At 53.9% G+C, this 106,958-nt stretch overlaps 1 protein-coding gene across 2 annotated transcripts; it reads left to right on the plus strand.

The window, feature by feature from the left end:
* Positions 1 to 6,247: 6,247 nt before the first annotated feature.
* Positions 6,248 to 84,595, plus strand: lmf1 (lipase maturation factor 1). Of its 2 annotated transcripts, XM_039776547.1 has the most exons (11): positions 6,249 to 6,512; positions 12,372 to 12,681; positions 28,249 to 28,259; positions 38,555 to 38,703; positions 47,493 to 47,558; positions 63,587 to 63,754; positions 71,498 to 71,669; positions 73,470 to 73,623; positions 76,797 to 76,980; positions 79,850 to 79,962; positions 84,252 to 84,595. In XM_039776547.1, the coding sequence occupies exons 1-11, from the start codon at positions 6,284 to 6,286 to the stop codon at positions 84,424 to 84,426; spliced, it is 1,731 nt and encodes a 576-aa protein (XP_039632481.1). In that variant the 5' UTR covers positions 6,249 to 6,283; the 3' UTR covers positions 84,427 to 84,595. The 2 variants fall into 2 exon arrangements, with proteins under 2 accessions (XP_039632482.1, XP_039632481.1); XM_039776548.1 differs by lacking the exons at positions 38,555 to 38,703; positions 71,498 to 71,669 and having other exon boundaries at positions 6,248 to 6,512.
* Positions 84,596 to 106,958: the final 22,363 nt, after the last annotated feature.

Here is a 106,958-nt window from a genome sequence, read left to right on the forward strand (position 1 = left end):
GGGTGGGGTTACAGCGTTTTGTTAACAAATACTCGGAGTCAATACAATCCCCCCAAACACCCCCAACGACCCGAGCTCTTGAATATAACATCTGTGTGACATCCCGCAACAAAACTCCAAGGGGCACCCCACTCTTCCATGCAATGTACGGTGGTGGGGAAAAAAAGCCAGAGCCCACCCTAAGTAGACCCACCTTACAGAGCTCCGCACTGATATAGCGCCCTCTGAGGACGCGTCTGTTATAAAGATCTAAAAAAAAATCAAAAACGGGTTGTTTTCTTGAAGCCAGTAACTTCCTGTACTCACGTACTTACCGGCGGATTGAGCAACAGGGGGTGCTGTTTGGCAGCGGCTCGCCGGTAAGGGCCCGTCCACTTTCACTGAGAGTCGTGCAGGCGCGCGCGCACCGACCCACACACGCACGCGCTTCACTCCTTACAGCTCTGCGCAGACTTGAACGGCGGCGTTCGTGTCCTTGGACGTTCAGGTGCAAAAAGTCCACGAAATGGCAAAACACAAATACGGAGCAGTCACAGTTACATGCGGTTGGACGTATTGGTGTTTTTGCTTTGTCTGTTATTATATAAGCCCCATTAATATGAGAAGTGATACCTAGAAAGGCAACAGCCCATTTTCTTAGAGCTTGTTTTTCCTCACCAATGCAATTCACCTGAAGTGTTTACAAGGCGATCCTCTCTGAGAAGTTCCAATATGGTCATTGGGTTACCTCATCAACAGGCTTATTCCACGTCAAGCCAAATCAAATAGCGACGAAGGTTTAAGAAAAGAAAAGAATAAATATGTCAGGTATAGAGGAATAAAGATTTAAGGGTGCCTAAAGAGCGCCAGGTAAGCCTGCCTATCTATCAATTATATAGCGCCTTTCTACGGTGGCCGAGAAGGGCATTTCATCTATCTGTCATATAGTGCCTTTCACTTTATCTATCTATCTATGATATAGCGCCTTTCACATCTCTCCCTCTCTGGCATGCTGTATTTACTTGTTATTCGACCGCAGCAGGATACTAAAATGTCTTGAAACACGAAAGGTTATAATTGTGTGTTTCTAATCATCACGCAGCCTCCTGTCATCTCCACATTTCTCCATCAGGGTCTCCCTCTCTGATATTTTAGGTCCTCTGTCCGTAAATCTGCTCGGCTGCTCAGTGGAGCTGCACCGCCACAACCGTGAACCGACCACTCGAGACGAGTGCACCCCGAGATCTGCAGCTTCTCACCGATTATTTCTCAGGTCCGTTTGCCGAACCCACCCGATCGAGTTTTTGGAGTTGCGGGCAGCAGGAGCGGATTCGGGCTAAAGCGATTGGCCAGACAGTTCGTTGTGTCATTGGATGTTGGCTTTTAATACTTTAGATGCTCACTTTGTTACATTTTTCTGAAAAGTTCATTTGCTTACGCCTCTTTGGCTTGTTTGTCCTCGTGCAGACCCCCAGGAGGTTTACGCTCGCACTCTGCACGCACTGCGTATCGATGCGCTCGAACCCCGGCACTGGCAGAGTGCTCTGCGAACTTGATATGATAATGACATCGGAGCGTGCATATCGCTTTATAGCGCCTTTGATAAACAGGAAAAAAACACGCGTGTACACGAATGAACGAAAGAAAGAAAGAAAGAAAGAAAGAAAGAAAGAAAGAAAGAAAGAAAGAAAGAAAAAGAAAGAAAGAAGCAGATGCTAGTTACAAAGCGCGCTTCACGGCTCCGAAGGATCTGAGCAAAGAAGCGAAGACACGGAGGCGGGAAAGAAGTTGGCGGTTTTTGGCTCCGACTCGGGTCTTCTGGCACCCCTCGCCACGGCGCGTGGCCCTCGTGTGCATTGGCAGGCAAAGCCCGGTCCGTTCTGGCCCGATTCGCTTATCCGGAACGCGGCGCGCACACCCAGCGTCAGTCCAAGGTAATTGCAGTGCTGCGAGTGTTATTAGTACAGAGTAAATAAATAATAATAATAATAATAATAATAATAATAATAACAACAATACTCCTTCGATGTGGATTTTAACAGCACGTCCCTTTGCGCTGAGCCCCCTCATACCTGCGGCTCTCCAGCGGGTCTGTCGCGAGGCCGCGCCGCTGCAGCAGCTCCTCCGGTCCCCCACACGCACTTGGAAGTCCTCGTTTGCTGGGCTCGCTTCTCACGCCCTCCCTAAGTAGTCGTCGCTCGCGCTCCCAGCAGACCCTAATTTCTTGCACTTCGCCGGAGGAGACAACGAGCCAAGCGAGCCCACTTAGGAGCGCTTTTGTGACCAACTTAAAGCCACGAAGGAAACATTTGTAGTCCCCCCGGCGATCAAGGAATGTCTCTACCTACGGGATACAATGGCCTTTTGTCCTGTCACTGCAATGCCAGCGCTGTGGCAGGCCTGGGGCTGAAAGAGCTGAAGACAAAGGGGCATCTGAGCAGGGCCGGAATGAATGGCGTCTGCCCGACATTTCCTAACCTGCCTGTGTGAACATCTCGTGTCGTTTTCCGGACAGCAGTGCCAGGCGTCTTCATGTTTAAAAGCCTGAACTTATTAAATAGGAAAGGCGCTATATGAAATATGGCAGTAGATACAGAAGCACGTAGAAAATCAGCCAATGTCTATACACTGACCGCACTAGAGATGTATAGAGGTGTGAAAGCTGCTGTGCAGTAGAAGCAGGAAAGGCGCTATATGACATAGGGACACACAGGTGGGCGCTGATCAGAGATACATGGCAGCTGATATACAGTGGGTGGATATGAAAGGCACTATATAGTAGGTCGGTATGTATGGCACTATACAAACACAGCAAATCAGTCCGTGCGAAACGAGTCCATGTAAAGGCAGCCCCTAAAAGTGCCATTGTGTCCTCATAAACCCCTCAGCTGATTTGTGATACTGGGGTCCTTATTGGTTACATTGGGTAAATGCAGGCACACAGCAGCCAGCATGTCAAGGTGGTGATGGCACCTGCTCAGTGCTGTTGGCTCACTGCCCAGTTGGGTTCAGGGCCTTTGCCTGGTCAATGCCAGGTGGGGTCCGCATGTTTTCCTTGTGCCCGTGTGCTCTGGTTTGACTTCCACATCTCCAAGGACAAGCTGGTTATGATGCCTGGTACTCACAAACTGGCTCAAGTGTGTGCGGTCCTGAAATAAACTGGGCGTCCCATCCAGACTTGGCCCCCTGCTTTCCAGGGTCGGCTGCATGTGTGGACAGTACGTTAAACAACATGGAGGACAAAGGGACACCAAATATGACACAACATTCAGTGCGAGGACTGCGCTAGTGGGCAGCAGCGACTCTAACAGGTGGTCCACATTGGGCTCCCAGCTTTAGGTAAGACTGACGTACCACTTGGTAGTCTCAGTTCTGCTTAAAGATGCCAGCCTGGGCGTGCTGTCTATAGAGGTGAGCTGAGTTTGCGGTTGAAGCCCTCCATGTTGGCACGGGGGTTACTAGATGACGCCAGCCCGTCCCGGGTGGGTGGACACTGGGTGAAGTGCTTTGCCATGCCCACCTTCATGTCAGGCCCATGTCAAGTTCTTTTGCTTTTGTTGGGTGTCGGTGACCCCGCTTTGTCAGATGTAATGCCCTTTCGCTGCTTGTCCCGTGTGGTGCCACACTGCCCACCGTTATTCTTTGCCATTCATTAACTGGGGTCCTTTACTCAAGTCATCTTCCATTTTGCAAACATTCCAGGTTACGATAAGCAGCTGCAGTAAGCCGTTCTGCGTAAAGCCCCTTTGTCACATGCCGATCTGTGGTGTCACCCGTGAGTCACACGCTTACGTCAGGGGTCAAGGCTGTGACCTGAAGGGGACCTGCAGTTTACAATCATGACTCACTGGCCCCTCCTCAAGGCCGTGCCCTCAATGCACCGCTGCAGTTCTCTTGCTGTGTTTGCCCTCACTGCCTTGACTTACCCAGGGCTCAGGTATCTGCATCTGGCCTCCCCGGTGGCTGGCACTGCCAGTCTTACGTCTCCAATGATTGTGGTTCACATCCCAGCCCACTCGCTCTTGACTTTCTGTCTTCTTCCAGGGTCCGAGGAGGTTTACTCCCCTAATAAACTCACCACAAATGGGTGACTTTAAAGTGAACTGCATTGTCTGTGGTGCCCTGTGACTGCCTGCTGCCACCTCCATGAAGCCCCATGGTTGACTACACTGTAGCATGGCATGAATCCTCCTGGCTGGCATGCTGCTGCTGCTGCTCTCAGTCATGTCTGTCTTGGATATTCTTTTCGGTCAGCAGGAAGGTCTTTGAATAAACGCTGCTTAGTCCCTTCAGAGGTGCCATGCCACGGCCGGCCTGTTTTATCAGACAAACCTTAAATGACGGGGCTTGGCGTACTTTAGCAAATCATGGCAGGCTGCGGCTGATCTGACAGAAGGTGGGCCCTGAGTGACAGCCTGCGTGTCATCTCCTTCGTGTCCCTGCTGACTCTTCCTTTGAAGTCAGTAGATGGATTAGCAGGGCATTGGGGGTCATGACGTCACTTTAAAGGGGGTGTGGCACAAAAGGACAAAGGTCTTTAGAGTCCTGGATGCTGCCCAGTGACCTGAGACAAGGACTGGACTCCTTCACGTGTGTCACTTCAGAGGGTCCTTGGGTACCACTGGTGTGACTTGGTGTTGCTCACGGAGTCCCAAATAAGTCACATGACCTGCACCGTGAGGGGGCATCACTTATGGCGCAATTACCTGAGGGCGATCCGGCTCATTGTTGAGGACCCGAGTGGCTGGACCAGGCCAAGGGGACGCCCACGTAACAGCTGGCTGTGGCAGAAAGATGGGTGGGACTGGACCGCCTGTCGGCCTGGGGGATTGCCAACCAGGAGCCCAAGCTATTTTGTCATGTGGTGGGTACAGCAACACGCTGTAGCAGTGTGTGCCCTCCAACCTGACCTGACATCTCCCTGTTTGGGGAATACACTGGCATTGTGCCACGTGCCAAAGCTGGGCTGGTTTTGTCCTTTAAGTGCGTCTGAGTGACCGTGTCCTGTGATGACCTGGCACATCACCCCGGATTACTTCTAAATCTGCACCCAGTGCCACTAGGGAAAGGCCTGGCATTCCTCAGTCCACACAGTGGGATAAGCTGTATTTGTAAATGGAGAGATAAAAGATACAGCAAATACAACAACAACATTTATTTCTGTCGCACATTTTCATAGAAATAATGGAGCGCAAAGAAAGAAAAAATATGAAAATAAAGTGAGGCAATAATAATTAACAAAGAATAAAGTAAGGAGCGATGCCCAGGGACGACAGAAAAAAACAAAACTTCAAAGGGCTGGAGTGAAAAAAAAAAAACTTAAAAAATCTGCAGGGCGTCTGAGGCCACGAGACCACCCGGCCCCAGAAACAGCAGAGGTGTGAAGGGAGAAGAAGCTGACAGCCAGCGGTGGACGAGCAGAGCTCTGCGCCTACATTTTAAAAGTTGTTATCTGCTTTTTGTAGAAAAGACAAATAAATATCTGAATAGCTCAGCCATGACGACCCCCTAAATGGGGTACCCTGCAGACACTTCGGCCAAGGGACACCCGTGTGGAATACGTGAATGTCCTTCAGTCCTTTGTATACTGTCGTTCGAAATGGGGACGAACTCCATGATTTGAACAAGAAAATGCTGTGACATTTTAACGAGTCCTCAGTCACCAGGCAATCTCATCTGCGACCGACCCTTGTGGCAGATTTGGCTGTCACCAGCTTGGTGAGGTTTGCCCAGTACTACGATGTTCCTCAGTACTCGGGTTACTGTACCTCGTTCTGTTTTACTGTTCGTCTGAAGTGCCATTCCAAGAAGACGACGCCTTCGATGAAGCGCTAAGAAATATAGAGCCACTCGTAAGCTTAAGCTGATGCCTCGGAGACGCCTGCTTGCCTGCCTGCCTGCCCGGTGTCCACTCACTCCAAAGCAGAGCAGATCCACCTGCGGCGCGCTGACCCGGTGAACTCCGAGAAGCTGCACTCGCGGCGCACGCCACTGATTTGTTTGGAGGAGGCGCCGCCGGCAGTGAAGTTGAGCTAAACAGACAAGTGGGGGAGTTGGGCTTCCTCTAACCCTCGTTTCAAGGTATTTCAGAGACAAAAGTGCATATTTAGCAATTAGAGAGTTTTAATTTAAATTAAAAATCTTTCTATTCGTTAATTTTTTAAAAAGAAAAAGAATACTATCACGTGCTGAAAGGTTTAATGAATTCGGAAAACCCCTTTTCCGTCACCACCAGTGGATCATTCCAAATAGCGTAGCCAATCAGACGCCGACTTGTGGCTGTCGCTCGAAGCGCGCAATCAACATGGCAGCCTCCATTCCAAATGTGCGGGACAAGAGCAGTGAAGATTCTGCGGTTAGAAAAAGGCGACCTGGACAGTCGAAAAGCGCGCAGGAAAGCGACTTGAAAAGCAACAAACCCGAGGAAGAAGATAAACGCAAGCATGGAACTAAAGGACCGGCGCCCCCTTTGCAAAGTGGCACTTTCTGGCTGACGAGGATTGTTCTTCTTCGGTTTCTTGCTTTTATTTACTGTGAGTCCGTTTCAAACTTTAGTTTCGATGCATTAAAAGTGGCCGAGCTGTTGTGTTGCTGATGGGAGTCGCGACTTAGTTACTTGCTAAGCGGGTCGCTGTGACGCCTGCTCTTTTTTTAGTTATATAGCGCCTTTCAAGGAGAACGCGGTGAATGTTTAAGGGTTCGAGTAGGGACGTAGGCGTGGGTAGCCGAAGGCGGCCGCACGGAGGAGCTTGACGGCCCGGTTTGGGCTGCCCACGGCTCGGCTCGGCTCGGCTCGCTGACTGAGGGTTCACCGACTCTGGCGATGCTGTCTGCAGGACACGGTGAGCCTCTCCCGGTCCGAGTGTCCCCTGGCGTGCGCGTTAGCAGGAGGACGGCCGTGAACTTCAGGGTGATGTCCAGACTGGAAGGTCCCGAGCTGGCCGTCCATTACCGGCCTATATTAGGGCCCTCCAAGGTAACGACACTCGGTGACAATTGTTGACATGACATGAAATGTAAACGCAGCGCAAATCGTAGAGAAAACTACAAAGACGACAAATCAAAACGCAGTCAAGGCGATGAAGTGAGGACAAGTGTAGCAAAGTGGTGAATTTAATGAGTGCCACGCAACAGACAGTAAAACTTTGGGTGACGGTCAACTCTACCAAGGTGGCACCTTAAGATGGCCATCGATGGCCGGCTGTCCCACAAGGACTGTGTGGCTGTGGTCCCTCGGCCTTGCAGAGTCACTCGATGTGTGGCACGACTCCTGGTCCAGGCTTTGTCACTTGTGGACTACTGTACCACTCTGAGTGAGTGCCAGCCTGTGTCACCAAGTCACTGGCATTGAACCAGCCGAGGTGGGCACATGGCACTCCTCTCGTCAGATCGCTGGCTCCTTGTAGCGACGCATGTTAGCTTCAAACTCTTGCTGCTTTGGCACCTGAGGGGTCCTCTGCTGATTGGCGCCTGCTGATGCCATCTCTGCGCGGTGTCCAGACTCACCCCGGACCCTCCTTACCTGTAGCTCCTAGCATGAGCTGCCCACTTCCATTGGGAATTCTGACGACCTTGGGAAGCGTTTGAAGACCCACCGGGTCTGTGAACTTCTGTTGGGTGGCTCGCTGCTGTTTTGTTCTTCACTTGTGGTGACTGGTTTTGTCACCTCGTCCTGTGCCACTTGTTCCCAAACAGCCCCGCAGGCTGATGTTGACTTGGTAACCTCCTTTGTAAGTTGCTTTGGTGTAAAGCCAACGAAAGGGGACAAGAGGCGTTGGGTGGGTCCGGCTGACGGTCAGCCTGAGCGCCGCGCGCCTTTGATTTATTCCACAGCAACGCGGCTGACGTGCAGCTGACTATCAGCTGAGCCCCTCTTGATGTCCGAGTGACTTGGAGTGACTTGGAGTGACTTGGAGTGACTTGGAGTGACTTGGAGTGACCGGAGAGCCACCGCCACCAAGAGTGAAGCACGGCAGCTCCTGTGACACCATCAGCTGCGTTTCTACTTGAAATGACAGGTGGGGACACGCAGAGAAACGACCACGTCCCCCTCGCTGCAGCAGACCCCGAGACCGAATGCATTTTGAAGAGAACAGCGTGGCACGCCAGAGTTGTCCATGCCAAGCCCTGCATTTTGGGTGTTGTGCCTCTTAGTCCCGCTGTTTCCTGACACTGGTGGTCTTTTTAATGAGTGACCGCGCTGGTCGAGTCACGTGGCTGTCGTTCCGAGAGGTGCCAGTTCAGTGCCCGCTTGGCGCTTTCGTTAAAGGATTGTACAGCAGTAGTGCCTTTGCTTGAAGTCGTTGGTTCTTTGGCCCGTTTGGGTGAGCTGCCATGCTTTCCTTGCCTTCATTAAGTGGTCAGCGGGTGCCATTTTGTAAATCACTGCGGGTGGCACGGGGGGTACCCTGGTTTTCTGCTTTTCCCAGTTTCTTTATTTGCAGGTCTTGAGACAGTTGGCACACCGCCTGAAGGTCGAGTTGTTGGAGTAACGGGGTCATCAGTCCGCGCACAGAAGCCCCCCTCACACTTCTGCAGCGTTGTTTTGGGGTCCGTGTCGATTGGCCTGTGAGCTCTTGGTGATTGGTCGTTTTGAGGCCTTCATCAGATCCTGTCCTCCTCTGCCTCACCGCCTTAATTATTGTTATGCCTAATGAATGACGTTTTTTTGAGTGTGAGGGTCCATCACTGAATGTCCCTGTTTCTGTCCACTCTGTCCCCATTGCTAGGATGTGACGTGGAGGTCGGGACAGAGATGATGGAGACGAGAGATGAAGCCAGCTGTCCAGACCCCCCCCCAGCCCACCAAAGCCTGTGTTGAGTCTGTCTGGACGTCTGGTGCCAAGTGCAGGTGACCCTTCAGTGTACCAGAAAAGGTTGGACCCCAGAGCTCATCACCACCCTGTCCACCCGGCTGCGTTGGTCGAGACCCCCGCGTGTGGTCGGTGGTGTCTGTCGTGTGCCCTCTTTGGCTCTCATTCTCCTTCTTGTCCGGTGATGGTGGTCAGGGCTCCCCTCTGTGCCCGCTCTCTCCTGTGCCCGTTGCTGTGTCTCTGCAGCCTGCGCCTTCCTCTCCTTGGGGTCTAAGCTCACCTGGAAGGTGGGCTGTGTGCCCCCTTTTGGTTGCTAAACCGGATGAGCGTGAACTCTCGTCTGCTGCCCTCCTGCCATCTCGGCAGCTGATAATCAGACGTGGGAGCAAAAGACTGATTGGAGTTCACAAACTACTGGAGTCGCCCGCTGTGCCAGGACTTCACTATGGGCGGGCCGGCGTTTGGTTTTCCATCTCGGTTGACAGCCTGCACGTCTTTGGGATGAAGAGACATTGGGGCCGCGTGGTGGGCAGTGCCCGGTCAGTCAGGTGTGCCTTTTCCTATCTAGTGCCCATGCTTGTTGGCGTCTTTTCCTTTCACTCTTGGGAGGGTCCTGGTGGTCCTCTGGCCATTCAAGCCGAGCCCCCTGTGGTTGGTTCCTCTTTTGGTTGTCATTGTTTGATTCTCTCCGCACCTGCGCTTTGAATGGCTGATTCTTTACGCCCGCTCGTTGTTTTGTTTGGCACTGGCACAGGCACCTTGGTGAGCCCATCTATCGGCCCCTTTGTTAGCCGCTAGCCACAGGTTTACCAGTAAGGAAGGAACTGCTGCCATGACAAAAGCTGTTTGTTCAAAGAATGACTTAAATAAAAGAGCCCCTTTAGTGGCGGGCGTGCGGGCAGTGGTGACGAGATAAGACCAAGGCAGATTCAAATCGCCACCTCTCTTTAGTGCCTTTGTGTTTCTTTATTGTGGCCTGATGCTAATCAAAGGCATTTCTATAAAAGAATGCGCGCCTTTGGGGACAGAGGCATTTCGAGCAGGAGTGGCAGATGTGACCGAGATGTCCGCGGTGCCTGGCCGGTAAGACTGTGCCCACCTTTGTCGTGCTTGGTGCTGCTGTTTTGAGGGGGCATTCTGGGGTTCCTCTGTCACTTTGAGAGGCTATTCGGTTGGCATAAGGAGGGTGAAGAGCGAGCCTGGCATTGCGAGATATGATCTGTGTTGTTAATGACTGGGCAGAAGCACCAGCACAGTGCCATGCCAGCCTTGGGTGCTTTCACGTCATGGCTTGTCATTTGGGGGCTACGCTCCGTTAGGCTCCACGGGTGGCAGTGAGTTTTAGCTGGTACCCCACTAGGTGATTTGTTCGAAATCTGTAGTTACAGATGGCAGTCGGTGGGCACTGCCCAGAGTAGGCTGGTGCGGCAGCAGCATCATCCCAAATCTGGACTTCTGTTTTCATCAGTTTTAGATTGGCGCTGGGTGAGCGCCCACCTGGTCTCCCACCCTGCTTTGGTTCCTACGTTGTGTTGGGGTCCATGAGAGGAGAAGCAGTCGGTGGGAGAACTTGGTGGCACAAGCTGACTACCGTGCTGCCAGCAGCCGGTGGCACTTCTCTGCCTGTCGTGCCCATCTTTGCCATAGTCGCCTAGAGTGGCACAGGGCTCTGGTGGTGTCGTTGTGCTGCTGTCTGTAGAATTCTGGTCCCTGCGCTCATTCGCTTTGTGCGTTAAACTCTTCTACGCTGTGTTGGCATCAGTCAGGTTCTGCCACTCCGATGGGCTCTTCATCTGTCATCGCCGTCTTCTGTATTACAACGTATTCACTCGCACGCAGCTGCCACCTATCGGAGAACCCACACTCTGACTGGCATTGTTTTTTAGGGTGGCAAAGCGATGAGCTGTTGCCTGTCAGTGCCCGCGTCGAAGGGGCAGAAGTAACGGAATGTGTGGGCACGTCGACATGCTGGCCTGTGACAAACGTCTGCGGAGGTTTCCTGGTCCGGGAGTGGCGACGCGTGCCAGGTTTATTGGCACAGCCAAGTAAGACTTTCACAGGACCATAATGGCATAAGACCTGCTTACGAACGAGATGTGGGGGGCTGATAGCGTGCCAGGGCTTATGCCAGGGCACGGCATCGAAGACGGTGGGTGACCTTCAACAAATCAGTGACATGTGGTGCGGCACAGGACGTCTTATTCTAAGGTTGGCTCAAAGTCAGGTGTGTAGAGCTGCGCCTTAACGAATGCGCACGATGACGGTGACTTTGTGATGCCACTCGGCTCACAGTGACACCTTGTTTGGTTTGTTTGTCACTTGGCCGCGCTTTATGCTTTAGCTGTACGTCTCTCCAGTTTCGGCCCTTTATAGCAGCAGCAGCAGCCGCCGCCATGTTGTCTACTGGTTGCTAAGCCGGTTGCTGTCACGGGCTCCAAGTGACGATGCAGGTTTGTTGCATGCGGCCATCTTCTGTCCGGGAGGCCTTGAACCCGTCGCCGATGAGCTAAGCAGCGAGGCGGCAGCGACATAGCAAGGGGAGCCTCCAGGTGGCAGGAGACCCCGGCTTTGCTCTTTTCACCTCCACGTTCAGCGCTGGCTTTTCTGGATTATGCGTCTTTGAAGCCTCGCCGCTAAGCTCATCGGTGACATTACCGACGGTGACGGGTTCAAGGGCTCCTGGACAGACGACGGGAGCAGGTATCGAACCCGCATCGTCACAGTCCACTTTGCTCTACGAGACGTCTGCTCTGGGCTTGTTTAAAGGGTCCCTGCTGTCACGGATACGGGCCGCGGTGTGGGTGGGACATCGGGGGGCACAGCAGCCTGGTCTGATGGACGCAGCGCCATCATTAGGGGGCATCGCCGGTCCCGGCAGATTAGCTTTACCTCACTCCACCTCGTGCCCTGCGTGCTCCTCCGGAGCCTCTCCTTGGTGCCCGTGTGCCCACCCAGAAAGCCCCCTTCTCTGACCTTGAGGTGCCGATGTCCGGACTCTCTCAGCCTGCCCTCCTTTGCCATGTCTCCTCCCCGTGTGTCCCACTGGCACTTCCTCACCCACCCACGCCAGATTGATGATGTGTATAGCGCCTTTCCGAAATGGCTGTCCTTTGAGTTCTGTAGTCCGCACATCTCTGGCGTTAATATAGCGCCTCTCATAGGTTGATGTCTGACTAACGGTTTGCGTCACTTATCTAGTGCCTTGTCTGTCAGTTATATGGCGAGCGTGGCGTAGGTCACCTTGGTTAAGGGCATCGGTCAGATCAGAGGTAGCAGTGATGCCAACAGTAGTAGCGGTGCCCGCTGTGACGCATCTCTAGTGCCTTTAATGTCCGTCCGTCTGTCTGGAGTGGATGGCATTGTGGACTGTCAGAGCTGGCATGTTGACCTGGAGCTGTGAATGTAGGTGGTGGCGATGAGGGTGCCCTCATCTTCGTTCAGACCGGTTGGCACCTCCTCCCCTTTTTTTCGGCGTCTCCGTCATTGAGGTGTCCCACCCAAGTGGTCTTAAATGCGAGTTGCCGGCGCTGTGCCCTTGCCCCTGTGGTGCCACTAACGAGCTCCTTCTTCCTCCCACAGTCGTGGCCTTCCTGGTCGCCTACCATCAGAACAGAGAGCTGATCGGAGAGAAGGGCCTGTCGCCATGCAGACTTTACCTGAGCAGCGTCAAGCGCTATGTGGGCGGGAAGATCAACCTGGCAGCCTTGAGCTACACCCCTACCCTCCTGTGGTTCATGGACTGGACAGACATGGACGCCAACCTGGATCACATTGCCCTCGGCGGCCTGGCGCTGTCTGCCTTTGTTCTGGTCGCCGGTTGTGCCAACATGGTGCTGATGTTTCTCCTGTGGCTCCTCTACCACTCGCTCGTCAGCGTTGGGCAGATCTGGTAGGTGCCAACTCCTTTACTGTCTGTAGCACAGCAGGTGGGGGGTGGTGATGTGATTGTCGTGCAGACCAAGTGCCTGGATGGCGTGACAGAGGACCGGAAGACCACCACAAAGGAGGTCCGAAACGTTAGCAGGGCGGTCAACAGGGTGGCAGGTCAAAGGCCATTTGGTAGCCTCACGGCAGTAGATGGCTGAAGTGTTTTTAATTGTGGCCCCATGATGGGGACGTACGTAAAGTCACATGGGTCAAGCCATGGCAGCGCCCACAAAATCCAAATAATCGGTTATCCCTGCAAGAAATTGTAAAATGCCATCCCCTAAACCGGGGGCCTTGTGATAGATTATAGCGGGTGAACTGCCCGAGAATGGAGTGGCAAGCGGGCGGACTGGCTGGCTGGCTGGGTGGGTGTGCGTCGGTCCATTTATGGCACTTCGTGGCACGTTTTGTCATCCTGTTGTCACCGAGACACTGCTGGAGTCTGAGTGATACTCGGCCACCTCCTGGCTGGCAGGGACAGCACCCCCGTGCGGGTGACATAGATGACCTTCTGTGGTGACTCGTTAATGGCCCTCTCTTGTACAGGCTGTGGCCACTCGTCCTATGGTGTGACAAGTCTTGCCCAAATTCGGGCTCTGTGTCGTGTCTGTACGAGTGTGGTGTCGAATGTGCTTTACCACCGGGAATTTGTCACCCAAATGGCTGGCAGAGTCATAGGGTCCACATCGAGAGTCGCCAAAAGAAAAGTTTGACAGCAATAAGCAAGAGTCCCCAGCAGAGGCGTTTATCGGCCATCTCTTATAGTCACAGCGAGGTGACACACATGCAGCTAATGGCAGCTGACGGCCACCAGCAACAACAACCACCCGGAAGAAAAGCACGTGGCGTGAAAGTAAAAACCCAAACTGAACGAAAAGCCCACGTCACCGAGGTGGGCTGGCAAGCAACGAGCACTCGGCCAGGGGGACGAAAGGCAAACAGCGTGGCCACGGGGGCGGGCAGAGAGGACCACCTGAGGTCGTACCTCAGCCGAGTGGATGGAAGGGGATGACGGGCCACACAGTGTGGCTCCACTCGCCATAGCTGGAAAACGCTCACCCAGCTGCCAGTGCTGTCGGGCACCGCGCGAAATGCTGTGATCTGAGGGCATCCCCCAAAAAACTGGCTGGCCAGACACACCTGAAGGCAAAGGGACAGTCCCCGCACACACGTCCCTCGTCACTGTCCTCTGCTGCACTCTCTGCCATGGCCTCAGTCCTGCCAGCCTCGGTGTGTTTGTGGTGCAGGGTGGGCCGGCCTGTCACTCCTTCCCAAGCCAGCAGTAAGCGGGTCACAGAAGGGCATTGTTCCCACTTTGACACCCCCATAGCCTGTCCCCTGACCCCGTGCGCTCCAAATTATTATCATTTATCGATTTATTTTTATTTATTTATTTTTTTTGACCATTGTTCATTCCCCTGCAGGCCGCCCACAGCCCCCCCAAAGCCACCAATGATGCCCCCGGAGGTCTTTACCCGCAAGTGTTCATTTGTGGCCTAATTGTGGGAAAAGCGAGATTAGAGTAAAAGGAGCGTTTTAATGATCCGCTGGGAAATGTGGACAGAGCGGGCAAGTCGGGCTGGGCACTCCAAATAAACAGGAATCTCGCTGCCAGTCATTTATTGGATTCAAGTGCAGGGTTGAAGAAACAGCCGAGCGCCTTAATGAGAGGCTTGAGAGCGGGCGCCTGATCCCAGGCCAGCTTTGAATGTCGTGCCAGTGACGCCTTCGCACGACTCCACTGCTTGGTTGCCTTTGCTCTTGGGTTTCTTTTCTGGGTGCGCTGCTGTAAACTGTGCCGAGTGGCATCTCTGGGTGGATGTGCTTGTGTTGCCAGCGCTGTGTGGCATGCTCGGGTTCACTCTGGTGTGTCTCCTCACGGTGCTGATGTTGCTAGGGTACCAGAAGAAGACCCTCGCAAACTCCATCCATCCCAGTACCTCCAGGTATCCACAATGTGCAGTGACACCCTGCACGGCCCGAAGTACGTGATGCCCCCCAAAATGACTGAGTTTGGGTGTTTCAGCCTCGCCTGTTGTTGACGGCAGCAGAAAGTTGAACAGCAAGCGACGCGCCATTTCCATTGACACACTGGCACTTGAGTGGGTGACTTGAAGTGTGGCCCTTTGTGCCAAATTGGCATGTCAAATTTATGCTCTACCAGTGCCCCTGTGTACCCTGATGAAACAAACTCTGCCAACTTACAGAGCAGGGCGACGTGTAAAAATCGCCTGACATTGGCACAAGGACTGTGCGGTGGGAGCTCCGTGAAGTGGGTGTCATCGGCCGAGCCTTAGACCACACGTGCGCAGTGCCAGGCATTGGCCGGAATGGCGTAAAGCACGCTGCCCGCCATTGGACTGTGGAACACACGTCACACTTCACTGTCTGGTGGTCCGATGGACGATTCTGGGATCGGAGTATACCAGGAGCGCGCCGCCTTCTGGACTGCACTGGGCACTGCCCGGGTTTGGGCAGAGTGGTCGTTTACAGAGTTTGGGGTGCCTGTGCCCCTGTGTGTAAAGCCCAGAGCCCCAACCTCCGCCCTGCTGAACACCTCGGTGGATGCCCATGGTGAGTCTCGTCCGACATCGGTACCCAACTTCACAAACCCTCTTTTCGGCTGGATGGGTGCACACACTCCACATTAATGCCCATTGTTTGGGACGGGAGTGTCCAATGCGCTCATATAGGCGTGGTGGTCCTCGGACCTTTAGCCACTTAGTGCCCCTCGGTGAACAGAATGCGACTCCAGTTCAAAGGGTAGGCAGGATGCAGTGTTGCCAGCGTGCGGCCTCCCTACACGGAGTGGTCGTCGACTGCCAGCGATGTGTGGGGGTCCTCGGGCGCTTCACACATACTCGACTCATCCAGTTTTTAATGAGAACATATTAGAAATTAAAGGGAATATCCTAAGTAAGAAGTTGTGCCACGGGGCAGAATCCTTGGGCTTAAAGGCAGGGTGGGCACAGGGCCACTAGCGAGTCTCCTCGAGGGTCCCAGCTTGGATCAGTTGAGAATGTGGGGAGCTGCGTGATTGGAGTTGTGGAAGATCAGGGTGGCAGTGGCAGTGGTAGTGGTGGCACCAAAGGGTTTGGCTGATGAAATGGCCTGCCACTCATATGAATCTGAGTGCCATCTGTGCTAAACCTTCCTTTGGCATCAAAGTTTCTTGTGCCAGGCTGAAGTCCTTGAACTCATCTGCTGAATGAAGTGACACACTTCGATCTGAGTGTGTGGGCGGACGGACGGACGGACAGATGTCGCTTTATCCAAGAGGAATCTCAAGAAATACTCCAAGAAACCACAACAGCCGCCACTTCAGACGGACACGACAATTCCAGAATGAGAAGCAAACGCGTGGTGGGCACGCCCAGTGAGGGGGTCCGCTGCGAGAAGTGTGAATTTTATTTTCACAAATAATAATTGTGGAGTAATTCCAAGCTTGTTGCTCCTCCATTTATTTTCTTCAGGCTAATGGAGGGTCTCTGTCTTCTCCTTCCCCATATTCATTCAGCACAAACCTGTGAGGCACTCCCCACGCTTCTGTGGCTGGCGCCTGTACACACACACACACACACACACACACACACACGGCCAGTCTTTATTGTTATGGCTGGCTCTTCAGTAGCCTGGCACCCTGTGGGCACCACATGTCTCTGATTCGACTGGCACGAGTGAGGCAGGAGAACGTCGGCTGTGCGGGATGGCTGCGGTCATCAGTTATCCTGTTTTTTGTTAATCCCTGAGGGGACATTTTCGCATGACCTTTGGGGTGTTGGGGTGCGGGTGTTGGCATTTCTATGTCGGCTTGTGCTGCACATGTCCCGAGTAGAAGGCAGCGGGGTGCCAGTTGTAATCTGTGCCACCTTCACCACGTGTGACCCAATTCAAAGTCCCACGAGTGACGACCAAGCTAGTGCAGGATGCCCTGGCTGCCTTTGGACACTTGATAGGTGTTGGCTGCCTAGTCCACCGGGGGTGTCCCTTGTGGACCCCCGACACACCCTCTGCTGATTTGTAAATGCATTGTCCCGGACTCGGTGAAAGGCGCTATACAAGTGACTTGTGATAAAGCCCGGACCACCTCCCTCGGTCGGCCTCGTCCTGCGCCACTTTAGCACTTCACATTTTTGCGATTTGTAGAGTGTGGGTGGTCCGATTCAGATGGGTGATGTGAGTGCGCACACATGTGCCTTGATGAGGTTGACCGAGCGTTGGATGGATGACGGGGGCAACTGTGTCCAGCTTGCCCACTCCCCTGTAAGCAGACGCCGCGCCATCTCAAACATGGTATGACCTGCTATGAGCAGAATGTGGTGTTTAGGGTTGGCATTGTGGACTTTTAACGACTCGGGGGGGTGGCAAAGGTTACCTCACCACATTCACAGTGACCACGGTGGCCGTTTTATTGTCTGCAGGCTCGTTTCCGACACGTCCAACAGCCTCGTGGTTTTCTGATGACAAGGCGTGAATTGCTCTGCCTTTTATGTGCGGCGCCTGGCACAAACAAACCAATATTTGGGAAAACCCACATCTGCCCCCAGGGAGGGATTAGAAGCCACACTTGAGCGGCACGGGGTTCGTCGCCAGTGACTGTCACACCAGTTGGCACCGCGCTCCTCCTCTTTGTAGTTCTGTAGCTGCATGCCATCTTGGCCCAAAGGGTTGAGCTGAGTTTAGGGGTCAAGCCTCGTGTGTGCCAGCCTTGAGTGTAATGGAGCGCACACAGCCTCTGTTGTCCTTGCCACCTTTTACTTTCATACACGTCACGCCGACTGCCATGTCCCATCAAAATGGTTGCCTTTGGCATCACCAGATTGACTTGGTGCTTCCTGTGGGTAGGCCACAGAGTCCCCTTGATCTCCCACCCGCTAATCAAAGGTGGCACACTGCATCGGAGTTGTGTGTGGCGTTCTCAGTTGGCTACTTGCAGCGCCTTTATAATGCCGAGCAAACAACTGTGTGCCCAGCCAACGTGGCATTCAGTTCTTAGTGTGTCTGTGGGCACGCTTTCTGAAATTTGGAGGGGCTATTGTGCCAGTCCTAGCCCCCTCACTACTCCAAAGTAACCTACTGACCACCACACTAGGGGGTCACTGCAGGATGGACTTGGCCAGTCGGGTTATTGTGGCAATTCAGAGGTGACCAAAAAATAAAGAGTGGCCCACCAGGCTCTGTGAAAGCCCCTCGGAGGAGAGGCTGCCATGTAGTTTGACACTCCATGCCACTAGGAAAGCATGAAGTGACTGTGGGTAAGAAATGGAGGGACAGACACATCGGAAAACATAAAACAAAGAACTTCCGTTTCCTTTATTTATTGATGGACCCCAAGCCCACCTAGCAGGCCGCTGCCTGTCTTGTGCTCCTTTTAACCTGACGGACCACTCGCACTCCCACCCGTTCCACCTGTGGCTTCCCTTCATCCACGATGGCACTGATCTTTGCCCTTAAGCCATAAAATAAAGATAAGCTTACAAAACAACCTGCAGTTAACACAAATGAAGACCCCCATAAACAGCAAGGACCGCCAGTGTAGCTTGAGCTGGGTGTGCGGCGCACACAAAGGTCAGTGTCTGACCTCATAGAGTGGCACTGAGCACGGGCACCGCTGGCTCCTTCGCTATCATGTACCTTTCTGGGCAATGGACATTTGCCCATGAGAAGTCTCCGCCTGTGCCCCCAAGTTCTTGTTGAAGAATTTGTTTTGAAGTCGCAGCTGGGGGTCCTGATTCTTCACACAGCCCCCCACCTGTCCCCTGTTCTTCACCTCCATGTGGTTCACGGAGACTCAGATGGCAGATCTCTACAAACCGTGTGACGAGGACGGGCCAGTCAGGCCAATCATGGACACCATGCTGCTCCACAGTTGCCCACCGTTGAGCTATGAGGGTCCGAAAAGTCCTGCTGTCTGCCAAGTTCCATGTCTCTGCTTTTTGTTAAACTCACCGCTGGGGTCCGCTGGTCTCCTTTGAACAACTCAGTCAGGTGACCCCTTCATGTCACGTTGCCGGACCCCTGTCTCCCTTTCACCAAGGTGATATTTAGAGCTTGCAGAACTCCGGGTGTAGTGGTAGGCACCTTAGAATGTGGACTCCCCATTGTGTGTACCCCCATATGATTTACATTAAATGTCACCGTCCCCAAATCTGTCCAGGCACCTCTGCTCATTCAGCTGCCCATCCCTCCTTGTTTAGGACCCTCGTCACACTCGACCAGTTTGTTCTTCTCCTGATCGACTCAAGTCGAGGACACTGGTGTGTCACTTGGCAGCACAGCTGTGATGGCAGTGCCAAAGTGCTGGCCTCTGTCACTCTGCGTCTCTCGTTCACTTTGGGGGATCAACGTGGCTGTCCTGCTTTCCATTTGTACCAAGGACCACCGCAGACAGTGGTGCAGTTTTCATGGACTGAAGAGTACAGGGAGCCCAAATCCTCCTTGGATAAGCGGAATCCTGGGGGGGGGGGAAGACCCCCGTCCCGTGTCTGGCCATTCTTGAACACTCTGCTGTGGAGAAACTCTGGGGAGCAGAGAGAACGAACGCAAAATTACTCGTAGAAGTCAACAAGAGAATCTGACTGACGGAGGGCACAAGGGTCCACTGGGACCACCGACACTCCATGTTACCGCATTGTGGCCCCCCATCTGTGTGGGCAGAGCCGTACGGCCACCCCAACCCAAACGATCACAGAACTGCTGATCCTGATCGACTTTATCTTCTAGATTAGGACTGTGGTGGTCCTGACTGGCAGCACCCTGTTTTTACTGGGATTGGCAGGTTAGGCAAATGGAAGGAGCAGCAGCCCCAGCACTGCCCCCTGGTGGACACCGGTGTGTCATCTCCTTCTGAGAGGTGTGTTTAAGCCCATTTGCCCCCCCACATTCTTCTGCCAATCCAGATGAGTAATCTCCTGGGTGGGCACATCCATGGCTGCCCGTGTTCGCTCCCTCCTTCCAAATTCCTTCCCACTCTCTAGTTTTTCCATCTTTTCCTTCCGTTCGTTCCCAGGGATGTGCATTAAGCTCGCAGGCCCATCACCCCTTGGCACGACCCAGTCATATTTGTGACAGTGGGATGCCCTTTGCCAGGTCCACGTTGTTAGGAGTTTCCCCCGTGTTTTTCAGAAGTTCACCTTTTCTCTCGTTTGCCCTCACTGGCACAGGTGCCCCTCTGTGCTTTGATTGCAGTTCCATTCAAATGTCCATCACTACTTGTTGTCACCAGTTCCTCCTCCAGTGCTGGTCACAAGTTGAAACATGGGACCCTTCTGTCCCCTTATTGCTGCTGGTGACGTTTGTGCAGCCACCACGTTCAGGTCCCCCTGCTGGCCATCTGCACTCCATTGTCCAGACGCTGCTTGATGCAGGGGGGCACAGGAAGATCAGGGGGTGCACGTCACTGAGGGAGGGACACTGTCATGAGGACGTGTGTGGCCCCGTCCCCTCCGGCTGCACGCCAGTCTGCATTTATGGCTGCCTGCCTGCCTGCTGGGGTGGCCCCTGCTGTGAAAGGCGCTATATGAAATGACTGGCATTGCAGCTTGCAGCAGTCGCCCAGACTTCTGTGGAATGCTGAATGTTGACACGGGGGGTACGGTTGTTGTAAACATTCGCGGCCCACCGAAGGACAAACAGCTCTGGTTTGTTGTAAACAGGAATGTTCAGTGGGCACCAAGTCCCTTTACGAGCGGCCCTCCGTCTGCTGCTCATTTCTCGGCGACCTCAAATTGCTCGTTTTATAGCCGGTGGGTGCCCTTGTAGTCGCGTCCTGCCCAGATGTGTGCCATGCAGATGTTTGGAGCTTTGCTGGCCGTGTGCAGTCCGCTGCGCCCGCCTGTTGGGTTGGCAGACATCACCAGCCTTTGTGAGCCACATGCATGCGGGGTGCTGGAAGCGAGCGATTTCTAAAGTGAGGGCAGCAGTGACACAAATTCTGGCTTTCACCTGTAGGGGGCGTCCCTGTCCCTGTGCCCGAGCCAGATCCCTGCAAAGCCAGATGGCTCGATGCCCCAGCTTAGGCGGGCCTTGGTGCCTTTAAAAGCACACGTTTCGGGGTGCCTTTGCGCCATCTTCCTGGAGTGACACATGATGGGTGGCAGTAGGTGGTTTATAGTTTGGACTCGCCGTTCTGTCTAGTTGGTGTTGGAGCAGATGGCACAATGAGATCGGCCTTAGTCGATGAACAGCCTGGTGCCAATTTAATACAATTGGAAACAAAGATCAGCAACGCCTCTGGATGTGTGGCCATCTCGGGAGAGTGGCAAGCACTGTGACTTAGAAAAGTGGAAGAGAGAGTCTCAATGGGCACGAGTGAAAGAGGGCAGCCCTCAGTGGGCAAGTCCGCTCACACACCTGAGACTCCTTAAGATCTGTGTGGGAGAAGCCTGGCAGATGTGGGTGGGCTGGCAAACACCAACAGAAACATAGACCCGGGCAGAACCCTCCACACTGGTGAAAGGAATGGCAAACGTACATGCATGGTGGGCAGTGCCCACTCTGATTAATAAATGATAGACTGGTGTCCTCTACAGGTTGTGCCAGTGGGCTCCAGCTCCCCCATCCCTGAATTGGATCCAGCTGCTTTGTCTCCCCTGTAATCGTCCCTCCCTTGGATGTTCTGCCCCTGTCTTCCATCGTAAGTCTCCTCCATTTCTGGGGTCTTCATTTTCGTACTGCGTCTCGATCTGTGGTGGGTTGTCATTTTTTTTAGTAAAGTTTCAGGGCAGGCCATGTGGCGCGGCAGTTAAGGCTTTGAATTTCAAACCCCCTTGGTGCCAACGCACTGCTGACACACACACACACACACACACACAGATGTGCACCCTCTGCTGGCCCCCCTCACGCAGTGTGCTGCTGTTCAGACCTACGGTGGGGCTGTCAAATTCAGGAGTGCACGCTAACAAGAATAATCCAAGTTAAGGAAAGGATATGCGTCTGTGGGTCTGGCTGCTTTGTCTCCATCATTCCAACAGTTGGCGCATCACAAATATTTTTAGTAATGTGTTTCAGTTGTCATTCCAACAGATGGCGCATCACACATTTTTATAAATGCATGGATTTTGTCATTCCAGCAGCTCATGCAGCTCCCTACTAAATGCCATCTGCCACAGACCCATGCACTGGGTGGTGCTCTGCGGACCGAGGTCCTCGTTGATTTCTTTAATCTTGACTCGTCTTAGACGGGTAAATGTTCCAACATAGCCTAACTATTCTGGGGGCCATGTGTACTTGACGTGCTTGGTCTCATTTTCCTTTTTGCTCCCAGTACATCTTCTCAAGACTCGTCGACAGCCGTGTAAAAGAAGCGGGTGGTCTGCGGCCCTCCCCCACAGAGTGAATCCCCGGGCACATCCGCAGGTATGAGAAGATTAGGCCGGATGGGGTGCTGTGGAGATCTAGGGGCGCAGGTCCACTCCATCGGTGAGGTGCAGCGCCCTCTGCTGTGTGCCCTCCTGCGCTCTTAGTCTGCCTTGTTGACCTGGCTGCTCTTTCTTTGAACACTGACTATAACGTGTATTAGAACGGCGCCAGGGTAGGTCGCTTTACAGAAGGCCGTTTGGCGTTCACCCCGTGTCCTGTCGGATTGATGGAAGCAGAGTGCCAGGGCGGCGGTGTGAATTCACAAATAGTCCTTACATTAAATAAAGGAATTAATCAAATTAATTATAATAAGGGTTTGTTTCTCGACACCGCAGAACTGTGTGCCAAAGACGTGGCATCAACAGAAATGTTCTCCTCCATGGCCAGTCTCTCCGGAGTCATCCATCACCTATCGTTGGGAGCCGCCCCTTTCCTTGACTCGTGGACGTGTGCCCGTCGGTGTCGGTGGTCCTCATTGTGGCCCTGCTGCCATCCGTCCGTCCTTGGCTTTTTATTGACTTTTCAGTGTGTGATGGTCTTGGCACTTTCTGAATGCCATCCACTGCTTTGTCAAAGTGGGAGCAAACACCTGCAGCCTCGGGGGTCCACAGGCCTGACCAAGTAAGCCCCTGCTGGTTTAGCTGCTAATCTTCACGCTGCCTCTCCCCATCCAAAAAAACAAAAAGTGAATGTGACAAGTGTTGAGACCTGGCCGAGGACAGGAGGTGACAGCTGTGCCTGGCCTCGTGCCTCATGTTTATGGCAGTGGACACCATGGGCGGGCCTTGTCTGTGGCTCCTCCCCCACTTTGAGTGACACCGCCAATTGTGCGAGTCCTGCCAAGTGATTTAGCAGGACAGCCGTGGGACTTTCCCTGAGCCCCTCCAGGTGTTTTGAGGACGCAGCACAGCCGTGAACAGGCGTCTGACCCTCGCGTCGTGTCTCGTGCCCGCCGAACGAGGGATGACTATCTGTGGGGACGAGTGGCAGCTATTGTGGGTTTCTGCCCGTCTCTCCATATTCTGTTCTTATTCACTCACTCATTTTCCAGAGTCGCACAGAAGCCGGAGCCCCCCGTACGGGGAACACCACGTGCACATTAGCGGTCAGTTTAGCATCGCCGGTCCCTTTGAACTGTGGGAGGAAACCCACGCAGACTCCATGCAGGGGGGGCTGAGGACGTGACCCCCGCAGATCTACTGGTGGAGCAGCAAGCAGACTCTCCCTTCATCTTGAGGTTCTATGGATGGAGACCACCAACACGTAGCGGTGAGCGAAGTCCCATGGGGCATCCAAGCTTCGGTGGGTTTGAGGCCCGGGTGGCGGGACCCCTCGGTGCTGTAAGAGCAGTTCTGTGTATGGTCGGCCCTGGCGATTCACGGGTTTGCGTCATTGTGAGCGGTCAACGGGACGGTGCTGCCCGTTTCAATTAGAGAGCGGACCCTCGGCCAGATCATCGGGTCAGGCGCATGGCATTGTGGGAGCGCCGTCTTTCCTGTTTAATAATACTTTACAGATGTCGCCCCCATTCTGTCCGTCTTGACCATCCGAGTGAGGATTATGCTTCGTGAGTTACTTAGGACCCCCAAGAGGCGTTTTCCCCCGTCGTTTGCCGTTGTCCGGTCGTCGCCAGTCATCGTGACTTTGATTATTTACAGTGGACTTTAGAGTCATCTGAGCCCACTGACTTAGGGTGGAGTTGACAGAAGGGGGCAGCGGGCACCAAACACCTGCCACACTGGGCGTGACAGTGCCACTCTGTTTGCCACTGTCCTGTATTATCTGGCATTTGTTAAACACTCGACTGGGTGTCACTGGCAAGACTGGAGGTCAGCACTGCAGTGTTAAGAGGTGACTTGGGGGGGGCCAAAATGTCCTGTGCCCCCAAACACCACAAACCCCAGGGGATAACGGTGTATAGATGCGCAATAAGACCCTTTAGACTTTGTCACACTGTGTCCTCTTGCCACCTTTGACATCATCAAGTGACACTCAACACCCCCCAAAGCCAAAGTGACAACAGCAGTTTAGGTGACGTCTCTCAAATCCTTAAAAATCAGCAGCTGACCTAAGTCCAGAGCCGTTAGCCAGCCTGCCCCGTGGCAGCCATTCCAGCCTGGCATCTCCTTGGCTGTGATGCCACAAGCGTCACCCAGCTGGGCTTCTTTTCATAAATTTACAAATGTCCCCTAAATGTCCGTTGTCACTTTGTCTCTCTGGGGTGTTGAGGTGGAGAAATGAATTTGAAGGACAAGATTAAAACAGGACCAAGCGTGACAAAGTGACAGGTCAGAAGCTGTGTGTGTGTAAATCCTCGCATGTGCCAATAGTGGCACTGTCAAGTGGTCACTTCAGGTGGGTGTGGTGGCACAGTGGTTAAAGACCGGACACCCTGACAAGGCCAGCTGAAAGCCTGGAGTGAAAAGAAACAAAAGAACGGGCAAAAGTCGTCAACAGGAGGTTACGATGACAGTGCAGACGTCCAAACCCGAGGCCAGAAAGGAGTCCCCAACTTGTGTCTGTCACTTGGTCCCTTTTGCCAGGCCCCCCCTCCACTGGCAGTTCACCTGTTGAACTGAATATCGAAGAGACCATTGCGTTCACGCTCTTCCTTCCTACTATCCGTCCGTCCGTCCGTCTGTCTGTCCATTTTGTACCCATTTAACCAGTTCAGGGGTGAGGGGGTCCATTTCTAATCCCAGTCAGGAAGCTCGTCCACCTTGGCTCCCACACCCCCTGCCCCCTACATGCATACAGTGCCACTCTGTAGCTGCCAGGTAGCCTTACCTTAGAAAAGCCCTCATGGATGTCACAAGAACATCGAGAAGGCCCAGGAAGTGCAAACCCCCCTTTCACGTCTTAATGGGGCAACACGTCAGGCTGTCAGCCCAACCATGGAGACCCCCAGTGGTGGGCTCTCGTAAATTTAAACCTGATCACCGTCAAGTCCACCAGCTTCCTAAAAGGGCGGAAGTTGGGATTGAGCCTTATGGAATTGTGGGAATGAGGACCCCATCAGCCAGTCCATCGCGATGCCAGGTTAGCCAGCATGTTGAGCGCAGAGCCATGGAGTCTGCCAGTTCATGCTCTTGGTTGGCAGTGCCACGCGCCATCCATCCCAACACCCTATGACTCACAGAGACAGGTGGTGCCCAGTAAGCACAATTTAGCCGGGTAACCCCTAGCGGCCTGGCAGCTGCCGCCTCATATGGCGCGCGGGTCACTTCTGGAAATGTCATCAGCGAAACGTCCCGGGCCGTCATCTGTGTGCCATACTCCTGCTGTGACAGGTCCCTTTCACTAATTGGCGGGATGAAGGTCGGGGGGTCAGTGGGGGTGGACTGAACAGCTGTGGATTCAGGGTGGGAAAGTCCACCCTGCAGGTCAGGCTGAAGTGAGCCATGCCAGCTTGTTGATTGATGGGGTGCCACTCTCTCTGTGCCCATTTCAAGTGCTCATCTTGAAGCTGACCGACACTGGTTTAGTGTTAAGTGCTCGCTCTGTCACCTCTGGTGCTGCTCCTTGTTGACCTTTGCCTCTTCCATAGCCCTCCCATCTGCTGTGCCCACGTGCTGCGCTCTGTCATCGTGCTAATTGGCTGTGCCATCTCAAATCTCCTGGTGTGGTGAATTCAGCGAAGTGGTGAAGGAGCGTGACTCTAAATTTGGGGGGTTGGACATTGGGGAGATGAGTGGGCTCAAACCGGGATCCATATTTGAAGCTTGCTGTTAGGTGGGGCGTGTATGCCCTGTGGGAGGGGGCGGCTGTGCCCCTGGTGTAGATAAAGCTGATGCCAGGGAGCAGTCTGTCAGTAGCTGTCACCTCCATTCACTTCATGTTACTGTGCAGGCTGGAGGGCCATTGTGGACTTTGACTGCTCGTTTTGCCCATCTGTCTGGCATGTGGGTGTCTTGTGACCCGTCTTTTTGTCCTGGGATATTAAAGGAGAACACCGTGAAGATGCCCATCAACCCAGGGGGCATCGGACCGTAAAGGTGATGGCTTCACAGGGGGCCGCTGACATTCATTGTGCACCTTTGGTTGACTGTCTTATGAAAGACCCCCTAATAGACCTAAGACACCTGTAACGCAGCAGCTGCCCGCCTGTCTGTCTGTTATATAGTGCCTTTTATAGCCCCCCATCCGGAAGTTTCAAGTTCTGTGACGATGGCCCCCCAAGCCTGTCATCGATGGCATCCAGGTTGTTCCATCCCCCTTCTGTCCTCCATTGCCTGTAGATGAGATGTTCTTACGAGGCGGTGGTGTTGCCTGGCGTCCCTGTTGGCGCGGTACGTGATGCCCGCCGGCTTCACTGTGTTTTTTTTTTTTCCTTCTCAGATCTCACTTGGCAATTTGTGAAGCCGTTGGCTTTTGGTTTCTAATTAATTTCAGGCACTACGATTGCTGGAGAGAAAGATGGGAAGAGAGAGCGAAGGAAAGCAAGCAAGAAAAAGTGACTTTATGTGACAGCTGTTTCTCGTTGGTGCCAAGCCTCAGAATGCGACCGAGCTTGTCGGGGGGAGGAAATCGGATTCAGCCGCAGTAAACGAGAACCACCCGCGTCTCTTGTGGGGCGCCTTTGTTGTGGCCGCCCGTCTGTAAAACGGGGGTCCTCTGCCCTGTCATTACCGGGCCTGCCCCCTTTTTGTATCATGGCATGTTCAGGGGGACAGCCCGGTGTGTTGTGGCTGTCAGGCCGTGCTGGTGTGCCAGGAGGGCGGGGGTGACTCGAGGTGTGGCCCCATTGCCCCTCTCCATAGTGTTTCGTGTTGTTTTGTTTGTCCCACAGGCCCCCGGAAGGACTCGGACTTGGGGAACATTCTGTACTCGTCAAAGTAGACGTGCCAACGTGTTGTGCCAGCATTTATGGCCTTGGTGTTTATGGGCGCGGGGCTCTCGTTTACACAAACCACCACTTAGTGAGAGGCCAGTGTGTGGCACACCTACAGTCGGGCTGCGTGTGTGTGTGTGTGCGCGCGCCAGTCAGTCCGCATCCCAGCCGCTTCGTTACTCTCAAATAAAAAAAAAACATTGGAAATAAACCGAAGGTGCGGAAGTGACTGTCCCCATCGGTGGTCTGCAGTGTCACTCGGCCCAGAGGCAAGCCCTGATGCCACATTCATTTGAATATAAACCTCCTCCGAGTGGCACACAAGGCTGATGCCACCATATGCTTGGTAATGTGGGCACGGCTGCCTCTCTGCCCTTCAGTCGCTGGAGGAAGCGGGCTGTCCACTTGGAATTGGCAGCACTAAAGGATGGCATTCTGTCTGAACGTTCCCTGACAGTTGAGTTAAAATCGGTAAAACTTGTGCCAAGGAATTTACAAGTGCCACTGTCCATGGCATTGAGCCTTCATCAGAGGTCTTCACAAGCCTGGATTAGCCACTGATCTGAGAAATCACAGTACCCTGCACACATGCCCACTTCGTCTGTTTCAGGTTTATAGGTGGCACTGGGCACAAGGCAGGTGGCAGCCCCAGACAGGGCACCAGGCCACTCCTAGGGCTGCTCCTTGGCCAGTCTCCAGGGAAGTTGAAGGAGACGCCCACCCACACGGACGATGATCGAGATTGGAATTTGAACCCGGGACACCAGAGCCGTTAGATGGCAGCGCCCGCCCCTGTGCCACCCATTCTTCATCATGTCATTTCTAATGAAGTGGGGGGCTCGATTCCATGCCCAGGTCCAGTCTACATTCCTCCCTCTATCCAATGGCTTGGTGTGAATGTGCCCTGTGGTGCACTGGCGTCTGTGCCAGGGTTGGTGCCTACCTTGTGCTCTTCAGGTGATGAGCTGGCACTGTGCATGGCCTCCAGTATTGTGTAGCTAAAGGTGGCTTGTTTTCCTGGGGTCACTCACTCTTGTTAATTAACAAGACAGCAAAGGCCACCATGTGTCACACCTCGTGACCTCGGATGCACAAGAGTAAGGCTGATTGGCGCTGTTTCAGGGTCCACCCTATCGTGTGCCACCTTTCAGCTCCAGAGTCCTGCTGTGCCCCCGAGGTCCCCTCCAGAGTGGCACTCTTACCATGGGTGTGTCCAGAGAATGGCAGTGTGACTCACAGGCCCAAATCAGGTTTTGTGGTGGGGTGGGCACTGAGTGGACTCTTGGATATCGGGGGTGAAGTCCAGCTGGCTAACTCGCCCTTTTTTGTCTCTTTCAGGTACTCCTTTGGTAAGTGACCACTGGCCCGAGTGACCCCAATGGACACGTATGTTTGACTTGCTCCTTCTTATAATTGGGTTCTTATCATCTGTTGAGACCCCCAAGTCACCGGCCGTTCTCAATCCCAGATGCCTGCAGCTGTCGGAGGCATCCCAATGTACTTGGCATGGTGGGACTGGCCCACCTCAGGGTGGGTAGGTGGGCAGCAGGAGGGTTTGGAATTGTGGAAGGGGAAACCCGAGAATGGCCCTGCACTTGCTTGAATGTCTGTCAATGCCAGTGACTCAGTGGGCATCAAGTGTGTTTGGACACCCAGGAGGTGGCGGGGGCTACGCGTGTCACCCAGCTACTTAGTGACATTGGGCCAGGACGATGGAAGCATAACTCGAGACAACGAAACATTGTCAGGTCCACTTAAACCCACTTAGTGCCAGTCCATCACAGGGCCCACTGGTGCACACTTTAATGCTAGGCTGATTGAGACTGGGGTACCCAGAGACGAGACCACCCAAGTGTGTGGGGAGAACATGCAGACCTTAGACGGAGAGACAGCAAGAAACTGGCATGGGATTTGACTCCAGGACACAAGGAGGTAACAGTGGTGCTATTTGATGTAAGTGGGGACTGGTGGTGCCAGGCTGTGTCAATGCCAGCCTGAATGTTCTGCCTTTCTTCAGTATGATTTAATGGTAGACGTTTCTTTGTATTTGATACAAATTTGCTGCAAGAAAACGTTCAGCATGGGCAGGCGACAAAGGGCACAAAGTGTCGTCTTTACCAGCTTTGTTTCCTAGGCAGGGGCTGCCCTCTAACATACAGATAATAGGGAAGCTGCCTGTATCTGAGTGTGGTGCCCTGGATCTTTATACCTTTTCTGTGTGGGTGGTGACTGTGCCAGTTGTGGGGGGCAGTCAGTCATAACCTTTGATGCCAAATGAAGTTGGGGGGTCTGCTGTGGCATAGGATGTTCGCTGGAAGTTCTGCCTTTGGATGTGCCACAGCAGGTGGGCACATGCCTGGTAGGATGGGCAGCAGAGGCTCGTGTAGACTTCTTGTCGGCTGTGTGGCTCACGTGTCATGCGCTTTGCCACTTTTTGTTTATGAACTGAAACGACGACGGTTTGTGCCTGGCATTGATTACCTTGCCTCGTCAATTCGGCCTTATGCTGGCAAGAGTGGAAAGGTGGGCTTTGTGCTGAATTGGCGGACGTAAGGCACTTGGTGACAGTGGAATCCATCAGTTCAGGCCAGGATGTGTTGTGAGGGACAGAATTAGGGTTTGGGGTGCAGGAGGAGGCCTGGCATTCGCGGCTTACAGTACCACTCATCCACGTGCCTCCTATCCTGCCAAGGACGCTGCCCAGTGGCAGTGCGTCATGGATGTTGCTCTCATTGTTTCTCAGTTTCCCTTTTGTGTTGCATTTCTGTTCAATTCACTTTCTTATTGTTTCTGGATGTTTTAGTGGGTTTTTGGGATGCCATCTCCAACTGCCAGGCTGGACGTTCCAGTAGCGCCATTTACACCAGTGGCATGCTTGTCATGCCATCCGAAAGTGTAGGTTTTTTGCCAGACGACAACTCCTGTGCGATATTTCAGAAGGACCACCTTGGCAGAGTTTGTGTTGACCTGGAGATTGGTGCCCGCTTTTTTGGTTTGTTTCAGAGCTCGCCAGTCCTGTTTGTTTTTTGACTCATTTGGTGCCCCCTGGCACTTCTACTGTGTTGCAGAACACACACACACACACACGTATGTCTTTTTCTTTCTCTTTCCTGCATCGTGCGCCTTCATGCCCCCGACATGGCTAAGAACTGAAGGTGGGTGGTCTTTTTGTGCCAGGCTCAGCCCTGGCACCGACCCCAGCTCCTGTCTAATATGATGCCCACCCCTTACAAGCTTCACAAATTGAGTATTTCTAATTTTGTGACCCGGTGGGCCCTGGCAGGGAGGGGGTGCCAGGCCTCTCCTGTGCCCATTATTTCCCACCCATGTAATCTCTTCCAGTCTTACATGGTCCCGTTTAGCGGGCGCTCTGTGCCCAGTTGAGACTTTTATGTCTTTTTCTGTAGCCTACGTACTTTTTCCATAAATCTTCTTCGGTAAATAAGTTGCCACTTTGTGGCTCTCCGGGGCATTCCTGACAAATCCTTGGATTGTTCCTCGATGTTTTCCTCTCATTTTCTTTACGGCCCCCCTGCTCCGATGCCTCGCTAACCACCTAATGAATCATTTTTTTTATTTTCTTGGAGTGCCGATCCTGTTAGTGGGCGACGTATGGCAGTGGGGGCACCCCCAGAACTGGCTTGTCACTGTACTTGGCTTGTTTCTGGGTCAATATTGTTCTGGTGGGCATGCCTGTCGCTGTTTAGACGCTGCAGCCATATTGTTTCCAGTTGCCGTGCCTGTTGCCGGTCACGTGGCATATGCCCCTTAAACTTTCTGATACCCAAGTATCGGGTCCTCCCTGAATTTCTGAGGTTGCACGTGGCATGGAGTCCTCATGGAGCAGTGCCAGGCTGGCCTAGGTGAGCTGGCATTGTCCCAGTGACCACGCTGGCCTGACCCGTTCACTTTTAAAAGTCTTTTGACTGGTTGGTCAGCAGGGTGGTGCCACGTCAGATGGATGCCCGTGCTGTTTAAGCCCCCCAGTTTAACTTGTGCCTTTTTGTGTTCTGTTTTTCAGATGTTGCTGTCACTGGGGTGGGCTGTCGAGTCTTGTGTGACTGCAGCCATGTTGTTTTCAGTTGCTATGCTTGTTGCCGGTCACATGACACATTGTCTGCCTATTAAAGATGGTGGTTTGTGATATCAGAGTCTCCTTGGTAGTGGCAGTCAAGGCCGAGGAACCCAAGATGGCGCCTGGTGGTCTGCACTGAGACCTTCACTTTGTTTTTGTGTGTGCGGTGCTGAGGTGTCACCAGGGTCCTATTTTGGGATCCTGTGGTGGGTGCACCAGCAGTGCTGTGTCATTGCAGGGTCCTGGCTGTGATCTCCTAGCCCGTCGCTTTGAAGAGGGGGGCATGAGTGGGCCAGCATTGGGTCCTTTAGCTGGGAGGCAGGGGTCTCCATCCATTCAAGCGTTCATGTTGTGACCCTCGTATCCGGTTCTGGGCAGTGGAGCGAGCAGTGACAGACATTTGCAGGGTCTACGGGTGGGCTTTGGCGTGAGACCTCCTCAGTTGTACTTGTCACTTATGCACTTTCTGGACATGCCCGGCTTCACAGAGGCAGGCACCAGAACTGGGTGTGATCCTGGGGCTGCCAGTCCGTCACCAGGCACACTGGCCTGTCTGGGGTCACCCCGTCACTGGACCTGCTCACACATCTGAGTGACACGATGAAGACACTCTAAAGTCACCTGACCTGCTCGCCTTGGGGGTGTGGCCAGTGATCTGTGCAGACGAACCCTCCGCCTCCTAGACCCGCCCATCAAGCTACGGACGGCCTCCTGTCGCCTTTGTGTGTGTCGGGTGGGCACAGGGTGCTAGTACTCCTGCCAGGCCCACTCAGGCTTCATTTTTCTAAGGGATGTCAACGGGGAACTCGAGTCCACACGGGGCACCACCAGGGGTCTGCTTGGTTAAAGGGGGTCTTTATCGATTGGCCTTTGAATGACGTTAATGCGCTCAAAGCCAATGGACGTGAAGTGATGCCGTCGAGTTGTTTGATGCCCCAGCATGACGGGTGGCCACTGTGGCGGTCTCTTCAGGTCCAGTCAGCAGGCTGGCACCTTAAGGGGTGACCGGATGACATGTGGACATCACATGCTGCTGGACAGAGGGAAAAATTCGTGGGGTGCGTCCGATGAGGTCAGTCTGGTGGCACCTCCTGCAGGAATGTGGGGGGTGGGGAGGGGGATATGAGTGCCACTGGACTGGACTGCGCAGTAAAGGAGTTCCACCATGACAAGCGTGTCACCTGTGCCCACTTTGGATGTTTATCAGCAAATGTCTTTCATTGCTAGTTTTGTGAAAATGGCCAGTGAGACCCTTCAGGGGTGACCCGACCACAGTTGCCACCTTCACCCATTGCAAGACAGGTGGCATTGAAATTGAAAGTGAAATTCCAGCGATGTCCTCTCTGTGCTCCGTTGCCTTTGCTAACCTGCTCCTCTGCTTTGGGTTTGCCCGTCATTGTGTCACCGTGATGCTGGATTTGCCCCTTGTTATGGCGTGGGGGGCTCAGAATCTCATTTCTGCCATTGGCAGGCCAGGCTGGCACCCTACCAGCGACACTCTTCTGGTCTCTGCCTCTCGTCATTTAGGCCACGTGCAAGTTGGCCTCGTCTGACATTCTGAATGTGAGCCAGCAGGTGGGGGTCCGTCGGTGTTGTGCTGGCGAGTCACATGATGAGACCCCCTTGTGTTGTGTTTGAAAGGCCAGCTGTGTGCTCTACAGGCCCTGGCAGTGCCACTCCCCTTGTGGGATTTGCTGCTTCTCACGCTGGCATGTAGGTGGCGCTTGTCCGTGAGTGCCCCCTGCCTTGTCCCCCATCCCATCCCCCTGGGCACATACTTAAACAAATCAGGCGGACCTCAAGCTTTGACTGTTTTAAAACAAATTTGTGGTTAACGCGAGGACGGCGGCTGTTTGTGTTCCCCGCCCACCTGCGCCTAATCCGCTGTTTACGCCCGCAGTGCACGCTGGGAAGGTGAACTCTGCGCCCTGGGGGCTTTGGCAAGTGCAGGCCGAGTGGCGCCATACGCGCACACTGTGTGGCTGTCACACTTTGTCATCTTTGGCTGACCGAACGCCTGACGATTGTACTCTTTAGCTTCAAGGCTGCCCGAGGTCCCTGGTGGGTGTAGAGCTGTGACTGGCATGGAGTTGGCAGATGGGAAAGGCGCTATATAGTGGACGGGTGCATTGACCTGCCCATCTGTCCATCCCACGGTGCGTCATCCGTGTGTCTTCATCTGTCATATAGCGCCTTTCATAGCTAACCCCCTGCCCTCTTGCCCAATGTTGCCAGCATGCAGCTGGTGGCCATGGCAGCCATGAAGGCGTTCAGCAGGACCAGTCGGCCAGTCGGTGCGCTCATCCAGTTCAGCTCCCACTGTTCGACAACCTTCCTTTTTTTTCTTATTTGAGATGGCTGACGGTTGGCGCACCTGAGTGGGTCGCTTAACCCGCGGCCAACAGGTGGGCCCACGTCTGTCTGTGTGGGCTGTGATGGCCAACGTGTCCTGCCCAGAATTTGCCATCGGTGACTGGAGCCTCACCTCGGTGGCCTCCCGGTGTGTTCACAGTTGTCCACAGAGCTCGGCTGATGGCTGCCGTACCCGCTTGGGCACCTGGGCTGGCATCACCCTACGTGCGGCCCGATCTGCAAAGGGGGTATCGAAGCAGGCCAGGACTTGGAACGAGGAATCCTCGGCCGTCACCTCGGGTTTGAGGGTTGGCGATGGACATGAAGGACCTCGGAGTTTCATCGGACCGCTCCACCCACTCTCATTCTATGCCAGGGTTGCCATGTCCTGGTTGGCTTACCCTAGGAGTTTGACTCCCCTTGCAGTTGTCACACCAGCGATCTTTTATGTCCCCCCACCTTGGAGTTTTGACATTTGGGCAGCCAGACGTACCCTTTGAAAGTCGCCCCAAAAATGCCCACCGCCACATCAGAATGTTTCACTGCACGACTCCATTTTGTGCCCCCTCTTCCCTGGGCACTGAGCTGTAAGGATGTGCCAGTTGCTTTGCACGCAGGGTTTCATACATGTGAGATGATGCCCACCTCACACAAAAAGGAATCGGCCGGCGCAGGGAACAAACCCAGAACAAGACAGATGGGCACTCCATGCCATCAATGGCTCCACTTCATGTTGGGTGCCCACCTCTGCCCAGTGAGGTCACTTCTCCTCTTTTGCTCGCTTTGCTGCACCAAAGGACATCATATGGGTTTGGGGGCTTCCTAAGATGGGTGTTCAACCACAAGGGCACACAGTGCGCAGAAAGCTTCACAGCCTGGCACTATATTCTGCCGTGTAAATGTGTAACATTAGGTGGATTAACTTTGCCTTCTAGAAAAGTGAACCCCATGGTGCCATCGCCAGCCTTGCCTGCCGCCCCTCCTTTACACTGGTAGGGGGGCAGCTGGCACACATCTGTGAGGCCGAGCCCTTCTCCTGGTCAGCTGGTGTGCAGACATGCCAGCGCTGATGATGCAAATGAGCCGTGTCTTATCGTGCCAGCGCCGCGCCGCTTCCGTTTCTTCCAAGACGCACTTTGGCCTTTGACTCCCTGAGTGGCTCATTCGTGTCACACACACACACACACACACACACGGGCGTCCTCGCACTCCTGTCGTTGTCAAAACAGACCCCTGCCTTGCCCGCGGTTGTCGCTCTTCAGTTTTCGTCAAGCCGCTACTGTAAATCTCCAGCCCGCTGTCATCCTGCCCGAGTGGGAGCCGATGTGCCGCTCTGCTTCCGGACCCCCACAATGAGCCCCTTTGTGGAGGCAGTGCAGCTGCTGAAATCTGACGAGCAGCAGGTGCATCGGCAAGGCGGTCCTCACAAACGCCAGGCTGCCGGGGGTGACTCTTCTCAATGGGCTGATTTAAGTGGGCAGAGAGCTTCACAGACTGGCCAGCAGGGGGCAGTTTGAACCCCGCAGTGAGCTTAGGATGAGAGGCCGAGGGGTCCCGGGGTCCTAAAGCACCGAATGGGGCAGGTGGGCCAAACCCGGGGCCCATGGACAGATCAAAAGAACCAAAGGCATGTGCCATCTGAGGAGGACGTGGCAGCGGCATTTTTTTTTTTTTTTTCCAAGTTGTATTGTTTATGACCCGTGTCCTGTCCTTTGTCCTTTAATGTCCTGCTAGGTGCCAGCGCCCAAGCTCTTCAGAACTGGACAGACTCGTGCATCGCGACTGCCAGCCGTTTGTCACCCATGTAGTTCACAGTCTGCCTGGTGCCATTGTACCCAAGGAAGCTGTCATGAGTGTGTCAGGCTTTGAATTGAACTGGCATCGGAGGGGCCTTGTGGTGACCGGCCCTAGGGTGGACAGGACGCCTTGGTGCACACGGCCCACTGCCGTGATGTTCGCGATGAAGTGCCCTTTGTTACCGTCGGCACGATTTCCATATGAAAAGTCGCCAACAGAGCGGGTCTTGTGTACGTGCGCCGGCTTATCGGTCCGATCTGAAGATATGCAGAGCTGGCGGCACAAGAGCGCCTTTCAAAGTCACCCCCTGGCCACAGACATCCCAGGAGCAGAGCCTGCCTGGTGCCCACATTGGGTACCCGCCTGCCTCTCCGTTCAAAATCCTTGGCAGCCAGGCTGCCCAAGTCTCCTACTGGGGTGACCATGCTGCTCCCAGGTGGGCTCTTGAGGGGTGGGTTAAGACTGTGCGTGGAGGTCAGTTTCAGATGGCACCTGCACCCATCGTCTACCTTCCAGCTGCTTCTCTGCAAAATCATCTCCTCAAATAAAATGACGGGCACCAAACGCCTGGCGAGGCTTTACCGGTAATCACATTAATATGTTCACCCCGATTGTGGTGGAGCTGCAGCCCACCCTGGCATCATTGGGCACAAGTCAGGGGAGCCCAGGAGAAGAGCAGTGTGGCACGTGCAGGCTGGCAGACGGGAGGTAGCACACTGCCATGCCATCGTGCTGCCCGTGCTGTGTTATCACCTTCAGTCCCGTCTTCTGCCGTGGCTGCCCTGGACCCCATGCGTTTTGGATCTTCTTGGATGCAGTGCGCGCTGGCATTATATAGCGCCTTACTGCGGTGGCATACTCTCCTAGTGGGCTGTTGGTGTGGAGTCAGGAGATCTTGTGACACAAGGACACTTGTATAGCGCCTTTGTGTTTGCTTTGTAAATGCATGGTGACCATCAAGTGTCCTTTCTGTAGTGCCTCATATGGCACCTTGTCCATCGTGCGTGGCTTTGTGACCGACCGTCTAACAGGCAGGCCCCCCTTATATAGCGCCTTTCATTAGTGAGACACTTTACAGGACCTCATGAACCAGTGGCTTACCCAGTAGGGTGCACTAATGGGGCTGACCGACCCTGGGCATTCCTGTCTTCTTGGTGGCACAGAGGTTAGTGCCACTGCTTCATCATGCCAGTCGGTGCCCACGGTTCAGTCTGTTTGTTTTTTCCCCCTGGGTCCTCCAGTCCTCCTTCCACATCCCAGTGTTGTGTGCTTGTTCGTGGGTGATGCCAAGTTCGCCTGGTATGAGTGGGTGTGCCCTGTGATGAACTGGCTCCCTGCCCAGTATTAGTCTTATGCCTAATTGGAAACTTGTATTTGAACCCAAGAGTGTGCCCTCCTTCTGTATAGCGTTGGTGCCCATCTTGTGCCCAGTGTTGGCATCAATTGCCAACTCTTATGTGCCTTGGGACAGAGTGGCACCCTATTTGGTGTTTTACCTTCCTTGTGCCCATTTTGTACCAGCCGATTGACCCAGCATAAGTGTGCCCTGCAATGGATGACTTCCAGATCTGGATTGGTGCCCTTCTTGTGCCTCCCTGGCTGGGGCTGTCAAGATACATGCCCATTAAGGCTGTTTTGGTTTTCCCTGATTAAATGGTGATGGACTGGCATCCCATCTGGGGTTGGTTCTTGCCTTATGCTTTTTACGTTATGCCACCGTTGGCACTGCGATATCTTTCATTGCATGTTGTCCTCACGTTTTTAGTGCCAGTAAGGCCTGGCAGTCCAGCTTCCTTCGAGCCTTCCTGCCCCTGGTGTCCGCTTGGCGGCACGTACTTTGCATTGATGGCCTGGCACTCCGCAGCTCAAGTTGACAGAGGCTGATAAGATCGGGTGAAAACGGCCCGCATTTGGCTATTCAAAGCAGCGTGTCTTGTTTTCCCTGGAAGTCCCCGAGCGGCATTGATAATCCGCCGTGCCAGCTGACGCCACATGCAAACTCCGATTTGCATCTCATTTTTTTCTTTTTCCCTGACCAGTTATTTCCTGCATCCCGATTTATTAACGTACTTCACGCTGCCAGTGCCTTCGTCATCTGTGCTGGCGCAGCCAGTCGGCTCTCGGGTTCAGTACTTTTTGGGGGGATCTTCGTCCGGGTAGAACTTTGAGCAAGTGTGGGCAGTGCTGGTGTGGCACCCTGTGCAGGGCAGGTTTGGAAGTCCACAAGACAAGATGGTGTATGTGACCTTAGGCCGATGGCCCCTGTTGTTAATTTAAGACCCCCGGCCCACCCCCGTTTATTAAATTTGAGCTTTGTCGCCCGTTTGTTTGGGGTGCCCATCACAGCCTGAGGCTCCTCTGGGTACACATCAGTTCCAGCCTGGTGGCACCGGGTGACACGATGGCTCTGCGTCATTTCAGTACAGCTTTGTCGGCACCTAAACCGGGTCGACCAGTGAAAGTGCGCCAGTTCACTCCTGGGTTAAGAAAACACAGCCCTCGGCTGCCAAGCCCTCCTTTCCGTCAAATTTGCCTCTGAACTGTTTATCCTGAGGCTGCCATCTGCGCCGTCTGTCAGAACGCAAACCTGAGAGAAGGAAAAGGCACAGGCACAGACCTGCCCACAGCCGGGCACATGTGTGCCAATGGAGTTGTTCCCAGTAGTCCCCCACAAGACCTTTGGCATCAATACTCAGTGACTGGCATCGATGCCCTCAAGATTTGGTTTGAGCTCATTGGCTAACAAGCACAATGTGCCAGTCATATGTGGGCAGTGGAGACAAGGGAAGAAAGCTTGGCAAGCAACTTTATGGGGTTCCATGCCTTGTGCCCCTCGATAAAAGGCCACACCCCTTGGTGCCCGTCTCTGTGATTGTGAACTCTGTGATTGACACTGGCAAATGACATTGACACTTGGCATTGTGGGGGTCCATTTTCTTGTTATAATTAATTATCATTCAAAATGAAAGTCTGATCTTCAGAAGAAAGGAAACCCAAGGAGCCGTCTTGCCCCTCTTCTACCTCAGTCTTCTGCCATGCCTGCTGAGGGTTGCAGTCCTGCCCGTCATGCCCTCCTCATTTATGGTAAGTTCAGGTGTTTTCATCTGCTGTCTACAGGAGGCGCAGTAGAGCAGCAGCAGTTGGCACAGACGCCCGAGTCTCGGCTATAAGTGAGCACCATTCATGCCAGGAGTGGCCCAGCAGAGTCGCTGCCCATGTCTGCAGATTGGAACCAGAGCGGCTCCTTCTGTCCTGCCAGCTGCCCCCGTGCCCACTGGAAGTGCTCTTTGACCCCCCCGGAGCCTGGGATGGGGCTGTTTCTGTCCCTTGGGTCAGTGGCAAGGCGCTATATAGGAGCAGTGCTCTGGTCAGCGAGTGTCCGCCTCTTTGTGATGCCCCTGCCTTCTCCTCTCTCCACAGGTTGGGAGTCTCAGCTACTGGAGACGGGATTTCTAGGCATCTTCTTGTGCCCCTTGTGGAGCTTGCAGAGGGTGCCGCCAAACACTCCGCCGTCTGGCATCGTCATCTGGGCCTTCCGCTGGCTCATCTTCCGCATCATGCTGGGGGCGGTGAGTCTCAGTTTGTTCTTTCGGGTGGTTGTGCCCGGTGGTTGTGGACTGTTGAACCTTACCCAAGATGCCAGGCTGGGCCTCCTTATCAGTCACCAGTGCCCTCTGAATGCTCTTCTTGGGAGAGTCCTTTGACCCCCCCAGTAAAGTGAGCTCTCTTGCGAGTGCCTTATGGGGGGACTGGCTGTCGATTGGGTTGGTGGGCTACAGTTCATCCATGCTTTATACTTCTTGTGCTGGAAGCACTGGGCACAAGTCCCTTGCAGGGCACTCACACACGTGCCAGTTTAGAGGTGGCACGCACAGCAAACGTGTGCACCCCTTCACCCCGAGCCCGGTGGGTTCACAGTCACATTATGTGACCAACTGAAGTGGTCCCAATGTGTGTGGAATACACTACGGTGCCCACTGAAGCACTGGCATCCATGCAACACTACTTGCCCTGCTTTGTCCTTGATGACCCTCCCAGGGTCTTTTCGTGCCAACTGGGTATTTGTCTCTGCTGAGGATTTGTCTCTGTGGCATTACGCTGCCCACAATACGCGGGTCTTCTGGTTTCAGGCCAAAGAGACCCCCGTCTGCTCTGCTGCTAAACATGTGCTGTGTAAGGCTGGCTTAGCCCTGCCAACTGCTTCACTAAGGACGGGCTAACCTCATGACTGCCCCCAAGTGGGTGCACCGGCGATATGCTAAATGCCCACCCATTCATCCCTTTTCTCATTCCCCTCATTGCTCTGAAGGCTGTTCCAGAAGTTAGTGGGCAGATGCCAACTTCCCTCCTCCTGCCACAGTGTAGGTTGTGACCCATCTGCAGGGTATGAGAGGAGACCTGGAAATGTCACATTCGGTGCCAGCTGCCAAGGCATTGAAAACCTAATCAGCGGCTCTAATCCATATGCAACTGTGCCACCTGGGCACTCGTCGTTCACCCCAACACAGACTGCTCCCGGGAGCTGCAGTGCATCATGGGATGGCACTGTGAGTTTAAACATTTTAGACAAAATCTGAAATGCCCGGGCATGAGGATGGGCAAAGGTGGCAGGAGCTGTGAAGACATATGAGGCGGGACCTGAGACAGCGGCTCACCCTGAGCTTCCTGATAGGGGAAGAGAGAGAGAGCGGGTAGAAGGTGGCACTTGAGTGTAATAAAACGCAGCCCCCCGATAAACCTGACGGTGGGGGAGGGGTCCTTTTGTGCCGCCAGCGGCCAGGACTGCCAGGAACTTAGCAGTGACCTGAAAATCAGTTTAAGATGTGTGGGCGCAGAAGCTGCTCATCTGTGTAATGAGAATCAGAACATGGCAGTCGCTGGGGGGCTTGTGGTTACAGGCGGGGGGGCATCGGGGTGGCAGCTCTTCTTCATTTGGACTGCAAAGCATCATGTGGCGTTGCACACACCCCTCACCAGACACAAGGAATGGAGGCAGTTTATCTCGGCCCGTGTCGCCACCTTTCAGCCGCTGTGCCACCCTCCCACACTCCAGTCAGCGCTGATCGACGTCTTACGGTGGGCACCTGGTACTCGAATCCTGAATTTGACTTTCTCCAAGTCAGTGGGCCCCTTAAGTCTCAAACTTGCCTACTGAATGTGACCCCAGACGGGCATGGCTTTGGCACAGCGTGATGACGTTCTGTGTGTATATGCCAGGCTCGGTAATGCCAGCGTAATCCTCTCCTGGCCCTCTAGGGGGATGTCATCCCCATTCTACAATACCCTTGGGTGTATTTGTGAAGTGGGTATGAAAAGTGCCCAGGACGTAGTACTGCCTGCTGGCTGGCACCCCTTTAGAGGGGCCCCCTTATCCTGAAATGAGAGTGGCCATTAAGAAAGTGCTGTGGGCACCTGGGTGGGTATTACTGAATTGCAGCTCTGGAGAATTGAGCTCACAGAATTCAGGTGGATGCCAGGGCAAAGGAAGACAGTAGGGAGTGGGGGTGGGGATCATCCCACCCAGAGTGAGGGGGGGGGGGTCCTCCTTTTTTTTTTCTCATTTGCACTGAGATGCCAGGTGGGTGGTGCCTGCTCCACCCACCTTAACGGGCTCCTTTCTCCGCCGCCGTCGTCGTCCTCCGTGAAACTCGAGGATGCGGCTGACGGGCGGCCAGTTGCTGCTGATCCCCTCACGGGACTCGGCCTGACGTCATGCGGACTCAGCACTTCAACAGCTGCGCCATGCCCTCTGCCAGCGCGGGATGTGAGTGACGGCCGTAAGGAGGGAGTTCAACGCACCGATCCGAGGTTTCCTCTCCCCACCGTGACGGTGCACCTGTTTCAAAATGACACCAAAAAATGAAAAAGTGAAGGCGCAGTCCCGCCAGACCTGCTTGGGGTCGTAAAGTTGGCGTTTAGGGGACCACCAGCTGCCGCAGACGTTCATCTAGCCATTTCGTGGCTTAGTCTCCGGGGGCTGCAGTTGTGTGTCCCACCCCCCGCCATTTCCAGGCGTCCCACCGCAGCCGTGTCTGGCTGAAGTGCCAGTGTCACATTCTCATGCCAGCCTGATCCTGCCCTGGCACGGCTTTCAAGAGAGATGTGGCCCAAGTGTGTTGCTGTTTTTCGTTGGTCGGTGGCACACGACACGTGCAGTGGTCCGTCCGTCTGTCTGTCCACTGCTGGTCACACTCGTCTTCACCTGTCCACTTCAGTTAAAGGGTCCCTTCTGTCCCAATGGCCACCTGCAGGTCACTTCAGCTGCTCTTTGACACCCTGAAGAGAGGAGCTGCCTGCCGTGGGCCCGAGATGGAGACCCGCTGTCCTGGCCTGTTGCCCCCTTGTCCACGTATTGCAGTTTTCTAACCCCCACCCAGCCGAGGGTGTGCAGTGCTGCCAGGTTAGGCTCTGACCCTCCACCACAGTCCTTTGTGTTTAGCAGGTTGGCTGGGGCACTTTGTGTGGTTTTATGTCCCCATGCCAGCTGTGTTTTCATAGCTAAGTTGTCACGGTGGGTACTTGTGCTGCAGTTCAGTGCCTTAGCCACTAGGGGACCTCTTTAATGTCCATTGCATTTCCGTGTGAAAGGCGCTATATGGCGGGTTTCCATTCATCCATCCATCCATTATCCAACCCGCCATATCCTAAAACAGAGTCACGGGGGTCTGCTGGAGCCAATCCCAGCCAACACAGGGCACAAGGCAGGAAACAAACCCCGGGCAGGGTGCCAGCCCACCACAGGGCACACACACACCCCAAAGCACGCACCAGGAACATTTTAGGATCGCCAATGCACTTCACCTGCATGTCTCAGGACTGTGGGAGGAAACCGGAGCACATGGCAGCCTTCTTCTCTTCCATTTGTGTTCTCTTTGTAGGGCGCTATATAAAGGGTGGCGTGCTGCCAAAGTCTCGGGTTCAACTCCCAGGCCCCCTTGCTGTTCCCGTTCTCTCAGCATTCCGGTTTTCCCTCCCATCTCTCCAAAAAGTGCCATGCGTTGTGTTGATTTGGGACTGGTGACCTGGTCTGTCTGGGTGGGCACTGACCCCTCTCTCCGGTCACCCTGGCGCCCCCGAGCAGCCGTGAGTCGAGGTAATTCTTGGTAGCGAGAGCCAATCAGATCGCTTTCCGCTACCAAGATTCTACCAAGAATTGAAAGCTCGGGCCAATCGCTACCGGCCAAGAATTGGCCAATGACGGCTCGCTCGGCTACCCAGAATTGACGAATCACGACTACCAAAACTCGGAAAGGGCGGGCCGGCCTCCTGTCAGTTACTGTATTCTGCCAAAGCTTGTGTGAGTCGCAGACGGGCGCTCGGCGATTTGCGTTGCTTTTTGAACTTCCTAAAAATGTTACTCACGAGTGTCGCTTTGTGCCGATAGATTTACATTCACAAACACATTTTTGAACGATTATTTTTAACATTCTTGGTATATATATTGTATCTATATATAGATATAATAATGCATAAATATAATAAACATTGAATTGTATAATCATAGTTTAATTTTACAGAGTGAGCTTTAATAATAATAAGAAGAAGTGCTGTATAATTATAAAAATACAAATCCTACAGAAAATGAACAATGTGTACATAAAAAAGACCTTCGGGAAGTCTATCTGGTATATAAAGATTAGTGTGTGTGTGTGTGTGTATATATATATATATGTGTGTGTGTGTGCTGTTTACTAGGACAGTTCTATCAACATTTATTTATATATATATATATATATGTGTGTATATATATGTGTGTGTGTGTGTGTGTGTGTGCCGTTTACTAGGACACACGTCGTTGTATCAACATTTCCCTTTGCAGTTTTTCCACATATTTTATTTTCCCAACTCCTTCAGATGAATTAAATGTCGGCGTCATTCAGCAGCGATCAGAAGATTACTTCCCAAATGTTCTGAATCCTTACAAACACAAGGCTGTGCGCTGTTCTTATTTATTCGTCGTTCTTGCGGCCCTCGTAGTAAAGGCGCTATATAAGGCAGTGAAATGCGTTATTCTTTGTTCTAATTATGATTCGATAGAAGGGCCAGCAGGCCGGCGGGCGGTTTGTTTCAGTGTGATTTTTAACTCTGCTTGTCGTCCGTGTGTTCCTTGACAAATCATTCACTAAACACTAAAAGCGCCGTTCGTTGAAGACAAAGCTTTCCCCCCCTAGCGCCCCACCCACACCCCCCCAATACCCCCCCATACGTTAATGTACCTTCAGTGGGATTCGCACTCGGGTCCCTCTAATAATTTCTGGGTGATCGTCTATCAAGAATGTCAGCTGCACCTCGACTAATGCGCGATATCCTTGGCGCAGGTTTGCGGACATGGGACTGTATATTAGTGCTTGGGATGTGAACCATTGACCACCTGAAGAAGGAGGCATGGGGGCACCGGCCAACTAGTTCCATGTGTGTGAACTGAAGTGCCCACCTGCCTGCCATGGCTGACTTGTAGCAAGTGTGGGAAAATGCTGCCCGCCAGGCCAGTGCGACTTCCCCTTTGTCCTTATTTGATTAACTTTAATGAGATAAATGCAGGAATGCAGCATCGGCACACGTGCCCGCTGTCCTCGTCCTGGCGCCCCTTTCCCATGCCACCATTATGAAGATTAATTCTCCACATTTCTTTGATTACATTATGTGGGATCAAGTGGTGAAAGACCCTCTTTATGCTCTGCCTTTTGCACTTCCACCTACTAGTGGCTCCTGGAGATGGAGGATGCTTGACCTTTGACATCCCCCAGCTGCAGCCCCCCACCCCCAGTGTCCTCGAGGGGTCTCTCCCTCTCCCCATCTGACCCTGGCGACCGGCGCTGATTTGCCGCTTTCCCCTATGGCTTGTAAGGTGCGGCTCTGGTCACGAGTGAGTCACATGGCAGTGACGGTGGCAGCGCCCAGCTCACCTACAGAATGATGCCACTGCTTAACTAGTAGGGGGGTGCACTGATGCCCCTCCACTTTTATTTTTTTTTTCTAAGTATATTCTAACTGTCTACCTTCATCTTGTAATTAAATCGGCTACTCCAAAGAAAAGGCGCCCCCTGCAGGGTCAAACCAAACAGACGAGGGCCAAGTGATCTGCGTGGCATTGAGATTGGTGCCCCTTGCCAGATGGCTGACTGAGCCCATCAAAGCTCGCCAGTCCCTTCCACTTAGTTTCTCTGAAATGACATCTAGGTGAGTTTTGAAGGTCCCTAAAGTCCTACTGTCCCCCCTCGTACTTGGTCACTTGTCCCATCGGTCTGTGGTTCCCTGCACGAGAACTCCAAATGCGGGTCCTTACTACCCAGAATAGTACAAAACTAATTGGGCACTCAGCCTTTGGGATTGGTGCCCCCTGGTGGACAGCTGAGTGGGCAGGCTCTTCTCTTTGGCCCCGAGTTCAGTGACTGAGTGACATTAACTGTTGTAGGTGACTCTGTGGCTCAGGCGCACCGCCTAATGACTTAAACATTGGCATTCAACAGTGGTGCTCAGCTCACTCACGCACAGGGGGTGGCACCGCTGTAGTCAACTAGACTTTTATTTGTTTCCAAGGATATGGCGACTCTTATTTGTTAATTCTAGAACTTACTTGGCATTTTGAAATCTGTCTGTCTGTTCCTACAAGGACCTGGCGCCCCCATTAGGCCAAAGCCATTCATTGCTGAGGTTGTGGCCGCCTGCTGTTATAAAATGGACAGGCGAGTGGCATTGGGGTCGGCGCCCCCTGCAGGATGGCCGACGCTGGTGGCTGGGTGCTTGTCTGTGACCCGGAGTTGGTGGAGTTTACTATGTGGCTGACTCCGGAGTGCCCCCTCCAGGGCTGGTCTTGGCATTACGTTGTAAAGGTCCGCTCTCTTACACCCCAAATCCCTGTTCAGCAAATGTGGCGGGGGTCCAGTTGCTCCTTATTTTTGGGACGTTTTTCAGCTGTTTCTTCTAGAATTTGTGCAGAGACCATGGCGCCCCCTACAGGACCCAAGTATTCCTTTGTTTAGGTTGATGGGGTTCTGGGTGCCTGCTCTTTGGTCAGGAAGACCACATGATGGATGGATGGATGGGTGGGTGGCATTGGGCCCGCAGCCCTCCTGGAACTCCATGTCCGTCAAGCCCCCCCCTCATCACTGAGCTTCTCAAAAATGGGGGCTCTTAAATTGCCGACCAGAGACGGACGCAGCGATGAAGGCGTTGGGGCGCAGAGGCATCTCAAATCTGCGTCACTGTCCCCAGCCAACGCTTTACAGGCGTGACTTTAGGTCACTCTTGGCCTGCTTGTGTGTGGCACCCCTGCTGCTCTCCGCCATCTCCCGCATTAATTAGCCCCTGAAATGAATGGCCACTTTGTTTCAGGGAATAAAAAAAAAAGAAATCCATGGAAATTCTGACATCCGTAGCCCAAAAAAAAAAAGGGAAAAAGCGAAAAGTGCAAGTCTGTCCTCCTGCCGGGGGGCCTTTGTGATCACGGAGCTCGGGGGTCTCGCCGTCATGGAGTCCCAGTTGGCCTATCCGGGGGTCCACACGTCTTTACCAGCTCATTGAGTCGCCAGCCGGACCTCGGGTGGTATGGAGGAGCCCTTCAAGTCGACGGGCACCTCGCTTACTTTGCAATGCCAGTTGTGCCATCATGGGCTGTGCTCATTAGGTTTACCCGCTCATGAATGACCTTGGCATCATGCAGTTGGAGTTCCTTGTGCCCGTGTGGTGAAATTCTCTGCCATTGGCAGCGTTGGCCTACGCCGGTTCTACTGAATTTCCCTTGCACTTTTATTTGAAGCCCCCTGTCGCTCTTCTCAGCTCGTGTTCTGCTTGGCACGTCTCAGCCTGGCATTGGAGTTCGCAGATGTCACAGTTGAGCAGGCAGCTGTAGGGCTCCTCGTCTTGTTCTTGTGTCGGGTGGCACCTTTGAACTAAACCGTGCTGGTTGTGCCACTGGGGCAGCTGGAGAGTCAGAAAGCACTTATGAGCAGTACTGGTGGTGGTGGTGGTCTTCACCTCCAGTCAGATATAGTGTGCCACTTGACAGCTGGCATTATGTACCCAGCCAACAGCTCTTAGAGTGGTGCTCGTCACAGCTGGCCTCTTGTGCGCCCGTATTTACCATTTAGACACAGTAGTTGGCACTGGTGGGCACCCCCTGGACTCTTCCTGGGGCCTTGAGTAGGTGACACTGCTGAACTGTCCCCGTGCTCCTCACAGCTGCTCTTTGTTCTTCTCCCGTCACAGTCACATGCATGGTGGGTGGCGCTTGTGGCCGTGACGTGTGCCCATCATGCCTGGCATTGTCTCCTCATTCCTTCACCTCTTGGGTGCAGTAAGTGGTCCGACATGGCAGGCCTTGTTTAGACTTTTGTAGCCCACCTTGCTGTTGGAGGTTGCTGGGCTTCTTCACATGTGGCCTTCTGCACCCCTAAATCCAGCAGGTGACACTTGGGGACGTGTCCCTGTGCCCTTTACAGCTGGCCTTATTCAGCCATCGTGTCGCCCTCCCTTGTTAAATTGAAGCCTCGTGGAGGTTGCTGGGGTGGCATTGCATCTCACTGCACCGAGTGTCACATACAGCGGCGGGTGCCACCAGAGTTAATGACAGAGATCTGGAGGTGAGAAGGGTCCCCTTTTAGACGGGTGTCAAAGCCATGAAAATCATTGGGAGCACCCGACTGTCCCAGAAGAGTGCGGTTTACCACCTAAATGCCCCGTCGCCCACAGGAGGACCATCATGGCGCTCATCTTGGCGATGGTTTGATGCCAGGGGTTTGTACAGTGACTGCAGGTTCAGGTGGTCCGGGATGTCACACAGAGGTGGCTTGCAGGGGCGTCCAGATGAAGTGCTCTAATTCTGCCTGCTGCCGTGATGCCTTCTGGGCTGATGAGAGTCCTGCCAGTTCAGTGCCAGGATGAGGTGTGTTCCGTTCTTTTCGTTATTTGAGACCCTCGACAACAGAACCACCGTGGTGACATGAAGGACTGGCTTTATTTGGTGTGCCCTGCCAGCTGAACCCTGGCTAATGCCAGCTGGCACTAAAATGTCTTGAATGGGGGGTTTCCTGGTGGTCATCCTGTCCGAGGGGGGTCTGCTCGCTTCACAGTGCCTCCAGTTCTCTATACCCGTTGTTCTTTTCTGAAGGAGCTGGCACTGTGTGTGGCCTCGGCCCACTGCCCCATTAGGTGCCTGTGCTGAGGGTCAGGGTGGAGGAGGGTGCAGTGCAGTCACAGGTCGAGAGTTCTCTTTGCGGACCGCCGCTCTGCCACCCAGGCTTGTCCTTCCATGGCACTGTTGGGTATTCCTGGTGGCTTCAGGGCAGTGAAGGTGGTGACAGGGTGGCAGTCCTTGCCCCTTTGTGGCTCACCCGGACTTTGTGTTTGTGTCACACAGGGCCTGATCAAGATCCGAGGAGACCAGTGCTGGAGGGACCTGACCTGCATGGACTACCACTACGAGGTAGGTGGGCCGGAGGGGAGCCATGGCTGAGTCTGCAGATGTCAAATAGCGGGGCAGGTGGCATCATGTGGCACTCCAGTGTCCTTTATTTGTCCTTCATGTCCGGTGGCCTTTCTGTATCCACATATCTAGCCGTACAATGTCCTGATCCTGAGGTGCCCTCTGAGGTGGGGGGCACAAGGCCCAAGTCATAAACCTGACTTACTGCGAAGACAACCCTCATGCTAAGTTCCAAGGGCTGTGCATAAACCCCAAATGCCATGTGGCATGGTCCACATGAGTGTTCCAGCGGCACCCAGAGGGGTGCTAGTCTGTTGTAGGGCACACACACACACACACACACTCATGCCATCCCACCTTCAGCTACACATCTTTTGGGATGTGGAAGCGAAGCAAAGTCAGCACCTGGGCCAGGGGTTCAAATCTGATGTACCAGAGCTGTGAGACGTCTGTGCCAACCTCTGTTCCACTCTGCCAGCAGAATTTGGGCAAAAAAAAGTCCCATTTCAACCGAGGAATTGCCCACCTCAGGCATTCTAGCAGGCTGTAGAAACAGGTTTACACTTGGATGGTGACATGTGACGTGTGACAGGCCACCTCGCACACCCACAGCCCCCTCGATGTCCTCACGGCTGCACTGGCAATGGTGAACAAGAGCGAGGATGGCAGGATAAAAGCCTCCCACCCGCCGCCGTGCCCCCCAGATTCTCCCCTCTCATCCCAGAGCTTTAAAGGAATCTCTTTATCTGCCGGCTCTGTCTGCCCTTTGATGTCCCCTTAGAGAGGCGGAGACGTCGATCCCACCACACAAGACCCCGTTTGTACTCCGGAGGCAGACTTTAGCGCCCCTGAGATTAGCGTGTGGTGACGACGGGCGGCCGGTCTGTGACCCGAAGCGGCTTGAAGGACGAGACAGTTCAGCTGTTGTATAGAGCCTTTCATCGCGGGCCTTCATCTGTCTGTCTGTCTGTCTGTATAGCGCCTTTCATATCGGGTGTCTCACCTGTCCTCTGTATCCTATAGCGCCTTTCGTGTCGGTCTCTCCATGTCTTTGATCCGTGACGCTGGTGCCCTTTTTTGATCACACGGCACTTCAGCTCTCCTGTGCCGCCATATAGCGCCTTTCATTCAGCTCTTTTTTTTTTTTTCATGTTGCTCATGTGATGTCCCCCATTTATTTTCTCGTCTCGTGTTGCTCCTTTTCTTTTGATCAGAGTGTCCGTCATATAGCTCCTTTGACTTTTCTCTCTCTCTTTTTCTATTATATAGCGCCTTTCCTCTTACGGCAGCTTTGTCATGCAGTCTCTCTCATATAGTGCCTTTCCTATCTCTCTGTCTGTCTAGCTGAGTCCGTGTTGTGTCACACGTCACCAAGCTGTCCCACACACAGCTGATATTCTTTGTCCACCAAGCCTTATGTATTTTTGCCAAGGCGCCCTACCACTCTCGGGGGTCTCATGTCGTTTTGGTTGGCAGTCTCCACTCGGTCGCCCCAGAGATTGAAGTGAACAGATATGGGGGTCCGAACTTGCAGAGACCCACATTTGAAGTAGAGTGAGGTGGGCTGAGGTGGAGCAGAAAGCCAAAGGGCCAGGCGTCGTCACACAGGTGAGGGGACACCGAGTTTGTGGGTAAAAAGCAAGTCTTCCCTGAGAAGCCCCCCAACACCGGCCCCTCGCACCTTGCAGGCGGCTCTGACCGGTCCACTGACCTTCACCAGTGTTAGGGGCTCCTCCTGGCAGCCATGGAGCCTTTTCTGATGTCACCCCTCAAAGGGACCGTAAACGTCACCTGCTATCTGAGGCCCTGGTGACCCACTGCAGGCGCCCACATGCCCACCCCCAGTGGCCGTGACCGATTTATGGTGGTCCTCAGCATGTGCCCCTTCAGCATCTCCAGGTGTTTTTCATCCGAACATTCTTTTTGCCGGCCCTTGTTGTGACTCGTAGTGCCGTTGGCACAGCTTTCTGTCCGTTTGCCATCTTGTCTTTTGTTTATGTTGAGGGGTCTCGACACCAGGAATGGTTCTGGAGGGGCTGTCTTGGTGTTGGTCCCATAAGTCAGACCACCACCTCGACCTTCCTGACAAGCCTCAGGGCATCACAAAGACACAGTGGAGCAGGACAAAGTGATTAGTATGAGGTGGGCATGGCGAGTGTGTGGTGATAGTGAAGATGGCAGCGTGGCACTGTCTTGGCTGTAAAGATAGCCACAGCAGGTTGGTGATGGGGGTCACCTATGGGCGAACAGCCAAAAGACTGGGCAGTGGTCATCATTATGGTCATTGGCATCAGTCAGTGCTGTGATGGGCTGGGGGATCAGGACTGCCTCAAACACCAAATCCCCCCCCCAATCCCCCCAAATCCTTGGGGGTTCATTAATGAGGCTGAGTTGGGCAGCGTGGTGTGCCAGGTCATAAAAGAGCCCGAGGCCTAAGCCGGAGCCCCCCCGCCCCAAATCCCACCAGGGCTCGTTTGGTTTCAGCATGCTGCCCGCAGTGCCATAGGGTTTTGAATTTTAACAGTCGTCGAAACAAAAGAAATACGGGCTCGACGGTGCCCTTTCACCTTTCAGCTAGTAAAAGCTGCCAGTCTTGGCCGGGCACCTGATTTCATCACAGTTTGATTACAGGGGCCACTTCCTCAATCGGCGTGCAAAGCAAATTGCAGTCATTAGCACTCGGTGAATGGCGCAGATCATCACACGTGTGCCTGGCAGGTCTGGGGGTCCTCGAAAGGGGCCAGGGCTGTAGATGCACACACACAGGCGGCACACGAGGTGTGTAATGGGCGCCCTGGTCAAGCCTGCAACTCATTACCTGCTAATGGGCTCCTGTGAAGCAATGCAGTTGGCAGCACTGAGGTGCCACGCTTCTGCCAAGTCCTGCATTACTGGGTGCCCTGGTGCCATTAAAACAACAACAAAAAGCAAAGACTCTGCTCACGCCAGTCTGTGGCACGGGGGGCTCGTTAGAACAGAAAGCCTGTAAACATCGTTGCTGTTTTTACTCTCATTTCTGGTGGTCCAGGTGGCCCCAGCAGCTGGGTGCCTGCCCTTTTACCTTTAAGGGGCATGCCAGTCTACAAACCGGCCCTGCTTGCCCACCCTACGACTCTCATCATGTGATAGTGGCAACGAAGTGTGAGAGGAGAGTACCATCCAGCAAGGGCGACATCCTCTGTGCCAGCAGGTCACCCCCTCGTCCCTTAAAAAACGTGAAGCTTCAAATTGGCATTTCTGACTGCACTACCCTTCCTAAGAGTGACCTGTCCAGGTAAACGGCAGACCACCTCGAACCCGAGTCGCCTGCTCCCACCGTGGCACGTCAGGCTGGAAGTGAAGGGTGGTGGAACTCCCGAGATGCTTGATGTTTTGGTTCCGGTGCCTGCTGAGGTCACCCCTTGGGGCTCTGACCCCACATTTGGTCCAAGAGACACCCTGACTGGCTTGGAGACCCCTTAGTGTGGGTGACGATGATGTCATTATATGTTGAAGGCTGTTCACAATGACACAGCCTGGTGACCTTACCGAGGCAAAGAAGCAGCAACAAAATGCCAACAAGGAGCGGGTCACGTCGGACTGATTCGGCATAGGTGACCTCCTGCGAACCCTGCGTTAATCCCACCCGGAAGGTCAGCGATGACATTTGGGAATCTGCAGCAGCCAGCGAGAGGGTGATGAAAGGTGTCGAGAGCTGGCAGGATGAGGACAAACCTGAAGACCCCCGGGGGCTTCCACACAATTTAAAAAAAAAAGAGGCCACAAAAAAATGTCACGAGGCCCACGGCGCCCGCTGACAGCCTAATGAATTGGTCACGCTGAGCGCCAGGCATAGCTGTGTCTCCAAGAAGAAAGGCGCCATTGTTGTGCACCCCCCCGGAGGCCGCCCACCCCTACCTGCAGTGAGGCGGGCACTCCGCTCTGAAGGGAGCATCGAGAACTTGCATTGGTGGCTTGTCCTTTTTTTTTATGGGTATGGTCTGTCCCTTCTTTTAGGGTGGCTTGTGTCATAAAGTGCCTTTGCTGTTTAGGAATGTTGTGACCTCTCGTTGGTGGCTCGTCACTTTGTCATATAGCACCGTTCATTACGATACGTGCCATTACTGTCTTCCCGCTCTGTGTCTGTCGTGCCATCTTGTGCTCCGCTTTTTAGGCTCGTAACGGAAGGCGTCTTGGTTTATATAGCGCCTTTTGTGCATCGCTGGCTCGTCGTCGGTGCCGCCGTTTCATGCTGAGCACTGTGCTGTGCCTTGCCTGCCTGTGGCGTCCCCCATTCTTGGGTCTCCATGGTTACAGGTGGCCGATCCCCATCCGTCCTCCATGTCCAGCACCCGGTCACATGGCACTGGTACTGCAAGTGCCCCTCGCCCCCGGTGCCCACTGTTCCCACTCCCTCTTATTTCCCCTTCCAGGAAGGAGCCGAGAGGCCTGCAGACCCCTGTGGTCCCCGGCAGCCCGAGCCGCGTTTGGTGGACGCCATCCAAACCGCTGTTTGTTTACTTTGGCGTCCGGGCAGAAAGCCGTCTTTGTAATGCAGGCCTGAAACGTCTGCGGGCCAAACTTGTGCTTGGCGGTCCCGCGACCGCAGCGCTTGAAAGTCGCGTCCCATTGTGCCGCTCGCAGGACCGCGCCGCTCATTTCCACTTTAAATATCGGATGTGTGCGTCCGGCCGCCTTTTGTCTTATGGTAATGGAGACGAGGGACGGCCACCGCAGGGCGGGAGGAACGACTGCTGCCCCCGAGGTTCGATTTTGGGGCTGTGAAAGGAGCTATATGAAAGAGCAACAGACTAAGTGAAGATGGCAGCGCCACTACGAGCTCGGTTTGAGAGCTGGCGGGCAGCGGGGGACTGCAGCATAAAGCGCCCATTGTCTCGCGTATTTCATCAGAGGCCTTAAAGTCATGGAATCCACAGTCCTGCCGTGTGTTGTTGGCAGCGGCCCATCCTGGTGCCCGAGGGCACTCCTGCTAGAGTCGGGCCTGTGCCCCGAGCTGACACCCGATGTTTTGACGTTTTTTAATCTTCAGTCTCTGAAGGGCACCACATGATGTGAGCCGTCATCATGCAAGGCGCCATGTAACACGGGGCTCTACGGAGTGATCATGTGATGTAGCTCGAGGCCAATCCGGTCGCAGCCTGCTCTGCACCCCTGTGCCAATGCCTTGTTCCTGTGCTAGCATTTTTGCGTATATAAAGTGAGGTGACCTCAGTGGGGTAAAGCAGATGGCAGGATTGTGCCCACCCAAAAAAGGGTCCTCTGCCCACCTCATACTGGCATCCTAGCAATGCCCCTGGCAGGCACTTGAGGAGGCACTCGGCACACAGTCTTCAGTTCTCCACATTACGCCTTTGAGCCACTCACTTTAAGGTGCTGGGTTGGATGCCACAACGGTGCCAGTTCAGTCCTTGCTGCTGTCACAACTGGAGACCCTGTGCCAGTCGCTTTATTGAAAAGAGCAAATGGGGTTCACAGCACAATGGCACGTGATACAAGGTGGCAGTGAAGTGAAGAGCCAGGAGGGTGACATTGGGGTATAGGGGCGCAAAAGGAAAGTGCAGTGGGCATAGACGGCAAGGAGCTTTACTGTCATCCAGGTTTGTGTGAAGTGTGGGTGCAAATGTTTGATTTAGGTTTTGTTCTTCAGCTTTTCCCTTTGCTCGTCCCTCCTCACCCAGCTTATAGGATCGTAGAGGACGCCCATCATTTTTGGCCTCGTCACCAGGGCTGTGGTGTTCATGTCACCACACATTATGTGGTTCTTGTCAAAGGCTGGCAGTGCCCCCGGCTGGCGTGTCTGCTGTCGCCGCGTCCATCGTGTTTAATTTACAGAATGGGACTGGAAATGTCATGGCAACCCAGGGCGCGCTGCCAACCACATTTAAATTTCAATCTAGCACTGTGCCAACCTCTTTATTTGACGATATGTTCATAAACTTGTGGACATCTTAATTTGTAAGATTATGACATCAAAATGGAGACTCGGGAAGGCTGCCAGTCATCTCGTGGTGCAGGCCGGTGCCTCCCAGCTCCAGGGTATTTCAGTGGCATGTGCCTCTCGGCTGCCTCTCCTTGTACTTGTGTGTGCCCACTTTCTCCCATTGCCATGCAGTGCGCCCACTTGTGGAAGACCCTCCCAAGCCAAAAAGGCAGGCTGCTCTGCCCGCCATACGGCGACCGGTGCTGCAGAGCTCGCCAGGCCCTCGTGGTCTTTCCATGGCGAGGGTGCCCGACAAGCCAGTGGAAAAAAGCTGCTCACTCACTCCCTCCCTCTCTCGGCGGAGCTGCCGGCCCTGGTTGTGTCGTTTTGGCACGGGGGGCGGCCAAGTAATGCAGCCAAGCTTGTGGCACGGTGCCCTTATCTCGGCCGCGGTAATCGGGGGTGGCAGTCAGGAAATGCATCATTGTATCTGCCACCCTTGGCTGCCAACAGCACGAGCAGTAAAGCAAAGTCATCCGTAACACCTCATCTGTGCCTGCTGGCCTTCAGCTTGGAAATTTCCTCAGGTTGAAAAACGGCGACGCCCTGTGAAATGAGAGAGAACGGAGTGCCCGGCGGGCAACGACGTGATGAGGGCACCGGGCCGCCACTTGAGAAGGTGGCAAGGGTATAGTCCGGGTGTCACCATGGCCACCTGCTGCTCATTTGGTGTTTAAGTGTCTAGTAATTTGTCACCATGAGTTGCCCCCTCATCATCTCCGTACCTCCTGCCAGTCACCCAGATAGTCAGTCAGTTGTTCGAAGTTATTTGCGTTTGCTGAAACCAAAAAGGCCAAAAGGCCGACCATCTTTAGGATCATGAAGACGTGGAACCAGGCTTCCTGAATTGAATCTGGGTGCGCATGCCCGCTGTGCCATGGTGCCAGTCGCAGTAGAGCTTCAGCATGCAGTTTTATTTCTGTTTTGGCGGGAGATAATATGAAAAGTCCCGAGTTAAATAAGTCGTGCCAGGGGCTCGAAGCAGGCAGGCACACCACACCATGCGGAGAAAGTCGCTGACGTCAAAACGGGTGTCATGCCTGCTGTGGTGCCCTCGCCCTCCCGCTCCCTTACGGTGGCCCCCGTGAACACTTTGTAATTTCACTCCGATCCCTCCTGGTCGTCTGGGATGTCGTCACGGTTGTCTGTTTTTGGAATTTGCCCCCTCCTGTTGGGGGTCTTTATGTTAAATAGACGTCATTATAAATACGGTGGACTCGCTATGCGTGTGCTGTCCCGTGCCCACTGACTTGTGGGTGTTAACGGGTGCCCCACTGTTGATGCCCTCGACTGTGTGGCCCTCTAGTGTCTGGAATGCATGGCACAGGTGGCTGCTGCCTAACATGGGCACTGCTACTGAGGGCACACAGTGGCTACAGCGCCCTCTAGCGGCTTCGATGAAGTTGAGACCCGCACGTGCCATCAGATGTCCCGTCATGTCCCTTGTGCTTGGAGGGTGGGTCCTCGCTGATGGCACTGCTGCTGACTCCTCCCCTCATCTGTTGCCTTGACGTTTGTGAGTTGTGCCATTTTTGCTTGGATTTTCGTCACTGGGTTGCCTTTGAGGTGACGCCTTTTTGTGTCACCATTGTATTTGTGGCCGCCTTTCATTTCCATATGCTGGAGTTTTTCTTTCTTTCTTTCTTTGAACTTTCAAACCAGTTATTAACACCGTCAATCCCCCCATCCAACCCCTCGCCCGTTTCTGGGCCTAGTCAGGTCCAAGCCTGCTGCTGGTAGTTGGGCGCAGGCTGGATTGGGTGAGCCTCTGCTGGGCTGGCCAGTGAAGGCCCCGGCCCGCTCAGTGGTGAGAGGAGCTGTGAGGTCGATAACGACGAGCGTCTGAGCCAAACCGCGAGACGAGAACAAAGGGCAGGAATGACAGACGGAAACGGGAGCCGAAGCACCCAGAGGTGTAGGTTTGAACCTGCAGCTCGGCTGAGGAAACGTTTCCATGGATGACCGTCCAGCCTGCTGTGTTGTGGTCAAAGGTCACGGCCTCCAAGGACACACCCCTGACAACAGTGTGTTAGCCGTAGCAACGGGAAACCAAAAGGGCAGCAGCCACAGAATTACAAAATGGCCGATGAATTGGTCCAAATGAAAACGAAGAGGAGAATTTGGACCCTCGAAGGAGACTCGGTGACCCACCAAACAGAAGACGGAGGAGCAAGAGGGGCTCACCGGCCGGGGGTCTTTATTGAGGCTTGCAGCTCTTGCAGGGGGTTTCCTAGCCTCTCTCCCTTGGCCTAGCTTTGTCTCTGGTGGTCTTGCCAGGTGGTTACTTTTGGGGGTCTGCTCTGCTGTGGTTTAGCTCGCTGTTTTTCTTTATTAATTGATAAATTCATTCCAAGTTTTTCACTCCTCTTAGAAGGGGGCCCTGGTTTGGCATCGCTGAGGTGGGTTTTGTGTAAATCTGGAGTGCCAGTCACCGTGTGCCCCGCTGGTTTGGCTTATGCCCCTGTCCCTTTCTTTTACTGCTTACCTTGCGCTTGACCAGCTGGTAACGTTTACCGTGGTGGGTGGCACGTCACTGTGGTGACATGGTGCCTTCCTGACCCCCTTTTATCTTCTGCCCTTCTTCAGCCCGGTGGTCCCGTCATTGAGGCCCTCCGCTGGTTGTGTTTGCATTGCCCACCACCAGGGCTGTGACAAAGCAAAAAGAACACAAAAAAAAAACGAAAGTCGAAAGAGGGGGGCCGCAGACTTATGACGCACACAAACCCCACCATCCGGAAGTCTCAGCCCACCAGCCTTTATACCTTTGGCCTCACCTGGCAGCCATCACAACAATCTCGCACACAATGGCGGCGCCCAGTAAAACCGATTGATGTAACCGGAAGACCCCCAAGACGGGCGAGGCCAGTGAGACTCACATCCGCGGCCCCGAATGACTCGGAATCCCAGAACCAGTGAATGTAAAAACCCCCACACTCCCCAGTCTCCCACTTCTATCGACGTGATGCCCGTCCGCGGGTTCGCCTGGCAGCCTCGGTGCGCTGGGCCTCTCGAGACGAATCACAAAGCGAGAGAAATGGAAACATCTGGGCAAAGAAGAATACGCCGAAATGTCGTCTGACTGCACATCTTCAGGGCCTTCACTGAGAAACCACAGCAGGAAGCGGCTGCACGGGGGGGACTGGGGGGCTCCAGATGGCGAAGGAAGCCTGGACGGGATTTTGATTTACTGGGAGCGTCAGAGTGCAGTCCCGCTGTAGACGGCCAGGGGGCGCCGGCAGGGGGCACACTGGACTCCTAATCAGGCCCGTCCCGTAGGGGTGGGGGGCGCACACCCGGGCAGGTGACACGGGGGTCCTATGGGCCTGCCTTGACTTTTCCCCATCACGAACTTCCCAGACTGGAAATCCAGAAAGTCAAGGGGCGAAGATGAAGGGGACAGGAGTCAGAAACCTGCAGATGGAAAAGTCGAGTCAACCAAAGCGGACCACCAAAGGAGAATCGAAGGGCGGGTGGCAACAACGGCACACCAGAGGGCAGCAGAGGATGAGCCGCAGATCTGAGTGAGCAGTCAGTCAGTCACGGGACACGCCCCTGGAGACACACCCCTAGCAACCGTCCATAACAACGGAGGAGATCAAATGGGCGCTAACTTCGTTGAAAGCCAAAGCCCACCGTGACATGGCGATGACTTGGGATTGGAAGCGATGCCCTCCTGTGGCTGTGCCCTCTGCTCACAATCCATCTCTCGTCATCTTCACTTTCTTGTCTTTCAATTCACCGTTGGGGTTTTTCACGTCGTTGATTTCTTCCTGTGGCTGGGCACCGCCATTTTGTTTATGGTTGCTATGGCACAAGTTGAAAGGCACACTGTGTGCCCACCCTGATGACCCCCCACTATTTGTATTGTGTTCATTTGTGTTTAGTTTTTTTTTTTTTATTATTTTTATTAAAAGCCCTCCCCTCCCGTTTCGAGTCATAGGACCCATTCCTCTTCTGTGGGTGCCACACAGGGTGGTTCTGCGTCCTGGTCTGCGCGACGGAGCCCTTTGCTTCCTTCGTTTCCGTTATTTGATGCGAGTAGGGTGGCTCGTTGGCATCAATTTTCAACAGATGGCAGGACTTCCGAGGTGCCACAGAAGAGTTGGAGGGCTCTTAGGTCAGTGGCCAGTGGGGACAACAAATTGATGAACGCACAGAAGCCGAGTCGGGGCTGCTAAGATGACGTGAGCCGATGTCCCCTCCAGGTGTCACCTGGCACTGGCTGGAGGCACTTCCAGTGAGCCATGTGGGCACAGAAGGCCCTAGAATGACATGCCATGGGTGTTGAGCCCTCCACAGAGGGCAGTGCCAGTGAGGTGAGGGGGGCAAATCTGAATGAAGCTGGTGTACAGTGACCAGCCCTTCTGCTGACGCTCAAGATATGTGTTGTGTGGCAAAAGCTGCACCATCAGCCTGTGATCAGCTGGCGTGGGCTGGCACCAATAGACATTCTTTATAAGGGCACAGCATGGTCTGCTCTGATCTCCAAAGGCTGCCCGTCCAGCGGTTCACGAAGTTCCCGAGCCCTGGAGCAGAGAGGCCGACTTAGGGGTCACATTAGTGTGCTTGAGCTCATTCTGCGGGTTTGCCCCCCTCGGTATCGATGAGATGGTCCGCGTCAAGCTCTGACCCACCAGCCGCTTCTCATGTGGGCATATCGAGACACCAGCCTTGATGCCAAATTTCCAGCCCTGTCTCACTTGCTTCTGCCCAGTAAAGGCTTCCAAGCCAAGTGGCGGTGATGACACCGTCATTGTGGACCTGAGCCCACCAACTCGTGACATTAATTTGCTGTTATGCAGCAAAATACAAATGGTGTTCTCTGTTTCCTTGGTGACATCAGTCTGAGCGCGGTGACACCTTGGCCAGCTGCTGTGTCTCATTCAGCCTGCTGAGGTAAACCAGCACCTTCCCTGGCAGACATCTTGTGGGTTTTGGTGCCAGCAGGGCAGTCAGAAAAGAATCGGTTTGACATGAGAAAGAAGCCACAAAGCCGGCCGATGCTAAGTGAGCCCTTGGGCATCGTCACCAGGGTCCTCCGGCCCCCATGTCAGCTTTAAACTAGCAGGTCTGACCTGGCACTCTTGGCAAGACTCGAGACCGAAAGACGACCTGCTTTGTGTGATATACGAGTGAAGGGACAGAGGTGGCACCGGCACTGGACGGGCATCACAGATTTGGTTTGATCTGAGCCCATCGTACTGCCCCCCTGCCCAAAATGACCATCTCCATCCCAGCTAAGGGCAGCCGTGGCTCGGCATGTTCCTCAACCTTTGAAGGTCCGCACGCCACCTAAAGTGGGGCTTCAGACTCGGCCTGTGCCAGCTGATGGACGTTTGGCAAGTCACTGCTTGTGTCTCGTTATTCTTCCAAGCTGAGGACGCCCGTCCGTCTCCCATGGACTGGTCACTCTCCACATCCAGACCAGTAGGCTAATGGTATGTTTGCTTGCATTGTGCCCCCCGATGCCAGCTGGCCATTTGGCCCACCTAGCTCATCCATCCCGTGTGCCAAAGAAACATCAGATCCCAAAAGTCTCGCTGCCCACCACACTGGGTGGTCTCCTAGTCCTTGTGTCTGTGGTTCTCTGTGAAGAAAACTTTTTAGCAGTTGTATGAAATCTGCCAGTGACGAGTTTCAAACTGTGGTCACAAGTGGACTGGAGACCACCGTCCTAATCCCCTCTTGGAAGACTCCGCTCCTCCTCAGTTGGTCCCCCATGGCACTGATTCGGCCCACTTGCTCGTCTCTGGACTTCCTCCAGTGCTGCTGTGTCTTTTGTGTAATATGGAGCCCTGCGGGTGAGACCCCACTAGTGTGCTATATGGCTCATTTGACTTCACGTTTAGGGGGCGCTATATAACCCAGCTGCCTGCATGGAACCTCCTTTGGTTTTAATGGCTCGGCTCCTCGGCCGCTCTCTGTGGTCCTGAATCAGCCCACTTGTTCTTCTGTGGACCCCACTAGTAGAGCCAACATTATAGCTGGCAGTGTTCGTAAGCACCCGTCTTGACCCACTGCCCCTTTAAACACTCCTGTCCTGTCCCCTGCTTTAGTTTTCAAGGCTCCGCTCCCTCAGTGTTCTCATCCTTGGCTGCTCTCTGTGGTGCTGGACTTCCTCCTCGCCCGCAGCAGTCATGGCACCTCCTCCCCGGGCTTCATAACGCCATCCTAAACCTTGTTGAGGCTCTGGGTGCTGTTCGGGGTGTAGCCGTAGTCTCCGCATGTCACAAAAGACAAAGCAACGCTGGAGGAAGTCCAGAGACGAGCAAGTGGGCCGAATCAGTGCCACGGGATCAACTGAGGAGGAGGAGGAGCTGAGACTTCAAGCCAATGGGGGTTCGTTCATCACATCCTCGATTCAGCAAGCTCAGAGTCCTGGGTTATATAGCGCCCCCTATAGGTAGAGTACAAGTCAAAGGAGCCATATGACATGCTAGTGGGGTCTCTGGGTTACAAAGGCAACACCGCAGCACCAGAGGAAGTCCAGAGAAAGATGATGAGGCTGATTCAGGACCACGGAGAGCCACCAAGGAGGAGGAGAAGGTGGAAGGATTTAGGGGTTTGGAATTAAGTGGTACGGTGGCTTCCGTGTCTTACTTGACAATGGACTTGGTTAAGACCACACCAGTCAAGGGTAAGTTCTGCCCAGAGACCCCACTGCTCTTTTCACGTTGGTCTCCCTGTCGTCCTGCTGGTGCTCGGCACACACACACACACACACACACAGACGACGACTGCTGGAGCGGAGTGTCACTGCTTTGGGGACCCTCGAACCTCAAATCGCCGGTGACCGGGATTGGTGCCCTCATTTCGGCCTCTCGTGCGCATTGCCCCCCGATGTCCTCAGCTCCGTGTTCAGCTACAGGTCCTGTCGCTTCCTGCGCGTGTGGAGCCGTGTCACCCGTTGTTGTCCCCTCCAGATTTATGGCTTGCGTTGTGCCCGACATGAAATGGCTGCCAGATGTCCCGGTTTTGTAATTTCCAATAAGTAAGCGCATCCTCTCGTAAAGACGGCTCCTTGAGATTCAAATCAAATCAGCATGCGAGACCCCCTCTTCTGCATTCCTTTAATGGTCCTGCAGAGATTTGTGGAGAGGGGGGCATGGCGACCGGAAACAATATGGCCGCCAGTGGACAAGGAGAGACAAAATGGTGGCACCGGGGGGGGGGCAACTAAAGTCATGCAGGCACATTTAATAAACATAAAGATGACAAACATCCATGAGGGCAGAACTGAGTGGTCACCACACACACCCACCCGCCCTCACCCATCTACTAGGCATCTTGATGTGCCACCCTGCTGCACCTCCTTGTAGTCAAAGCGTCGACTCTCAGCCCGCTGCCCATGACTTGGAGTGTCCGACTGAATTCCTTGTCATCATTTTACAGGCAGCACAAAGGCCAGGCTAGTGACACAGTCGGGGGACGGACCTGCGGCAGAAGTGACCACAGTTCTGGGGTTTGTTTGAAGAGGCTGGCGAGGGTCTGCCATCTCAATCGTACAGAATGCCAGCTGGCACATGAAACTTCAGTAGAAGGATGCGAGAGAGGCCTGGCCTAGGGGTACATCTGTGTCTCTCCACCAGAGGGCACAGAAGGGGGTGGTGGGCAGTTGAGGTCTGTTCAAGCTGGCCATGGACCCCCAGAGGTGGCTGCGGATTGGGGTATTTGCTGGCACAATTTATTTCACGTCTTTGTTGTGATGCCATCTTTGATTGTGGTCTCCATTTTGTGAAGGGTTGTGTGGCTGTGGCCGCTGCCGGTCACATGAAAGGGTGGGTGGCAGGAGCGTTGTGATTTGCCCGCCTGCAGGTGTTAGATTCCGACAAAGTCTTTAAGGGAAGCTCTGTGATGGGTGCCCACCCAGTGTGCCCCACCCCTCAGCCTCTGTTGCTGAGCGCCGCCCTCCCGGGTCGATGATGTCAAAGCCACCAGAAGCCAGTGCTCATCTGAGGTCCCCAAGGGTGTTTTGTACCCTCGAGTGCCACCTTCTCTTCATTAAATGGGGGCACCACAGACCTTTTGGCATGTCTCTGCCCTTTGTGTTTAACTTGCGCCCCCCCAGCCTGCACTCGTCCCCCATTTCTGGTCCTAGGCGGGTGTGCAGAAGTCACTGGTGGGCCTCCTGGACTCGTGTCAGCCCACTTTTGAGGTTTTCTTTGTGCTGGCGTCACTTTGGTTTGTCACTTTGATGTTGTTTTCTTATTTTATTGTCCTCTTTTTTTTTTTTTTCTCTTTTCGTTTCCATGATGCCATCTTGTTTTCAGTGGGCTCCGTCATTTTCTGTGTTTATCACCTCAATGAGTTAGCCATCGTTCGGGGGTGTGGCCCCCCCGCTGATCCCACTCGCTCCCCGTGCTGTCGACGCGTCTCCGTCTGCTCACCTGTCGCTGGTCAGTTGGCAGTGGCCTCCGTGTGTGTCATCACGTTAGCCGGTCGGTCACTCCATAGGAGCCGTGACTGACCACCTTGAGCGGACCTGCTCAGTAAGGCCCGTCCAGCTGAGGACTCTGGTGGGCTCGGTAACTAATTAGCCACATGGTGTGATTGATCGCCCGCCCGCCCGCCTTTCTAATGCTCCAGGGTCCTCATTGAACACGTTGGGTGAGGCCTGCGCGGTGTCCACTCGTGACGTCTCCTCGGTGGTCCTCGGCTGCATCTGTGTGAGGTTTTGAACCCGAGCAGCCCCTCGTAGCCAGCTGAGCATCACACATCCCCCTGTTCAGTTGGTGGGCCGACAGATGGACCGATCTCGGAGTCGGGCTCTCGCCATCTGCTCGGTACGCCGGTGGTGGCAGCAGCCCACCAGAACGTGAAATGGCAGATTCCAGCGCGGCGTACATGTGCAGTTTACTCGACGTCTCCGGGGAGCGCGGTGCGGCAGAGCGTCTCGAGTAAATTGCCAGCAGTTTACGGTTAGCCTGGCGCTCGCTCAAACTCACAGCACGCTGGCTGAGGCTGCTGTCTTGGAGCGCCCCGCTCGAGGAAAGCCCCCCGTCCTCCGCTAGGCCGCCCCACCCGCCCGCCGGACTGGCCTTTTAATAAAGCCTGGGTGAGCGCTTTGATTTGAACCCGACGCAGCCTGGCACGCCCTCCACCTGAGCTCTCAGCCCCCCTGGGGTGGCGCCCCCCTTTGGAGTGCAGAGGTGCGCCTAGTTAAAGGGGGCACGTGTGCTGTGGCTCTTCCAGTGGACCTGTTTTTATAGCGCCTTTCCCTTTGTGGACGAGGGGTCAGTCAGGTGGGCTCCCGCCTGGAAGTTTTGTCAGCCATTACACCTCTGTGACTTGGCGACCCCCACCTCGGGCAGCCGGAAGCGCTCTTGGCAGAGGCTGGGTGACCCCGTGGCTCGCGCTTTCCTGTCTCGGTGTCTCAGGAAGGAAGGATGCGGTCGGCTGTCCTCGGGGGGCCGCTCTCGCTGCTCGGCTTGATTGATTCCAGGCCTGCTCCTCTGTCTGTGCGCCGCGTTCAGGCCCACCGCTCGCTGTGGCAGGCACACCTCCGGGTCGCGCTGGGCGTGTTATGGGCCGGAGACCACCAGGTGGCAGCACTTCTTTGGTGCCATTAGATAGATGGCTGTGCTGTTGTGGGTTGTGAGAAGGCGTGACATTGAAGGGGGGTGGGGTGGGGGGATGGTCCAGGATGCCAGGCTCCCGAGTCCCGATGAAGTGCATCCTGTGCATTGGATCATTTTGTGAATCAAATAAAAACGGGGCATCCAGTGTGATTTATTGAGACCCCCGATGTGCCAATCATGCACTTGCATCTTTTAACCCAGAAGACACTCCAAGTCTTTAAACATCGTTTATAGCGCCACTCACATGACGAACGAGCCAGAATTGGCATTCATTTTAGGGGGCTCCATTTGTTTGGTCAGGAGGTTCATCTTTTTTGAGACCACCTTGGCTGGCAGCAGCACCATCCGGCTATAAGGAGGGTAGAGGAGTCTGGGTGACGAGTGTGCGTGTGATGGCAGCGGATCACCCCCGATTGACGGGTAGGCACACCTCTTTGCCATTTTCACGATGCCCACTTTCTCTCCCACAGACCCAGCCGGTGCCCAACCCCTTGGCGTATTACATGCACCAGTCCCCCCGGTGGTTTCATCGCCTGGAGACCCTGACAAATCACTTCATCGAGCTCGTCGTCCCCTTCTTTGTCTTCATGGGACGCCGGATGTGTGCCCTCCACGGAGTCCTGCAGCTCCTCTTCCAGGTCAGTCGCCCTCCTCTCTTCTCTTCTCTTCTCTTCCTTTCCGTCGTGCCGTCCGTTCTGAGCCTGTCAGGGCCCCGGTGACTCCGCCCACTCGTTAAGAAGTGTGGGTGGGTTCGTGTGTTGGGCTCCTCAGGGGCGGGGCCGGGTAACACTGCAGCTCGGGCTCCGCCCCCAGGTCTACTGAAGGGGCTCGTGGGCCATAAGCTGGCTTCCCGGTTGTCGTTTGGTGGTCTGGTCTGTCATGTGCTTGCCTTTGGACTTGTGGGCCGGTTTGGTTTGGTGCCCCTTTCAGTCGTGTTGTACCCTTGTGATTTTCTTTTGTTTTTTTCTTGCTAATTAAATCTTTTAGTTTTGGCATTTGTGCCCGCGGTTTCATTGTTTCCCCTTATCGTATTGTTGTGTGATTTTTGTGCAGGCTGCAAAGTTGGAATCCCAGCCCACCTTGTGTAAGCCAACTGAGGATAGGCCTCACCCCAGGCAGCCAAAGGCAGGCCCACAACTCAAAGTGTCCTGCTGTGGACGAGAGGAAGACCACAAAGCCCCCTGAAAACCAATGGAAGAATGCGGAGGTCCAGAGCTGAAGGTGTCCTACGTGGACGGATGTTCTTGGCTTGGGGTCTGGTAGTCGGGCTGTGTGTGTGTGTGTGTGAATCTGTGAAGGGCGCTCACTGAAATGAAAAATAAGGGTGAGGAACACAAAAAACCCAAAAGCAAAGCCATCCAATCAGCAAAGACCGCGACGTCAGTCAGGAGCAGAAAAAGAGTGCAGCTGGCATGGCACAAACGGTGGCACTCTCACCTGACAGCTACTGACTTGGCACATCATTGGCCCTTGTGTGCCACACGTGATGTACCTGCAGGGTAGCCTTTTATATGGCGCCTATGCCAGCTCGGTACTGGGGGGCTTCTTCTCCTGTTTGTCTTGTTCTCACACACATAAAATGCGATTGCCCCCCCCAGCCGGCGGTTTCTCTCTTGCTGTTTCATCGCTCCAGCATGTTTGAAAAGATGGAGGCATCAAAGGCCGAGTGATTCATCAAAGCCGAGCCGTCGGGATCATCTGGAGATGATTTGCTGATAGACAAAGCAGAAATGCCGGCGTAGGAGGCAGCGACGTCTTCTGGAATTGGAGTATTAAGTCCACTGGATGAGAATAGCGACGCACACACACACACACACACCCCTTAGCCTTTGGGAGTCCACCGTGGGTAGGGGGCGGCAAGATACGGGGCACAAATACCAAAATACCATCTTCATGTGTCACCAAGCCCACCCAGGGACCCCCACCTATGTATGTCCCTGTACATCAAGGTGACACGGGGTCAGCGCTGGACGCCATTTTGACAAACCCAATGCCCGCCACAGTTTTCAGTGTCGCCTGGACTTGTGCTCAAAGATGGCGCTGCGGTGCCCATCAAGCCAAATGACCGAGCGGTGAGCGAGGGCCGAGGATCAGGGTCCCGTCAACAACCCACAGTGGGACATCGAGAGAGGAAATCCCCCGGAGCAAAGTGACAGCTCACTGTCTGCCGTACGTTAATACGAGAAGAAAGAGACCTCTGAGAAAACTTGGAAGAGGGGCTTCCAGTGGCCTCAAAGGGTCTCCCAGTGGCCTCCAGGCCTGGCCCTGACATCAAAGAGCACACACCGCATTGGACCAAGCTGGAGATCCAAAACGCGAGCCCAGCGGCCCCTTTTCAAATGGTGGCTCTCCGTGACACACAAGTCGTCCAAACGAGGGGCACCGAGACTCCAAGTCTGACGTCCAGTGAACCAAAAACTTAAAGAAAAAATGAAATAAAACGGAGAATCAAATCTGAAATACGTGGGGGGAACAAAACATGAGACTTGGCACACAAGGCGGAGCCGACGAATCACAGGTCTTCTGGGGGCGTGGCCCACAGCAGGCGGGTCAGGAGGGCCCGCCCCCTCAGTTTCCACACTAGAACAGAAGTGTGCAACACACGTGACAAACAGCACTGGCGGCCAAAGAAAGAAAAACTGGGCAAGACCTGGCTGGGGTAACTGGGGGGCCGCACCGCACCACACCCCCAGGTGCTGCACAAATCAGAAAACAGTGAAACTGGGGGGAGACCATCACAAGGTAACTAAGGTGACGAATGACAATTAAGTACAGAAATGTAAAGAGAAACGAAAAATAAGTCAAAGTCCCAGCAAGTGACGCGATCAAAGGTGAGGGGGACGTCCCAGGGTGGTCCTGACCGATGCCAGGAGATGGCAGTCTGGGAACTCTGGAGGGCTTTGGACTCTGAGGTTGTGCCAGCATCTTCTCTGTGACGTGATCTCCGTCCTCGCTTTCCAGTTAGGTGGGCTTCCTCTCACATCCTGCTAGGTGTCTGCCAATATACATTCTTGTGGGTTAGAAGCACACAGGACCACTTTCAAGACCCTTTTAAATCCAGAATGGTGGAGATGATGCAGTGGTCTGCTTTTGTGCATTTTGTTCTTTGCTTGTATATTTTTGGGGAAAAAAAAAAAAAAGATTTTTTAGGCCCCAAGTAAAAATAAAGAAACCGCGAGGCCACCCTGGACCCCTTTACTGTATGTGGGGTCCGGCTGCTGCCTCACCTTTAGTGGCCGTGACCTGGGCCTGCTTGCTGTTGTTGAAAGCTGAACGGGTGAGCCCTCCAAGCTCAGGCCCAAGTGCCCAGTTCAGTTCTGGGACGAGTCACGTCCAGATCAAAGTGGCTCCCGAGTGTCTGACCACCTGTACACTCTCGAGACCCCGTGCCCTCTGTGGGCTAGCGGGCTGAAAGCGGGGAGGCTGCCAGCTGGGCTCACTGTGTCACGTGGAGGAGGAAGAGGCCCCTCTTAGTAAGCCTGCTAATGGAGGGGTGGGCTGCAGCACCATGGACAGCAGTGACAATTCCGGTGGGTTTAGATGGGGGCTCTGCTCTGGTGCATCAGTGAGGGTCCTGACATCTGTTAGTTTACCACACAGCCGAGCGACTAGAAGCCTTGGGGGTCATCAAGCTAAAAGATGAGTACAGCTGTGGGTGTGAATGTGAAAGGCGCTATATAGACAAGGATGACTAATCCAGTAGTGAGCAGAACGAGCGGACATCAAGCTGCTAATAAGCCAGCAGCAGCACAAAAAGCAGAAACTTCAGATATAGCGCCTTTCAGGGCTGTCATATATAGCGCCTTTCACGTACTGTATGTGTCTCGCTCTCATTATATAGCGCCTTTCACGTACAGTATGCGTCTCGCTCTCATTATATCTCACTGTGTGTCTCTCATTATATAGTGCCTTTCACGTACAGTTTGTGTCTCGCTCTCATTATATAGCGCCTTTCACGTACAATGTGTCTCGCTCTCATTATATAGCGCCTTTTGTCCCCCCCACCCGTCTCTGTCTGGCTTTGCTTGTGTTGCTGGACTCGTCTTTGGGGTCCTCGGCCTTTTGACCCTCTGCTTTTTGTTTATTGACTCTTTGGGTTTTTGAGGGTCCAGTTTTGTTTTTTTGTTCTTTGCCAGGGCTTTTCAATGCCAGCCGCCCCACCAGCTTCTGGGTTTAAAGGTTTTGGTCCATTCTGGGGTCTTTGCTGTGTGTGGAGGTCCGGGACGCCATCTCGTCAGCCGACCTGTCTAAGAGAAGAACAAGCTGCAGGGTTAGTTGGCCACCATCTTGAATTGCTGGGCAGTAATAACTCATGTGAGCCTGAGGTCACCTGACCGGCAACGGGCTTAGCAACCTGCAAACAACATGGCAGACAGCTCAGCAAAATGGCGACAAACCTCCAGAAAATTGGACACAAAATGGTGGCACGAGAAATGGGATGATGATAAAAAAAGGACCGAGCACAAGAGGGGAAGAAGCAAAATCATGCTAGACCAACGTTGCCCGATCTGGAAAAGGAAGGTGAGAGGGCAGCACAGAGGATTGGCACCCGGGCCAAGTCCACAGCCAAAAAGCGTTCAGTTCGGCTAAATTACACAGAATGGGTCACATGGCAGCGGAAATAAACTGAAGAACAGAACCCAGAAGACCACCGCTAATCTCATGGCAGACTAGTCCCCCGGGCACTGGCACTAGGGCTCTGCTCCTCCTTTTTAATTCCTACAAAATTGGGCAGCTGGTGACAGGTTATATAGTGCCTCACAAAAGAGCCGAGCTATGGGGGGAGCCCTTGTTTACCCAGTCTCACTGCCAGACAACATGCCAGGCTGTGTTGTGCCCTGTGAGGGTGATTGAGGGTGTAGGCCTGGCAGACTCTGACAGTCCTGTGCAAAAATGACAAAAATGACAGGACAGCCAGAGGATCAAGTGGCGAATGAGAAATGAGAGCAGATGAGGAGGAGGAGGAAGACGAAGAGGAGGCGGACAGGCCAGAGCAACCTCTCCAAAGAGGCAGAGGCGTCGCAGCCGGCCACTCGCTGTCAGCCAAAGGAAAAACTGAGGATTGGTGACAGTTGGGCCACACGATGAGTCTGTCACTCCAGGTCATTCTTTCCATCGTTCTGACTCGCATGCCAGCAGAGCAGCAAACTGGAGTGGGCATGCGGCCAGGGCAGGGAATCACGAAGGCAGGAAGTGACCGCCTGCGGTCAGGTTTGGGTGGGCATGGGTGCCAGTGGCGCAGTGCGGTGTGCGTCGCTGGCTTCCTGCCTGGAAGTGGTTAGTCAGTTGAAGGATTAGACCTGCAGCCTCGGGCAGAGCGCCCTTCATGTCTCTGTCTTATATAGTGCCTTTCTGGTCATCTAGCTCTGTGCCAGTCTATGCCTGCCTAGCTGGTGTTTTATTTATTCTTTCTTTTCCACCTCTCATAATTGTTATATAGCGCCTTTCCAATGGAGCCTTATGCCTCGTTCCTATCTGTTACTCAGTTATATAGCGCCCTGTCCCTCTATCTCTTACGTATTTCATATTGTTGCCTGTTGTTATATAGCGCCTTTCATATTTGTCACTTTTTATGTGTCTGCTCTGTCCTTGTCCTCCCTCTTAGTCGTCCCACCCCCTGTGGCCCGCTGCTTGTTCACTGTCCCTCTGGGCGATACTGAATGCCAGCCCTTCCTGACTGGGCGACTTGCTCTTTGTGTTTCTTGGCCCGAGACCCCAAATGAGCGCCATTTCTGGGTCCCCACTGAGACCTGAATGAGTGACCTTCGTTTTTTGGGTGCCCCTCCATTTTCGTCTGTGATGTCAGCGAGTCCCCCTGCAGATGGCACCTCTCCTTGCGAACATCATGAGCGCCCCCTGCTGAACAGTCGGCCCCCGTGTGTGTCATTTGCATGCCTGACAAAGGTGTGTTTGTGTTGCAGGTTCCTCTTCTCCGTTGTCCGACCTCAGAGGGGGCCGAGCAGGAAGCCCATCCAGCCGGCCAGCAGGACATTTGCATACAAGAAAAGGAAAAAAACTTTTAAAAAATCCCTTTGGGAAAACCCGAAGTGCAAAGCTCTGGCGGTCAGCCTGTGGGCACAAAGCAGAAGTCGCCAGGGAGTGACGTGGTACACACGAGGGGCTGCGGGGTGTGTGAGCACAAATGAGCCACCATTCAGGGAGGAGGTCCCTGAACGAGCCACCCTGAGGGGTACAGGCTGGGCATCCCGTGCCGTGGGGGGTGACGGCACAGAGCTGTCACCATACAGGAGTCGCTATGCCAAGGTTGCCCAGCCACCGCTGAGAAATTCGTCTGATAGCCGCCTGAAGTGCCAGGTTGTGCTCGATGCTCACAGGCGCCCCCTGCAGGATGGTCTCAAGCGTCCTCACCCTGGTCAAAATGACGGCTTCCTCTGGAGTTGTGGGGTTTTCCTTATTTTCGAAGTGGTGGTCGGCCACCTCCCTGACTGTCATAAATTAGCATCTAACTTGTCCAGTGCCATGTGGGGCCTGAGCCATGTGGTCTGCTGTGCCCACCTACTCGCCCAACTTTGGTTCTCCTAGCGTTGGTCATCTTGTTGCTTTCTGTCTTGAGAGCAGCAGGGTGCCCACCCTGACATGGGGCACGCCTGACACTTGTTTCTGTCATTCTGGGCTGAGGTGACATTGAAAAGTAAAGTGTCATTTTGAATTGCGGTGGTCCTCCTGCCGCCAGGCAGGTCTCCGTCTCAGTCCGGTGGCACACACAGTAGGGAAACCCCCAGACCATAGGACTACCAGTATGGTGGCAGAGCGAGGCTTGTGCCAGGTTAGTCCAAACTTAGACCTTGACCAGTGCCACAGTCTCTGAGCTCTTGGCTTTCTCAGTAGTTGGGCCTGAATGCCCCTTACCCTTGGCATGCTGCCCAGCTTCATCTTCAAATGCACCTCACCAGGTGTGCCATCTCTGTGGCGATCCTGCACGTTGGACCTTCTTGTGGGCAGCATTTGCTTCTTGTGGGTGGCACACCACACCATCCCAGAGCCACAGGTTTGCCCGTCCCCACCTCTGTGATTTGGGTGGGTTGGCGACAGTCCCTTGGCTCCTGCTTTGAGTTCTGTGCTGTAGGGGTTGGCATCAGCAGGTGTGAGGTGGGTTTCCTGTAAAAAATTGGCCTTCCTTCCCTGCTGTCGGTGAGAGGCACTATATGACGATGATGAGAGACCCGTCCATCCACATGGCACTCAAGTTCCCATCTTTGAGTCTGTCATGGCATCCCTTGGGCACAAGTCATGAGTGTCGCCGACGGCTCAGTGATTTTAAGGCCACATGCGCGTCAGCAGGTGACAATATGGCCGTTGTCACCTCACATCTAATGTCCTAAATAGTCCAGGAAAGTGAAAAGACCATGACGGCATCTCACGGGCACAGAGCAGGTGGTGGTGGTGCCTGCTTATATAGTGCCTTACTTCAAGAAACATCCTTAGGATGACTGGCGCTGTGACTAACCCAGAGCTGCTCTTCCTCACAAAAAGAGGGCGGCACGTCTTGGGGGTCCTCCAGGCTGTGGTGGCCATGCTCGTCCGGCTGCCATGCCCGTCTTTGCCATTGCGTGCCACGTTGCTCATCGCGCCTTTTCATTTCTTGGGCTCTCTTGCGGGGCGCAGGCCGTAATATGAGCGCCGGCTCCGCGTCGGCAGACATCTTGTCAGGCAAATCCCGGCAGACCTTTAAGCTCCGCTGATTTCATCTCGCACTTCATAAAACGTCGGTCACCACGCCGGCAGATTTACGACACCAGCGCGGCTCCCATTTCCCAGCGCTTACCGCGGGCTCCTGCCTGGCGAGGCGTGCCAGACACACATGGCACTGATCGGCGACCCCTGCTGGTCGTAGCTGGACCACCATGTGTCACTCATCTGCGGCCATGGGCTGTACTGGGGAGTGAAGGTCATGCCCACTGGGCAGCAGGGTGGGCTGGGCAGCACCTTTCACACGAGTACTGTGACTCAGGGGACCAAGGAGACCCCCAAGTACAAAATGACCAATGAAGTAATGGCAAAGTAAAGTTGCTGTGTGAGTTTGGTGACTTATTCCGTGACAATGATACGCTAACAGTTAGTGTTGGCAATGCCACACTGATAGCAGGCAGTAACAGCCGTGACAATTTGGACGTGCGTTTATTCCCCGTGTGCCCTCTGACCGGAGGTGGCGCCCAACATGGCTGTTGCCTCAGTGTGATGCTCCCGCTTGTCCCTGTCACTCCCAGTGACTGTCCCTTCACAGGTTCCGTGTACGCCCCCTCTTTACTATGAATGGTGCTATATAAGATGTGGTACCTTGAGGGGACACCCCTGATGGTGTCACGGGGGGCTTTGTTTGTCACTCACACTTTGTCCTCCTCTTCCCTTTTTTTTTTTAGGCCCTCCTCATTCTGAGTGGAAACCTTAGCTTCCTGAACTGGCTCACCATGGTGCCCAGCGTCGCCTGCTTCGATGATGCCAGCCTGCGCTTCCTGTTTCCCTCCGGACCCAAAGGAGTTGTGCGGCAGGTGTCTCGGATTCAATCGGAGGAGTGTCCGGTGCCTACCAAGGGTACGGTGGGCGGCATGCGTGTTTGTGGTTGGCGAGCATCAGCCTGGCAGTCCAGTCCAGGTTGGCAGAAGCGCTATATAAAATGAAGGATTGCCGAGGCTACACACACCAGGCCAGCGACTCCCAAAGCCCAGCGTGGCGCGGCGCCCTGCCAGCATGCCCAGCCTCTCGCTGTTGAGTCTGCTTTCCGTTTCCAGCGCTGCCGTCTTATTTTTTTTCACAGCTACTGCCAGCCATTCATGTTTTAATTCCACAAACACACACACACTGCGTTCTGGCAGCCTTCCGAGGAGCGGCACAGAGCGGCACAGCGCGGCACAGCTCTGTGAGGTCATCTCGAAAGAAGTCATTAAACTACTGAAGTACATCTGGAGCAGGAGAGGCGCTACAGCCAGGGGCTCCGGGGCGGGGGCCTCTTAATTACTTGTTAATATGGACGGTCGGGCGGCCTGGCAGAGGTGCGTTCGGCGCGCAGGCGGGTAATTGGTCCCCAAAGGCCGGCTGAGCGGGGCTAATAAGCGCTCGTTAATGGAAGGCTTTCTAATGACCAGCTTGTGTCACCGGGGGGCTGGCTGCCTGTCATCGCCAGTTACAGCCCTCTGTGTGACTCTTGGCGGTCTGGCGGTGCAGTCATTTGTTTTAAGGCGCCCCACTTGCTTTGCCTTCCTTTTATACCAACACTGTGCCCTCACAGATTCAGTGCCCATGTGCCCATTTCTTAATTCTTTTTTATCAAATTTGCAATTTATTTTTTAATTCTAAGTGTGCCACACGTAGGGGGATGGGTGAGTGCCAGCCTGATGTCACACACAGAGGCACGTGGGCATCGATGGGACAGCAGGTGTCAGGTCTGTGACAAGCAAACAGCACTTGAGCTGCCCTCCCTCTGCCCATCAGACTGGTGATGCTGCCTTCTTGGGCCTATTGGGTGAGGGTTGGCACACAGGGATTGTTCTGGATTTGAGCCTATGGTGCCAGAGTTGGACTGCTGGTGTGTAATGATGGGTGCATGGCTTTGACTAAGATGGCAGACTTGCTCTGCTCTGGGCCCTTGGTGCCAGGCTTTTCCTGCCGTTACGTTCCTTGTGTCTCTCCCTCATTTCCATTTTAACGGCACTCGCCACGAGTTTTCCCTTTTCTTTCTGTCATTTTCCTAATTACAGTTTTCACTTAGCAGGTGCCCTCTGGCCACACGCCCTCATCTGCCAGTCTTTAACGTCGATTCTTGTCTCAGCCGCTCTGCCAGTCGCCTCCGCCACCACATCGGTGCATCCTCCCAGAAATGCTGGCCACTGGACGGGCATTAATCGGGTACCTACTGAATCCCGGGACTGACGACTCCTAGCTGACAGATCTAAATTGCTTTTAATGGGCGTGGCCTGCCAGGGTGGCCCAAAGTGACACTCGCCAGGCTGGTGGTCTGAGCAGGTCATCACAAGGAATAACAAATTAGACTGGCATTGGAAACGCTGTTGTCTTGAGCAGGCCCAGGCCACAGCCCGGCTCTCACATTTTTCACTCAGTTCTTGACTTTGCCATGCCAGCTGTGGCAGAGGGATGGCAACCGCAGCTTTGCATTCTCCGCATTTCCTGCAATTCACCTACCAGTGTGGTACAAGTAGTGCTGGTGGGTGAGCCTGGCGGGCTTACCATTTCCTAGACAGGGCATCAATGCCAGGTGCCACAGCACTGGGCCAAGCGGCTGCCAATGAGGCGCCCTTTCTCTTGTCAGGTACAACTCGGGGGGGCTCTCCTATCAGGTGGCTCCTTTGACTTTGTTTTCGTCTTCTTTCCTTTCAGGCATGTTGATCCGGCGGGCGGCGAATGTGTCGGTGGGCCTCCTCATCGCCTACCTCAGTGTGCCCGTGCTCCTCAACTTGCTGAGCGCCAGACAGATTATGAACACGTCCTACAACCCCCTGAGAATCGTCAACACGTACGGGGCCTTTGGCAGGTATGGCGCGCTGCCGCCGCTCTCCTTGACTGTTTTATGGCCGCCACTGCCAGTTGTCTGTCCCATTCATCCTTCAGGCTCAGGCAGTTGACGACTTTTTCCAGAGACTGCAAAATTGAAAGCACCTGTTTGAAGGGAGAAGCCGAAAACTCAAACGACGAGCGCCCGTTGCCGTGCGCCCGCGTGGCATCCATTGACTGTGCCGATGAAATGCCGTCGACTTTCGGACGTGGTGCTTGAGGTCAAGGACTGAGCTGGCAGCCATGCTGTTACAATCCTGGCTGGGCACTTTGTCATAGTAAGTCACAGGGCCCAAAGGGCAGTGCCCTCCAGCACACATCAGGGCAGTGGACCCTCAACCCTCTGAGATAGAATGGGAGGAGTCAGGTGAGACCATAGAAGTGGGGGGCAGAAACCGAGGGTCCAGGACTTGTCTGAAACGTTGCAGGGGACAAACTCGGACAAAATGAGGGATGGGGGTCTTCCAAAAGTGGGTGAAGGTGAAGAAGGCTTTTGTGTTGTCTGCCTCCCTTTGGGGGCCTGTAGTCACACTGGCATGAGTGCCTCCTCAACCAAAGTAGCCACCTTGACCTTGGAAGAGGATCCTCCAAATTAGGAGTACTGGTCAAGTCATTCATTATTACTGTTGTGAATGGGGGGCACTGGGAATGGAAAACCTCCAGTGAGGCCTCTGGTCCATCTGGGACCACAATCGCCATTTGTGCCTGAGTACACATTTTCTCTGGCCCCCCGTAAAGGATCTCGCACTTCACGTTCGGGATCTCTGGCCTCCTGCTAGAACCCCTAGGGTTCTGCCCCATGGCCCCCCATATTTAATTCTAACGGTCTGCCCCATGGTACCCAGTACCAGTGCAGGCATGCAGAGTTTTGGGGGGTCTTGGAGACCCTGAGGTCAGCCTAATGTCGCACACACACAGAAGTGCCATCCACAGGGTGGGTTGAGTCTCCTTTGGCTCTTTTGAAGTTGTCCCAAGGTCCCTGGTTCAAGGCTGGCACTTAGGCGTGACCCCACGACTCGCCAATATTTAATTCAAGATGTCAGCCCCATAGCACCCCCTAGCTGTCTGTCCAAGGGTGCCCTGTGGCAGTCCAGTCATGCGCAACATTAGGGGTATGTCAGATAGCCCCCAGATGTCACACCCAAAGCGTCCCCAAACCGAGCAGAGCCTCCACTGGTTCTCTGTGACACCAGACCTTAAGGTCCCTTAACCACGCCTAGCTGTGAGAGCCAGCCTTTGAGTATGCCCACTTCACTTGGCCCTGCACTGTGTGTACATTTGGCGGACCCTTTGTAACCCAGTGCAGAGTTTTAGGGGTGTCCGGAGCCGCCTGTTTGGATTTTGGATTATTCTTATTGCCACTCTGGGATGTGAGGCAGGGGGTGTTCAGCTGAGGCGCCTGTTGGTAGGAAGTTTTGTCCCGTGTTGCCCGCAGGCCAGCACGTCAGCAGCCAGGTGCCCGGCATGTCCGTTTGTGAGGCGCTCTTCCTGCCAGGAGGCACTTGGCACCAGTTTGGTGATTAATGTACAGTTTGACGTCCCTGGGCTTGTCCTGCGGAGACGCCCGATGCCTCCGATTTACGGCATGTCATTCCACCGGCACTCGGTTAAGCACAAGCCATAATTCATCTGGCCTGACCTGAGGGCGACGTGCCAAGGAGAACAATAACCGCAGAAGATTTAGGGTGACATCTCGCATTTATGAGCCTGCAGGAGGCCGAAGACCTGAAAAGACCTCTTTATATAGCGCCTTTTGACAGTCGGTGGGCTCAAATCAGGATAGAAGTGACCGGCGGTCCATGTGGCCTCGTTGGAGCGCCTCGACGTGCAGATGACCTCCTTTGTCGTCTCCTTGTTGTTCCAGACTGTGCCAACAGGATCTGATTGTCCCATGGGGAGTCTGCATGTGACCGACCCCTCGTCCTCGGCCTGCACAGGTTTGTGCTGATCATCTGCCCAGACTGTCCGGCTCGCTTGACCCCGTGGCCTTATATCCGAGCAGATGGCACCTTGGCCTGGTCATTTAGCTCAGAGCGCCACCCGTTAAAGTTTGACATCTCGTCTGCAGCTTCTTTAAGAGGGTGCCCCTGTCGTTTGCATACAGTTCTGGGGCGGGACGTCGTCCTGTCAGGCCAGTGCTGAAAGAGGAGATGAGCAGACCGGGAAGTCGAAAAGAAGGAGAAGGTCAGGAGACCACAGCTGAGAAAACAGAAGGGGTTCAATGCCAAATAGAAGTGCGCAGCAAGAGCAAAGGGCAAGAGCCACGCTGGCCTGTTAGAATGGTGATCAGGTGACGCGGGTGACATGTCCAGCAACTGCTGTTACAACCTGACACAAGATGGTGGCATCTGCAAACATCCAAGATGGCTTTACAGTGGAATTCACAATTAATTCCAAACGTTCACGTGGTGTCGCATGCCAAACCCAAGTGGCCACCAATGTGTCATAACAATATGGCGGCGATGTGACCACCCGGACAGAACATGAAGTTCTCATAACAAAAAGAAAACGATGAGCTCGGGGGCCTCCATGTCAACAAGTGCCAGCCAAACGGGGGCTGTGAGGGGACATCACCCTGAGTGGAGACCAATGGTGGCGTGAGAGAGATGGTGACAGGGCGGGGCTCTGAGCCTTTTGTCACTGGTCACATTTGCGGGCTCATCAGAAAGGGGATGAGGCTGAGAGAGCGTGACAGCACCTGCCGTCCCACGTGGGCAGGACGAGCCCCCCTTTAGCTCAACCGCTTATTGACTCAGAGGCCCCGGGTTCAAGGCGAGCCTCTCTGTGTGAAGACGTGACCCTCAGTGACTTCTCAAATGGTGACTTCTTGCTGTGCCACATGATGCCCACTCGGCTTGCCCGTTTGCCCCTTTAGGCTAGCGCTTACCAACTCTGAGGCACCCCGAGTTCAGTCCCCCCTGGCAGGTGACGACGCTCATGCCAGCGCTGGCACACGAGGCATTAGAATTTCATGCAAGAAGGCATAACCAAGAGAAAGCCTCATCATTCAGGACCAAAACACAGATGCCCTTCACGGTCTCTGTCTGTGCCAGCTGGGCACCGTCTGTGTTGGCAGACCTTGCCAGCCCGGTGGCGGCGCCTTTTCACCCGGTTGAGGTGACCTGACTCTTCTTTCTGTCTTTTCCTTCGCAGCATCACAAAGGAGCGGACTGAGGTGGTCCTCCAGGGGACGTTGAGCTTGGACCCCAGTGATCCCAGTGCCTTATGGGAGGAGTACGAGTTCAAGTGCAAGCCGGGGGGGCTGGCGCGGAGGCCGTGCCTCATATCGCCATACCACTATCGGCTCGACTGGCTCATGTGGTTCGCTGCGTTCCAGGTGAGTGGGTTTGAGCCGGCGGGCAGCTCGCTGGCGCCTCGTGTGGTGCCGTCCCGTCATGTCACCTCGCCAGTTGAGTTGGAATGAAGCCATGGAGGGGTGAACCCAGAATTTGGGAAGTGGGTGGGCCTGGAAACGGCCATAGAAGCCTTAAGTGTTTCTGGGGGAGCCCCCCCTTGAAGTGGCTCAGTGCAATGACAATCGATGTAAGGCGAGTGGGGGGGTCCCCTTGGAGGTGAGCAGCCATAATGATTAACGTCAATCAAATTAAAGTGTTTGGGGGGTCACCAGCCCCCCACTCCGTAGCTGACTCCGTAGCTTTGCCTCTCATGCCACATCTCTGGGTTTTGCTGAGCACTGATTGGCAGTCGGCCTCTGAGACCCCCATGGCCTGTCCTTCTGTGTGCGGCTGACAGCTGGTCGAGGTGGACTCGTATCACTCCAGTAGCGCATGGGCACTGGCCACCCTTGGGGTAAACAGTAACACTGGTCTGAAATGCCAGCATGTTGGTTTGTGTTTTAATAAAAACGGGGGATCAAACTGCGTGTTCTTAGGATGCCAGCTTATGACCGAGGAAGTGCCTGCCTTGATGGCGGACCCCCTTCAACTTCAGAGCTGCTCTGCCCAATCTGTGGAGACCTGGTGTTAGTTCCCTCCCTGCTCTGCCAGTCAGTCACAGATGGGTAGTGCCCCATTTTCTCCATTCATTTTTTCATTCTGTTCCCCCTGTTGGCACAGTGCAGCTAGGGGTCCAGCAGTGTGAGTGGAAGCCCCTCACCCTTAAACCCTTTGAGAAGCAGATGTCCTCAAGCGGTGGCACTGGCAGCTGTGGGCCACTGTAGCGCGAGCTGCTGAGGGGCTTGCCTGCTGGTAGCTGCCACTGTCGGGACGAGTTTCCATCAGATCAACACTTGGCGCCTGCCGCTGTCTTTCTGTGGTTCTTCCCTCGCCACGGCCAGGGATGTGCCCCCGGAGAGCCCGGCGTCTAAACAATGCTGACGGCGGAGACTGCCTGTCCACTGTGGCAGCGGGCGCTGGGAGAGATGGCATTTCTCACGGTGACTAACAGACCTTTGCTTGGGTAGGCTGCACTGCCCCCTCTGGGCTCATTCGCTTCTGGCCAGGACCCCAAGTGCTTGCTCGCCAGCTTTGTCTAAGATGGCAGGACTGACTCATGCTCATGTTTGTCCTTTGCTGGAGTCGACAGGCACTATGGGGCGCTTGTGACTGACTCAGACTGAAGCGAGTGGCACCTGTGCCGCGTGGGCTTGGGATGGCCCACCCGACTCTCTCACTCTCCTCCTGTGTCTTCTCCAGATACGGTCGATGGACGGCTGTCGTCTCTCTTGATCCCTCCGGCCGCTGGCACCTTCAGTTGTGTCTGTTATAGGCTGGCACTGGGTTGGGCCATTGGCGAGATGCCTCTTAGACTTGCTGTCAGTGCCCATCACGTGACTTTGTCAAGTAGTGTGGCTAAGCAGATCAGGGCTTCGTGCTTATGTGCCAATGAACTGGCATCTTTGTGTCTGCCAGGGAGTCTGAATTGAGATACCCAAGTAAAAACGGAGACGGACGTTGAATAAACCGTCAAAGAGCAAGGCGCCGCCAACATGAAGGGCTTGGTGAACAAAGATGGCTGTCCAGATGCCAGTCACTCGCACTTCAGCTGTTATGCCATTGAGCCATTGTTGTGTGTGCCCATCCCTTAGCTCCATGAGATGGACATCCCCTAATGTCCTTTGTTATCCCCCTGATCAACAGTGACATCCCCCTCACTGGTCAAGGGTCCATACCACCTGTGCCACCTGCTTCGGCATCTCCTTGTGCCCAGCCTAACGAGCAGCAGCTCCCCCAGTGGTCACATTGAGCTCAGCATCTTTGATCTCGGGCATCTGATCAGGATGCCTCCTGGACGCCTCCCTGGTGAGGTGTTCCGGGCACGTCCAACCGGGAGGAGGCCCGGGGAAGACCCAGGACACGCTGGAGGGACTATGTCTCCCGGCTGGCCTGGGAACGCCTTGGGATTCTCCTGGAAGAGCTGGAAGAAGTGGCGGGAGAGGGAAGTCTGGGCCTCTCTGCTTGCTGCTGCCCCGCGACCCGACCTCGGATAAGCGGAAGAGGAGGATGGATGGATGGATGGATGGATGGATCTTTGATTTTGTGCCTTTAAGTGGCGGCCATAAAAGAGCAGCTAGGTCCAGCTAGGGTGCCAGTGGGGTCTCGGGCTGGCATTTTAGAGGTCCTGGTCAGCTATAGGCAGATGCCAAAGTACATCTGAGGTTTGTGATCAGTGCCCACTGTTGTGCCCACCGCAGTTCCCGTTTACCTTGTATTTCTCATGTTTATTCTGGTTGAAGTTTAGTGGTCAGCAAGGCACACAGCATGGCACGTGAGGCATCACTGCCATCTTATACCGCTGTAACTTGCATTCTACACAAATGGGGCGCTATATAGCCCATATCCTGTTGGGTTTCCTGGTACTGGACCATTTTGAACTGGCGGGTCTGCTGATACACCCACTTTACTGTAGTACCATCTGCCATCCGGCTCTACTGTGGTGGTCATGGTGGGTTGGTGCAGTGCTGTGTGTTCCTGTTTTAATTCTACCCAAAGCAGTTTGTTCTGTACCTGGCATTGCCCTGTCCTGAGACACTGGCATTTGCCTCAGAGGTCTTGTGCCCTCTCCCCCAGATATCCATGGTAAGGCCCAGTTGAAGATCTATCTCAGGTAAGTCGGCTCAGCTTGGCAGATACCTCACAGCATGCAGCCCAGTGCCAGCAGTAAGCGGGCATCACCCAAACACTTGACAAGATGAGAAGTGACAACAGCTGCACTCATGCCAGTCTTTCTTCTTCGCTCTCTTTCAGACTTACGAGCAGAACGAATGGGTGATCCATCTGGCAGGGAAGCTGCTGGCAAACGACCCCGGGGCCTTGGCACTGATTGAGCACAACCCTTTCTTGGGCCGGGGGCCTCCAAGGTAAGAGAAGGAGATAAGGTGGGGGGTTAAAGTTGGTACCATCTCAGAAGCCTTGGAAGTGTCCTGTTACACGTAGTTAGCCCTTGTGTGGCATCCGCCCGTCAGTGCCCACTGACTTCTGTAAGGCTCAGTCGGCCTAGAGGTCAGTCATGCCGGAGTGTCGGCTGAGCCCTGTGTGCTTTGTGCCTCTCCGTGTGGAGTTGGCATGTTCTCCTCGTGTTCGCGGTCCACGTGTTCTCAAGTGAGGTTGATTGTTGCCAGTCAGGTGCTGCCAGTGGGTCACCAGTGAATGTGGCATATGGCATTGTGACGTGAGAGGAGTCCGGACCACCTTTGGGGAGAACCACAGACAGGGCTGGGATCTGAACCCGTGTCTCTGTGCCACCCTTGTCGTAGAACTTCCACAATGGAAGCTCGGGGCCCCGTGGGGTGGTGACGATGACGGCCAGGGTATCTCAGGCTGATCATGTGCCTTGGTGCCAGCCTTTTACCCAGACTCCTTTCTCGATGTCACGCCACTCATGCACTCAGGTGGGCACACGGGTCTCCATGCCCAGTGCTGGTCTTTGTGAGCTGCAGTGCAGATGGGACACTTGAACAGACTCCAATCGTTCATCCGCCCTGCGCCCCCAAGTACCCTGCCCCCTGGATTCGTACTTGAGCTTTTGAGCTCTCAGCCACCGCCCTCTGCTGCCCACCATACGTGTGACGTGGTCCTAATTAAAGACCCCAAGCGACTGCCCTTAATAATCGTCGCCACTTTGATTAATTTCAGTTGTAAAGTTCACCCAGTGACCGCTGGGTAAAGGAGGCAGTTACAGGCAATTAGGCGCGCCATTCCTCAAGCTGTCACCCGGCTGACCCTGGGTTCAAAAGCCTAAAGTGTAGGCAGCTGGTAACCATGCCAACGCGCGCGATGCCGTTATGTAAACATGTTAATGACTTAATGGCGCTGTAATTGGTCCTGTCATGGCTTCACTGGCGCCGTTACTTCTGCGCTGCCCGCCCGCCACTCAAGGCCCATTTAGTGTACTTGTCTTCTGGTGGCTTATTTTAAATGACACTTAAAGCCACTTAGTCCAATCCTATAGGAGCAGCACTGGGCACAAGGCAGGTGCCAACCCTAGACGGGGCACCACTTCATGCACACACTCGTGGGGTTGGCGTAGACTGGCCAGTTAATGGAGCTGCAGCACACCCGATGTGGACATGGGCAGAACCTGCTATGTCCACACAGAGAGCAGCCAGGATAGGTGGGCAGTGCTAACCACCATGCCAACCTTACAGACTGTAAAGCCACCAGAAGCGGTGGGGCGTGCAGCCTTTGTCCTTCATCATGCCCTTCATAATGAGCGCCTCCATGCGTTACCTCACTGCAGTTACGACAAGGGCAAAACAAACAGTGCCCCCTGTGCCAGGGCATTGACAGGATGGCAAGGAGGGGGATGGGAATGAGTATGCGCTGGAGCTTCTCCGTGGAGAAGCTGCCACCAGTTCCCATCTTTTGACTTTCTGGGCAGATTTGGCACAGTTCCATGACAGCTCTTGTGTTTCTCAGCATCTCAGATGCCCGACCCTGACCTGTGTGCCACTTTCCTTTCAGCTGACATTTCTGGGGTTTTCATTTTTGGTTTGTCATTCAGGAGAAGAAAAAGAATGTAGGGGTTTAGGCGAAAGGCACCATATGAATTTGAGTCCTCCTTTAATTCAGACCCACAGCAAGAGGGCAGAAAGTCGTGGAGCGAAAGGCTGGCACTGAATGATGAGCACCACCAGTAAGTGCTGACTGCCACAGCAGCATACTCCGGGCATCAAATTGCAGGCCTGTCACTGTGTTGGTATGGGTCATCTTGTGGGTTCAGTACCGGTTTGTGCCCACTTAGATGGCCTGCCAGCATCACTGGGCATGGTGCAGGACCCATTCGGGCAGGAATGTCACATTTGCTGACCCCCACCCTTGGGATGTAGAAGGACCTCCAGGTCAGCTTGGCATTTGAACCCGTGTTTCTGTAGCTGTGAGGCAAGTCTGATGACTGTGGTGCCCCCTCTGTTTGTGTCAAAGCTGCTGGTGTGCCCTAACTCGGCCTGGCATGGGGGTTTGAGTCGGCCGTGTGACAGAGCGACACGTGGGCACGCCGAGCAGGTCAGTATGGGTGGACGAGACAAACTGTGGGCGCGCAATGAGCCCACGTGACCCGACGGCCCGATGCTCCATTCTGAATTTCTGCTGGAACGACAGGAGCAAATGTGCGGAGAAATGCAAACATGACGGCCAGCTGCTGGCGCCCGTCTGTGGAGCGGCCAAGGAGCTGATGGCAGGACGTGTCGTGCGCCCCTTGACTGTGCGGACAGGTGGAGGTCCATTTGTAACTCGCATGTGAAACACGCAGGGGGCTGCATATGTGCCCACCGTCTCCATGTGACCCTGTGAGCCCAGTCATATAAAAGGCACTATATAAATAAGGCTTCTGCCCATTATGCCATCTTGTGACATGCTGCCTTTGATCTCTAGAGCCCAGCCCATGAGAGTTTTTGCCTCCTGTGGCACCTTTTGCCCAGTCACTCTGCCCACCTTTTGGTTTCTTCCCCTTGTGCCCTGTATGTTATTTAGCTCCTCTCGCTGTCCTCTTTCCAAAGTGTGCAAAATCCACATCCAGATTCAATAAAATGAGCAAAAAGAAATCCTGGAGCAACAAACAGTGGGCATCGGGGACAGATCCTGTAAGGGGGCACAGCATGGAGACGGCTGAGCTGCCCGCGTGCTTCAAATGAAACTCACGCAAATGGAAAAAGACGTCTGCTGGCACACTGTGCAGTCAGGATTCAAGTGCCGAGTTGGCACTGTCAACTTTGGGGCACCCAGGAACTCAGCTGGACGTTCAGAACTTTCATTGTATACCAGTCTGCCAATGGCTGTCCGAACCCATCAGCCACAACTGGGCTATCCTATGTTGTATGTGGCACCTTTGGCGGTGGCATCAGTTGGCTGTGTTGTGCCCGTCCTCATTAATGCTGTGAAAGATGTATAATGCAGGCAATCGACATCTGAGCCAGTCGAGACGGTGGGCATGTGGCACAGACGAGACTGGAGAAGGGCCAGTCTAACGGGTGGTGAAAGTGCACGGATGTCTGGCGTATATAGCGCCTTCCACCACCTTTTATGGGTACAGAGCCGGGAGCCTGAGGACTGCGATGAGGCGTGTGCCCGATGGCCTCCCCCTCTTGGCCCTGCCAGCCCCCTTCATCCTGACACTAAACATGGTTCCTGTTTTCCCCCCACAACTCCCAGCTGTTGCCTGGAGACAGCTGCTCCCCCTCTGGAACTAATTACAGCTGTCCGGGAGATTTAGGGGGCCGAAGCGGCGGCCGAGCGGAGCTGCTAATTTTTAACACATTCGCCCGTGGATGTCATAACACACTGATGGATAGCAGAGTGGCGAAGGTGTTTGGCTTCAGCTGCCACCGGGCATCTGGCGGCCGACAGGGCCGCTCTCTCCAACTCTCGGCACCCCGCCGCACATTCACGCTTTCCTGCCAGGCTGAGACCCCCATTTCCTGAATTCTGCGTTTGTTTGTCACGTGACCCTTCAGGCCGACCGACAGAAGTGTGCCATCACTGAAGCAGTTGAGCGGAGATGGCATTGCCACAAACAGAATTATGGGTGGGGTGAATTACCCCATCCGTCCTCAAGGAGGTGCCACGCCTGGGACTGTGAGTGTTTGCAGCTACTAAATAGCCCAAGACTGCTGCCAGTCTGCTCACAGGGTGCCATCCCACTGGTCTGTAATAAACCACTGCCACTCCCCTGCAGGTGCACCACTTGGTAACCCCTGCCACCTCCCTCATGGCGATCCAGGTGCCCATGGCCCTCATCCACAACTTCACTTGATCGCACATCATGCTTGGCCTCTCCTGTAGAGGGCAGTGTCTCGTGCAGGGTGCTGCCCACTCATTCACAACTCTAGGTGGGCAGTTGTCTCAAATGTAATGCTTGGGCTCTCCTCGGCAGGGGGCGCTGTCCTATGAATTTCCCCAGATGCCCTCTCCCAAGCCCCCTCATGAAGCAAGTAGGGCTGTGCCAGCAAATCGGTGCACGCCAGTCCCACCTGTGGTCCAAGGCCATGTGTGTAGTCCACATCAGACTGGTCAATACCTCCATATTGTTTACGCTGGACCAACCCTCACCTACTGGCAGCCATGCCACCCAGTGGTAAGATTCACCCAGAATGCCCATTTCCAAAGCCGGGCATTGCCAGCAATCCCACTCAAGTGTTCCTTTCTTTTGCAGGTGGCTGCGAGGAGAGCATTTCAAGTACAAGTTCAGCAGCCTTGGCGGTGGGCACGCCACGGAGGGCAGGTGGTGGGTCCGCCGGAGGATCGGGCCGTACTTCCCGGCCATTAACTTGACTGGCCTCAGGGGGTACTTTGAAGCCCGCGACTGGCCGCACCCCGAGATCCAGTGATAAGTGACCACGATGAAGGTAGTGACCAAAGGGGCCCACATCACATAGTGCTGCTGCGCACTTCTTTGAGGGCACCTTGTGCCATCTGGGAGGGTCGTGTGATGCCCGTGTGTGTGTGTGTGTGTGTGTGTCCTGTCCGTCCAGGCAATAAACCTCAATTTTAACAGAAGCCTTCCTTTCAGATTACTGGGGACCTCGTGCCACCGTGTCACCTGCCATGCCCTCACTCTGGCTCACTGCTTTATCAGTGAGGTTATGGGGTCACGTCCAGTCCGTTTGGCCGCTCTGTCCAGTTTGTGGTCAGCGGCGGGCGCCATTTGGCTTTCCCTTTCACTCTTCCTGTCCTTCCCCCTTTCTCTGCTCATTTTTCACTCTCTTTGTCACATCAGCTGTTCGTCGGGCCCCCCGGGACCCCTTTGGCTTTTCCAAGTGAAACTGAAATGTGGCCAGCGAGATCAAAGTGGTGACCGCCTTGGAAAGAAATGTGTGTGCGGGAGGGACGGCGGTGTGTCCCTGACCTTGACCCCCCATTTCCAGCCACGTGACATCCTGCCACCTCAGGTGACCCTGAGAGCCGTGGCGGGGATGTGAAGTGACCAAATTGTTTAGTGCCCCGTCTTTGTTATATGTGGCACCCCTCTCCAGGTGCCCATCCTGCTGCTGGTCACGCTAGTTTAACTTTGGTGGGCTTTGGTCTGATTGGCACCCTTTTTTTTTTGTTTGGTTTATAGCGGACCTGCACTGGTGGGCTCGGACAGTGCTGACCACTCGCCTCCAGGTCGGGACCCCTGCCCGGTCAGCTCAGTTACCGCTGTGCCCGGGTCTCTGCCTGGTCCTTCGCTTTGTGCCCTCAGACAGCTGAAGTGGCACAGTGGCAGCCCAGTTGGCGGTGCAGAGTGGTGGGTGCGTAGCATTGGCACTCACCCAATTTCCCTTGGCGGCCCGGAGATGTTAGATTTGAGAGCCGCCACCTCTGCGTCCCCCTGCCAGACCTTCTGATTGATGGCCGTGCGCTTCCTTTGGCCCGTCAGGACGGCGGTGGCTTCAAAGGAGGTGGCTGGCAGGTAAATCATCCAGCCCCCCTAGCGCCAGCCTTAATGTCAGCCACATTTTCAAAAGAGCCGTGTGCAGTCGGGGTGTGTGTGTCTTATATAGCGCCTTTCAAAGGGAGGTGGGATTGGCACCTGCAGGCTTCCTGACTGTCGTCTCCAACAGTTGGTGGGGCTGTTCAGATACCCCTTACATCACAGCCCACTGTGCCCAAAGAAGCACCACGGGTCCCCGTTTCGGTGTATGATTTGGTGTCAGCAGTGGGATTTGAACCCTCAGCCGTCTTCCCATCAAAACGACCCTGAAGGTGGGAGTCGGTGGTGGTCAAGGCCTGGCCGTGGGTTCAAAAGGGTCTGCCCAGATTCGTGCCAATGCCCTTCCCGGCCTCCTCCAGCTGAGGGGAGTGTCCTCGTCCCCAGACGTCACTCGCCCTGCCCTGCCCTGCCCTGCCACCTCCTGACGGCTGCCTGTTTAAACGCTTATCTTCTCGAGTTGACCCCTTTTGTTGGCGGTCTCACAGCTGCCTCCCAGAGTACTTTGGGTTTCGTTCTGCGTGTCGTCCCTTAAGGCCCCAAAAAGAACCAACCGTCTGGTGGGGAAGCGGAAACATTCCAGACACGGAGTGACGACTGCGAGCGGCGAGAGCAGCTCCTCTCTAAACACGGCGGTCCTCCTCAACACTCGGTGCTAACCTGTCACAATGTAGTGCCTCTCACCATCCCTCTCCATGTCTGAGATGGTCAGAGGGTCCTGGAACAGGGTGGGCACCCCCTTGGAGTCCCCCTGAGCCAATCGTCTGTGAGAGGGGCGGGGCTTTCCGTGAGCGCTCGGTAGTAACAAGGGGTGGGCTTCTGACTGAGTAAATCCCACCAGGCTGGCCGGTCAGTCATGTGACACTAATACCTGACGAGGATGGAGGCGGGACACCTGAGATCTGACGTGATTGGTGGAAAGGACAGGAGGGGAGGGGAGTGAGAGACAGTGGGAGGAGTTCTGGCTTGGAAATCACATCCAAGGTCAGCGTCTACTGGAGAGCCCAAGAGATGCCCACACTCTTCTGCCCATTTAATTTCACCCCACATGGCGGGTTCAAGTTTAGGGGGCGCCAGTCCGATGCAGGACCCGGTCACAGAGATGCAATGTCAGAGTCACCCACTCAGAGCGCCATGCTGGCATCACCAGAGGGCAGAAAGAGAGAAAGACAGGCAGCCATAGAAGTGGCTGATGTTTTGATGGCCGCCGCCATCCCACAGCCAGACGGAGTCAAACGGCCCCCGCGTCGGTCCCACTGGGACCACCGAGTGAACGTCGACCACGAAACACGAGAAAGGAGCGGGCGTAGAATTCTGGAAGGAGATTTAAGGACAAAGTAAAACGCCAGTGTGCCAAGCCAACATATTCTCGCAGAGCCCTGTGGAGGGCATCGATGTGCTCCTTCCATGAGTGGCTCGTGCAGGGCGCTGCATAAGACGCGGAGACCCCAGTGGAGTCCATTCGGAATGCCAAGGTGCCGCTGGGTTTGCCTGCCCTTGTTGATCGAGCCGCTCGCTAAATGAGCTTTCCAGGCGTCCGCTGCTGCCGCCCCCTCGTCGATGTGAAACAGCAGGCGGCAGTTACGGGACCCTCTGAGTCTTCCTTTACGAGATGATGAATGCGGCCCACCGTAACACAATAGGCCCCCGGCCGCCTCCTCGGCCGCCCTTCGCCTTTCATGGTCCAAAACAAGGAGGCCTTCGGGGCTTCCTGCAGGTGGCGCCCTTGTGCCTGGGGTGGTGTGCCCATCATCTGAACCTGACTGTAATGCCAGGCCGTCACAGGGCACAGAGGTGCCAGCAGGTAGGTGCGACTTCCACAGGAGAGCCCGCAGAATTGGCAGCTCTCCACGTATATAGTGCCCTGCACGGCGAGCCTGGCAGGACGTTTGATGTCACTCTGTTAAGGTGCGTATGTCATATAGCGCCTTTCACAGCTCAGGTCTGTCTATTATATAGCGCCTGGCACCTGTTATTGTGCCCTTTTAAATGTAGTGTCTGTGATGTGTGGCACCTGTAATGACCCTCGCCTCGAACTCTGTTTGGTGTCTGTTAATAAAGTTATATAGCGCCTTTCACCTCCACTTGTCATGGCCCCCTTCTATTTGTTATTTTGTACTTCTTTCTCTTTCTTTTATTTCCCGTTTATTTTTTTCTCTCTCTTTTTTGCCCTCAATTTGCCCTGAGGTGGCAGCACCGAGTTCGGCCCGTTGACTTCTACCGCGGTGGTCCCTCGAGGTCGGCAGAGTCCCCGAGTTGGTGCCGTGCTCGTGTCCCCAGGTCCCACAGCGCTGGTGGGGTTTCCAGATGCCTCGTGCCCTCTCGTTCTTCTCGTCTTTGTCTTTCCTCCTCTTCATCGAGTCCCAAAGCGCAGCAGAGGCGCCTGGCAGCAGGATGAAGCCCCCCAATTCAAACCTTTCTCTGTCTCCTTGTGACTAGGACACTTTTCTTTCTTCTCTTTTCTTTGCCATTCAGAGAATATGATGCACCTGCGTGCTGGTGGCAGCGGTGCCATCTGTGGGGATGGCACGTGAAAGGAGAGCCAGCTGTGAGAGGCTGGTACCAGGGGCAGCGGGGCAAATCATTCATCAGCGGCCACAACAGACGCGTCTCTGTGTCGCAGAGGCGGTGGGGAGGGGGGTGACAGCTTTTTGTGTCTTGAACACGTGCTTGGCACATCCCGCGTGCCCTCTGAGTCGGTGAGTGCTTACAGAACTGATGGGGGTGCCAGTTGTGTGGCCTCTTCAAGTCTTCCTTTATTAACCCCATGGGCAGCTGCCCTTTACACAGCCTGCTGCACAGGGGTGCCCAGCTCCAGACTTCCTGGCACATGTGATTGTCAGTGCTGTCAGCTGTGCAAGACGCTATACGCTGCCCATGTGAGTAGAGTGGCCAGACCACCCAGCAGAGATGATAACCCAGCTTGACATTCACGCCACTCCCAGGTGCCAGGCTCCGTATTGAGGGAGTGGCACCTGCTGGCGATTTGTGGCAATTTGTCCCACTTGTTCTCTTTCAATGTCGCAGTCCTTCATTTTGGAGTCGGCAGGACACTTTGGTCGCCCGTCACCCGCAACACGATGGCCGTCCCGTCCACGGTGAACGCTGAAGCTGAGAGGTGGCGGCCGGGAGGCACGCAGGTGTAGCCGCTTTAAAATGGTCGCTGATGATCGGAAAGAAGACGGACACTCCGATATCCGGATTCTGCTGGGTATTCTGCAACAACTCCTCCAACTCAAAGACAAGGGATAAGGGGCACAGTTGGCACACGCAGTGACGGGCGTGCTCTCAGCCTCCTGTACCCACGTCATCAAACTCAAAGACAATCAGTAAAGGGTACAGTTGGCACACGCAGCGATGGGCGCACTCTCAGCCTCCTGTACCCACGTCATCCAACTCAAAGACAAGGGGTAAGGGTACAGTTCCAGCGATGGGCGCACTCTCAGCCTCCTGTACCCACATCATCCAACTCAAAGACAAGGGGTAAGGGGTACAGTTGGTACATGCAGCGACAGGCGCACTCTCAGCCTCCTGTACCCACGTCATCAAACTCAAAGACAAGGGGTAAGGGGTACAGTTGGCACACGCAGCGATGGGCGCACTCTCAGCCTCCTGTACCCACGTCATCCAACTCAAAGAGAAGGGGTAAGGGGTACAGTTGGCACACGCAGCGATGGGCGCACTCTCAGCCTCCTGTACCCACGTCATCCAGCTTTTTGCCAGGAGTCTGCTGTTGCGCTGCATGTGCGTCCTATGGGTGTTTCATTAATTAAAGTCCCCCCTGCTACAAGAGGCAAACAGGAACAAAAGATACAAAAGAGAGAGACGGATTGGATTAAAATGAAATCAAATTCACAACATCCAAAGCAGAAGCATTTCAGTGTTAAAAAGAAGAGAGTTTTGAGAAAGTCACTAAAATAAAAGATAATAAACTGGCACAGATTGAGCTGTCCGTGTGGCGGCGGAGAAGCAGCTGCGCTCGTCACCTGTCAGGCTGAAGACCCTCACAGCTGCACCAAAGGACAAAGGGGGGCTTGGAACTGCACGGGGCACAAGAGCGCAGGCTGCCCGGGATTTGCTTCATTCACAGACGCCTGACCCCCATTTGTTTGTTTAAAGGGGTGGCACTCATTTGCCAGCGAGCCCCAAGGGTCTCGGTTCTGGGGGGAACAGCAGGCCATTGTAGGTGATACAGAAGACTGGCAGCTGGGCAGGGAGGGTCCGCACTGGGTGAAAGCGGCAAGCCTCAGGTCTAACCTGGCCAGACGCGTGCCTGCCTTGTGTCCACTGCTGCTCACATTGGCACACGTCCCCCCATGACATGGCAGTAGACTGAGTCCAGCGATCTGCATGGGGGGCACCCAGCTAACTGCACTGCTTATTGTCATTGTGTGTATGTAGCGCCTGTCCTTACAGATGTCGTCAAGCCAAAGTGGCACAGTGAGGTGGTGGTCCGAGACCGGGCCAGTGGGCATGGCCACTTGAGGTAGTGCCTGTCCCGGAACGCTCACTGCACAGCTGACTGTGGCTCTGGCGGACATTAAATCGGCCGCTCCACACTTGAACCCCATGGGGGGCTATGCTGCTGAGTTGTGGTCCGACCACGCCCCTTTTCTGGCCCCGCCTCTCGTGTGATGGGGGCCGCTGTGGCTCAGGTCTGTCGTTCTCGTTTATGATCTGCTGTGAATCAGCGCTTGAATGGCAACCATCTGTTTATAAAACCCTGGCATTCCAGCAGTCGGCCTTGGTGGCACTTACATGGGGGTCACTCATCTGGCTGAGAGGGTCAGCTAAGCCCCCTGCCTCCACACTGTAGTTTGATGCCCATCTCCACCACTACTGACTTTGTTTTTGTGTTAGGTGGAGCAGGGTGGTCCTCCCAGCATGCGTCCACACCTAATAGAAGGACACTGTGACTTTGGCTCCATCTCCTGTCCCCACCAATTTCTCTGTTCCAACTCTGCCATCTTGGTGTGCCCTGAAGAGGTATCCAGCTGGCACAGTGCCCCCTGACAATGCAGTAGCTCTGCTGCAGTCTCTAATGGTGGACCCTCTGTGCCGCCTGCTGGAATGCTAAAAGAGTTTTCCCCTCGATGTTCTCCATTATAATTGGCCTGTCCTCCAGCCAGTGGGCATCGGGGTGGGACTTTAGTGTTGTCACTTGAAAGTGGGTGGGTATTTGTGGCCACAAGGTGCCATCTGCAAGTCCAGGGGGACTCGGGCCACACTGCTGCTGCTCGTCCCAGGATGGGCCAGGGGTCAGATGTCCCTTGGAGACCAACGTTTGAGACCCGGGTTCACCCTGTACCTGCAGGCATGCTGAGTGGGGGGGGGGTCGCTGCATACAGTCCACCCTGCTGGGGTTAAGCCCCGCCCCATCCAGAGCCTCCCACTTTCAGCTGTGCTCTGATTGGTGCTTGTTGACCTTCATGTCTGTGATGACATCTGATGGCCTCTGCCACTGACCAGCTGGCTGAGGAGCCGTGGCAGTCCTGGCCATCGCCATGAGGAGGCACCACCAGCGGACGATGTGAATGTGCAGATATTCCACGATGGTCACTTTATAGGTGCCAACTGGACACTTCCTCTCACTCAATCCTGGATGACCACAGGTAGTGACCAGTGCCCAGTTATGGACTGGTGCCCTCTGCTATCTTGCCACTTGGTGCTGGTTCATTTGGGAACTGGAGGGGCACAGCTGGACTCGACTGCGGAGTGTTACATGTGCTTCACAAACGGGGGGCCTGCACCGAAATCAAAAGTATTACAGATAATCAACAGGTAGGAGAGCAAACAGGTGCCATGTGCAGTCTAGTATTTGGAATGAAATCTCCTTGGACAATGCATCCCAAACGTTTCCAAATCAACCTCTCCTCTGAAATTCTCTGGATTTATGTTTTATTTTGACAAGTCAATAATGGCTTAGGTGTGCTAAAGTGATTGTGCTGTGAATTAACATTGAAACCCTAATACCTGATATCTTGAAAACACCATTTTTGTGCAAATCCATTACCACCACTGGGGGACGATGAGCACAAGTGACACACGAGTTCTTCTACTCGTGATCCGTTCGGGCCTCAAAATGTAAATAGGCAGGCGGCACTGCGTCCGATGGTGGGAACGGCACACCAACCGCTCTGCTCACCGCAGTATGGACCTCATCCATCCATCCATCCATTTTCTAACCCGCTGAATCCGAATAGGGTCACGGGGGTCTGCTGGAGCCAATCCCAGCCAACACAGGGCACAAGGCAGGAACCAATCCTGGGCAGGGTGCCAACCCACCGCAGGACACACACAAACACACCCACTTGGGCCAATTTAGAATCACCAATCCAGCTAACCTGCATGTCTTTGGATTGTGGGAGGAAACCCACGCAGACACGGGGAGAACATGCAGACTCCACACAGGCAGGGAGGACCCGGGGAGTGAACCCAAACGGGTCTCCTAACTGCGAGGCAGCAGCGCTACCCACTGCGCCACCGTGCCGCCCCAGTATGGACCTCCAACAGGAAACTGAAAATGACCCCTCGCTCTATAATTGATTTACACACTTCATACTGTATGTATCTTTCATTACATGCTGCAACAATATCATGAATTAGGGTTACACATGGCAAACAAAACGCGTCACTTATTGTTTAAAGTGAAAATCAGCTAAATAATCAAAGTACCCAGGTTTTGGTTACTTAATAAGATTCAGAACTACAAAAAGACAAGGTTACCTGGAGAAGGTTTCTCAAGGTCAGGCATAATGCCAAGTCAAGAATAATGGAATCGTTGAAATTGTGGAGGTGGTCTTTCCACTCTTGGTAGCGGTAGAACATTCCACACTGTGGGCACTGCTTGCAGTAAGTGGAAATATCCATCCATCCATCCATCCATTTTCTAACCCGCTGAATCCGAATACAGGGTCACGGGGGTCCGCTGGAGCCAATCCCAGCCAACACAGGGCACAAGGCAGGAACCAATCCTGGGCAGGCTGCCAACCCACCGCAGAGTGGAAATATCTAAAAGATAAAAAAAAAATAAAAAATAGCATAGACACAATTTTTGCAAAACGATAAAAGGATTAGGACTCGATACTTGCCTTCAATAACGCACCAGTTGGTCAGTATCTTTGCCTTTCGTGTAATCAGCATAGGGTCACTAAGTGGGACAATGCTGGGGCATCTCTGGCACATTGTTTCTTCCGGATAGTGCCAGTAAGCTGTTGGGACACACAAATCCTTTGGCAGGGCAGCAGGTATCTTCTTGTTCCTCAAAATAGAAGTCACTATACCCTCAAGCCCCACACCTTTTGGAGGACACACAGAATGGTCATCTTTCACATTCCTTTCTTCAAAAGGACAGAGTTGCTCATTTGCTTGCAGTGCTTCCTCTGTACTAGTAACGGTCCTGAAACGTTCACGGTGGGTCTCAAACAAGTGCCATTTGCCAATATATTTGTGAATGCAAGATCGCCTTAATGAGTTTAACTTTGCATCATAAACTACAATGACGCGTCCCAAGCGGCTGTAGTACGACATTGATGCTTCATGGACTGAAATGCATTTTTTTGTTTGTGGAATTCCAATTGTCGTGATAACGGACAGTGGAGCCCTGTTGGTGTTCGCAAGCTGCTGTCGAGCGAGGCAGGTCTTCTTCTTTTCTTCACTAAACCACTTGGCGCTCACCATCTCCGACAGTACCTTCTCAGACAGCGAAACGTCTTGGCCAAGGAAGCGCAGTCACTAACTGACCTGACGTGTTTGCAGTGAGCACTCCTGTGTGCCACTTCCATATTGATCTGGCATTCATTGGACTCGCATATCACAGTGTGAACTTCCCCCCGTGTTTTACACCGTACATGAAGTGGCATGCTATGCCCTTTAAATGTCTTCATAACAGCAAAAATGCCATTTTTTCCCATCAATGCATTGACTGGTAAGATGGCATTCAGCATTGCCGTCTTGTGTTTTTTGCTCTGTGTGTTTGCGGTCAATATGGTTTTTCAAGTTCCATTTATTAATTTGAACGTTGCATTTTGGGCACCTCATTCTGACCACTGCACGCAAACGAACCTTTCCTGTGTAAACTGTGGTTGTGGGTGGAACGGTCACTGTGGCACAGGCAGTCGGTGGAGTCTCCAAGGCTGGTGGAGCAGTAACTGAGGCAGTGGCACTTGGAGTTTCCAGGGCTGGTGGTACAGTCATTGTTACACTGGTAATTGCTCGGGTTTCCAGGGTTGAAGATGGTGCTTTGGTGGTCGAAAAAGCATTCTGTTTACATACGTGCTAAAAACGAAGACTTGTGTTCGATAAATGGAGGCGTTGTTTTCGCCTTGCCTAGAAATGGTAACGTCACTTCCGGGTCTAAAACTGCGGTGACGTATGGTGCTGTGGCTCTGCAAGTGGATGCTTCTCGCCTGCACTGGTGGTCCGCTCCTTCTGTGTGCCAGCCACACTTGCCCTCTGCTCTGTAAGGCCCTGTCTGGGCAGTGGCAGAGTGCCAGGCTCGTGAATGGAGTCCAGCAGGGCCCACCTGGTGACGTATTCCCGGGGCCCAGCCGCGCTATTTCTAGATGCTGCCTCAACAGAGCCCACATGTTCACGTCTAGATGGCATGTGCCACTCCCAGCCCTGTGAGCCACTGTTTGGGCAACACAGGGGGCCGGGCCTGCTGATTTGTGGTGGGCACCGTCTCGTGTGGGATATGGAAGTCTCTCAGTCTCTGCATGTTGAGGTGGGCACAGTCAACTCCCCAGATAAGTTGTTTCACCAGCCTGTGCCCTGGCATTGCTGCTATTTATTGTATCTCATGGGAAAGGCGCTCTATAATGTGCACTTAGATGCTGTGTTTGCACAATTTGAAAACCACAGAGTAACCAAAGGGTGGGCACAGCCTCGTGCCCATCTGGTATTTGATTGTGCCCATAAAGTGTCCTACACCGAGGCACAGCATCCACCTTCTCAAACCTGCTTCTTCTAATACTGGGCCATGGGGTGGAAGCCTATCCTGGCACCGCTTGGTACAAGAATATCCCAGGGCTCACCCATGCACTACTCCAACTCATACTGGTGCCAGTTTAAGGAGCAACACAAAATGAAAAAGGCCACAGTAAGACACTGCACTTCATCGGTGCCAACGGCTGTTCTTTGTCAGATTCAACTTTGCCATTCTTTAATAAAGTTCTGAGGAACTCCAATGTGCCAAGGGGCCTGCAGAGGTATGGCAACCCAGAAAAAGCCTGGTACCAATGTGGCAGAGCAGGAAAAACAAGGCATTCTGCAAAAGTCCAGCCAAAGTCACACCCAGATCTGCCAACCAAAGCTGACGGCCTGGTGACAAAAGGTGTGCCAACCGATCATAATGCAGTGGCATGGTGACTGGCATGTGTCGACAGGCAAGCAGCCAGAAATGGCCAAAGTAGAAATGACGATGATGTCGAAAAAGGCAAATAAAAATGAGCCCCCTGGCCTGGGCGGCTTTGGTGGTCTTACTTGCGTCCCCGATTTTCTCAACGTCCTCTGTCGATAGTGTATAGCGCCTTTCACGGCCGTCTATCTAGTGCCCTTCACTACATCCACTGGTCCACATTGTATGGAGCCTACCCGGTGGGCAGTTCTTGAGGGGCTCAAACCAAAGCGGCCATTTAGACCCCAAGCTGACGAGATGGCACCTTCATTAGTCTGCGCTGTTGGCATTGCGAGGGCACACATGCCCCGATGCAGACCTTTGCATTTTGCAGGCTCGCTGAGTGATGAGGTGTTGATATTAAGGGGGGCTTTCTTGTTTGCTTTGTCTTCTCCTCCTCCTGTCCACTGCTTCGTCGTTACCTTCTTCTTCATCTCCTCCTCCTTTGATTTTTTTTTCTCATCCTTTGTTCTTTCTCTTTGTCTTTTTCTTCTCCCTTTGCCCACTTCTTCTGACACCCCCTGGCTTGTTTTGACATTGCCACCTGAGCACTCGGACCATGGGTCACACACTGGACGGGAAGGTCAAGACGAGCCAATTGGAGGGTGGCAGTAATCAGAGACCACCGGCCTGGCGTGCCCTTTAGTTCTGTTCGCCTCTTGTACTCCCAAACTACCTGTCGGGGTCTCGGGCCCCACTCATTACCACCTGGCCACGTCTCCAAAAAAAATGAATGATATTAGAACTAACATGGCACGTCTCGCCAACACTGCGGACCCTCCTGAGCCCCACTACTCCGTCATACACAACTTCAACTCTTCACCAGGATACATTGAGCTGATTTCCATCACATCATCTCTCACCCGAGACCCTCCGCCTGCGTCCTCGACTCAATGCCAACGAGAAGTACCTGGGGTGCCAACTGATGGTATTCTGCACGTAGCAAACTCGTCATTAGATACGGGGGTCTTCCCAGACGGTCTTAAGAGCGCTGTAGTTACACCCCTAATCTCGACTCCTCCGCTTTTGAAGATTTTAGCCCCGATTCTCACCTGCCGTTCTTAAGTCAAATCCTAGAGACGGCCGTCGTTATGCAGCTTGAGGACCACCTCGATAAACCTGCTGCTCCCGAACAATCACAGTCCAGAAACGGCACTCGTTAAATTCTGTTTCTGGACGTCTCTAGCGCCTTCAGCACCGCGGACAAGCTGGCAGAGACGGGAGTGGATGCTGGACCATCTTGGACAGACAGACAGACCTCAGTATGTGCGTCTCGGGCACTGCAGGTCAGCAGCACAGGAGCGCCGCAGCGGACTGGACTTTCACTGGTCCTGTTCAGCCAACATACATCAGACTTCCAATACGACTCGGAGTCCTGCCACGTGACGACACTGCTATGGTGGGCAGCAGCAGGAGGAGTACAGGAACCTAATCAAGGACTTTGTTAAATGGGGCGACTCAAACCACCAGCACCTGAACACCAGCAAGACCAAGGAGCTGGTGGTGGATTTTAGGAGGTCCAGGCCCCTCATGGACCCCGTGATCATCAGAGGTGACTGTGCAGAGGGTGCAGACCTTTAAATACCTGGGAGTGCAGCTGGATGACAAACTGGACTGGACTGCCAACACTGATGCCCTGTGCAAGAGAGGGCAGAGCTGACTATACTGACTTAGAAGACTGGCGTCCCTTCAACATCTGCAATAAGATGCTGCAGATGTTCTACCAAACGGTTGTGGTGAGCGCCCTCTTCTACTCTAAGTGGTGTGCTGGGGAGGCAGCATAAAGAAGAGGGACAAACTGGTGAGGAAGGCAGGCTCTACTGTGGGCACGGAGCTGGACAGTTTGACATCTGTGGCAGAGCGACGGGCGCTGAGCAGACTCCTGCCAATCATGGAGAATCCACTGAACAGGATCATCTCCAGACAGAGGAGCAGCTTCAGTGACAGACTGACAGACGGAGGAGACCCCACATTATGACACTTGGGGGTAAACGTTATTATTACACAAAGTTATTGTCTGTTGTACTGCATTGTTATCACTCTGATATTTAATATTGTTATTATCAGTATGCTGCTGCTGGAGTCTGGGAATTAATAAAGTATCTATCTATTATATAGCGCCTTTCACTCTATCTATCTATCTATCTATCTATCTATCTATCTATTATATAGTGCCTTTCACTTATCTATCTATCTATCTATCTATATATCTTTCATATCTATCTATCTATCTATCTATCTATCTATCATATAGCGCCTTACACACTATCTATCTATCTATCTATCTATCTATCTATCTATCTATCTATCTATTATAGACTTTCACTCTATCTATCTATCTATCTATCTATTATATAGTGCCTTTAACTCTATCTATCTATCTATCTATCTACTATATAGCGCCTTTCACTTATCTATCTATCTATCTATCTATCTATCTATCTATCTATCTATCTATTATATAGTGCCTTTCACACTATCTATCTATCTATCTATCTATCTATCTATCTATCTATCTATCTATATAGCGCCTTTCCGACCTCTGTCCGACCTCTGATATCACTGAACGATGCTGAGAACCGAGTTGACGCTTTCGTTCTCAGTTGTCTAGGTTACTGTGACGCACTCCTCCGAGGACCACCAATCGGTGACGACGAGTGCAGGATGGAGCTGAACGCCAGTCCGAGCGCCACTACACTGGTGACCTGTGCCAATCAGAACGGACTTTAAAATACAAAGCCTTCAATCATCTGCTCCATCTTACACTCCAAACCGGACCCTCAGATCTTCAAATGAGGGTCTGCTTGGAATAAACTTAAAAGACGTGGTGAGGCGGGCAGGCGGCCTTCTGCTGGTAGGCACCTCACATGTGGAATAGCCTGCCAATAGGACTTTGCCAGGCTGATAGGGTGGCACACGCGGCCTCCTCAGAGCTTCATCTTCGTCGAATCCTGATGCTCTGCATATTCCGTGAATTCTCCTTATTATTCCTGATATTCATATTCCTACTCGGCCGACTCCCTCTGCTCTTCTTGATCTGCGACCCCCCAGCTGATCAAAGCACCGTGATGTCCCTCCGTTGATGGTCCTCATCACCATCATCATCATCATCAAGTCCTTCCATGTGATCCCCCGAGGACTGACTGAGGTCATTGATGTTGGTAGAATGCCTAGGGGGGGCTGGCTGGTCTCGGGCCCCCTGCAGATTTTATTTTTTCTCCTGTCATCTGCAGTTTTTCTGTCCCCCCTGGCCATCGGACCACCGTATTACTTTTATTTTATGTTAATTCGTGTTCCCTAATTTTTTGAGCTCATTGTTTGTATGACAGAAAGAAATGTTGTTGTTGTTCTTCTGTCCACCTCACGCTGGACGTCACTCATCCTGCACTGGCACTGCCACCCTTGTCCTGCCAAACCCCTGAGCAAGTGGCCCACCTGTCCGTGGGAATCTCAGGACCCCCAGCGCCAATCCCCCGCCCCCCTCGGCTCCACGCTGATAACCTCCGCAGTTTCGATTGCCGTGAAGATCGATAAACGTGACAAGCCGCCGCCATTGCTCACCGTCCTCAGGGACAAAGTCAGCGCGCTTCCCAGGGGGTCTGTTTGCATAGCCCCCCCTCACTGCCCACCTTCAAGGTCATCGAGTGGCTGTGCTGACTGAGGGGGTTAGGTGGTCGACTGTGCAGGTGTCAGGAACTGACCGAGTGGCACGGGTGGGGATGATGTCACCTGAAAAGGACTTTAAGGGGCTTCACTGGGACATCACCTGACGGACACGACCTGCTGAATAATCCAACAAGTTCAAATGTGACGTGAGGAGACCACCTGGCATGTGCCATGTGATGGCACCTTCTATAAAGTCACTTACTGCACTGCCTGTGCCCACCGCTGATATGCCAACTAAACAGGAACAAGGAGGGCAAGCGGGGTTGTTAAAACGGACTTCCATACTTGAGAATAGGCGGACCACCGCCGGAGAGGAGACAAGGGCAACACGGCCAGGGAGGGAGAAATTCACGGGACCCTGGGCCCGTCACAGCACGATATCCATCTGTTATATAGCGCCTTTCACCTCCGTTATATGGAGCTCTACTATACAGCGCCTCCCTGCCTGTCACGGCGCCGTGTGCCACGTTGGACTTTCACTGCCACTCATGCCAAGCATCTCAAATGACGCGACTCCCAGTTCATCTCGGCGCTCACCACTCCACGGAGGTCATTTCTAACGTCCCGAAAGCCCCCGGCGTGTCGTGGTGGCGCCCCCTTCTGTCCTCACACGTCCTCACAAACGGGCCCCCTGTACATAGCAGTGGCAGACCCGGGGATCGAAGAGGCTTCGGTGGTCGGTCACCGCGACAACTTGAGCCCCTATTGTGAGCCCCCTGGCCACCTCCTGTTGGCCGATGCGAAGTGCCCGTGCCAGGGCCGACAAGTGGTGGAGACGGAGACACAAAAGCGGGATTTACGGGGGCTTTACACACCTGGCGAGGCGGCCACGTCCGAAGAGCCGGCAGCAGGTGGTCCAGAGGCATGCCAGCCGGTGACCTCATCAACAGCTGCCGGACAAGAAAGCGAAAACAGCCCGCTGGCCCCCCGGCCTGGCGCCGCGCTTTTGCCTTCGTCGTCCTGATTTCGTTTTCTTCTGCCATTCCGCGGTCGCTCGAGAGGACGACTCGTCGTTAACAAGTTGCGAGAGCCACAGGGGGCAGCAGAAGGAGGCTGGCGGTCGAAGGTCAGCCAGGGACCCCAAAGTGGACTGAGACGTCGAGGACCCGCTGGGTCCCAAACCTGATTAATTAATATAGCGCCTTTCACTGCTGCCTCGTCGCGGTGCACTTTGGAGTGCAGGTTTATGTCACGTTGTTGATTTGACTCGAGTCAGATGACATAAGCAGGCGTCATCACTGACGTATAATAGAAAGCAACAACCTCTGAGGGTCCGGGCAGCTCTGAGGGTCCGCGCAGCTTAACGTCACACAGCTAAAGTGGGCGGCGCCTCCAGTCGGCTCGGATTTGATTTCAGCGCCATGTTAGTCAGCTCTTCTCCACAGACCCCGAGCGCCCCCTAAAGGCCGCTTTGGCTTGAAATGCAGCAGCGGCCACTGTCGGTAGTGAGGGGAACTGACCGGAACAGCGGGATCACATTACGGAACAGCTGAGTGGCACGCGCCCGCCCGCCGTAAGTGACAGCGGCAACTGGTGGAGTGAGGAGAGCGACCACCTGCTGTCTGCAATTCCACCCCACCACAAAAGAAAAGGCCGAGATACAGGCGCTGACAGCCTTGGGGGGCATAGGGCGCCATTCTCGGGGGCAAACAGGAACTGAACCAGGAAGTGGAGAGGGTCCAGCTGAAGACCCCAAAGAGTGACGTATGGGACGGAGCAGGGCAGCCTGGGGACACCTCAGCCGAGCATGAGGACCCCGAGAGCTACCATCGACGGACATCATACTGAGGGTCCTGCTACCCGATATATAGCGCCTTTTACATCTATCTATTATATAGCGCCTTCCCTAGCCATCTAGTTAATATATATTGCCTTACATATCCATCTACCTACCAGATAAGGACTTTACAAAAAGAAGTTTGAGCGGTCCACCCAAAGTTTACGGGGGTCCCGCTGATTTAACACACAGGCATGCGACTCTTGTCTGTTACTGGCGAATGGGCCTCTTCTCCAATGAAATGCACATTATGAGGTCTGCAATACAAACCAAGGCCGCCAGGTGGCAGCAGCACACAACAAAATCGACCCTGTAGGAAAATTAAGATGACTGTCGTCTACGTCACGGGGATAGAGCGCCTTTCACACAATCTATCTATCTATTTATTTCTCTGTTATATAGCGCCTTTCAATCTATCTATATATCTATCTATCTATCTATTATATAGCGCCTTTCATATCTATCTATCAATCTATCTATCTATTATATAGCGCCTTTCAATCTATCTATCTATCTATCTATCTATCTATTATATAGCGCCTTTCATCTATCTATCTATCTATCTATCTATCTATCTATCTATCTATCTATCTATTATATAGCGCCTTTCAATCTAACGATCTATCTATCTATCTATCTATCTATTATATAGCGCCTTTCTATCTATCTATCTATCTATCTATCTATTATATAGCGCCTTTCATTTATCTATCTATCTATCTATCTATCTATTATATAGCGCCTTTCAATCAATCTATCTATCTATCTATGTATCTATCTATCTATCTATTATATAGCGCCTTTCAATCTATCTATCTATCTATCTATCTATCTATCTATCTATCTATTATATAGCGCCTTTCATATCTATCAATCTGTCTATCTGTCCATTATATAGCGCCTTTCTTCTCTGCTCATTTGCCTTGACCTTCCCATTGTTAAATTATGCCGTGCCCACCTGAAGAGCGCTATATTCAATGACAGCACCTTTTAGAGTGGGTGGCCAGCTGGGTCCGGAGGTCCGCTTCAGGTGTGGCTGAGGCAGACTTAGTGTCCCCTGATTTTGCTCATTTTTCACATTCGTGGCTCTGTCACCTGTCGTCATTGTTTCAGACCCCCTTGCTTGAGTGGTCATTGGTGTGACTGACTGGTCCCCCCTAAAGATGTGATGCTGTGGGTGTCCCAAGTGACAAGTCTGGCTTAGTTGTCTTCATTCTTCTGACTGTTGTAAGGTGACAGTCCTGTGGCATTCTGGGCTGGTGTCCTCAGTGAGGCACTCTATGAGAATGTGCCACATGTCCTTTATTTTGAGTTTTCACTAGAAGCCAGCAGCCACTCTTCGTTTATATCTGGAAGGCCTTGGTGAGATCCCGTGGTGCCCCCCTGCCAGCTGACTCCATCGTCTTAGATTTCCTTCTCATCCCAGTCCAGTGATGTGTCCACACCATTTTTCTGTCCTTGTCCCTGGTCACTTGTGTGCTGCCAGCCTGAAGTACCTTTGATGAGTGGGTCCTGCAGACTCTGGACCAAGCCTGCAGGGGGCATCACTAAGAACAGCTTCAGGCGTGTGGCGCCACACATAAGAGCCCCAGATGAGGGTCTTAATGAGAAAGGCTGGCACACCTTCGCCCTATTGCTTTGTCCTCCACTGCCCACTGGCATAGTCTGTTCAGTGTGGCGCGTTTGAAGGTGCCAGTGTCCATTTGTGTCCAGCAAAAGCTCCACTGCGGTCATCTTTGGCATTTCTTCAGAATCTATGTGGTGGACTGTGTGGCAATATGTGGGTCCTTCAGCTGCCACTATGCCAGCTTACCAGGTTGGACAGACAAGCACAGCAAATGTGTGAAGTGTCTGTGACTGGCATTCAGTCAGGGTGCCAGATGTGCCAACAGGAGTCTTGAAAATGTTGCCACCACCCATGGAGTGTCCACCCAGTCCTCAGGCTGACGACACCACGTGCGCACAGTGACTGACACATTAGAGCACAACACGGGCACTGGCACACAAGAGTGAGGTGTTAGTGGTGCCATGCTGGGCTCCTGACCATTACAGAGCAGAGCTGGGCACTATAGGACTGCATGACCATCACCCAGGGTGCCATGCTAGCTTGTGGGGCACAGTATAATGCCATGTGGAGTTCATAAACATGTGCCCTAAATTCAGTGACATCACAGGCGTCTGAGGATCAGCGCCCATCACGTGTGCCCCTTCATGGCCACAAGCCCCCCTAAAGGTCAGGACTGTCGTGGTCTTCTTCTACTTCTTTGCCATTTGTCTCATTGAGGGCCCCGACCTTCGTGCCCGTTGCTCAGTGTGACCCTGAGGGAGTCACTTCACCTGCCGTAAAGTGCCCTGGGACAGCAGTCAGCGTTGAAAGGCGCTATATACGTGTGACTCAGCTGTCCAGCTCGGAGGCTTTCTTTGCCAACACTCCACATTTCTGATGATCCCAGAATTCTTTGTATCATACCAAGGTGCCCGCTAACTGCACTTCCTGCTCACTAAACAGTGACAATGTCGCCTTTGTGGAGTAAAAAGTGACGACTTCGGTGACACACACAACCTGCTAAAATCAAGTGGCGTGACATCAGCAAGTCTGGATGGTCTACTTGATGCTCAGCGTGTGGTGGCACAGTGCCTGGCATGACTGCCCTGCAGCTCTGGGGACTCGGCTTCAATGTGCTGCCAATGACCGACCACATGCAGCTTGATGGTCACACTGGGCACATGGCTTTGTCCTCACAATGCAGAGTGTGTGTGACCGTGTGTGACCGTGTGTGACATGACTGGACCCGCTTGTTATTTACACCGCCTGACCACTTGTTATGGTGGCTGGATGGCTTCTGCCTGTCCCCGTGCCAGGGCACCAGCAGGCCACCCCCCCAAATGGCTTCCTAAGTACACAAGAAAACATGTAATTGGCACACTTAATTAGGAGTGCCCTCGACATGGCACTGGAATTAGTGGTGGGCTGGTGGGCACTTGACCCTGCACGGCTGCTGGCTCTTGAGCTCGACACACAGAGCATGTGATGGGCACGCGCCTCTGACATGTGTGACTGTCACCGCACATGGTGGCTCACCTTGACTCGTGAATTGATGTTGCTAAGCAACCCCAGCATTCACGATACAACAAAGCCATAATTTAGGGGGCACATTTACAGAATTGTTTTATTACCGTGCCAGCCTACTTAGCAAACACTAAGAAAGAGGCAGGTGCTGTGCTGCTTGGCGCTCTGTTTGCAGAGCTTGAATATGACAAATGCCCCCTACATGACCAAGGGGTCTGCCTGGCAGCCGCTGAGGGTCCACACAGTGCCAGCCCCTCTCCAAAAGAAGCTGGCCGCTGTACCAGCACTAAGCCAACGCGATGCCCAAAAACACATTTGTCACACTGAAGGGTCACCTACAAAACAACTCAGCCATGCCCACCACGAGAACAAAAGCTGGACAGCTGATTGGTTGCTCATCATCGACGAGGACCACCCGGACCCGAAGGACTCCCGGAGCGCCGCCTGCTGGCCAACATCGGTATGCTGCGTGTTGGTAAGTGGCGACTTGTCCTCTAGATATGGCAGCACTGAACCCTGGCAGTGGCTTAAAGGGTTCAAACAGACTGACCTCCGGCAAACGGGGGGCTCACTGGGCTCCACGGATTGGAGGGGGCTGTCGCGCGCTTGGACCCCACTCTGCTTTCTTTAGGAAGCGCTTCAGGAATTTCCATTGAGGTTCCTCCATCCGTCCATTTTTCAATATGATGCCAAGAGCAGCTGAATGGGCACAATGCCAGTCCCAGTGCCAGATGGGATGCCAGGCCAGACAAACCCCCCCACCCCAACACCCCTCCACCAACCAAGGGGCAATCCAGTGAAATGGCCACTGGGGGAGTTGAACGGGGGGCCGAGGAAGCTTGGGGTCATTTCTACAAAATTTGTGCCCGTCACTTGGACAAGAGAAGAGGAAAAGAGACCGCTTAAAGTGCCAGGGAACAGAGGAGATGGGCATTAAAGGCACTATATTGTGGATGCGTGTGAAGGGCTAGATAAGAGTTTGACCCGTGAAAGGCGCTATATAATGGCTTTGAAAGGCGCTCTGTGACAGACAGATTGATCAGCTGAGACCCTCACTGGACAGACAGACTCTGATGACCACCTGAGGGTCCCCTTGGCAGAGGCTTCTGTAGAGGCTGAAGCAGGTGCCTTCAGGGCTTTGGCCACTAGGGGGTGACACTGTCCATTGGCCCCTCAAGGCTGTGCCCACTGGTCCTGGGTTCAGTGCCAGTGCAGGGGTGGCTCAAAGTCTGTGATCGTTTATGTCCACAGCTGCTGTGCCATTCAGCCATTTGTCACCATAACCGGCAACGAGGACAAGGACGAGATTATCTGTCAAAATATGTCATGTCATGAGGGGCACAGATGGTGGAATTCAAGAACAAAAACCCCACCCTGGTGTCTGGTGGGCACAAATGCTGTTGTTTGATTGACATCAGTGGCGCTGGACGCCAGAGTGGACACAGATGGCAGGTGCCACCTTGCGCTTTACCTGTCAAAGGGCCCACCCTGTCCTCACTGCCCAGCTCCCTCAGGTGCCCTATCCCCAGCTTTTCCATTGGCACAGGGCAGGAACTTCAGACATGAAAGGCCGAGCCACTGGCCAGTGCTGCCACCTGCTGGCCCCACTTAACATAACCACTGGGCTCCAGATGGGGCACCACACCAAACGAGCCCCAGGTCGGCTCATTGTGCCCTCATCTCCATGCAGTGCCCATCTGTTGGCTTTCTTTTCTTGTCTACTTCTCAGTTTCCAGTGCCAATTGATTTATTTATCCTATAGTCCTCCTTGCCAGGTGAGGGCACTGTGGGTATGCCCATTTGGGGGCTTTACCCCTATAGCAGGCTGCCTAGAGAGACCAAACCTCTGAGTGCTTCCTAAACGTGGAGGTCACAGTCGCTGAGGCCAAATGAGCCGAGAAAAACCATCAAGATGGTCACAGGCTGGGACATCAGGGGACATCGGGCTGTGACACAGGGCGCTGGTCACACTCAGGGCACTTCAGGAGACTGACAGGCCTTTTCAAGGACCCCAGTGCCCTTCCAGCAGCCAGTCGTGGCCCTCATGAGACGCCTTTGAGACTCGGACACAGAAGGGGCCAGAGGAGGGGGCGCTATATAACGACTGGCATGGAGACCCCGGTGTCTGGAGCTTCAATCAGATGGCCGCAGACACAGCTGAAGGGTGGGGAGGCTGGTGGCACAAAGGGCGGTAGGCAGGCATCTAGACAGTGCCACAGATTAAACCACTAGGTGGCAGCACCTCAAGGGTGAACCCACAAGTAAAAAGAAAGCCTGAGACGAGAGCTGAGGAGTGTGCCCGGGAAGGAGGGCACAGCAGGTCAGACCTGGTGCTGGGGGCATTTAAAGGGTGTGCAGCCAGCTGGAGTCTCAGCACTGTGTCACCTGGGGCGATAGCCATGAGTGGGCAGGTGCCAACGTGGCAGCATCCACTGCAGCATCTGCTTCCTGCATCACCACACTGCTGCCACCAATATCAGAGTTAAAGGAGATGTACCCGGGCACACATGGTCGTCACTGTGTAGGTGGCATCTTTTAACATGGACCCTGTTCTCCCACTTGCTTCTTAATTAGCTCTTGACACCTGGCACAATGCGTGACTGGCAGCAGCCTGAGCCGACAGCAGAGGAATGACTCACAACAGGCAACTGGCACGGGGAAGTAGAAAACGGGCCTGAGGGGAACCCGCAGAGACGGGGGCTTTAAATATAGCGCCTTTCACTTTGGGGCTGTTGAAGCAAAGGTGGGGAGAGAAAAGCTTTGGAAATGAAACGGAAGAAGACATCCGATCATCCTGCCCGCCTGTCACCTGTGTATCCATCTACCCGTCTGTCTGTTATATAGCGCCTTTCTCATCTCTCCCTGCACCCCCACATTCCCGTTCTGTCCCACACAGCGCTGTCACCTGTACGCAGCTGGCTCTCGGTGCCCTTTGTGTTTCTCTTTTTGCATGTGTGGCGCTCCATTTCCTCTCCCATTCCATGCCCGCCGTTAGTCGATTTCTGCCTCTAATGTGACCCCACTGTGTGCGTGTGTGTGGCCCCCTCTAGGGCCTGTCCCTCTTGGTTTGCTCTTGTGCCCCTCTTTGGCCCCCCAGATGGACTGATGGCTCAGGACTTTTGAGGAGATGAGCCACCTGAAAAATGCCAGCTGTGGATATCCTGCCAGTGATTCCACTCCAGACTCTCAGACTCAGCTCAGCCGACTTGGTAAGCAGCAAGAAAAGGAAACTTTGGGGACGTCACGGGACGTCACCCCTCTAGGAGTCCCCTCAGAGAATGAAATAATCAGCTGAGCTCCGACCAAGGAGGCCAATGGATCGTGTTGTGGCTCTCATTTGGAAGAAAACGCCACCCGGACTCTGGAGCTGGCACTGGCCTGTGTGGGACCCTCAGGGGTCTGAGTGCTCGAGGCCATCTGGGAAAGCTGCTACTGAATGAGGGGCTCCGCCTGGGGGGGAGCGACACGGGTAGGGAGTGGATGTTGTGTGTGTGTGTGTGACCTAAAGTGACCTGTGATGTCCTGCACTGCCCTCATAAG

Source organism: Polypterus senegalus, chromosome 13, assembly GCF_016835505.1.
Source record: "Polypterus senegalus isolate Bchr_013 chromosome 13, ASM1683550v1, whole genome shotgun sequence".
NCBI lineage: Eukaryota > Metazoa > Chordata > Cladistia > Polypteriformes > Polypteridae > Polypterus > Polypterus senegalus.

What these genes read in the sequence shown, in the direction of transcription:
- lmf1 (XM_039776547.1), top strand. Translation starts at nt 6,284, where the DNA reads ATGGCAGCCTCCATTCCAAATGTGCGGGACAAGAGCAGTGAAGATTCT. An exon ending in GTTTCTTGCTTTTATTTACT is followed by an intron (nt 6,513 to 12,371) that starts GTGAGTCCGTTT and finishes TTCCTCCCACAG; the next exon opens with TCGTGGCCTTCCTGGTCGCC. An exon ending in ACGTACGGGGCCTTTGGCAG is followed by an intron (nt 73,624 to 76,796) that starts GTATGGCGCGCT and finishes TTTCCTTCGCAG; the next exon opens with CATCACAAAGGAGCGGACTG.